We start from the raw sequence: 122,646 nt of genomic DNA on the forward strand, positions 1-122,646 counted from the left end.
CCATCCTAGAGAAGTAACCCAATGATATACCGAAACTGGCCATAGTAGGTCAGGGCTAGTACCTAATAACATTAGGAATGACCGGACATCCCCTGGAGGAATCAAATAGGTTTCCCAATTCAATTCTAACGGTCTGAGCAAATGACTAGAATGTGATACAAATATCCAACAAGGATACCATAATCTTCAGAAGTTCTGGGTTCTGACATACTTGCAAATCGATATCAAGATATACTAGTAGAACTATTTCTAGCGAGCGGGCCGTTTACCTGATGTTGTTTTCAAGCTTTCTTGATCTCCGACGCGGAGCAGCAGCCATCTCCGAGACTCCGATGCGGCGTTTCCCATGGCGGCGGGTTGGGGTGTGCCGCCGCGCAAGCGGTCGACGGGGAAAGGAATAAGTTCACCGGAGGTCCCTCAACTTAACAACGAGATTTTTTAAGGTCCCTTAACCACAAAACCATAAATGTATACTCCTAAACTTACACAAACCGTGCACGTAAGGTCCTATAGCAGTATATAGAGGTGGTTTCGCTGACGTGGTATCCTAGTTAGAAAATTTTTTTAAAAAGTGTGTGGGGTCCACCTGTCAGCTACATGTATTTTTTCTTCTCCTTCTCTTCTCTTTTCTCTCTTTTCTCTTCCCTTCTTTGGGCCGGCTGCGGGCGGAATCGGCGAGCGCGGCGGTCGGAGTTGTCCGGCCAGCCGTGCCAGCTGCGCGGCGAGCTGCTCGTCGACAAGATCCTGACGCGTCGCCGCCGCAGGAGGGCACACCACCTCCTTCTACGCCTGCTCGCTCCGCGACGGTGACGGCGAGGCGCCGCCGGCCGCGGCCCGCGAGCTCCTCACCGTCGCCGACATCAGCGCCGACCACGCCGTGTTGTCGCCGACGCCGTGCATAGGCCTCACGCTCATCTTCGACGTCTACAGGTCAGAGTACTATGAGCATGGCATGAAGCTAATCAGTGCTGCATGAGGCAGTCCACGTCCAGATGGATGGCCATGGCCACCATGGCATTGGCATGACATATCTTGGCATGAATGGTCTCAAAGCGGCGAGGTTACCTCCCAACAATAATCACGAGCACCCCGGGAGCTAAAACGAAAACGAAGTGCCTGCTAAAGGTAGCTCCTTTTTTCTCCAATATCCACGTGCTTGAATCAACCAACGTTGTACCAAATACTACCAAGTGCAAGAAAAACCGAGACAAATGGAGCTAAGATGCAAAATCAGAGTTGTATCGAAGTGAACTTTATTAAAAGAACCCCGAAACAAAACAAAAAAAAACCAAAGAAAATAATGGAGAATCCGAATGCCATAAGTTCAATCTGCACGTCAGAAACGACTGGATCTTAACGACAAAACTTAGAGTCGACGCCGACGTTGCCCACCATGAACCCCACGTCTTATCTACCGGCGTCGGCAGCGCCCTGGATCGAGCTCTCCACCACCGGGCTCGGCTATAACACGGCGACCGGGGAGCACAAGGTGGTCAGTCTCTTCAAGAAACGCAACGGCGGGGAGTACAGCTGCGAGGTGTACACCCAGGGCGCCGGCGGGTGGCGCCGCTGCGTCGGGCGAGTGCCGCCGTGCGCGGCCAACTTCCTCCCCGCGTTGCCGCCGGTGTTCGTCCACGGCTACCTCTACTGGCTGCTCCGGCCGGCCGGCCCCGGCGAGGAGCCGATCCACCGCATTCTGTCCTTCTCCATGGGCGCCGAGCAGTTCGGGTGGGTGTACGTGCCGCCGCGGGCCCGCGGCTGTCTTCCCGCATCTGCCACCTCGCCGACCTCGACGGCTCGCTGTGCGCCATCTTCGACAACCGCCTCTTCGGCCGCGTCTACGGGCTCTTCACGTGGAGCGGCAAGGTGTTCGTGAACGACGTCGAGCGCAATGCCGTGGAGCGCGTGTTCCGCGTGCAAGACATGGTCGACGTCCACCTCCCTCCCGCCGCAGTCAGCCGCCTCGGCGCCGTCACGCGATAAGCGGCGAGCGGAGGAAGGGGCAGGAATGGCGGAGGTCCGCCTCCGCGCTCGCCCTCCATCCACTCCGCCCGCAGCCCGCCGCCGCTCTGCTGCTGCGATCGCCGATTCCGCCCGCCGCCGCCTGAAGAAGGGAAGAGAGAAGAGAGAAAAGAGAAGAGAAGGAGAAGAAAAAAATATGTGTAGCTGACAGGTGGGCCCTACACACCTTTTTTTAATTTTTTTCTGACTAGGATGCCACGTCAACGAAACCACCCATATATACTGCCATAGGATCTTGTGTGCACGGTTTGTGTAAGTTTAGAGGTACACATTTCTGGTTTTGTAGTGAAGGGACCTTAAAAAATCTCGCTGTTAAGTTGAGGGACCTCCAGTGAACTTATTCCACGGGGAAAAGGGATGGGGATGGAGACGGACCGTTCTTATTGGACCGTAAGCCCGTGACGGTGGACGTGCAGCCCAGTTTAGTTGGGCACCGGAACGGGCTGAACGCATTGCTACGTGCGCTCGATCACGCGGCCCACTCGTGAGAGAGAGAGGATAGAGATAAGAGGGAGAGAGAGAGGATAAAGAGAAGAGGGGAGTAGTGAGGATGACATGTGGAGACACATAGGCCCCACCATTTTTTATTATTGTGTGTGAAACTAACATGTGGTTTCTATATGTTTTATTATTTTTTTGGGTTAAATTGTCACGTAAGCACCACGTCAATGCTACATGGGATAAAGACCTAGTCAAGAAAATCACGTCAGCCAAAATCGAGGACAATACCGCCGAGGGACTTTGTTTGCAAGGTTATGTAAAATGGGGGATGCGTTGTATCCAGTTTATGGTCCAGAAGTTTTCGAACTCGGAACAAACTGAGAGACTTAAAAGTGAGCTTATTTCGCGCAGAGTCCACGGCGCGGTGGCCGCAACGAACTGCGAAGAGCCGAAGAGCTGCTCCGAGCGAACCTCTGCCGGTGCGGGCCTCGCCTCGATCAAGGTTGTGGTCCACGCACGTCATGGACCGAGGTGCCGGTCGAGTTCACGCTCTCGCCGGCGCTACTTGGCAGGAGCGACGTTCGCGCCAGGTCAGTGTGGGCACCGCGTCATTGAGATCGACTCGTCGACGCCGTCGCGTCGTCCGCGAACGATCTGTTCGGATCTTGGATAATCGATTACTCAAATGCAACTGGTTTGGATGGAGCGTGTGGCAGGCAGCGCCAAACCCAGCGACGTAGCAACACCCCTCGGCTCGGCTGCACGTGCCATGTTGGCACATGAGCAGATGCCTATTGCCCACAGCGTCCCAACAGTACAAGGCTCCAGGGCCCAAGAACAACCCGTGCAAAGAATCGATCGAAGATTCGAAGGAGTATCTTTTCCTCTTCGCTCTATGCTGTGCCTTGAAATCAATTTTCAGCTCTATTCTGAAGTCTGAACAAGATGTGGAGCTAAAAGTCATCGGAGAGAGAAAAATACACTGTCCCATGCAAAGCAGGTTGACAAATAATAAAACTTTTGAGTCAGTGAACGTCGGAGGAAAAACGAGCTCAAATGCTCAACCATTTCCATTTCCGCGTGAAACTGCAAAAATAAAAGTTGACAGAGACGTCCTCTCTACTGTTCTGTGACCGTGCGCGTCGTCTGTCCGTCCAACTTTGTCTTCTCCCTGTAGTCCCCTTCACCGCAACTTCGGCGAAGTCAAGAAGGAGTAGTCAAGTGCGCAGAGACCTACCGAGAAGAAGAGTACAGCCGCACGAGCGGCGAGCGGAGGACTACGCGATCCACAAAAAAATGTTTTCTTTTTAGGTAGTGCCCTCCTCTCTTCACTCTGCAAGACTGCAACACTCCGCAGACTGACACGCTTGCATGGGGGCGGCGGTGGGGAAGGCGGCTCCGGCGAAGGCCCGGCTCGACATTGCCGAGAACACCATATTCCAGCGGAACCGCGGCATATGGGACGCGGCGGCCGCCTGCACCAACGAACGCCTCCTCGACGCGGTCGACGAGATCCTCGACCTGGCGGAGGCCCAGCCTTTCCCCGCGGCGTCCGCGGCCGCCGCCCGCCTCGACAGCGCCCTCCGCGCCGCCATGTCGCTCATGATGGACGAGTTCATGTGCCTCAGGGTCTGGAACGCCTCCTCCCATGACCTGCGCCTCGCCGTCGACAGGCTCGCGGTCGGTGCTTCCGCCAACGCCCTGTGGCAGCACACCTTCCCCAGCACCGGCGACAGGAGCAGCTCGGCGAGCACCGTGGGGCGCGCGTCGGCCGGAAGCCCGTCGAGTGCCCCTGGCGACTTAGTCGGCTTCTTGGACGGCGAGTTCTTGGATGAGCTCCAGCTGCTCTGCCCCGCGAGCCTGCTCGTCCTCCATGAGATCGCGCACCGGGTAATCCGTGCCGGCTACACGAAGGAGCTCGTCCAGAAATTCACAAATTCCCCATGCGATGTTCTGGACAGGTACGACTATTTTCTTGCAGTTTAACCTACTATGTTTTTTTTTAATCTGAACCGTGACTTCTTTGGTTCTAAAGAAACGTTTTGTTTTTACTGTAATCGTGGAACAGGTTCTTGTCGATTTTTCAGGGGGAATGCTCGCGGCGGACGACAGTGGATCTGATCAAGCGATGGAGCCTGGCGACTCATCTCGTCGGGAAGGCCCTCGTCGTCATGCAGCGGCAGCTGTACACGCACAACTCCCCCGGCGCCTTTGATGCTCTCAAGGACGAGTACTTCTTGGCCATCACAAAGAATCGAATCTTGAACCTGCTCAAGTTCGCAGACGATTTCACCAGCATCACGTCGCACGAGAAGCTCATTTACATCCTTGGCATGTACCAGGCTCTGAGCGAGGCCGCTCCAGGCCTCCTGCTCATGTTCACCGGGCCGCACAAGGAGCTCGTTGCCGAGAGGTCCGAGGAAATCCTCGCCAAATTGGCTATGTCGATAAGGTCCATGGTCGCCAGCCTCATAGCGAAGGTACGAGACGGTGTCTCGAACACGAAGAACATCGTCGGCGTCGGCGTCCATCCGCTGACGAAATACGCCGTGCTCTGCATCGAGCGGCTGGCGCCGCACCGCGACACGCTCGACCTGATCCTCGCGAGCGGCGGGGACGACGTAGCGTCGCTGTCCGATCTCGCGTCGCGCGTGGTAGGGTCCCTGGAAGAGAAGCCCGTGCTTCCCTGCGATGACGACGCGACGGCGGCGGCGACCGGTTCGCGGCACCACCTCTTCCACGCCAACAACGCCAACTTCGTGCTGCAAAGCTGCAAGCCTCTGCTCGGGGACGAGTGGGCGGCGGCGCGCGAGAGCGTCGTGGAGCGGCACGTCGCGGGCTACGCCGAGGCTTGCTGGGCACCGGTCGTGGCTTGCTTGGAACCCGCGGGCAGGAAGCCAGCGGCAAAAGTCGTGGCCAAGTTCAGCGCCGCGTTTGACAGAGCGTATGAGACTCAGGCGCGCTGCGAGGTCCGCGATCCCGCGCTGCGCGACGCGTTGCGAAGGGCCGTGTCCGACAAGGTCGTGACTGCTTACGGCGTGTACCTGAAGACGCACCCCAAGCTCGAGAAAAAACTCAGGTACACCGCCGGGGAGCTGGGCGAGCGGCTTTCGGAATTGTTCGAAGGAGAAGCTGCAGAGCACAACAAATGAAGGCCGATTTCAACTTTTTTCTTCAAACTTTTAAATTTTTCGTCGCATCGAACTTTCCTACACACACAAACTTCCAATTTTTCAGTTACATTGTTCCAATTTCTTCAAACTTCCAATTTTAGTGTGGAACTAAACACAGCCAAACAACATACTATAGTTGTTTACCACGGATTCTTTTGTAATAACACATGTAATTTTAGAAAATAAAGAAGAGTAAGGAAATTCATTTGTACCACTGGTTGAATTTCCTGGCAAACCGTGCTTCTGGCACGAACTCAGGCCCAGTTTAGTTCTGAGGATAAAAATTTTCGAAATCTAAAAGAGATCAGAAATTTTCATCGAAGGCTGTGTTTAGATCCAAACTTCAACTTTTTCCATCACATACACACACAACTTTTCAGTCATATCATACCAATTTCAATCTAAACTTACAACTTTGGAAGGAACTACTGGAGGCTCAATGGCAGCGTGTCCACAAGAATCCGGCAGTCCTACCGACAACCTAAAGTCAAGATTGCAGTTTAGATATTTCTCGTAGGATATGGAAAGTATGTTCCTCTTAAACTCTCTTACAAAACCAACCCCTTTATATAAGAGTAACGATTAATTTATTTAAGATAACATCTATACGTACCAACATCATTCTAAAATAAATACTCCCTCGTCTGATATGAAAAGGAGGGAGTATTCATTCTAGAATGCTCCCTAAACGCGTGCTTGGGTCCTTGAGACGTTGACGATAGTGCACTTTCCGTTAGACTCCACTACAAATTCCGCAGAGCAGCAGGTCACTACTCACAAGTGTACCTTGTATATTCTCCCTGTAGCTTCGATGAAATGCTCAACTCGACACCACAAAATGTGCCACGAAACCACCCGCTGGGCAGAAGCGTACTGGACTACCTGTGCCAGTGATCCAGTCCACTTTCCTCCCGACCCTGCAAAACAAGTTGCTGCACCCTGCACCGCTGGTGCACGCATTCATGGGCGCCGCGGCAGGGAAGGCAGCGGAAGACGTCGCGGCCGCGTCGACGATGACGCGCGCAGAGTACCGGCTTGCCGTTGCCGAGCAAGTCCTACTCGGGTGGCACTGCGCGCGCTCGTCCGGCGCCGACCTCGCCAGCATATGGGACTCGGACGCGACCTGCACCAACGAGAGCCTCCTCTCCGCGGTCGACGAGGTCCTCCTCCTCGCGGAGATCCACGCGTTCCCCATGGCCTCCGCCGCTCGGCGCAGCATGCAGGATGCCCTCGACGTCGCCGTGTCATGTCTAATGGAAGAATTCCTTCGCCTCAAGGTGTGGGACGCTTCCCAGATGGAAGTCAGGCTCGGCGTTCGCTTCGCCGTCGGGAAGTTCTCGATGCCCGCGGCGGACAGTGGAGTGTCGCTGTCGCTCGCCTTCCCCACCACCGGCAGCATCAGCACGGCGAGCACCATCGACGAGCTGTACGCGTCAGGCGGGAGCCAGTCGAGCAGAGTTGGCGCGGTGACCATGCTCTTGGACGGCGAGTTCTTTGATGAGCTCGATCTGATCAGCCCGGCAAGCTTGTCCGTCCTCCATCAGATCGCTCTCCGGGTGATCCGCGCTGGCTACACGAAAGAACTGCTCCACGCATTCACCAACGCTCCCTGCGATGTTTTAGACAGGTTGGACTTGTCCCAAGTCATGCAATTTAAGAATCTACTATCTCCATGGTTGATCTGAGCTGTGTTCTGGCTGTTTTTCTTCGCCATGGAACAGGTTCCTGACGATCCTTCAAATGGAATGCGCTTTCGAAACCGACCATGTCAGTTTCGAGGACGCGGAGTGGTGGACAGCAGAGGACATGATCAAGCGGTGGATCTTGGCAACTAAGCTCGTCGCGAAGGCCCTCGCCGTCATGCAAAGGCAGCTCCAAGCACAGAGCTGCGGAGCGTTCGACAGGTTCAAGAACGATTACTTCATGGCCATCGCGAAGAACAGCATCTTCGTCCTGCTCAGATTCGCGAACGGGTTCACTACCACGGAAGCACCGGACAAGCTCGTGTATGTCCTGGAAATGTACGAGGCACTGAGCAACGCGGCTCCGGGACTCCTGCTCCTGTTCACCGAGCAACGCGTGGAGCTCGTCTCCCGGCAGGTCGAGGTTGTTCTCGCCAAGCTGGCGCGCGCGCTGAGAGCCATGATCGGCGGCCTCATCGCCAGGATCCGAACGGCAGATTGTCCCCAGACGACGGGGAGCGCCGCGCGCGGCGTCGGCGTCCATCCGCTGACGCGGTACGCCATGACCTGCGTCGAGCTGCTGTCGCCGCACCGCGCCGCGCTGGACCTGATCCTCGCGAACGGCGCCGGCGAGAGCGTGACCTCGCTGGGAAGCCTAGTGGCGGTGCTCGTCACGAGCCTGGAACGACACCTCGAGGAGATCAACCCCGAGCTGTCCAACGACGACGACGACGCGGCTGCAGCAGCCGCAGCCTCGCGGCACCTCTTCCTGGCCACCAACGCGAGCTACGTGGCGAGACGCGCCGTGGACGCCGGCGTGGAGCCTCTGCTCGGAGACGGGTGGGCCGCGCGGCGCGGGAGCCTGATCGCGCGGTACGTGGCGAGCTACGTCGAGGCGTGTTGGGCCCCGGTTGCGGCTTGCCTGGAAACCGCGGGGAGGAAGCCGGTGAAAGTTGCCGCCAAGTTCAGCTCCGCGTTTGACGAAGCGTACGAGAGTCAGGTGCACCGCGAGATTCCCGATCCCGCGCTGCGCGACGCGCTGCGGAAGGCCGCGTCGGAGATGGTCGTTCCCGCTTACAGCGCGTACTTGCAGAATCACCCCAAGCTCCAGAAAAACGTCAGGCACACCGCGGGCGAGCTGGACCGATTGCTGTGGGAGTTGTTCGAAGGAGAAGCGGCGGAGCGCAACAAATTGTTGCTGTAATTTTAGGACAGGCCAGATTCTTTTGTAATACTTTCTCTATTTCAAATTAGCTATATTTGGCTTTGTATACTGCTCATGTTAAACATTTCTGCTTTGATCATTGATTTCTATAAATTCATCTAGTTTAACAAGATTTAAGCTATATGTCACTCACTCCATCTCTAAATAAAAAAAGATTACTACAAATCTGAACAGATACTACTACGAATATAGATGAAGTGTGTCTAGATTTATAGTACTATGATATATCTCATCCAACCAAAATTTACTGGGAGAATTGTGTTAATGCCCCAACTTTCAATCTCAATTGTAACTAGCATGGTGGCCCGTGCAGATTACATGGCTAGCATCATCATATTTTCTCTCAAATAATAGCAATGTTTTTTCAATGTATTATTAAATATATTAAAATGGTAACATAATTTTAAATTTTGTACTAACTTTACAAAACTACTAATGTGTAATATTTATATTGTATTTTTTATACGTGTTCGTTATTAATTATTTTTAATATCAGATTTTAGTTATTTGTAAATTATATTTCTATATGGACTCTAGACTCATCTTTCAATATTTCTTTTTTTAATTCCGAATTTTCGTTATCTGTAATTGTATTTCTATATATACTCTAGGCTCTTCTTCCAATATTATATATTTTGAATTTTGAATTTTTATTATTTCTAATTGTATTTCTATGTGGACTCTAAATTCATCTTTCAATATTCTTTAATTTTTAATTTCGAATTTCAATTAATTCTAAATTGTATTCCTATATTAACTTTAGACTATTCTTCCTATTTTTTTTAATTTCGATTTTTTGTTATTTGTAAATTGTATTTTTATACGAACTCTAAACTTTACATTAATCTTATTATGTTTATTCTGAATTGTAGTTAGTTTTAAATTCTTATATGGACTCTATACTCTACTTCTAATATTCCTTATTTTTAATTCCGATTTAATATTTCTTATTTTTAATTCTGATTTTCTATTATTTCTTAATTGTATTTCTATATGGACTCCATACTACACTTCTAATATTCCTTATTTTTAATTTCAAATTTATTTCTTAATTGTATTTCTATATGGACTCTATACTCCACTTCTGATATTCCTTATTTTTAATTCCAAATTTCTGTTATTTTTTAATTGTATTTCTATATGGACTCTAGTCTCCTATTCCGATATTCCTTATTTTTTAATTCCGAATTTTAACTATTTCTAAATTGTAATTCTATATGGATTCTGTTTAGAGTCACCAACCACCTCAACCTTGGGAAACACCCTAATCAAGATGGGTTTAGAAGATCAAAACCGGCTAGCGAAGCCGATTAGACAAATAAGGATAAACACCCGTCTCGTGAGCAGAGCGAAAGGTTTTTGGGACATACCTACAAACAGGATTTACACTCTCGCGGCGAGGACGGACAACTTACAGCGCAAACGATGAAGTTGGACGAAACTGGGCAAAAAGTATATGCGAATATTGAAAAAAACGATTCAAGTGGCTAAAAGTGTTGGAAATAGATTGTGCCTCAATTAAACCGACTATGGCCCTTATAAAGATGTTAGTTTTTCCTCTCCTCTGCTGGCACCTGGCGGCTCCCCACTCATCCTCGCCAAACGCCGCGCAGCCGTGCCGGACATGGCCGTTCCGGCTTACGGTCGAACCCAGGATCTCAGGTGCTACTAAGTCTTTTATAACCACTAGGCTAATGCCATATCTTTGGAATTAACTTGGGTAATTCAGGAGATTCGTTGCTCAGATCCATTTTTACAAGGAATAAGTCTACACCATTTTGATTCTACATCGTTACACGGATATGAAACAAAGGGCAAGTGAAATGGTGGCTACTGCAAATTGGGCACAAGCACCTGGAATGATAGTTCAGAGTTGCTGCAAAGTTCAAACTCGCAGGTGTCGCCTTCACGCAGGTTGTTCTCCCTACTTATGTCAGCCCATCCAGCGATGAAACCGTTGAATTTTGGGGTGCATTGGTACAGCACAGGCCAGAGTCTCATGGATGGATCCTTGAGTATTAATATCTTCCTCGCTTGTTTCTTTGTTCTTGGAAGAACTGGCAGTCGTCTTGGAAGCTCCTGTAAGTGCATCTTTTAGAAGTGCTGTGCATGCTCAGGAAATGCAAATATTTGTTTTTTCACAAGTGGTAGGACAAGAATCTAGACAAGGTATTAAACAGTTAATCTGTTGTGTTTTAGCTGAACTTTGGATATTCAACATTCGTATTCTTTCAGATACCTACTCATTCATGATTTAGGGGGTGTTTGGATCCAGGGACTAAAGTTGGACTAAACTTTAGTCCCTGTCATATCGGATGAATTTGAAGTATTAAACATAGACTACTTATAAAACAAATTACATAAATGAGAGCTAATTCGCGTGACAAATTTTTTAAGCCTAATTAATTCATAATTAACGTATATTTACTGTAGCATCACATAGGTTAATTATGAATTAATTAGACTCAATAGATTCGTCTCGCGAATTAGTTCAGGATTATAGAATTGAATTTTTATCAATAGTCTATGTTTAATATTTATAATTATTTAATATTTATAATTAGTGCCCCATCTAAACAGGGCCTTGCCCATGCTATCTCATAGCCCTGGCCTACTATCTCCAACTTCGGTGAACGATTAATATTAGTCACTTGTCGCTAAATATAATTTTTTTTAAGACAGGAACTAACAGAGACTGTTTCATCAGGATATTTTATGTCCTTTATGCAGTTTGAACACAAAAGACTTGGAAAAGGGAACAAGTTCAGTAAAGGCTACTCACAAGCCATGTTTGGTCTGGTGGAGGTATGGTTATGCAAAATTTCTTGCTATTTGCTGCAACTGCAAGAACTACACATGACTTTGTGCCTCCACTTTCCTGTCCTTTGCTATTGTTCCCTGCATATTGCCCGACACTCGTAAAATAACCTTTTATATAATCCATTTGTTAATTTGAACATTTCTTGAGAAAATACTCTTAAATCTAGTATAATATGCAGAATCACCAAAAAGGGCACCAGATAACTACTACTCCATCCGTTTCACAATGTAAGTCATTCTAGCATTTCCCACATTTATATTTATGTTAATGAAACGGAGGAAGTACCAGGTTGCACGCTATTTTTTCTGACGTAAGTAAGTTCACAAGTCTTTGGACCGCTTGACATAATTTCTGCAGCAATCTGCCGTGGACCATCTTTAGTGATATCTTGCTTCACAGAAGAATGGGCTGGAACAGATACTGAATATTAATGATTTCTCATTGCTCAGTATAAGTTTGCAAATATACAAAATACATTGCAAATAAGGTTTCATAGGTACTAACCTTTTTGAGCAACTTTGTTGCACTCAGAATGCAAAACATCTTTATCCTTCTTGCAATCGTCTGGAGCTGCATCAATGTCAGGGTAAGTGTTACTGGGCAATGCGTTGATGTCTATGCCATGTACAGCAATGCTGCCATCATCTGTACTTGTTCTTGGTACATCAGTCATCTGTTTATTTTCCAAACATCTTGATGTCTCAGGCATTCCAAAACAATCACCTGGAGTTCGGCCATTGGCAACTAGCCCTTCGGTGTTCACGTCAACAGAAAATGCTTCTGGACTACAAAAATCACTATCAAATTCGTATATATCAGCTGACAGAAATATGTCATCTATACCCACTTCATTAAGATCCATCATAGCCAAAGGTGTTCTTAATTCTGCATTCTCTAGCACATTGGAGTTCTCGCAGTTCTCAGTTTCAGCATTCCCGTCTTCTAGCCCTAACTCGCAGTAAAGTTGCATTGGCCTATCTTGGTGTGAGCGTTCTGATTCTTTATCAGCAGTCATCACATTGCTTGATTCAGGATAACTAAAACTTGGGTAATCTTCAGATTTATTTGCATCCCATGTCACGTCTTTTGTGCTAGAAGATGCACCAATAGCTTCCAAATTTTTTATTGTCTTCATTCCAGCTGCATTGTAACTGGGGTCAGCATTGCACTCTGTTGCAGGGACCTGAACAACTGCATGTGATTTATCAGGAGCTGCATCCAGTTCTTTCACTGAAGATTCTGAACATCTTAGCTCAGAACCAGAGTCGATGCAGACACGAACAGGCATGTCATGTTGCCTGGGGTCCAGATCATATCTCTGTTCATCGGTGCGTGGTTTCTTTCGACGTTTAACCACATCTTTGCTGCTTACTTTCACCATTTGATTGTTAGCAGGATAGCCTGTTTTTCGCCCGGGCTTCCTCTTCCGGCTCTGCCTCTTGTTCCTTTCACAGAGATGGATCCTTTCGCAAGCTGAAATTGCGAATATTTGCACGGTGAAGACTGACCTGGCGATCTGCCTGAACACCAGGAACTCGCCGACGCTGATGTCGTGATCGAGCACAAAGTTCTTCCACCCATGGCCAAATGACAGAACATCGTCGTGCAGATACAGCCGCACTCGCCAGCGAAGTCCATATGCATCTTCAAGATATACATTGGAGCCTGTCATGTCAGTGATTGTCCTGGCAAATGGGAGTGGTATATCCTGCATTTGTAAAAACATACATACACATATTATGTTCTTGCGTCAAGTAAGTTACTGCTGAATATAAATACTAAATCATAGTCAACACATTTTCACTAGTGGATCTTATTCACTAAATATACAATGTTTTTTTGACAGATCTCAGACATCCAGTTCATTGCCAAATGTGGCATAAAGTGCTTGCACCAACAGTCATACCTAGGACTTGCCTAAAATACACATGGTGCCTGTCTGAATAAGCAAAACTACACTGAATCATGCAAAAAAGATGGAAATCCATACCATGTTCTCGGAGAAGTAACCGACCATGATCTTGAAGAAGGACGGCAGCGTCGGGGTCGGCCTAGCCTTCTCGGAGGAGGAAGAAGCCATGCCATGAATTCGGATGCATCTCTTCGTGCAATCCACGCAGGCTTTCTTCCTCTGAGGGTCACTGACCCTCTTCCTCCTCCTCTTCACCTTCTCGGTTTTCTCCTCATGGACGACGTCAGCTTTCTCTTTTCCATGGCTGTCAGCATTGCCCTCTTCTTGCTCTATCTTCGGCACTTTTATCAGCTCCACCATGCTTGCTAGCTGATGTCTGAAAGTGATCTCAAAAGAACCCACGATGAAAGCAAGAAGCAGAGGAAACACAAGATGCAATATTTGCTAATTTGCTGAATAATGTCATCTTGAGATTATCAACCAAGGTATCAAGAACCATTTGCTTCCTCTGATCATTCCCTATCTCCCATAATTGAGCTGCCTATATATATTCAGACATGCAGACATCGCTCAGGCCTCAAACAGAAAAAAAGAGGTGATCATTTGACTTAACACTAAAATGATCAACAGAAAGGAGACATGCAAGGAAAAAGGATCAAATTATTGCTGATTTCTTCTCCCACAACGGAGAGCAGAGCAGAAGAGAGAGACCAACGAAAGGTTACAGTGGTTACACAACATAGAGTTATACTTCGGCCATTCCATCAATGCTTTTATGTTCGTCTCCCAAGAGCGAGAAAGTTACAATTTCCGTAGCCACTTTCTACTGTAATCCGTAGTACTAAAATTTCTTTTCGTTTTTTTTCTGCAACAATTGCAACACCGAACAACTTGGCCATCCTTCTCCACCTGGCGCATCGGGAAGTGATACCCTGGATGCTCCTCTTTGGCCTCCATCCTGACGAGTGATGCCTACAATTTGCATGCATGCAGCAAAGTGCCATCTCACTGACAGGTGGGCCCGAGGATGAGGGTCCCAGTGGCCAGTGACTGTGAACCGAGACCACGAAGAGGCCGGGGCTCTTCTCCGGTGATCCGATGACAAGGGTGGGTCCCGGCATCCCAGGTGACCGTGAACCTCAGTCTTCCTCGTTGTCATCACCGTCTGACAAAACTGGCTGGCTGCTCTTGGCGTCTAGTCCTCCATTTTTCTCATGTCCAAGATTGTACTGGAAAAGTGGAAATCGGAAGCAAAAAATTCGGCCAAAATTTTCATCCGTGGGTTGGATTGTTGCTGGGCTCTATCGTGATATGGACCGAAGCACATGAACTCTCTATGTAAGGCCTAGCAGTAGCAGAGAGCAGAAATTTCTCGTCGAAACCGAAGAGGAGACGGATCGTGCAAAAGGACTAGAATTCGTCGTGTCGCGTTGTTGCTGCATCCCATCAGCGAGCCGTACGGAGCTTTGTGTGCTGGAGGAGTTGCCGCGCCGGCGGCCGTTTCGTGGTGGACGGTGGCCGGCGGCCGGCCGGCCGGTCGGCCGTCCAGATCAACGCACGTACGTACAGTCTAAAATCTAGAACGGCAGATTCGTAGTGGTGTTACTGTTACTGAAAATAAGGACTAAATGACGCAGGAGGAAATAAAAAAAATAAAGGAAATAGTACTAGACTAGACACACACGGCCTCATCTTTTTGCATATGCTCAAATTTATCAGCCAAAATTTAAATTTTAAACCTTAAATTTGGAGTTGATTTTGAGGTTTTTTTTTATCGAAATTTATTTTTTAGTTTTTGCTTTTAAATCGTTAAGAACACGTATATAAAAGTTTTATTTACAAATTATTATTCGTTTACAAATATGTCGTTTCGCTTATTGGGAAATAAGCGAAACGATAGGGCCAACAATGGCACCTACACTTCTTCTGTCTCATAAAAAAAATAAAGTTAATACGAGGTGTGACATATCTTAATAATACGGAGATAGGCTAATATGGAGTGTGACATATTCTAATGGAGTACTATAGATATGCGCTATATTCGTATAAGATTTGGTTTTTTATAGAACGTAGGGAGCACCTGCTCTCCATTTCTCCCATACTCTATCAGTCCATCTTTTGGAACAACTTTTGGACCAGATGGGAATGCAGGTTAAACGATCAACACACACCAATAGTACAAAGCAATTAGGTGCATGCACGGATGCACCACAAATCAACACAAGGCACAGCACCATAAGCTAATCAAATTAACAATCTGAGAACTTTTTGACGGCTATAAAAAAGATCACGTCGAATTTGGTCGTATGTTATAAAACTCTAGCGGCGGCGTCTCCGGATTCGCCAAACCGCCGCACGGTTTTGCGGCAGAGGGGCCGGCCTGCCCGTCTCTGCGCTCCCGCATGCCGGCCGCTGAATCATCGTCAATCATCATCAGACACACACACTAGTGACTAAACACTCTACTGCTGCTAGTGGCCGTAACTTTTGCCTCGCGCAGCCCTAGCTCCCTAGTGCGACCGGCTGTTCGCTAAGAGCATCTCCAATAACATAGCTATCTCACTCTTCAAGTTAAAATTTGGTAATTTTAAACTAAAAACGAGCTCCGACTAGCTATCCCACTCTCCAAGCTATTCGGCTGGCCAAATGGGCTCAGCCAAAACTAGCTTGCCAACGGTGGGAGTGTGGGACCCACGCTCTCTCTTTCTCATCATTCTCTCTGCATATGTTGGACAATGGCGACGACAACGACGAGGCACGGCGGCAGGGCGGCGGACTGCAGCGAGGCGGCGCTGCAGCCGCTGGCCTCCGCTCGCCGCGACCGCCGGCCAGCCGCCGTCCTTCGCTCGCCGCGACTCGCCTCCTCCGCTCGCTGCGACAGCCGGCGCCACTCTCTCCTACCTCCGCTCTCTTCCCCGACGTCGACGAGCCTCCTTCAAGCCGCCGCCGCGCCGGCCACCGCCCAGCAGGGCACGGCTGTGCCGACGCCGCCTCCGCCGCGCGCCGCCCAGCCGGGCACGGCTATGCCGACGCCGCCTACGCCGCGCGCCGTCCAGCCGGGCACGGCTATGCCGACGCTGCCTCCGCCGCGCGCCGCCCACCGCGCCGCTCCCCGCTGCGCGCCGCCCCCCGCCGCACGCTGCCCAGCCAGGCACGGCTGTGCTGACGCCGCCTCCGCCGTGCGCCGCCCCCACCGCGCCGCTCCCCGCCGCCGTCGCCACCAGGCCGCCGCCCCGCCGTCGTGCACCAGCCGTCGACTCGCCAAGGAAGAACAAGAAAGGATAAAATTAGTTTAGTGGGGAAGAGGGGAAGAAATAGGAAAAAGAAGAAGGGAGGGGCTGACATATGGGTCCCAGTGTCATAGAGTTAAAGTAGAGAGGGTAGATAGAGAGTCTATTGGAGTAAATAACTAGTTTGACTAGCTAAATCGGATGAAAAGTTGGCAATATGAATGTTTGGAGAGTCCGATATGGAGAGACTGTTGGAGATGCTCTGAGCGATACAAAAGGCTAGTAGCTCCCAAAGTACATGAACATGACCCTGCAGTGCTGCACAACTTGTCCAGGATTTCATGGCCAATTTGTCGATGCATTTTGGAGTTCAGTAAAGTAAATATACTAGCTCTTTTGGGAAACAAAAAATTTAGGAACTAGTCATACTCATGGCGCCGTATTTCCCAACGGAAAATGATCAAATCTTTTTTACACTGTAGATTATATATTTACATTGCAATTATACTATAAATTTCAATACTTTCACTGTAAATTTCAAGGGTTATAATATAATTTTCCCAGTACTCACTGTATAACAGTATAAGAGAATCAGGATAAAACCAATTAATCACCTATTTAGAAGAGATATGAATATACTTTCATACTATAAGAGAGAAGAACAATTACATAGGAAAAAATAGCTGAAATTAAGTAAACATTAAAAATTTCGTTTTTCGCAAAACTGAAATTTTATAGAGTTCTAATAGAAAACAGTCCGATTCTCACAAAAATATTTTTAAATTCCTACATTCCAAAGGACTTTACCAATCTCTTTGATTTTTGAATAAAACTGGGAGGTTTTATGTGAAATTCTGGTAATCTAGACAGACAGAGTTTATCCAAGGTTCAATCAGCCATCAGTTGGGTGCTTGCTGAACACTACACGCCCGGTGCATCAATCAATTTGTTTGCTGGGGGCCAGCAGGCAAAGATATTATGCAAAGGTGTCGTGCTGGAGGCTTCAGGCTTGTGATTAACGTACGTTTCACCTAACGTAATCCATCATCATCTCTATCTTAAAGAATCTAAAGCCACACGGTTTTCGTCCTCCTGAAAGCTTGTTCGTTCGCGGATGTCGGAGCGTGGCAGCAATGGTCCAATAATCCAATTGCCATTTAGCGCATGATATGATAGTCTAAAGCGAATTGAAAAGAAAACAGAGAATCATCGACCCGGCCGTGCTGTCTGCGCCGATTGCTGCACCGCGAATTTGTCAAACAGCAAGATTGTTGTTTACTAATCAGGCGATTTGTTTATTAACGGTGCAACTAATGTGTGCATTAGGTGAAGCTAATCTTTTAGTTGCCACGTCTATTTCGGCCGTTGACTTAATCCTGAACAACTGCAAAAACTGTACTTATTAAGAAAAATATATATGTGTTGTTCTGTTTGTGAAATCATAATTAAACGGCAACAATTGTAGGTTAAATATGTTAATGCAAGGGCCTTGCTTCACTGAAGATCCTAAGCATCAGTATTAATATCAGAGGGCACAAATCTGCATCAAATAAAAATTAGATTAAAGATCATGGTTTTGAATACTAGTTAGAGGCTTGGAGCTAGCAGATCTTTGATCTGTTCCCAGGGTAACTCGTTGCCACCTGATAATAACAACTTCACTAGGGTGTACTACGTAATGACCCATACTTTCACTTTTAACCAGCAAAGCTAGTCTTACAACGAATACACATGACACATCCCTTTGTTACTGAAAATTTCAGAAAGCAAGAGAGAACAACAATCTATTATATAATTAAAGAAATAGAAAAATGAGCCTCCGCGTTCGCTCTTATGGCCTAGAAATTCTCACATTAATCGGAGAAAAAGAAAAAACAGAGTCCATATAGAAATACAATTTAGAAATAGCTGAAATTCGGAATTAAAAAATAAGGAGTATTAGAGAAGGAGACTAGAGTCCATATAGAAATACACTTTAGAAATAGTTGAAATTCGGAATTAAAAAATAAGGAATATTAGAAGAGGAGACTAGAGTCCATATATAAATACAATTAGGAAATAATAGAAATTCGGAATTAAAAATAAGGAATATTCCATATAGAAATACAATTAGGAAATAATAGAAATTCTGAATTAAAAATAAGGAATATTAGAAGTAGAGTATAGAGTCCATATAGAAATACAATTAAGAAAAAAAATAGAAATTCGGAATTAAAAAAAGAAATATTAGAAGTAGAGTATAGAGTCCATATAGGAATTTAAAACTAACTAAAATTCATAAAAAAAGAGTCTCCACATTCGCTCTCATGACCTAGAAATTCTCACATTAATCGGAGAAAAAGAAAAAGCAGAGTCCATATAGAAATACAATTTACAAATAGCTGAAATTCGGAATTAAAAATAAGGAATATTAGAAGAGGAGACTAGAGTCCATATAGAAATACAATTTAGAAATAGTTGAAATTCGGAATTAAAAAATAAGAAATATTAGAAGAGGAGACTAGAGTCCATAAAGAAATACATTTAGGAAATAACTGAAATTCGGAATTAAAAATAAGGAATATTAGAAGTAGAGTATAGAATCCATATAGAAATACAATTAGGAAATAATCGAAATTCGGAATTAAAAATAAGAAATATTAGAAGTAGAGTATAGAGTCCATATAGAAATACAATTAAGAAAAAAAAATAGCAATTTGGAATTAAAAAATAAGGAATATTAGAAGTAGAGTATAGAGTTCATATTGGAATTTAAAACCAACTAAAATTCAAAATAAAAAGGAGCCTCCACGTTTGCTCTCATGGCCTAAAATTCTCACATTAATCAGAGAAAAAGAAAAGGCAGAGTCCATATAAAAATACAATTTAGAAATAGCTGAAATTCAGAATTAAAAAATAAGGAATATTAGAAGAGGAGACTAGAGTAGTTATTACACATTAGTAGTTTTGAAAAGTTATTGCAAAATTTAAAATTATGTTGTCATTGTAATATATTTTAATAATATAATGAGAAAACATATATGCTATTATATGAGAGAAAATATAATGATGCTAGCCGCGTAATCTTCGCGGGCCACCATGCTAGTTACAACCAAAAGGAAAAAAAAAGGCTACACACTGCTTTTCTTCTTTCTTTCCATGTAGTAGTAACAAACTAACAACCCCTTAAATCCCCTGGGCCGGATGGCTTTCCAGCTAGATTTTATCAGAGAAATTGGGGCACCTTAAAGAGTGACATAATCCTGGTAGTCAGAAATTTTTTCCAATCTGGGTTAATGCCTGAAGGAGTGAATGATACAGCTATAGTTCTTATCCCAAAAAAAGACCAGCCTATTGATTTGAAGGATTATCGGCCGATAAGTCTTTGTAACGTGGTGTATAAAGTGGTTTCTAAGTGTTTAGTTAACAGGTTGAGACCAATTCTTGATGACCTGGTTTCTAAAGAGCAAAGCGCATTCATACAGGGTCAGATGATAACTAACAATGCCTTACTAGCGTTTGAATGTTTCCACTCGATTCAAAAGAACAAGAAAGCTAACAGTGCTGCTTGTGCATATAAGTTAGATCTCTCAAAGGCCTATGATAGAGTAGACTGGCGATTTTTGGAGTTGGCTTTGAACAAGTTGGGTTTCGCTTACCGTTGGGTTAGTTGGATTATGTCGTGTGTAACCACAGTGAGATACTCGGTTAAATTCAATGGAACCTTACTTCGCTCTTTCGCTCCAACTAGAGGTCTCAGGCAAGGAGATCCTCTGTCGCCATTCCTATTTTTATTTGTGGCCGATGGCTTGTCCCTCTTGCTCAAGGAAAAAGTGGCACAAAATTCCCTAACTCCGCTCAAGATTTGCCGCCAAGCCCCGGGAATCTCACACTTGTTGTTTGCTGACGACACATTGCTCTTTTTTAAAGCTGAAAAGAAGGAGGCAGAAGTGGTGAAGGAGGTTCTGACCAATTATGCACAAGGAACTGGACAGCTTATTAATCCTGCCAAGTGTTCGATTCTCTTCGGTGAAGCTTCTCCCTTATCAGTAAGTGAGGATATAAGAAACACTCTGCAGGTGGAGAGGGATAACTTTGAGGACAGATACCTAGGCTTCCCTACACCTGAGGGAAGAATGCATAAAGGGAGATTCCAGAGTCTGCAAGCAAAAATCGCGAAAAGGGTAATTCAATGGGGTGAAAATTTCCTTTCTAGTGGAGGAAAAGAGATCTTGATCAAGGCTGTTATCCAGGCCATACCAGTCTATGTGATGGGGCTTTTTAAGTTCCCAGATTCAGTCTGTGATGATCTAACTAAGATGACAAGGAATTTTTGGTGGGGTGCAGATAATGGCCGGAGGAGAACACATTGGAGGGCCTGGGATTCCCTGACGAAAGCAAAAATCAATGGGGTTTTAGGGTTCAGGGATTACAAACTGTTTAACCAGGCATTATTAGCTCGTCAAGCTTGGCGATTGATCGAATTCCCAAACAGTCTATGTTCCCAAGTGCTCAAGGCTAAATACTTTCCTCATGGTTCTCTGACTGATACAACCTTTAGTGCAAATGCTTCACCTACTTGGCATGGCATTGAATATGGTTTGGAATTATTGAAAAAGGGAATCATCTGAAGAATTGGGAATGGTAATTCAGTCAGAATATGGCGTGATCCTTGGATCCCGAGAGATTTGTCACGAAGGCCGGTTTCAGGTAAAGCAAACTGTAGACTGAAATGGGTATCAGATCTAATTGCAGTAGATGGAACTTGGGATTTAGTCAAGATCAATCAGTACTTTCTGAAAATAGATGCAGATATCATTCAGAAGATCTGTATTTCTGCTCGCTTGGAGGAGGATTTCATAGCCTGACATCCGGACAAAACTGGCAGATTTTCTGTTCGAAGTGCTTACAAGCTGGCCTTGCAGCTCGCCGACATGAATAATTGCTCAAGCTTGTCCTCTAGCAGACTTAATAAATCTTGGGAACTAATCTGGAAATGTAATGTCCCACAAAAGGTCAGGATTTTTGCTTGGAGGGTGGCTTCTAACAGCCTAGCAACCATGGAGAATAAGAAGAAGAGGAACTTGGAAAGATTTGATGTTTGCGGCATTTGTGACAGAGAAAAGGAAGATACAGGGCATGCATTATGCCGCTGTGTCCATGCAAATTCACTCTAGGTGAGTATGCACAAATCAGGGAGTATCTCCTTGGACATCAAATCCATCCAGTTCGGCAATTTTTGGCTCTTTGATTGTCTAGAAAAGCTGTCAGAGTATGAAAGAGCTCTAGTTCTCATGATCATTTGGCGAAACTGGTCTGTGAGGAATGAAGTTATGCACAATAAACCAGCCTCACCAATGGAGGTTTCGAAAAGATTTATAGAGAGTTATGTGGACTCTCTGTTCATGATCCGACAAAATCCCCAGGTGAACTTGGAGAAAGGAAAATATGTGATGAGTGTTAATTTCCCAAAAACTACAGCAATCCAACATACCCCTGGAGCGGAAAACCGTCGTTGGGAGAGGCCGAGGAATGGGTGGATGAAGCTAAATGTTGATGGCTCCTTTGACATTAATTCTGAGAAGGCATGTATCGGAATAATTCTTAGAAATTGCCTGGGTAATGTGATCTTCAGTTCCTGCAGATCTCTTGACAGTTGCAGTGGCCCCTTGGAAGCCGAACTGCGTGCATGTGTGGAAGGTCTTCACTTAGCGCTCCACTGGACTCTTCTTCCAATCCAAGTGGAAACTGATTGCAGCTCTGTGATCCAGCTCTTAAATCACCCAGACAAAGATCGTTCAGTTTTGGCTAATATAGTTCAGGAGGCTAAATTACTAATGGCTGGGGATTGGCAAATTGCTATAAGCAAAGCCCAGCGTAGTCAGAATGTTATCAGTCATTTTTTAGCAAACAAAGCTAGAGCTGAGTCCCTTTCTAGTTTTTGGCTAGGAGAAAATTGTACCTTTATCTCGCATTTTGTCGGCGAGGACTGTGATTAATATATTCTCCTTCCCCCCCCCCAAAAAAAAAAAAACTAACAACCCCCATTATACCACAAATCAGTGTTCCACCACGATGGAAAAAGAGGAAGCATACGCGTCACGTTTTAACAGAACAGCCTTAGCTCGCCGACCTTAAGCACTGGGCACACACAACCATCGCCATCCAACGGAAAACCATCACGACGTACGACAGCAACCCTCGCTACACGGCTCCATCACACGAAAAAAAACCACGAAAAAACGAGAGGCCGTGCACCGTTCCAGCGCATACGCACGCACAAAAACACCGTCCACTTTAGCCAACGGGACCGGCCGAAATCCCCAGCGCCCCATGCTTGTTGTGACTTGTCCGCAGGCGTAGCCAGCCACAACCACCCACCCATCAACGCCCCCGTGCTGATGACCGCAAGATTATTCTGGAAGAAGCGTGCGATAATCCAAACGCCGGGTTGACCGATCGGGGAAGCATCCGTGATTAATCGAGCACGGCTGAGACCACGAACAGCTTCATCGGTTGGCCTAATAGGCTAAAACAGAAATCAAATTTAATTATTTTAGAGCATATTCACTTTAATGCTATTTTCAACCATACCATTTTTTCGGTAAAATTGCTAAAAAAATATATACGTTTAGTTTGTTGTCAAATTTGATCAATACATAAGAAATCCTGCCAGGTTTATTTTGGTTACAATATGAAAAGGCTCTTAAATTTAATTTTGAAGTTTATTTTAAAATATTTTCAACGAAATTTCTTTTTAACGTTAGATTTTAAGTTACTATAATATAAACAAATATATACAAGTTTTATAACTAAGTTAACTTATTAAAAAATACGGGCAACCCATAAGACGGGAAGAATTCGGGTGGCCACTTGCAGGGTCGCACCGTTGCACGGCGGCGGCGAGAACCCACAGCCTCCCTGACTCGAAGCTGACGCGACCGTTTCGTGGCGATCGGGTTGGTTGGTTCCGATCCTTATCGCCCACCGAAGCCCAGCTCGGGCTAGGCTTGCCCTGGATCGGTTGGTGATGATTGCTGGCTCGCTCCGAAAGTTCCAGACGCGGCGGCTGCTTCTCCTTATCCGCAGCTCGATTTGTCTCGTTGATTTGGCAGTAAAACCTGCGCGGGTTTTCACCGGAACGGAGGGGGCAGGTTGCTCTGCGAGACGGGGATCCCTATGCTTGTGAGGTGAGGCGATTGTTTGATCCCAAGTACTAGGAGTATTAGCTGTTGTCAAGTTCGAAATATGGAGTAATATATGTAATCTCTAAATTAATAATATTTTGAACACGGCTTTCGGTGCAATATATCTGGAGCGTGAGAGCGATCTGGCTTAAGAACCATCGAAGAAATGGAATGGAATACTTGTGGTTTAGGGGGACAATCCTCCAAGGGAAACTGCTCCCAACTGTTTTCCTGAATACGTCACAAGTTGGAATCCAGCTCTGAATGCGTAGGGCGTACACAGTTCATCGTCTTATCGTAGATGGTAACAGTTGACAATTCAGCAGTAACCACAGGTTTTAAACTTTTAATTTATCACGAGGAAAAGGTTGTGTTCTGTTGGGGTTTGGAGAACTCAGGGCTCACGATTTCAACTAAACATGTAGGAGTACCCTATCTAATCCTCGGTCTTCTTCTCATTTATTGTTCAGCTGTGACTGATGCGATATGGTCTTCTTTGATCTGCGATCACACCACGCCCAGCTTAATTTATTCCAACGGCTAATGGAAACAGATGTGAGATCATAGCTTGCCTCACCGAAAGTATTTTCTTCTCTTCTTTCTTCGATTCCAAGTCACAGTCACACGGGTCGGCAGCTGGACTAATGTAACGACCAAATGCGAAGGCGAAGCCCATACCCGTTCCTTTTCAACAAAAAATGGGTTATCATCTGTAATTACCTTATTCAGCATGCAAAATACAAATATACAATTATAGAGTTATCATGCACAAATTGCTCAGGCGAGAGCTCTGTGAACTTGTGAAGGACAGGTGCCAGAAATGCAGGGTTGAAAGGAATCTGGAATTATAAAGTTGGAACTTTTAAATTTTTTTATAAAGTTGGATAGGAGTATAGGACACAGAACAATGCCCTCATCCTCAGGCTCAGCTGACCACTTTGATCATCAGCCTGGCCTCCACTCTCCAAGGCCAGAAAGAAAATTACAATTTTGTAATTTGAAGCTAAAATAACACTACTAGTGTCATACACACACTGCCAGTGGGCCCTTGGTCTTGTCTGTCCCCACTCTAAACTGAGTTTTTCTCTGGATGCTAAATTGGGTTGGCAAACAAATCACGGTTCTAATGACGTTGTGATGCTAGAGAGATATTATCGTAGATTCCTGCCTTTGCTGTAGTGGGGATCTGTGGGGTCAACCGTGCTGCCATGGCATGATGCAGACCAAGCAGATCTTTTTTTCCTCCATTACTTTTGCCTCCAACACGTTTGTATGATATGATAGTACATTAGTACTAGTAGTAAAAAAGCGATACGTTTAGATTATATATTAGAATAAAAAGTACTGAATGTTCTACAAATACTAATAATCATTGAATTAACATGGTCTAAAATAGCTAGAAATGGATACGTAACCGGTGTCCGCTGCACAGGGGAAGCTATACATAGGGAGCACCTCTGTGTACCTTCAGAGTGAATTAATACGAATTGGCATTAATGTATTGATTAGAAGTGTACATTTGGTTAGTCAAACTGTTTAAGAAATCCCTAACTAAGGGTTTAATTCTTTTTTTTCCTTGAATTTTCAAGAATGTGATAAGGATATTGTGGGACATGAAATTTATGAACAATAATTGACGAAATTTATCTTCTCTTATCAGTTGAAAAGGACACCTCCGAAATTGTCGAATGCAAATTGTATCGCCCATGACAGTATGGCACCAATAACTTTCACGTAACATAATGGACATCTCTTTCCCCGGCCTCAATGAATCGCAAGGAAAATGAAAGTGGGCCCCACAGGAGGACGGGTGGTGGGTCCCAGTGGGCTGGTAGTGGATAGGCCAGCCATCCACCCAGGCCCCTTCTTTCCTGTATGTCATCTGCGCCCTCATCCAAGGGCTTATCACCATCCATCATCAATCTATCCACTCCTTTATTTTTCCCATCTCTCTCCTTTTTTTACACATTTTTTTGGTAGACTATTTCTAAAATTTCACACTAAGATGTTATTATGGGCTTCCAAGAATCTTAACTATAGAATCATAAGCATCATCATGTAGTTTTTTTTTTACATCATCTAAAGGTTTTTTTTCTAAACATATATTCCAAAACAGAAAGAAAAGAGAGATGAGTAGAAAGTTGGCTTATAATAAGCCCACAAACTAATTAGTATTTCTTAATAAGCTCACAAACTAATTCTTTCATGCCTTATTTGTATATCCCCTCTCTCCCCCTTTGTCTCCTTCCCTTTCTTTATTCTGAAGCTTTTATCTTCTTCTCAAGCAAACCAAGAAACCAAAGCTGGCCATTGCAAACTGCTCATCTCTCTTGTTATAAAACCAAGGGGACCAGAGACCACAGGACAAAAGCTCCCTTCCCAGTTTCCCCCAAAGCTCCTTTCCCAGAGACCCCAAACCAAAGCAGCTTGCTTGCTTCTTTCGTTCTTCTTGCTTGCTTGCTTGCTTGATTGTTTGTTGCTTCTTGAGCCCCTCTCCTCCTTGCCCAAGTCTGTGTTTTTGTGGCAGACTTCAGCATAAGGGTGAAGCAAAGCATAGGGTCTGGTTTTGGGTTCTTGACAGAAGTCATGTTTCATGGTGGCAGGCCTTTGTCCCTCAGGGGCTCTCTCAAGGCGCTTGAAGCTGATATCCACCATGCCAACACCCTGTAAGCTCCTCTTCCCCCCTGTTCTTTTCATGCTTTATTGATTCTTGATGTTCTCTCTTGGTGTTTGATTGTTCTAGAAAAGTTGTAGAAAAGGGAAAGCTGACCTTTTTATTTCTGATTTTGAGTATTTTTAAAAAAAAAAGAATTTGTGGGGATAGTTCGTTCTTGGTGTTCTTGAGTGATACTAATAGATGATTCTGTTTGTTTTCAGGGCGCATGCTATACACAGGGCCTATGGGGGTGCCTGTGTGCAGATGAGGCTGTCTTACAGCTCCATGGCTCCAATCATCCTTAACCTCATCCAGTGGATGGATTGCAGCTGCTCCCTTTCATATACCCTCCCTAGTTACCTAGGTCTCCTTGAGGTTCTTGTGTACAAGGTATATCGAATTCTTGATCCTTGCAAGCCTTGCAATATATGAATTGGGGGCAATTTTGGGGATTTTAATAATCCATGGTAATGGTGCTCACAATCTCACCTGCTACTGTTATACCTCCAGGTATATGTTGATGAGGATGCCTCTATATCCACCAACATTGAAAGGAGAGCAAGCCTCAAGGAATTCTATGGTATGATCTTAATCTTGATCTTCAAGTTCCAATTTTGGGCTCTTATTGCCCTCTTGCAGTGACTGACTTTGGGACCATGGAATGCAGCTGTAATATATCCATTCTTGCAACAACTCGAGGGGAATTTGATGGAGAAAGACTGCAACGAGAAAGGATGGTGCAAGGAGGCGGCCTCGGGTGGCGGCGGCCGGAAGCTTTACGCCGACGATAAGGACGACGAGAGGGAAGATGAGTGCGGCATTTGCTTGGAGACTTGCACCAAGATGGTCCTTCCAAATTGCAACCATGCCATGTGCATCAACTGTTATCGAGACTGGTAATTTGCTCCCTCTCACCCTTGCTTATCCGTTTGAGTATTTAAGTAGTATATATATGATACCCGTGCAACGATATTTATCAATTATAGGCCCCATGTCACATGACACCATAAAAGATTGCAAATTGCTTTGAAGTTTGAACATTGCATTTCCACTGTGCAAATATGTTACTATTGGTTCAGTTCTTTTTTTTTTCAAACTTGGCGCTGTTTGTGAGCTGCTCCTACCCATTCTTTGTGTTGGTAATAGTAGAGAGATGGTAGTTGAACTGTTCAACAGCCCATCATAGTCTTGATGTGCACAATCTTGAATTTTTCAACCTGCATTTCGTCTAGTTGAAGCTTACACTCTTCCCAAAAGTTGAAGCATATATGTTCCGTTCTTCACTGTAGTTGTGGGGGACTGCAATTTTTCAGTTTCAATTTACTTAGACAATGCCATAATTGCTTGGTACCTGCAGTTCATTCTATTTGTAATAAACTACTTAGACAATGCCATAGAAGGAAGACTTGAGAGGATTATTTCCGTTATCCCTTTAATGAATACTGCTCTGTCAGTTTAATCACAAATTGTGGTACTTCATGCCATTTCTAAATGCCCCTTATATTGTTATTTAAAAAGAAAACAATTATCACTAGTTCTATGAATAGGAGACAACCAGGTGAGCATAGTCATAAATTAAAAGGAAGATCGCATTAGTGTTGACTGCGGAGATCGCAAAACCAAATTTGAAGGGATAATTAGAAGGACAGTGGGGTACATTTTACATTTGGGATTCTAAATCCTAAATGATGTTCTCTTAGCTGGCAGATCTTACTTGTTTCTGAAGAGAGGTGCTACAAGGAAGCCTCCTGCGTGGCATAGATAGTATATGAGTACTACTATATAATACTCCCTCCTTCCCTAAATGTTTGACGCCGTTGACTTTTTAAAATATATTTGACCGTTCGTTTTATTCAAAAACTTTTGTGAAATACGTAAAACTATATGTATACATAAAAGTATATTTAACAATAAATCAAATGATAGGAAAAGAATTAATAATTACTTAAATTTTTTGAATAAGACGAACAGTCAAACATTTTTAAAAAAGTCAACGGCGTCAAACATTTTGGGATGGAGGGAGTAGTATATCATGTGTCTCTTTAATGATAAATCAACTGGCGGCTTATTAGAAACTTTGGTCTGTCAATTGCTTCTTCTGGAACATTGCTTCAGAATAGATATACTAGTCTATTGCAACTATCATTGCAGATGCATTTGGTAAGTTGGCCACTGGCTATCCTGATTATGTTAGTTCCAGCCCTCCAGGTGCTTAAAATCCCAGCAAGCAGAGCACTCAAACTATGAAACTACTATTACTGGAAAACTTTTTTGTGATCCGTCTTCTATTGGATCTTGACTTGCTTCCTGCCAAGCTGATTTTGCATTTGGAGGAATTTGAGTGGTCGTTTGCGCAACTATTCTTCAGTTATCGGTTTCAAACTTTTTTTGCATATTCAGCCATCCTCCCATTTGTATTCATTCCTATTCATCAGATTGGTTTCAAACTCTTGTTTGAGCCTAGTCAGGCATCTTCCCATTTGTGTTTATTCCATTTCATCAGATTCCGACCCTAACAATTCACATCATGGGTTTTCAGGTACACAAGATCTCAGTCATGCCCGTTCTGCCGCGGGAGCCTGAAGAGAGTCCGATCAAGGGACCTCTGGGTGCTCACCGGAGACGACGACGTGATCGACACCGTGACGCTGGAGAAGGAGAATGTGAGGCACTTCCACAGCTTCATCGACAGCCTGCCCCTCATAGTCCCTGACAACCTCTTGCTGGTGTACTACGACTACCTAGTCTGACGAAGCTCAGCTCTCCTCTTCTGAAAGATATTGAGATTCAGAGTTCAGTACGTGTTCCGGGCAGCCGACCATCCTCTGCAGATTGAGTCTGGCTAGCGAAATGCCATGCCGTCAATGGCGAAGACGACGACACCATTGCTCCTTATTAGGGCTGGGCTCTGCGTAATCGCATTGTTTGTTGTAATAAGTGTATATACAGAATTAAAAAGAGATATTGGGGAAGATGGTTTTCTCATGTTTAACTACTTGTTTGGCACTTCTGCTCTGGCAAATTGCCAAATGATTCAGAAAAGGGACAGGTGCTGGGTGTTTATTGACCTGCACCAACTGTCGATTTATTTGCATTTGCTCCCTAGGTGATAATGTGATATCAAGCGTCCATGCCAAGTACATAATGATAGGTTTTAACTCGATCAATCGATCCTATGAGCATCATAGGTTCACATCATAGTTATGGGTCATTTGGCTTGTGCACTAGGACCATTCCATGTCATTTTCCAAGCCACATGAAGTTTCTCGACAATCGAAAGAGAATAATTCCACATGACGACGACTTCGATTCCTTGCGTCTGAAACAACAATTCTGAGTAATCCGGCACAGACAACCTCAGGCAGTCAGGTGATCACTGTTCCAATCATGTTTCAGACATAGCCGCAGCAAAATCACATGCTTATTCTAACTAAAAAAAATGGGGAGTTGTGGTTAACACGAACGGTGATGAAGAGCTACATTCAGCTTCAGCAATCAGAATCTGGGCAAGGGCAAGGGGCAACTATCAATACATTCCCACAAGTCCACAACGTTGAGTAGGTGTTTGTATTGGAAGATTTTGTTTAAAGGATCTGAAGAATTGCATTAGAGAATATTTGCCATATATACATGATTTCGAAGATCAACCCTATCTCCATATTCAATCTCTATATTTCTATCATATATATACATGATTTCGGAAGATCAACCCAATCCCCATATTCTGTCAAAAATAGAACTCTAACGCAATCTCCATATCTGTCATATCGAATGCTTGATAAAAAAAACACAGATACAGAACCCGTGTTTTACATTTGTCTAATTTCCACGTTTTAGACATTTAGACAATATATTTTTTAGGTCGAGCATCGCCTCAACGTAGAGAATTACTCGTTGCGATGAGCATCACATTTGGTAATTCAACAGCAAAACTTGTTAAAAAGAAAAAAACACCGCGGGAACCGAGACACAGCAAAACGCCATATAGGTAAAAGGTTTAATTAACATAGGAGTACAGCAGAAAATAACAATAAAAAGATAGCATGGAATTAAAGCCGCTGCTCCAATTTACCATACGCAGCATTTGATTACAGGAATACCAAAAAACTACTACCGATGACAGGTATTAATTATTAAAAAGCACAGGTTCAGATTATTGCGACAAAAGTTTTTGATACCCGTAAGATTGGACGCTTGATAGCCAAACCACACTCAGAACCCTAAATATGCATACGGAGGATGTCCAATCGGATCTTCAGCCACCACCAGAGGCAGATCAGTACTTGTAGTCCTTGACGTGAAGGCTCTCAGAGGCACCCTCGCCGAGCACAGCATCACCCTGGTATGTACCAAGGGTAGCCTCAGAGTTGGCCTTGCACCTGGTGATGAAGGCCTTCTGCGCCTTCACCACGTTCTCCGTCTTGCCGCCCCAGGCCTTGAGCGTGCTCTGCTGAAGAGCACGGCCGAAGGAGAAGGACAGAGCCCACGGCTTCTTGGTGCTGAGCTTGTTCATGGCGTTGAGGTTCACGGTCGCCTCCTCCTCGCTCTGTCCACCAGAGAGGAAGACAATGGCAGGCACGGCAGCAGGGACAGTCCTCTGGAGGGCGCGGACGGTGTACTCGGCGATGAGCTGAGGGGAAACCTTCTTGGATTCAGATCCTGGGGTGACCATGTTGGGCTTCAGGAGGGAACCCTCCAGGAGGACATGGTGTTCGTTGAGGGCCTTGTAGCAGGCAGCGAGGACCTTCTCGGTGACATAGGCACAGCGCTCAATGTCATGAGAGCCATCGACAAGGATCTCAGGCTCGACAATCGGCACCAGCCCGTTCTCCTGGCAGATGATGGCATAGCGAGCAAGACCCTGAGCATTCAGGTCAATGGAAAGCTGCGATGGCTCGTTGGGGCCAATCTTGAGGACGGCACGCCACTTGGCGAAGCGAGCACCGGCCTCGTAGTACTTGGCGCAACGCTTGCCAAGGTCATCGTGGCCCTGGGTGGTGGTCTCTTTGTTGGTGCCGGCAACCTCAACGGTACCCTTGTCAACCTTGATGCCAGGGAGGACACCACCCTCCTTGAGGACATCGACGAAGGGCTTGCCGTCCTTGGTCTTCTGGTACAGGGTCTCCTCGAAGAGGATCACACCACTTAGGTGCTGGAGGGCACCAGGGGTGGTGAAGAGCAGCTCGCGGAGAGAGCGGCGGTTCTCCTCAACGTTCTCGACATTGATGCTGGCAAAGCGCTTGCCAATGGTGCCAGTGGACTCATCTGCAGCAAGGATACCCTTGCCAGGAGTGCCAATGTAGGCAGCGTTCTTGATGAGCTCGTCTGCAAGACAACAGAGATATTTAGAACACAGTGCAGCTTACTCTAATTATACTAAATTCTCTGATAAAACTATGCTCAGTGCACCTAACCAATTAAGCGATACAGAATGAACCAATACATAATTTCTACTAAAAACATGCACGTCATCCGATCACTTTACCATAAACCGCTTCTGTATAACTACTGCATCTGCATAAGCTAAAGCAACTGGCAGATACAAAATAAGCATCTTGATGGAAAATAATTAGGTCGTGACTAGATAAGCACCAGGAAAGTATATTACTTTATTTACCAAAAAAAGATTTTGAGTTTTATAGATCGACTAATAAAGTAGCAACTTCAAGTAAATAGAAGGCAAAATCAATCTAGAACGAGTCACACAACCGAACAGAACTATGGGCGTGATAATCTAGGAAGAGCAACCGCGCTAATCACTTCACACATCCGATTGACGCGTAAGAACACTAAGACTAATCATCGGGCATAACTCATAATTGCTAAAAACATGATCTGACTCCCGGTCCATAAACCCTTCACAGAGCAGCCAAACCCCTAAAACTAAAGCAGACGCACTGCACTGCACCCAAACCAACAATCACCTGAACAGATCTAGTGAATTTCTCGAACCCTATCGCCTGTTCGCGAGTACCACTAGATCCAGTGATACGCAACGGCAAACAGCAAGCAGATCTAAACATGCATCATCGGAAAAGAAAAAAAGCGCAAGAACAGCGAACCACGAACAGATCGAGAGCGCGCGCGCGATGAGCGAAACAGTAGAAAAGGGCGGAGGGAAGCGTACCCTTGTACTTGCCGCAGTAGGCCGACATGGTTGCTGAGGAATCGAGAGGACGCAAAGGAGATTTGGGGGAGACTGGTTTGGCAGGGGAGGAGGCGACTGTGGAGAAAAAGATGAGAAGGGAGACGGGTTATAAAGAGGAGAGTCCAGCCTTGTACGCGCGGGGGGGTGGGGAAGAGTAGAGGAGATGCGATCTGGGTGCCGATGCCGAGAGCCCCCGAGAACTATGTGCCGCCTACTACTCGTGTGGCCCCTGGTTTCCTCTGTATTTCCGTGCAAACCCTTGCCCCGCACAGGGGATTCGGTCACGCATTTGATTCTGCTGTTCTCCGTCACGCTTTGTACCGGTCAGTCCTATATGTAGTATACTCTGTACAATTACAATTCTTTGTTTGGCTTTTTTGCATTGTTCTGTCATCCAATTATGCAATGCACTTCAAAGGTGTTTATGCTTGACTTGATCTGAAGTTCTGAACCACACAATGATAGACAAGCGTGATCACGTTAATGAGTGGTTAGTAAGAACTTCCTGGGTCACGTTAATGACGTCCAGCCAGCGTATGATGTGGAGTACTACAGAAAACACCAGCTATAATGGGCAGTAGTATTTTCCTAACATTCTCGGGGGGCATGCGGAAAAGCTCTTCCCGTTCTCTCCCGAACCCGACTGCACTCACGGGTTCACCGCACGTCCGCACCTCACCTCACCCAACCGTGCCACCCACCCCCGGATGACCCAAACCAGACGCGATGCGACGCCCCGCCCCAAGCGGCTGTCGTCGTTTGTCCAGCACTGCAGCACACGCCGACGCGCGGGTCCCAGAGGAGTCCACCCGTCACACGCGCGCCGCCTCCGCATGGGCGAGCGGTTTTCCTCGTCGCGGCCCCTCTCCGCGCCGCTGCGGCGCGCGTCGCGGTATTGGACTGGGACCCCACCCCACACCCCCGCCCACCACGGCACACGCGTCCACCCCTCGCGCGGGGCGGCCTCGGATGGCGTGGCGGGGAGCCCGGGAAGCGTGAATCCGTCGGTTCGCAAGCGGTTTCCTGGAGTAGGTCGCCGCAACGTCACGAGGAGAGCGACGTATACCTGGCACGGCACGGCACGCTCCCGTTTCGGAGGCGCCGCGGTTGCGGTTGCGCCCGGTTTTCCTCCGTCTCAGCCCCCGCCTCCCCACCACCCATCTGTGCGGCGCGGTGCGTGCGACTCCCTCTTCCTCGTGACCTCGTGAGCCCGTTTCCTTTCGGCGATTCGACGTGCAACGCCAACGCGAGACGTGCTCCGCGCTTGTGGGGGTACGTAACGCCACGCCAATACGATCCGGCGTGATTCCGCTCGCCATGACACAGGTGAAACGGTGAATAACTGAACATGCCGGAATCGCGTGCGCTACGATATGGCTATTGGCTAGTGGCCGTGGTGCATCGCCACGTACGCCATTCGCTGGACGGCAAGCGCATACTCGCATGACGTAGTCGCGCATCAACCCGTCACGATCGAAGCTTTAGCTTTTCCTTCCGGGCACAAACGAACAGGGTAATAGACGGGAATGTGAAAAACGAAAGGCCGAGGGAGTACGAGTACGACTGTACGAGACAGCAGCGATAGTAGGTCACTAGTGGTAATTTTGCATATCGCGCCGGCGCCGGTCACAATCGGCGCCGCGTCGGCCTCGAAATCAAATGGATGCTTCGACAAGTTGGACGTAGAACAAACAGCAGCTTGGAATAATCTGGTTTATCCGGCAACGAGCCCGACAGGGACCTGAAAGCTGAAAACGCCATGGGCAATTATGATACGAACGGGCGTTTCTGATGAGTGGCGACGTGCGCCGGTGCAGGACCTGGAGGAGTACAAGATCAAGTATCATTTTGCTTCCAAACATTTTTTAGTTGAAACGCCGACTTGATCGAGAATCTTGCGATAATTATTCTCGTTTATGCGAGGGAAGCCAGTTCAACTCATCGTTCGACGACTTTATTCTATTTTCGGTAGCCAGTTGGGACTTAAGTCTCCAATATTGAAATCAGAATTTGGATCGTACTCAGTTGACGCCTATAATAAGTTGTCTAAAAACAGATTCATAGAAGAGGGCCGCTTATATACCTTTTCTACTCTAGTTCCAATGGCTATCTAGTCTCGACTGCACCGCAGGAAAGTTCTAAAGATGGGCCTTGCTCTTAATTTTCAGAGAGAATCCACTCAGTACCACTGAGTTCGTCAAGGTTCATCAATATACCACCGACTTTGTCAACATCCATTATATACCATCGCCTTTGCTTTAACCTCTACAATTTACCATCACAGCTACAAACTGTTAAGTTGCATTGAGAAAAAGACAAATATGCCCTTAGGACGTGTCAAGACCAGTAACACTATAACCATGCCAAGTAGGGTTCTGGGAGTGATAATAACTGAGAGAATGTACAACATGACTACACATGTGAAAAATATCTCAACATGATTAGAAATAATAATGAGGATATAATAGGTGTATGAATAATGTACAGCATGTGGGCAATACAGCATGTGGGCAAGGAAATTCATCCATAAAAGGTGCATAGCACAATTTGACAGTAAGGTGCATAATATCCAATGTCCAAGTTTGGCATAAGCAAGTTCAACATTACAAAAGCTAAATAAATAAGTTAAATGGCACAGATGTTACAAGCACATATCCCAGGATAGAAACCACAACATGTAACATCAAATTAATTTCCTCTTGCTTCTAGTTGACATGGATGGGCTAGTTGATGTCAATTTCTTCTTACTTCTAGTTGACATAGATGGGCTATCTGGTAGTGCTGTTATGGCCTTATTTTTCCCCTTGGCCTTTGCTTTTGGTGGTGGTGTGCTCGCTTCTGTTACTGTTACAGGAAGGAGAGCACATTGGTTTTGTGTTTGATTTGGGCCACTTGAACTACAAGGAAAGAAGGTCATGCATATATTAGAATAGGCACAACACAATATAGGAATTAAAAACATTTGAATTGTATACCTCACTGATGTAGCATTTGCATTTGCACAAGTAGTTAAATTACAACTAGAACTATCAGGTGCAGCTGCCCTCTTCTTTTTGCTACACCAAAACGAAGAACTAATGATCAGATTTACGAAATTGAAGTGAAAAGGAGTACCATGTGATTAGATTTAAGTTATACTAGTTACCTTGGTGGGCCAACCAAAGTTGGAGTTGAAGTTGAAGTGACAATTTGTACTGTATTGGCAGCACATGTACTTGAATTTGATGGTGTTGTTTTCTTTCTCTTTTGCCTAGATCGATTGATTTGACAACAATTATAACAAGTCTCTTATAGCAATGTAATGAATGCTGAAATCAAATAGAGGAAGGAAAATACCTTGTTTTTGCTGAAAGAGCATATGCTTCCTTAGCATCTGGATCAGCTTCTTTGCATGTCTGCCATCTATGACCAAAGTTGTGGCAAATAGGGCATTTTTGGCTACCTGACCTACCCTTACTAGTGCCTTTCCCTTCAGCTCCACCCTTACACCTTCTATTCCTAGGTCTACCTGCACTTCTCTTTAAAATTGGTGGATAAAGAAAGAAGCCATGTGTACTCTCTGGCCATTGTGACATGTCAGTAAGACTAGGAATACGTGGAGTATATGCAGCTGCAAACTTAGCCACACTATAGCATTCATCTACAAAAGAGTCTATGTGCAAACCCCTCACTGATGTTATGAACGACAATGCGTGTATACAAGGCTTTCCGAAAACTTGCCATTCTCTGCATGTGCATGTTTTTTCTTCCAAGTTCACCACATGCCTCTTCCCACCTAAGTATACAGCCCATAAGTAACTATAAAAGTGCACATTTTAGACTAAAACAATGACTGAAATACTAACCTGGAGATTTCTCAGTAACTTCAGCTTCCAAATCATCACTCCTATCAACATCTAAGTCCAGATCTCTCTTGATTTAGCATTCAACTCTCTCATCACACTTGGGAGTATAATCTGTCCTTGCAGCTTGTTGGCAAGCTTTTTCCTTTTTTGAAACATCTTCATAGTCTTTCTTCTGATCTTGTCCATCAACTCAAATAACATCAGGCCTTTGTGCTTATTGATCCAGTTATTAAAGCTTTCAGCAAGATTATTGGTAACATAATCAACCTTTGAGGCAGAAGAGAACTTGCTTCTAGACCATAACCTAAAAGGAAGATGGAATTAAGTAATGCATGAGCAGGGAGCATCAAGTAATGCATGAACATATGAGAATTAAGTTACCTTGGGTGGTGTTGATTCAAGTATAATATTGCTTCTGGCTTAGCAGCCTCAATTTTTCCCATGTGATAGGAGTGAGACTGTTCTGTCCATGCATATGCAGCTGGCCACAAATGTTCATCAAAAACTTTGCCATGGAACTTTAGCTTGAAGTTGGTAACTAGGTGACGCATACATTCTCGATGCTCTACGCCCTCAAAGACCTCCTCAACAGCAAAATCAATCCCTTTGCCTGCATCTGTGCATATTGCTAAATCATCCATGTTACCAATGGCCAACCGCAATTTCTCCATGAACCAAATCCAATTCTCACTTGTTTCTGAATCAATGATGCCATAAGCCACTGGGTATAGCCAATTGTGGCCATCAATTGCACAAGCTGTTGCTAATTGGCCTCTATATTTCCCTGTCAAATGAGTGCTGTCGATTGCCAAGTAAGGCCTACAACCAGCTCTAAACCCATCAATGCATGGCTTGAAAGCTACAAACATTCTTGTGAACCTTCGCTTCTCCTTGAATGTCATGTGGTCAATAGATATTAAACTTCCTGGACACCTCTTCTCAATTTCTCCCTTCCACCTATATAGCTTGTCAAAGCTGCTGTCCCAATCACCAAACAACCTTTTACGTGCTAATTCTTGACCAGTCCACACTCTCTTGTAGTTGACATTTATCTTGTGGTGTTCTTTTATCCTCCTTACTAACTCGGCAGTTCCAACACTTGGGTCTTCCCTCATCCATTCAATCACCCTCTCACATATCCATGCCTTGGATGCCCTCTTCAACTTCTCATCTCTTCTAGTGCTTGCACACTCATGGTCAGCCACATGAACCTTGACCTACACATGGATACACAAAAAAGAAATAAAAGTCAGGTGCAATTATATAGAAGATATCATCACACAAAAAAAAACATAAGACCATCCAGGTTACCTTAAAATGTGTCCACCATGTTATCTGCCAAATTACCATCCTCTAATGGTTCATTACTGATCTGAGAAATACATGCCTGAGAGGGGATAGGAACTGATGGTGTACACAGCTTGCCAATGATGGACTCATCACTTGAACCATTAATTGTGATAAACACATCACCAGTTTTATTTTGCCCAAAACACTTTAACATTGTCATCAAATCATTATCAGAAGATATTGTGCAAAACAGATTCAAACCACTATCAAGGTACTGCACTGTTACAGTTTCATCTATGCCCCATGGATACTTCTCACAAATGTCATCAACAAAGTCTTTAAAATTAGTGGTGTCGGAATCAATTGTCCAATCAAACACCCATGCACCCTCAAATCTACTGCCCGCGCGAATAATTCTCACCGTGAGAACATAAGTGGAATATGGATCCACCCTGTGGATCCACACATTGGAAATAAACTTAACAACCAAAACCAGAAATGCACAAATATACAAGTCTAGGAACCATAAATGCACAACATACAAGTTTAGGAGAGGGGAAATTACCCATCTTGGATGCCAACGGAGGGAGCAACAACGGCAATCGGCACCGGGACGACTTCCTTTGACGACGATGGCGGCAGCATAAGGGCATCTTCTCCCATCGGCAGCATAGGGGCATCTTCTCCCATCGGCAGCACATGGGCATTTTCTCCCGTCGGCAGCACCTCATTCGACGACGACGACGGCACCACCAGCAGCAGCGGCACAAGGGATGGAGGCGCCGTGGCCGGCGGTTGTGGAGGCGCTGGGGCCGGCGGTTGTGGCGGCGCCAGGGCCGGCGGTCGGGGCGGCACCGGGGACGGCTGTCGCATTGGGGACGACGATAGGGAGGGAGGCGGCTCACCCGTTGGAGTAGGGCCGCCCATAGCGGCGAGAGGGTCGGGGGGCAGCCGGGGGGAGAGGGGGCAGAGATGCAGCGGGGAGGGGGGCGGAGATGCGGCGCGGCGGCGGGCAGAGCTGCGGCGGCGGGCGGAGATGCGACGCGGAGGTTGCGTGGCGGCGCTGGTGCTAGTGCTAGGAAGGGATGGAAGAGAGGATTGACTGGGCGCTGGAGAGGATTGACTGGTTAGGGTTAGATGACTCAAAGGGCATTTCGGTCATTACGGAAAAATATAACAGTACAAACGGAGTATAGCTAACGGACTGTGGACGGCGATGATAAATTGTAGAGGTTAAAGCAAAGATGATGGTATATAATGGATGTTGACAAAGTCGGTGGTATATTGTTGAACCTTGACGAACTCAGTGGTACTGAATGGATTCTCTCTAATTTTTAATTCATTCCAATGAATTAAATACGGAGTAGTGGCCATTATGTTTGCATACGCTGTCAGGCTACAAAGTATATGACCTAACGAGGTTTTGCTTATCAAATTGCCGTCAGAACAAGTTGATGTAACCACACCAAGTACAGCAGCTAACGGCCAGAATTCATAGATCAAATCGCACCTGTTCCATTCTCTGAAACAAAAGGGCAACGAACAATGATCATAAAAGCAGAACCGAGAACGGAACAAGTATGAAGCATTTCACTTCTTCGATCAGATGTTACATATCTATACTGTTACAAGAACTATGAGGTGCAAACCTTTGATATGACACTGCTTGAACACCAAATTCAATATGAATGAGAGCCTAGCAATCAATAGACAATCAAAGAAGAAAAGAAAAAAGAAGATGGAGACCAAAAAGGAGTGTACAACAAGGCCTAAATTGAGGCCTAAATTTCTGGTTTGCCTTCCTAGACATCATACTTCTTGGGCTGGTGCCATTGCGCTACAGTTCTAGACAAGTAACCAAGCAATGATGTTTTGGAAGGGTATGTCCTCTTGCCATACAGATGCTTCCCACCAAGATCAGTATACTTCAATTTGTTCTCTCTCTCGATCTGCACGACCATAACAATTTAGATTAGTTGTATAGGACTCAAACAGAGGACAATTTACCAGGTGGGTTTCTTAAAAGATTGCAAAGAAAATGGTTTGTCATCAAAGGAAAAATGTACATAATATGTTGAGTACCTTGCTTATTTTCCCATCTTTCAGGTGGTACCTGATACCAGACCAATTGATTGATTGGGAAAAATGAGACCTGAATGCAGATATAGGGTAGAGAAAGTTGTCTACCAACACAGCTATGAAGACCTAAAATTGAAAGTTCAACCAAAACAAAGTTACAAATCATGATAATAGGAAAAGCAAGATAACTAAATAATAAATAAGTAGGTGCGTTGAAAGGGAAACTCACGAGTCCCCAGTTATAAGAACCAAGAGAGACTTTTGGCCCTTCGGGAGACAACATGTTGCACAGTTGAATTTCCACCTTTGTCAAATTCCACATTGAAACAAGTTCTGTGAGAGTGCATATTAACAAGCAGCAAACTAGTTTCAGACCTGAACACACAAAAAAGTCTGATGAGAGACCACAGGGAGATGAACGTGCATTTGTTAGAACTAGAAATAAATATCCAACAGCTTTAGTAGATCTTAGAGGGAAAGGCATGCACTGACCGCAAGATGAGTTTGATGCATCCTTTACAATTTCACTGTATGGTGCTCTCAGAGCAACCACAACATGTACCAAAGCCATGATATAGGGCCAAACAAATCCCCAGGACAAATAGCAGTGCGATGCAAATAGTGCACGGTTCATCATCCAGTTAACCTTTGATACATATGATTCAAGAACAAAAGTTTGTTTCCTTAGGTAATTCCAGTATCTGCATAAAGATAGAGCATATGTATGTAAAAGGGATAATTTGTTGCCTATACATAAGGTTACAATATGAAATTTGTAGTACCTGGAGAAACTAAGATCACTTGAAAGAGGGTGTGGAAACACTGCAACAGGTGGTGAAGATATGAGCCTTTTATGCTGCCCTGTAAATGAGTTACGCTGTTACGGTAATGGGGTTTCTCAGTTGAGTATAAAAGAAGACGAGATGTAGTCCCCATGTTTCCCCCCTGTTATGCCTTTGGGCATGATAGCAACAAGCAGCCCTATCCATCTTATATAGGGAGAGGAAGTCCATCCCTTTATGAAATAAGCCATATGGGACTGAACAAATGATAGTGGGCCTCATTAGCCAAATTCACTTACAAGTTGGTTTAGGTAAAGTGACCACAATTAAGCCAATCACATAAAGAAATTCAGCCTATTTACGGAAAAAATGCTGTTTGGACTGTGGCCAAAATGCACTACTGAGAATAGCACAAATCTTTAAACAGGAGAAAATCCAAAGCCCCAAACAAGAAGAATAAATTACTGTTGCATGATGCCTCGAAGGATATAAACAAGGTACGAATTGTATTTCAAAATTTATTAAATTTTGGAGCTATACAACAAAAGAAACAAAATCTAGTAGGTAAAAACAATACCGGCTATTGCAGCAAGGGTCATATCATCTGAGTAACCACCATCTCTTAATCCACTGACGACGCCATATAGGTCTTGCCGAAAATCATCAGCATGCATCTAAAATATACTTGTCTTAGCAACAGCACAACAGCAAATCTAAAACTTATGTGAAACAAGGTAATACCCCTTTTGGGGGAGAGGGTCAACATACCATCATGCAGCCACCCCACAAAAAGAAAGTCTTCCCACCAGTTGCAAATCCAATTGAACAAGGCTGCAATATGGTCTTTATTAGTAAATCGAAAAGAGTAAAAAATAAAAATAAAAAATAAAAATAGGGAGATACAGAACTAAATAACTAGCTTACGAAAACAGAAAAATAAAGACTACCTTGACAGCATTAGATGCGCTTACAGAAAAACTTTAATGTAGCTAACCAAATTAACAGCAGAATGGAAACCACAACAGTCAGATATTACAACAGTTCCTTCAGTGCATTTTTTTTGGTAAACTAAAATTATGAAGATCAAATTTTTTTGCCATGCAGAAGAGGGCAGATATTAAAGATTTTTTTATTGCACAAGAAGTTTCACTTGTATTATGTAACCAGAATCAGCAATTTTATCTGCAGAAAAACCTTTGTTGGATATAAATTAGAATTGAACTTTCTTGTACTTAACCTCGTCAAAATGAAAACTTTGCAGGACAGCTAATATCACAAGAAACAAACATACCATGTGATACTCGTATATGCAATAGCTTCCCAAGCTGCCAGAAGGTAAGTCAAGGGGGTAGCCAGTTTGGATGAATATCTGGTAGATGCAAGCAAATACCCAGTTAAGTTGAGAGAGAGGCATAAGAAAAACATTCAGTTAAGGAGGGAACCAGGGAAAGAGAGATTCAGGATAAGCAAACCTCAGGATTTTTCTCCATTTCTTTTGTGAGAGCTCCAATTGTCCCAGGGTGCAGTCTCACATCATCATCCAGAAACAAAACATATTTGCTGTCCTTATGCATCTTTTCAACGCCAATCTATTTCAATGCATCAGTAGAAATTCATTACCCTGTCAACTCATCATGCTTGGTTGGTAAATAGACAAAAATCAAAAGATGATACTATTTAACTGCTGAAAACTTAGATCTTATGACTTTGAGTCCCATTTTCAATTTGGCATCCAATGCTCGCAAGGCATAGCACATACAGCTTATTGACTCCTCAGGCAGTCAGGTTCTTTAGTTGATAAAAGTGTGAGAAACTATTAGTGTATTTTCAGTTTCTAACAGTACTCAGTTATGAATATAACATGCAAGTACATGTGTTTAGAATGACCTAGAGAAGCTCCAGCTTTGCATAGTGAAAAAGGATAACACATCAAGGGCGAGAATGAAGTGATTTACGTACTAACTGATTATGGATTTTCTGGCTACATGTTGTTGAGAGCCCAGCTACAACCACCTTTGCCTCCAACTTGTCCTGAAAATCATATGAACTAACAAGGTTATTACAACAGATAAAGAGAGTTACAGACAGGTGTTGGAGAATAACACTATTAGTTATTACTTGTAAGGTTTTCTGCTTACCTTGTATTCTGCTATCAAACGTGAAACAGCATGATAAGCTGGATCATCTTTGCTTTCTACTACAAATAGGAATTCCAGTGGCCCCCCATAAAGAGATGTGATCTGTATTATTTTTTTTGTTAATAACATATACTCCAGTATTTAACATCATGAACAACAAAGGTCATAAGTCATAACTACCATTGCAGTCTGTCCATACCTGAGTTCTCCAATTTTGCAAATTATGTTCACCAAAGCCCTTCAACGGCATGATTACAGAGACCCTAGGTAATTTCTCTTGAACAGAGTGCTCAAGCTCATTGACATCATCACAAAGAAATGCAAAACTATTCCCATCTACAATTCTGCGCCTCATCCTCCGTATTTCTTTTTTTCTAGTACGAAAAAACAGAATAGCGAACTATAATGAGTTAATGTTCGATTGATCGCTATGCTAAAAGATGACGAAAGAAAAAAAAAAGTGATTATAGAATGGTTATATTGAAGGTCCACGCTACCTAACAAGTGCAGCAACAGCCCATCCAAGACCAAGAGTTAAACAGATGAGGCACCCCTGTATAAATCACAGAAAAATTGCATTAGAAACAAGAAGCGAGCTACAGTACAGTACATAATGTACAAGTAGGAGTGAAGCACTGGAAAGAAAAATTATGATACCAGGTAATCAGCTTCAGGATAAAGTTTAAACTTCAATATGAACTAGAACTACAAGATATACCATGTCATATTCACATGGACACGCAAATATGGATCAAAGAAATGCCAACTAGCCTAAAATTGGTAGCGAATTACACACAGAACATGTGTAGGAGAAGTTGAGATCGTAATGGCTTGTCGGAACGAAACCGACAAATTAACAAAGTAGACACCAATGGAGTGACATATATGCAAATACTTGCTGGCTTGATTCGCAGAAATCAAAGTTGACAGATCGCCATATCCAATGGAAAGCACACACAAGTTGTTCCTCGCTACGAAACCGTCCAAGTTCCATCTACACAACTACTTGAGCCCTCACCGCATACAGGATCAAATTACAAGCACTGGTAGAACCTCACCTAAGTTCCAATTCGTACGGAAAACCAACCTCTCCGCCCAAAATTACTCCCCCAAAAAAAAGGCACCGATAGTAACAGAACAGTTCGAAATTTCGGCGCCCTCCCCGCTGCTCCCGGGAACAATTCCGACGCAATGCGGAGTGAAGGAGGGGGCGCTCGCTCACCTGGATCTGGATGAAGACGGCGGCGGGGCCGCAGAAGGCGCGGCTCGCGGCGGCGAGCACCGCGTCGGCGGCGGCCTCCATTGCCGCCATTGCCGGCGGCGGCGGCGTCCCCTCCCTCGCGGGCGGGGGGGCGCGCGGGCGGGTTCCCTCCCGAAGCTTCTAGACGCTTCCGGGGAGGAGGAGGAGCGAGAGGAGCCGCGCGTGGGAACGGCGTCTCTCGCTGGATCTCCTGAGCGGTAAGAAACCGAAGGAAGGAAGCTTAGGGTGACCGTCGCGTCGGAAATTTGTATGCGCGGCCGCAGCGCAGCGCGGTGGTGTGGTGTGTGATGCGGCGCGGCTGGGTTGATTTGGGCTTTGGGTAGTCTCTGTGATTTAGGGCTCCGGTCCGGCCCTCCTTCCCAAAATGCTTCTGGCCCCACAGCTCTTCGTTTTTTGAATTGGAGCTGCTACACGTACACGGATTATTACACAGCATTTGTTGTCCATTTGTTCACCTTGTGTCTACTTCGCCCTATGTCCTATAAGCATTTTTAGCTATGAATCTGGACAATTATATATCTAGATTTATAGCTAAAATTTATTATATTTTAGGACGGAGACAGTAGGAGATTACCCCGTGCATTTTTACGTGGAGTGAGCTAGATATGTTTGATGAAAACAAAACAACGAACACACAGAAAATAGGGAAACCCTGTATTTTTATTAATCATCATTCATTAACATGAATGTTTACAAATACATGAGGGCTCCCACAGGAGTTCGCCTTTTGCCTTCACGAGGAATGCTTAATGGAGAGGTATGCTGACTGGAGATTGCGTGCAGTCCACTGATTCCCGATGCCTAGCAACGAGGCTACCGGTTAATTACATCCACAGGACGAGACTATGGAATACCTCCGATTAAGCTGCGCTTTGTGATCATCATCTTCAAAATTAATTGCTCGCCGAAGGTTGAGGTTGATACGGAGATGTAATGATAATTGTGATATAGGTGGCTTTGTTTTGATGAAACCCGGTCACAATATATTATCACCACGTCCATACATGAATCATCATAATAAAGGGGATGACTTTTGCCTCATCGGTGCCCAGTCATATATGCCGGCCTTTATTAGATGTGGATATATCGTTACTTTTGCCTCGTCGGAACCTAGTAACGTGTATCCATTCCTGTCTGTTTGGACATGTTAATAATATTGTGACACCGGCCTCGTAAATACTCGGCCATAATTTTTATCTTCCAAAGACCACGAATAACTCCCATGCGTGTGCATGGTAGCAAAATATATTTTGTAAAACACCGCTTAGATTGTCCAATCACCAATGAAAGTTGGACATATCTAGCGCCATTGCTATCGGTATCATAGTAACAAATAGATGATCCAATCTCCAATGAGGGTCGGACATCTAGTTTTGAGCATAGAAAATATCAAATAGTATTCGGATAATCCAATCGCCAATGAGGACCGGACCAGCCTTATACCATTGATTGTATAAATGGAGTTTGATGATAACCGTGTTTCGGCTCTCATTGATCTGGCTTTAATCATCGAGATCAAGATAGATTAAAAACACGCAGATGTTCCGATCGCCAATAAGGACCGAACATCTATTGTGTTTAATCTAGAAAATTAATATTTATTCAATGTGCTCACCATCCAGCGCAAATATCCTGAATGGCGGCATGTTGTCGATAAATGAATCGACTTGACGAAGAACGTCGGCTGCGGTGTTTAATTCTCTCCGCAGCGGCGCCGGTTTGCTATCACCGGCCGGCTTCAATCTCCTCTCCTGATTTTTCTAATATACTAAGAGGAATGGGATGAATGAAAATGGTGGTTGGGTGTCTCCTGTGGCGTCGTCAGCGTTCCCGGCTCCAGATGGGGTCTGCTCCTTATATAGGCAGCGGCGACGAAAACCGCCTCCGAATTTCCAACGCCCGCGCCAATCTTCGTGATAAGCCGATGCAAAGACGAGCCAATCCGTCGACGTGTACTGAAGTCTGGAGATAATGATGTGATTAACATGGCTAATGACAGTGGGCCCCATGTGTTTAATCGCCACTGTCAATTTCTAAATTAGAGATAATGATCCTCACGTAGCAAAGCAAGTAACGATAGCACTTGCTTATTTCTTTTATTTTAATAGCTCCAATCTTTTAAATGGTACATCGGATTTAAAATCCATTTGAACCATCACTTTCTATTCAAATTATACAACAAAACGAGTCCAATATCATAATATTTGAATTTTCTAGGCCCATATGTCATAGATACACGTCTGGTATGTATTCAGTAAAATTGAGTTGCAAAAAATATTTTCATATAAAATTAAATGCCCAATAATTTATTATATCTTCTATGAATTTTTAGCACAAAAATTCATCAAACAAGATAATACATGTAAAGTTAGGTTTAATATACAACTCTGATTTTTTTATAGGTACTAGAAATATATTTGGATTTCATATATTACTTTTACCTTCTATTTTCTATAAGATTCGGATATCATGTACAACTCTTAGATTCTATTTCTATAGCTTAGATTTTATATACAACTCTTAACTTCTATTTCTATTATATAATTGTCTTTTTTAATACAACTATATCAATCAATCTACACCGCTATAATTCGGACACATCATGATCTAACATTTTCTTTTTCTCCAAATAATATGGGAATTTTTAGCTTCATAACAAGCGTGATACCTATTTTTAGGGTTATCTTAATAATATAATAGATAGGTCATGCTAAGAAAAATTCTTGCTATAATTATTGTATTTTTTTTCTCTATAAATATCTAAGAGCTTCTAAGGCAATATCTGCTTCCAGTTTATGATGACGTGAGTTGCATCATTTGTTAGTTAGTGTATATGTACATGTATGTTGGTATTTAGGTAGGAAGAGCTCTCTGTGGAAAAAAAAAAACACTTTGCTTGCAAGAAAACCGGGAAAGTTTTCTTTAGAAAGAATGAAAAAAGAAATGCATTGTGCAAAAGTAGGATGGAACACAAGATGTTTTAAAGTTAAGTATGATTTACTACATATGTACGTCAGGTTTGTTCACCTATACTACGATGCAGTCGACTGTGGCTGTAGGTGGGCTACAGTTACAATAAAAACAACACAACTTATTTTGATGTTGTCGCGCTGCTGTGTAGTCAGATCAATCTCTTCCAGGTACCTCTATGTCTTTGTATTTGATCAAAACTCATAAATTCATTCACGTTATTATTAATGGAGTTTCGCAACGCGTGTTTTTGCCATAAAAATCAAATCAATAACGAGATAAAAATAATTCTCACCAATTTCAAGTGTACTATTTCTAGCAAATGAACGCTAACATAAACAAAAATCATCGTTACCCAGCAACATAGCGGAAGGCAAAGAAAAACAACCTTTTAAATAAAGCATCAAAACCAACCATGCCAAACCCGTAAAAAACCCAATCCTCCAAACCTCGTGTCAACCTCCGGTGTGCACGTAACGGACGCATCAGTTTTGAGCAACGAAAGCAAATATGCCTCTCCACAAACACTCTGGGACGGGGACAGACAAGAGGGAGAGATGCCAGTAGAAGCGCATCTGCACGTCGTCTCGCGCTGGCCGCCTGGCCGATCCTCCTCCTCCCCCTCCTTCTCGGCGTCTCCCGTTGTGAGGAAGCGTCCAAAAATCCCTCCTCCTCAACGGCCAGAGAAAATAGCCTCTATCCAATTTCGCCGTCAAACACAGCCTGTTATCGCGTTGTCTTTGCCTGCTGCATCCCCCCCCCCCCCCCCCCCCCCCACACACACACACACACACAGCTCCCCGTTTCTCCTCACTTCAGAAAACTGGCACGCACATGCTCTTCAGTTCACATATAGTGCAGTTTCGTTTTGGTGAAATTCAGTCCAACAGCTAAACAGATTTTACAGGAAATTCACATGACGATGGGAGAGCTTATGGGCTTGTTCGAGGGCGTGCTAATGTCAACTATAGCTACTTCCAATATCTTTTAACGCTTCCAACGGTCGAGATTCTAAGAATATGTAGTTACATAATCCAGAAAATATACTAGTCATCAAAAACTAGTTTTTTTAGCTTGCTCAGATTCTCACCAACTAAATATAATATTGGTTTCTCATCAACTGCACCTAAAATCTTCAACTCATTACTCATCCAAACATATTCCATTTTTTTATAGATAATGCCATTGCCTTTTGGACAGATGATTGATCATTCATCTTATTTAAAATTTTTATATAAATACATATGATACACATCATGCTTAAAGCACTTTTAGTAATAATATAACTCTCAACAAAATAGAATATAATCACGTAAACTTTTTTTGAATAAGACGAATAGTCAAACATGTATCTAAAAGTCAATGGCATCGTCTATTAAAAAAAACAGAGATGGTATAACACAACATATAACATAAACAGTTGAGTTCGAGTGAATTCAAAATTCCCAGACAAGCACCATTTTCTCATCGTCCTATGTAGCAAATGTCCAACTGTCCAATAGTAGGCTTCTCCGACAATCGACATGGAGCCAAACAGATTGTTCTCTCTGTCCAGGCTCAACATGCCAGCAATGCCGTTGCAAAGCCATTCATTCATCTGTTGTCAAATGATCAATTATGTGCGGTTTTCTGCAGATAGAGAATTCTGAAGTTCTCATGAGAAGCTACTCGCCTACTCCTAGCACTTGGGCTGTATAAGTCAATGTTACTGTCGATGTCGAAAAATTTAAAAAGAGTTTATGTTACTATCAACTGCAATCAGAATACCATATTATAATCCATCTTGCACACCAGGAGCATGTTCCACTGGAATATCCACTACAAAATCTCTTAACATAATAGTGACAGAATTCTGAATATATAGCTACCATGCGAGACCTGGAGAAATCAAGAAAATGATCACTGCACCAACCAGCTTAAAAGATCACTTGCTTGTAGGAATAGAACAAGCAACTCCAACTCCTATTCAGGATCAAGAGAGATCAAATCCAACAAAACTTAATTTAAACTAATCACAGATCGGGGTGACAAGCAACAGAGAGGGATTAATCAAGCGATTATTAACAAAGCAGTACTGATCTGCTGCACACATCACGTGCAACGTATGCATTAGAAAATTGAGGGCGCATGTTAAGGTATCGTATGGGACTCTTTGAATCCTGGAAAAGAACATGGCAGGTGGAAGCTTATACTACATTGTGCAGTGTCCTTGAATCATGCTTCCATGATTGACCGCCGAAAATAATTATCATCAGATCGACAAATGGGATCATGCTGTGATTCAATAGCCTATCACGAAGCCTGTATGGGAAATGACAGTTTATATTTCATAAAAATGAAATTGAGAAAAAAAACATGGATGCTTGGTGTACTAGTGTCAATATATACTCGTGCGTTGTAACGGGATAGAAATTATAGGATTTTGTTTTTTTTTCTATCCGGTTTTTCAGATTGTTTTGTTAATCGGATTTTGGGGTATTACGATGGTAAGATAGGAGAAGAACAACACTGCTTTTAAAAAAGTAGAGACAATAAATTGGTTGCTGAATCACGAGTCCATATGTGTGTGTGTTTTCTTCAGTCGATTAAAGAGCGCATTGTCACAAACCACAAGGCAGAGATCATGAGTGATAGCCTGAGGCTAGCAGATTATTTTTTTCAGAAAAAAAAGAACAGGTTTCAGGAGAGTTTTTTTAATTGTTTTGGCAGTTTCAAGATGGATGCCATAATAATCCCCTAAACATAAAAACATGGCAATACCACTCAACACGATGTCAGTTTTGTGGCGTACTAAATGTTGTGCTGGCTAGCTGTTTTTTGAGTTAGATCTACATTGCTGTCATGATCTGCATATGGAAAGACCGTAGGGACCCCCTTGTGTACAGATGAGTAAAGCATCCTGCCCAACTCATGAGCCAGGGATTTAGCCTGTAGATGCATGTGCGTGTGAGCTTTGTTGGCGATGCGCAAGTGGCGATAATTTCTTTTCTTTTTTTTTTCTTTCTGCGTGTGTATTGGAACGAAGAACACAATCCTCATCATCACCACACCGGCCATTCTTGATTCTCCATTGACCATTAACCAGCTATGACAGAACCGGATTCTGAGCGGCAGAAAGAAAGTGAAGAACCTTTCCAGAACTAGCTAAGAATTGGCCTCTTCATCACTACCCTGTAACATCCATGTCGATTTTAATTTTAGATAATCCATGTCCAATGGACAGATGGTTACTTTTAGAGATCTCAATGAAAAGTCTGCAGTCTGCACAGAACAACTAAGACAAGTCTGAGTGACACCTTGCACTTGATGGATGACTGGTAGAAGAAGATGAACACTGGGTATGTTGATCTGGAAGTATTCATGATGTGTGACTGATGTTTACCTGCTAGGTTTCGTTGCATACCGGTTGCAACCAACATGCAATTTTCCTCTATAAACAAAAATGCAGGTTTTGGTGCCATATTGATATTCCTATCTCAAGTGAAATCGAGCCCAACCGCGGCAGCTGCCTGGCGCCATGGCCCATATCAGCAGGTTGGCATCCTACAAAAGCTTCGGCCCGCAGGTAGGGAAATTGCAATCTTTCTGCATTACAAAATTATTAACTTCCCCTTGTGTTATGCACTTTGGTGTTGAACTGGTGGCTTGCAACGCGACGCCGTTTTCGGACGAGTTACAAAGTGGACTTCGACAGTGCCTTCATGTTAATTTGCTGGTTTATTTGAAAGGAACGAAATGCTAGAATTTTCGACAGTGCCTTCATGTTAATTTGCTGGCTTATTTGAAAGGAACGAAATGTTAGAATTTTTTAGCATGTGTCGATGACCACGGAGCAAGTAGCCGAGAATATAAAAGAAGAAATCGCGGTGTGGAGGGTAGCTGGGATCTTCTCCCAATTCGGCAAGTAATAGTTGTTGTATTATCTCTTTCTTTTTCGTTTGTTCACGCTATGTCTGGGATCTCTCCCGGACTAGTAACATTTCTTTGTTTTTCTCCCCAATCTTAATGAAATTGGTCTTTGGCCGACCCGGCAAAAATTTTTAAAGGAATTTATAAAAACCCGTATATCTTCATTAAACGTTCACGTACAAACAAAACAACAGAACCTACTATTATTACTGAAACTATGATGATACCTTTTTCCAATACAATTCAATTACTCGTACTCCGCAAGATGGGATCAAAATGTTAGCTCATTATACACCGAAGGTTATGTGTGTGGGGGGAAAAATTCCTATATCTATGTGCACTGCAGGAGATGCAAACTATGAACAACAAGCGCGAGCAAAATAATAATAATAGAAAAAGCCTAAGCATTGAACAGCTTGCGAAATGGCCCGTCCTTCCGATCTTTGGCCGCCTCTGTCAACGCAAGGAACCTCTTGAACCCTGTAGTGGCCGCGCCCCGCCCAAGCGCCGCGGCGCGGGCGAGCACGTCCTCCCGGTTGGCCAGAGCTCCTGTCAAGGTAGCCATGCTTGGTGTGGTCGAAACGGTCGGGGTGGTGACCGGTGCAATGTGGTGGGCGGATGAAGTGGCAACTGGTGGTGCAACTGTTGGAGCAACGGCAGGGTGTTTGATAGCGGGGCTATGCTTGTTGAAGTCCTCCAGTATGGTTTGCTGGTCTGCTTTCTTCAATCCCTGTGATAAAGCAAGAACACCAAGTGCAGAAAATCAAGTGTCAGGTTAGGCCGAGGACGGAGATTGAACTTGGCATAGAGAAGAAGAAAGGTATGCAGGAAAATGAAACCTTGAGGTCAAGTATCCGTTGGAACTCAAGTGGTGTTCCTTCCGGTAGGAGAGCGCGGTAGGTGTTAGCAACAGAGTCAACTGGTGACAAAATAACCTGCATCCATCAATGTTATTAGGAAGATTCTACCTGGAGCTAGTTAGTGGTAAACTGCGATTTCAGCAATACAGATGTAGTCATGTACATCAAAGCTCAAAGTTTCTCTTTTTCCCCCAATACCTTTAGGAGTGCTTCAGCTTTACTCATTTCCCGGCTTACAAACTTGGAGTAGCTAGCCGCAGCGGTACTCTATTACAATTGAAGAAACCACATGTAAAATATGGAGCAAACTTAAAAGGCTGTCTACCTGCAACTAAGTGTTGAATTATACATCTGTCTTTTGCAGCCAACATCCTGGTTTGCTAAGCAAATATTTTGTACTTCCTCCGTTTCACAATGTAAGACTTTCTAGCATTGCCCACATTCATATAGATGCTAATGAATCTAGACATTATTATATGTATAGATTCATTAACATCTATGTGAATATGGATAATGCTAGAAAGTCTTACATCGTGAAACAGATGGAGTATATGTTTGCTGCCAACCTTTGAGTGATAAAAGAATCAGATAGCTTTTACTACATATTTCTTCCCAGAGCCAAATTTCGTCCACAAATCCAACAAATGCTTCCCACTTGGCAGGTTCCCTTAACCCACTACTTAGTAACTAAAAGATACAATACTTCATGCAATATGCCACGATGATTTAGTGGCGATAAGAATACCTGTTTTCCAAGAGATGGGATGTCTAGCAGAATAGTCTTTACAGCTTGAGTGTCCAAAAGCATCTGCCACAAAATGCAAAGGTAGTGGTGAGGAATGTGCTGAACAGAAATGAGAGAGCTTCATAAGGAATAAATTTGACCTGCTGTGCACCAGTTTCTGATATATGCTTGCACTTGTATATATTGAGATAAAACCGAGGTCCAAGAGAGGCTGCCAACTGCATCAGAACAACACAGGTAATTATAACTATGCTTGATATGGCCAATATATGGTTCATAACACAAGATAATAAGGACCTACACGGTTTTACTAGGATAAAGAAAGCACTCGAAACAGAACTTACTTTGTCCAGGAAATACTGGAAGTAGGTTGGTGAAAGCAGGTTACCGAGCACAGGAATACTGCTGGACAGAATAGAGCTGATACCATTTACGTATCTGGCATGGAACAGTGAATCCTGTCAACGGATATTCATGTACTCAAGAATAATCAAATGTATTTTTTGGCTAATCTGAAGAATATGCAACCCAAATAATCTTTACACATGCAAATTATTTTTTTCTTTTGTGCAATTCAAAGAATAATGACTATTTGAAAATTTGAAAGATCCATTTAAAACTTATATGTATATAGTGCAAATCCAGGAGTTAACTAGCTGATTTTCACATTTGCTAATGGATGGCATTTGAACAGACTATATTTATTCAAACTTGAAGGGATGGGATACTGGAGACATGATTTTTTGCTAGCAGTTTCTATCCATGCTCCTTACTAAATCTGTTCCTTCCAGCAATCTACCATATAAGTTAGTATATTTGCATTTCTTTACAGTCCACGATATGCAGCTTCTGGTCAAAAAATAGATCCCTATTATTATTGCTGTCTATGGGACAGACTCCCATTTTTTTCACTTGCCCATAAAATCTAGATTGTGGGCTTGGATTTCTGTGAAGTACACTGATCAATTGTTTCAACTAGTTTCAAGTACATGATAAGGCTTTTGAAAAAAATGAAATACCAGTAAATTATGTAATATAAAAGAGATTAAATAAAATCCTACTCTGATTGGTCGCCGACACTTTCAAGGGTGGACCATGGCACGCGAGTCATTGCAACCATTTCAGCATCAAATTTGGTTTCAAGGCCATGTACAAGTGTCATCAACGCTTTCATGATCACAGCTGAGAACTCATCCTGCCAGCATTGTAGTATGGAGAAACTTCTAGAATGTTAACAGTAGTTCAAAGACCAAAAATAGCAGTTGAATGTCTACTGCTAGAACAGTCACATTGGGTGGGTAGAACAAAAAAACAAAAACAAAAACAAAGGAAAATGATCAGTCACCTGAACTTCAGAGATGTCCACTTTGTCAGCAAAGTGGGGGTTAATCATCTTAGCAACATTCTCAGCTAGCTCACCAGACTGTCAAATTTATACAAAAGGTCAATAGTCACATAAGAAAACTTGATCTCAGTCATACACACAGGATAGAAAATTTATCTACATGATGCTCTGGAAGTGCTAGGCTTGCAAAATGACATTGCAAATACTGTATTGCTTATGATTGACTAGGAAATTTTGGCCCCTATCGTCACACAGAGACAGACTGACAAAGAAGCACATATTTTTTCGGCCTCACTTGCTCCTCTCGCCTTCTCTCTTACTCCCTTTCTTTACTGGTGCATATAATACAAGACCAAATCTGCGGACAGCTTCTCAGCATGAGACACAAGACTCCCAGCAGGAACTCTTTTGAGCCTGCTGAACGTCACTACTGAATGCAGCCTTGGTGGATGATGATGGTAAGCCACCAAACACAAATACTACTCTTGGCTCGATTGCAAAGAAACTTGGGCATTAGTCACAGTCTCCAACTAGTGCCAACTCCAGTATACTAGTTATAAATGCTAGTCTTCCAATATGAAACAACTTGGGGGGGGGGGGGGGGGGGGGGGTGGGGTGGGGTGGGGGGGGGGGGTGAGGTCCTCTGGTTAGGGATTGAGGAAGTATCCAGTGATACAGGGTCTCAAGAGCTATGGACTAAGAACTAAGAACGTAAATGAGAGGCTAAAATGCAACAAGTTCTGACCATATGCATGAGCAGTTTGGCATTATTAAATTCATTCATATTACTATCACTTAACAATATGGCATTCTGCGAACAAAGCAAGGTTTGCAGGAGCATAGCACAATGATATTTGCTTTGTTTTTTGCAGTGCCATTTTGCAAGTTTGTTTTTTGCAGTAACATTTTGCAAGTTTAGTAGCAATGTATTGTCCATCCATCTCAAAAAAAAAAAAGGTAATGCATTTGTCCAAAAAGAGAATCATGCTGCCAGCTATAGTTTATTTGCAAGGGAAAATGAACTTACTGTCTGGTGACAATATTCTGCAGTGTTAACAATATAGCATATCATTTTCTCATCCCTGTCGGAGGTCTGCAGTACCAGCACATGATTTAAATTTGTATTACCAGATAAGGCAAGCAAAACATAAGAAAAAAACAATGAATAATGACTATCATCATACCCTGATCTGCCCATCAGTACCAGTAGCAGCTGCAACAATCCCAGTTCCACCTTTTGGTAATCTGGCATATAACTTCGATGCATAGGCTTTAAGTACTCTTTGAAATACCTAACATGAAATATATTTTATCAGGCAAAATCCTCTTGAAGGTCAAACCTCATCACTCATCAGTTTTGATCACATTATAAATTCCAAACAGATAACCATAACAAACATGTACTAGTGAAATAGTCCAACAAAACTCATAAGTCAGAACTGTTGCTCGAATAGTCAGTAAGATCAACTAATATTATGAAATTTAGAACCTCTGCCCAAGTAAAATAATGTTTGTAACAGCATACAGCTGCAGCCAGATACCCAATTTAACAGCACGCACTAAGGAAAATAGGAAATATTTGTTGGAGCAAACAACACGGAACTGTCCATACGAAGAAAACTGCCTACAAAACCTGTTTACCTGGAACAAGTTAAATAATGTCTCGTTCTTTGTTAATGCACTGCACCTATTTAAGCTTCTCCTTATTACCAAGAACACCTGCATAAGCAAATTGTAAAGCAGATTAGCATGATTAACACATTGCAGAGCATCAAATCTTTAATGGCTACCAAACGCGGCGACATTTAACTTTGGCATGGCGCACTTATCATGGTAAAAAAAGAATCATCCGCCCACAGCTTAAGCAGAAATGGGCAAGAAAGGAAGTGCATGCCAAGTGGGTTGTTAAAAAGGTTTGTCATACCACAGTTTTGGTAAGCAAAAAAACTGCATGTCACAAAAGTTAAGCTGACTTCAGCAAAGTGTGACAATAAAACAAACAGGCCTGTGTGCACAAAATTTGCTAGGGCCAGCTTTGAAAAACCTAATACTAGCTTTAAGAGTTTTGCAAGCCCAAGGGGCAATGGAGAAAGAAGAAATTCAATATTGTTTGACCAATTTTAACAGAAATGGTATGGTTTTCACAAGGTTTTGAACAAGCTTGGAAACTACTGTCAGCCAACCGAGGCTAACCTACTAAAAACAAGACTGTTAACCACCATGTAATTTCCTTTTACCTGCATGCTGCTTGACAGAATATATGTTTGACTCCCTTCCTCTGTCTCCCATTTTTCTTCCTGCCAGAATAGAAGGGTAAGCTCAAGATGAACAAACCCCAGACCAAGTATACCAAGTATAGTTTGTTTCATGTACCTGGATAAGTTTATCTAACTGATCCACTAGAGATTTCTCCTCAAGTTCTATGTACACACTCATGTATGGTTCAAAACAAGATGATATAATTCCATGGAAGTTGAACTGCCAGAATACAATGGTAAGATAAGAGATATGAGTATTCACAAAAGTTAATCATCCAAAACCATCAGAAACTGCAAAGCTCATAGAATACTAACACCAGCACCAGGAATCGATAGATCTTTCTGCTTGTCTTTGTCCTGCCAGTAAAGTATTGCAGAAGAGTTAAGGAAAAAAATACATGTTACAGGGAAAGGAAGCATCAATATTAAACGTACATGTCCAATTTCATCGTTGGGCACTGCCAGTTTTTTCTCGTATTTCTTCCGTATGTCTGAAACAATTTTATTACGCCCAGTGTCCTCATTTTCATCATCACTCGCTGACTCTTTATTCCGAGTTGTCGTCACCCCACCACTGAATTTCTCTGCTAATTCTTCCTCAAATTCAAGGGTTCTCTGTAATGCCTGGATTACAAAAATTTCAATGTTCAGTACAGTGGTTACATATTGCAAACAAATCCACGAGCGTTCGAATACACCATTTTAAAATTTTCACAGCTCTCTAGCACTGGAAGATTTGTGAAGCGGCATCACTATGAAGTACATAAAATTATTTGTTTTATTGATCTTCATTACACTGAATACCATAGAGATGAAAGAAGACTTTGAAAGTTTGAAGGAAATATAACGACTAGAAAAGCCCCAAAACATCAGAAAAAATATTAATTTCCACAGCATGCTCAGATAAATGATACTCCTACGTACTTCCAGCAAATCACAAGGAAGATTACCAATAACAAAGTCGCAACGTCTGGCTTTTCTTTCAAATTGTTAAGGATATCAATAAGCTGGGCCCTGAAAAAGGAGTAATTTATCACAATATAACCTATAAGTTGGGCTGTTCAGCCAAATATAAGAATTGACCTTAATGTTCTAGAACAAATTTACATCTGGGTGACTAAGACAGTACAGGAATAGATTATAATAAAAGCCCCAATTCTACAAATATAGGTAGCAAGCTAATGCAGAAAAAACAAAGTAGATCCAACTGACGAAGGATTGCTAGTTCTATATTGTACAATAACTGCAAAAATTGAGAGGGTGGAATCAAACCTTGTAATCTTACAGAACTGAATGCACAATAGATAGTCAACATGCCAAGAAGGTGGAAATATTTTCCAGGTATCCTCATTTGATCGTAGTCGACGTTTAATCCATGCATATCTCCTTTCGGTCTTATCTAACTTGGCAAGTTCTGAATTTTGTTCCAGAAGCAGCAAATAACAAAGAAGAAAAAGGAGAGTGTAAACTACACTATAAGGGCAAAAGCAACATGTTTCAAGTAGCATATGAAAATTTTGACCTGCTCCTTCAAAGATCTGCTTATATGAGGTAAGTTCCTTGCTGCAAAAATTCTTAACTAGTTCTTCCCTCACAGAGGGCTCCAAAGCATCAACCACCAAGCAAGCATCAGATAGCTGCTGCAATAGAGTTGCATCCTCAGTTTCCTTCCCAGTTCCTAAGCTGCGATATATATAACAGTTAGCAGACTGGCGGTGTGACACATTGCGCAATAGGTTTGGACACTACAGAAAGCTGAGTACTGTAACTTAAAATGAACCAAAAGAGTCGCTCATCAAGTTAGGTCTCCCATTCCCTGTTAACTCATCAATTTAACTTGTCTTTTGTAGCTTTGTAGATCTTGCTTATAATAATTGGTTGGTTTAGAATTCAGTGGGTGGCCAGAACTCACACTGCCACCAACTGATGAAAAATCTGATATCTTCTTTCATTGACTTATCAAGTTCATTATTTGCGCACCTTGTAAAATCAGAAAACACATGAGATTTGAGGATTTTCTTGATATTCTTGAATTTCTCTCTGAGCTCTGTTATCTTCGGCACATCCCTATATGCTTCAAAATGACTGCACAACTGGTTTACTGCCTGAAGAAATAAAGAGAAATCAGAAGCCAAGTAGGAACTCTTTGACACAACAATTATGATTAAGTACCAGCATGCCAATCATGTAACATTGTCACTGTTAGCTGTTTAGCATTGCAAAGTTTTATAGGTGTATCAAATAATTATTTTCCTTACCTCCAGTTGTGCAGCTGCTTCTTTATACTGACGTTTTGAGGCCATGACCTGAAGTTGCTCGACAGCAGAAACTGCACACAATGCATGGACCAATATGATTTAGCTTAGGCAGATGCATCAATGACCTTTTAGGCACAACAGCACATATTCCAATCAAAAAAGTTAACTAAGGAAACTAACCAAGCATAGTAAGACGATGAAGAGCGGTTATTGTAGTTGTTATATGTCTCTTCGCGCAATCCAGCTTTTTTATGTCACGACAGATTTCCTGAACCATTGATTCGCTTTGTTCTGCTTTAGTTTTTATCTCGTGTATCTTGTGCATCAGTTCCTGTTAGTAGACAGCAAATTTAAGCTCCAATCATGCCATGAAATGCTAAAACTAGTATCTGACTAACTTTTTCAGATCCCAAGCTAATCCAATCAATCCAACACGTTCATTGTGGAAAAAAGGGCACATTATAGGAAAGTGAAAATGATGACCTGAACAGCATTTGTTGCTGCAGCAAGTTCTTCCTTGGCCTTGGTTCCAGAGTTGCTCTGTGAACAAAAAATAGCTGCCCGTTATCAGATATAGTTTAATGATGAGCGATATGAAGCACACACTGCAATTAAGATAATTTTAGCCTGAAGCTTTCGGAACAACATGTTCATTAAAGTGCAAATTTGAATTAAATTAACTACAGTCACATCACCACAATCTAAGTGCATAAAAACACATTATAGTTTGGTCAGATGAATCAATCCAAACCCCGACGAGTGTACACACTACAAACCATAGCATTGCACGAAATGAAACGTGAGAACGCAAGGCCGAACCTGCTGCCGGACGGCGGCGAGGATGCTGGCGTCCACCCGGCGAATCTCGCTCTGTATCTTCTGCATCAGCGGCTCGACGCCCGATAACGACGCCTCTACAATCCGCCAAATAAAAAAAAAACACATATACACATCAAACGCAAGCTATAACCCTAAGCGCCTCGAACGAACACTATACTAAATCTCGGAACAGGCGCGGCAGCTCAAACGAGCGCATTGCCGCAGTAGCAAGCTCGCGTGCGGAGGGATCGACTCGATTCGAGCGGCGGGCGCGCGCGTACCGGTGGGGAACATCTGGTTGATGTACTCGAGGGCGCTGGACTTGTCCATGGCTCCCCGAGATCTCCCCTCCCCCGCGAGCGCCCGCCCGCCCGCCCGCCCCCGGAGGATCTGGAGGGTGGGACGCGCGCCGCGGCGGAGCCGATCCGGTGGGATTCGTACGGCGGGGAGGAGGTGGCGGCGGGCTGCCCCTCGCGCGCGCGGCGGGAGGTGGAGGAGGAGGAGGGAATCGTCGGCGAGGTGGTCGTCGGCTGCGTCACTTGCCGATTTGGTGTTCACCGGTATCCGGTGGTGGTGAACTGGCAAATCGGGCTAACGACTCGGTTGCGGCAGATGATTCAACCCGCCCCGCTCTCCGTTGGGCCTAGCTACACATGTTTCGTGGGTCTCGTTTGGGTGGGCCTTAATGCCGGCCCCCAGGCCCATCAACGGGTTCAGAGAAATATTTTGCTTTTTTTAGAGAACTAGTAATTGCACGTATTAGCAAGTATTGTATGAATAGGAATCATCTATTTATAATCATAGCATATTCAAACGATTGACAATAGACCAAGGCTAGATAAACCCAAAAAACATGGTTTTTTTTCTTTAAGACATTGTAGTTCTGCTTTTATTTTTATATAGCAAGGACATATTACTATATAAAAGAGATAAGAATAAACGTTGTTCTGCTTGTCATAGTATGTTGACTGAAGCATCTAGGTGAATCCTTTTGGCGTGGCTGCGTAAAGATTCATTTAATTGTTTATTTTGGCAACTTAAAATTTACATAAATCTAAATCTGAGGCACATCCCATCTAAAGAAAGCCTAGAGTTACAAAGTTACATAAGTTATAAATCTAAATTTAGTTGTTTCTATCTTCAGCAAACCCTGTATGGCCAAAGTTACAAAAACACATATATTATGATGTAGCACATAAGTACATAACAGTAGGTTTTATTGTTTTCATAAAACCACATCGTTATTGAAATCCCAATCAATTATGTCATATCTCAAAAACATTGTTTTTAAAATAATGAAAAATTAAAACAACAACCTTAGTTAATAAATTAAAATTTCATATAAACACTGTATTTTTAAATTTTTAAGCGAATAGCTCAACATGTATAAAGATGGATTTTTGAAACTTTATAACCAATACACGTGGGTTTATGTGGTACCTGTTACCTGGGATTTTATGCAACATTGACCTTAAAAATATCGGGGTTTCCTGAAATTTGATGTTGGTGTGATCAAGGACAAGATTTGTCACAATAATTCATGACAAATAAAAAGATCTACGATGTTTGGTGTGCATAAGAAAAAAGACCTGTTTGTCTAAAAAGCATAACAAGATCTGTCACAATAATTTATTACAGTAAAATTTAGCCTTCTAATCATCCCTGCAAGAGTAAATTACTTAAGTCCTAACGCTTTCATGGTTCCTAATCAAACACTGGAACTAAAAGCAAGCGAGTGTACTAATATTCTCATAAACCTAGGTTAAAAGCAAGCTGAATCCACACAAGTGAGATCAGCATGTCGCTAAATCTGAAAGCCGCCTTGCAAATTACTCCCGTTGCTACCACCTGGAAGCATCCACTTCAGATCGTTCTGCAGCTGGAAGCCGATGCCGCCATCGTTTGGAATATTGTTGAGCGTGTTCATCGGCCAAACGTCGGCGGTGGCCATGCGCGGGTCAAGATCGTACCCGGTGCCGGCGGCGAAGCCGAAGCCGTGCCCAAGAATGTCGTCGTCGTCGTACCCTGCGCCGGCGGAGAAGATCTGGCCATGATCGTCGAGGAGGCCAGCAGCCGTCGAGCCACCGTGCATGATGTGGGTGGCGTAAGGGTTGCTGTCCATGAAGCCCGTGGCGTTCATACACTGGTCGAATGGCGCCGCGGCGAGCGACGGCGGCGGCGGCGGCGGCATCTGATAGGCGAGGCACGGCGGCGGCGGCATCTGGTAGGCGATGCACGGCGGATGCTGGCCGGGAACCTGCTGTGGCAGCGGCAGGGTGTCGTGGAGAGGGTAGAAGTAGTGGGCGCCGACGATGGGGCCGGTGTTCGACGGGGCGAACGGGAAGTCGAAGGCGTTGTCCGGCAATGCCACGGCGTGCGGCGCGGGCGCGGGGACCGAGAACGCGGAGGACGACGCGGCGTCGTCGTGGACGTGGCCGTGGCCGCCGCCGAGCGCGGCCATCCGCCGGTGCGCCCTGTCCAGCGTCTCGGACAGGGTGTCGTGGAGCGCGTTGAGGCCGTCGAGGGAGAGGTCGTATAGGCTGCAGTGCCACGGCGTGAGCACGTCGTCGGTGCCGCACTTCTGGACTTTGAGGAGCAACCGCTGCTGCTTGTCCAGATCATCCCGGAGTAGGGACTGGGTGTTGTGCAGCTGCCGGATCTTCTCCGGCGGCGTCGCCCGGAGCCTCGCGATGAGGTCCAGCACGGCGGCGCGGTCGGGCGGCCACGTCGTGACCTCGCCGCCCGCCACGGCGGGGGCGACGCAGATGAGCAAGGCCTCGACGCCGCACAGCGTCGCGAACTGCGACACCTTCTGCTTGAGGCCGTCCCGGCGATTCTTGAACGTGGCCTTCCGCTTCTTCTCGTTCTCGATGAGCTTCAACACAAGCTTCGTGCGAGGCATCTCGTCTCGTCTCGTCTCCTCTCGCCGGACGAAATCCAAAACCACGCGAACGAATAGCGTTGCATCAATGCATGGAGACATCGTAAATATAAAGCAAAGAGCAACAAATCTTTCACCCATGGAAACAAAATCTCGGTGATTATAAATGATTTTCCTTGATATCGGGGGCTTGCCTTTCATTCCCTCTCGTTTCCTTTCCTGACCGAAGGTGAGATCACATTCGTTGCGAGCCGCGGCGGGTGGGAAACGGGAATACGTCGCGGGCTCGCGGCGGAATGCGGCACCGTCGCCCGGCGGGCTGTAGTTGGGCCGTAGCGGGATTATGGTGGGCGTGCGGACCATGTGTTGGTTTGGGCCGGAAACGGTAGACAAAAGCGCATGCAAATTCGTGCACTATATATCATGGCGAGAAAGCTATTGGGCGATTAGTCGCGCGGAGAGGGAGGCGCGCGACCGGACACTGTCGCGTGTGGAGAGGGGCGGCGGACGCGCCGCGCGAGAGGCGGAGGGAGTAGCGAGTTTTCCGTTTTTTTCCTTCCTTTTTGTTTCTGTTCGGTTGTTTTTTTCTTTTTTTTCTCTTTTTTTTCTCCGTTTTTCTCGTTTCTGTCCAGTTTGGTTTTTTCTTTTTTTACGTTTTCTCTTCTATTCGGTTATTTTCTCTTTTTTTTAAAGATGCATGAATATAAAGTTTGTATTCGTTTTTTTAAGATAATGGAATATAATATCCCGGCCTTTGCTAAAAAAGAACTACAGCCAATTATTACAAAGATCCACTCCAGAAGAGAGTGTAGTTCAAGACAAGTTGAACACACCAAACAAGATAAGAAAGGACCCAAACTAAGAAAAGCAAAACAAAATGTGGAGCTAAAAGGCCTCGTCCAGGCCTAGGACTGAAGTTCGAAGTCAATGCATAGACCAATGACAATATCCTTGCACGAAGAGGTTTCTCCAAAGCGGTGCCCCCAAGGAGGATGCGATGTGGATCGCCACCACCGCTCGTTCGGAACCGAAGCAAGGTTTTCACCCGGAGAATATGGTAGGGAAAGGAAAAGGGTATGCTAAAACAACGCCTCCAAGGAGGGGAACGACACCAAACGGCGTCGCCGTTGTCAGCTAACCAAATGGCTCGGCAAGGCTTTCACCCGCGATTCCTTGTCCAAACCCACACCACCAATCCGCACAAGAAGGATCGTCGTCGGTCAATAACATTGTCCCTTCAGCGGTTCGGCCAAGGCCACCGCTCACAATTGTTCCCGCCGTCGACGGCGCGCCCGCACCCAGACTCCTCCTTCCCCGCCGCCAGACCCCTTCCCCGCCTCCACATACTGCCGCCGATGACGACGCACCGTCAGCTGGATGGTGGCCTTCAACCATCGCCGCCATAGGTACCATCGTCGACAGCCGCCACCGCCACTGCCACAGCCACCACCGTCGCCAGCCGCCACCATGAGCCACCATCGCCACCGCCACCGCCACGGACACCCCCGTACAGCCACCACCGTCCAGCCGCCACCGTCGCTAGCCAGCGCCGCCAGACGTCAGCCGTCCAGATCCGACCGGGGTGGTGCGGATCGGAGGTGTAGCGCGAAGCGCGGGTTGCCGGCATCATGGAGGAAGGCGTCACGGGCATGGTGTTTACAGCCGGAGCATTGACGAGGGCGCCGCGCCTCCCTTGTGGCGGCGAGGTTCTTGACGAGGGCTGGCGTCGCGGCACGCGCCGCAGTCCGCCGCCGTCGTCGCCAACTTTGTCGCCGCCACATCCGCCACCATCGCTGCCGCTAGCCACCCCCCTGCCAGGTCTGCGGAGCGGCGCAGGCGTCGACCGAGCCCATCGCCGGTCACCCCGGCCAAGCAGGGAGACCGGATCTGGCGACGTCGTTGCCCGTCGCTGGAGCCGCAGAGAGCCGACACCGAGCGCCCCACCGCCGCGCCCAACGCTGCACCGTCGCCGCGCCGTCCCCGTCACCACGACCTCGCCGTCCCGCCGCCATCGTCGCCACGCCCGCGCCGGGGCGAGGTGGAGCCGAGGAGGATGGCCCCGCCGCTGCCATCCCAGCGCGTCGCCCCGGCTTTGCCGGCGACAAGCTCCGGCGGCGGCGAAGCACGGAGGAGGGGCGGTGGCGGAGGCTAAGGTTCCGCCCCCTAGGGGCGGCGGAGACTGTTGCAGAAGAAAATGTTTCCTCGAGAAACCAAAGTTTGTATTCGTATGTATGCAAAGTTTGTATTTCGTATGTATGCAAAGTTTTTATACATGATGTATTTTCTAGTTTATTTTTATTTTTTTAATACGTATGTATATAAAGTTTGTATATATCGTATACAAAGTTTGTATATGTCCTATATAAACTTTATATATGTGTATAAATTTTTTATGCGTTAAAAATATATTCATAATATATATATATATATATATATATATATATATATATATATATATATATGTATATATATATGTATATATATATATATGTATATATATATATGTATATATATATATATATATATATATATATATATAGACACATGTATATGTATACTATATAAGACAAGTATGTGTATATATAGTATATATATACGTATATACATCTTAGATGTATAGGAGATACGATATGGATGTGTTTGGTTACTTGTATGTCTCTAGCTAGGCTCGTATGACTCATGCTGGTTGAGATTGGCCTGGATAGGATGATGCAAATTGAGTTGTTTGGTTGCCGTATCAGCCTAGCCCTCATAATATAATGTTGTTTGGTTGTTGTATAAAAAAGTGTTGCATGGGGGTGATTTTGTTTGATTGGTTGTATAAAATTAAGTTTGGTACCTCCTCCTTTTGAAAGGTGAGATTACCTCCCTAGTCCCTGCCTATCATGAATAAATGAAAAAAATATAATTAAACTATATCAAATCATCTCATTATCTCGGTTAAATTAATTGTGAAAAATCTGCACATGAATGGATCGGATAATCATCAACAAGGAAAAAAGATGCTTGAGTACAGTATTAAGCCGGTGGGCTTGAGTACAGTATTAAGCCGGTGGTTACAAATTGACAGGTTACAAATGATTGATCGGTTAGAGAAAACAGAACAAAGAAAAAGAAAAATTATTTGCTCTCGCCACACTCGTTCCTATCGCCGCCGGACTCCTCGCCGCAAACAACCGCTCGCCCCTCACCACGACTCCGCCGCGTACCTCCCCACCAGATCCATCGCCGGCCTCCCTACCAGATCCCGCTGCCCCCTCGATCCCCATAGGATCCCACCACCCACCCGAACCCTGCCACTCGCCCCGCCGTCGAAGATCCGGCGGCCACGAGCTCAAGGCCTCTCAATCCGGTCGATCTGGAGAGAGAGAAACGAGGAGAGTCGACAGCAGTCGGGAAGATGATGGTGGCTTCGATGAGGAGAGGAGGAAGATCATGGCGATGACGATGGAGCCCCTCCTTCGTCCAGATCCGGTGTCTTCTGTCAAGCTTCTTCTTTTTCCTCAAGCCCCTTCTTTCCCAGTCGGCAAGATCACGTCGGCATCCTTGGAGGCGAACGACAAGAAGAGGAGAAATTTAACAATATGCCACTCCATAGGAGTGGCTTTAACAGAATGCCACTGCATAGAATGACCTTATAAAAATGCCACTTCATAGAGGGTGTTTCTTAATGAAATGCCACTTTAGGGTGATTAGAGGCTTTTAATTGTACTTTGAAGTGATTAGAGAAATTTAATCGCACTTTCAATCACATAAGCCGAGCATGCCTCCTTCAACGTCGAGCTCGGCGCCTTCGGCCTCGCCAGGCTCGTCAGCAACGGTCGCCGGTCGGCGCTACCCTTGGACGCGACGGACGGGGAGCTCGCCGCCGGACTCCGCCCCTGCATCGGCGTCCTCTTCTCTCGCGATACCATGCTGGGGATGGGGGACGGGGCAGCGGCGGGGAGGGAGGACGCTGTGAGGAGGAGGAGAGCCGGAGTCGGAGTGGCGCCACCTGGTCGTCGTGGGGGCCGGTGAGGTCGCCGTCGACAGGGAAGGCCCCAAGCGGAGAGCGCGGCGGAGAGGGAGGGCCCCGAGCGGCGACGGCGTTGGGGACAGGAGGGGATCCCGGCGGCGGCGTCGGCGTTGGGGCCACCACCTCATACGCCTCCCCCTTCCCCTTCCCCTTCCCCTTCCCCTCATCCGCCGCCTCAGCCACGGCCCCCGCCCCTGCGCCTCGCCCCCGCCGCCGCGGAGGTCGTAGTCGTCGTTGTCGTCGCCGCCACCAGCGTCGGCTTGCGGGGACGAGATGTGGAGCAGCCAGGCGACAGCCCCTGCCTCCTTCTCCGCCATCTCAGCCATGGCCCCCGCCCCTGCCCCCGTCACCGTGCACGCTCACCGCCGCCTCAACCTCCGCGCTCGGAGTTCGCCGGAGGTCACCGCAAATCACCCCAAAAAAATCCGCTAAAGGGGAGTGCGTGGAGCTGGATCGGAGGGAGGCGGCCGGGAGGGAGTGGGAGCCGAGGAGGCGCGGGGTGGAGATGAGCTTGACGGCGAGGCCCGGGCGGAGCACCTGGAGGTGGCCGGCGAGGCGGAGGAAGGCCGGGATGTGTGGCCGTGCGCGAGGAAGGGGAAGAGCACGACGTGCGGGCTCCTCGCCTCTAATTTCTCTAAAGTGGCATTTTATTAAGAAACATCATAGAAGAGTGGCATTTTTATAAGGTCATTGTATGTGATGGCATCCTGTTAAAGCCACTCCTATGGAGTGGCATATTGTTAAATTTCTCCAAGAAGAGAGGGGAAAGAGGCAAATGAGACAGGGGAGGTAGCGGACTGCAGGGGCTGCATCACGTGAGGCACCCGCGCCTGCGTCTGCTCATCCAGGCTGAGGAGCGAACCTCATTCCCCGCGTTCCTCTAGGGCTTGGCTGGGGAGAGAATCTTGCATCCGCAAGGCCTAGCTGAGATCTTCGAATAGGCAACCAAACAACTCGAAGTTGCATGGGCGGCTGCGAGCCAAGACTCATGCAGGCAACCAAACACACCCATAGAGACTATTGGGGGGGGGGGGGACTGACCGCGCGTGCCCCACGCGCGCGGCTGATCACATAATGGAGTTCCCAATTATTTCTTTTTAGGTAGAAGTAGAGCTGTAATTGTTTAGGTGCGCTTCAGCTCAGGAGAGGTGAGTATTATACCGTGAAGAACCCGATTATTTTGCAAGTACACTATAGCGTGAAGTTCCCAATTATTTTGTATGTGCACTATAGGTGAGGGTGTATACGAGAAGCAAGGTGCAATCAAAACTAGATCAGAAATTCTAGATTTCTGACATTCTTAAATAATATTGATGTGAAACAATCAAACAAATACTTCCTCCGTATAAAAATAAATCAACCTAACCTATGACATGTGCTGACCTCCTCCCCCTCCCCCCTCCCCCTCCCGTTCGCCCCATTTTGCCCACGCCACCATCACCGATCCACCGACTGCCCTTATCCACCCGCCGCCCAGAGTCCTAGAATTACCGGGCACAGATGAAAGCCCTAAGAATCTCCAAAGAAACACCGGACAAAAATTGCTAGGGGGCAATGAATTAAGGGCTAGTTGTTTCCCTGCAGTCTTAATAAAAACTAAGACGCATGGGTCGCACCTTAGTTTTTGCAACATTAATTAATGAATGTTTTCGGATCAAACCAACAGAGGTTACATGGATTCGAATTCAATGGCAAAGCCAGCATCTAGCATCGTTTGCCACAAGACTAATGTTGTAATTGTTTACAGCTAAAGCTTGGACTGGTACAGCTATTACAGCTAAAAGCCTAAAACTTCTGAGGTGTTATGTACTGCAGTAGTAGGAAATCCTAGTACATGCTTGTTACAATGAAATTTTATACTTCAAAACGTGAGCCTTCACTGGAGTGAAGGGGCACTATGGATAGCTCATAGCTTGTACAACTGGCGGACCAACTCCAGGGCTTTATGGTCCTCTGCACAAAGGGCAATAATTTAGTCAAATTCCAAGGGAACCATATGAAGCTGCAGTTCCTTATGCTGTGACCTGTGAACCTGTGAGAAGTCCATAGCCACCAAGTACTATCAGCTTCTGAGTTGGCTCCATTGCGACGTTCTACATTATGAATGCTGTTCATGTTTAAAGCTCTAGTCAAAGGGCATCTTTTGTCTTCTGTTCATCTACTGTTTCTTGGACAATGCGAGAACTTTTGCCAAGTTTGATTTGGCAGCATCAAGCAGCGGATCAGATTGCAGAGACTTCTCAAAACAGCTAATAGCTTCCTCATAACGGCCCTCTGCAATAGATACAAGCCCCAGGTTGTTGTTGGCTGGGGCATGTCCAGGACATAGTTCCAACGACCGCAGTAGCATCCTTCTTGCAAGTTCATACCTCCCATGCTGTCGGTAAAGAATTCCAAGATTGGAGAGGATTGCATACGACTGCTGGCTTGAAGACAGGATGAGTGCTCGTTTATATACAGTCTCACAGGATGAATCGTCTGATAGTTGCAATGCAATACCTGTGACAACACGAATTTATTTTCAGATAGCAATCATATGGTGCATAGTTAAATTACAGAAACGTAAACGAGAGAGACTCAGTGAACTAATAATGTTATGGTTATTTAGTTCTTTGTTGACTAGGGGAATGGCTCAGGAATTTCTGAAACAGATTAGATAGGTAGTTAAAAACAAGATGTACGCTGGAATTTTTATTTTATTTTTTTTAAAAAATGAAGATTGCAGTAATTCGAACCAGGTAGCTATATTTGTTTCGCACAAACTAGTGGGATAGCAAGGATTAGCAGTAGCTTGGCATTGATTTAACCAGGAAGTTGCGCACCAACCACTTACACTTAGGTGATGGTGACATTAACTCATAAGTCACACAAAATGAGCAAGGCTCAGTTCCTGAACCAGGTAAGAATTTTTTTTTTTTTACCAAATCATTGCAGGGGAGTCCCCCGCAGTATATTTTATATATTAGAGAGAAAAATAGTTAATCACAAAAAAGAAAAGTATGTTAGCAGGTCACATTTAGGCTTCCAGTGGTAAGCATATAATAACATCTCAGTCTACCAATTTAAAAGAACTATCACTTCCATAGAATAGTTTAGACTTGAAATATGATTGTGATGTGTAAGTGCAACAAAGCTCAAAGAGTGTGGAAGAACCTTGGTATAACTCATTGTTCCAATGTGGTGGTTTATTTGACTATAGAGATATAAACAGGATTGAACTAGATCAAAACTTACCAAGATTTGACCACACATAGCTGCAATCTGGCGAACGAGCTACAGCAGCTTTAAGGAAATTTACCGATCGGCTAAACTGAGTGGTGCAAATATTGTACAAACCAAGTTGATGCCATTGAACAGCATCATCTGGGTCCTCTTGGATAGCCTGCAAATAAGAGGTAAAAATAAGACAACAGCATCATTTTAAACTTACCAGTTCGGATTTAGGTCAATTTAAGTATCAGTGGTACTTTGCAGGTCATCACCTGTTTTAGTGTATAAAGAGCTCGCTCTTCTCCATCACTCAGATTAATTTGTTCAGTATCATAAGCAGCAGCAATTTCATGCTGTGCCCTATGAGCCATTGCCAACCCTGCCCATGCAATTGGGGCATCAACTGCTGAAGGGTCTCCTTCTTTTAGAACTGTTGCCATTTCATTTGAAGCCCAAAGAAGTTGATCATCAGAACACTGTGATCTGACAGCATCTCTGATTCGGTGAACTGCAATAGCATACCGAGCGGGCATATGACTGGGTTCATGCTTTGCTGCCTGCACAGAATAATCCAAAAAGTTATTTTTTAAAAAAAATCTCAGATCTGTCTTTCCATGTATGTCTAAGCCTTGACAACATATGCCACCATAAAATGCAACAGAGGGTCGCAGTTGTGGGGAAGATAGTACTTAAGTTTGTATTCCATAAGCTCGTAGACATAAAAAATAAACAGCTCAGACTGGCAGTAGCCAGGAAAAGAGGAGTAAAAGTATGGTACACAGTAAAAAAAAACTAGGCCCAAGGGGACATCCCGAAGATCTTGCATTTAAGGTTGAGAAGGCCCCGAAAGCCGGCTCTCACTCATATGGGGACTCTGTTGCCACAGGCCGTGTCTTAACCTGTACTTTAGGGCAACATACAACGAGGAAGCCTTTTTTGTGAGAACCAGGGTGAACCCTGGTTGGTAGCCTCACAACTGGAGGACTTACCACCATGCTACAAGCATGTTTTCAGCATGATATACAGTAATCAGTCTCCACCCAGCTCAATATTTCCTTTTGTCATGTTGCCAAGCAATTGAACCATATTAGTTGGCTCCAGACGTAATCATATTAATGCCATGCTGTGGCTATGAACTTGACATCCAAAATTTATGCAATACCTTATTGGTATAAAGTGGGTGCATACAAACACATATAAATAGTTTAATATGATACAGAAGAAAATTGCCATCAAATAATTTATACAATTGGGATATCTGGTAGACAAATTTTTAGTATAATATGTGAACAGTAAATCCAGACAGGTTGGTAGCCATCAAATAATTTATACAATTGGGATATCTGGTAGACAAATTTTTAGTATAATATGTGAACAGTAAATCCAGACAGGTTGGTAATGGAAGCTACGAGCTAACGAGCATATAGTATAGTCGTTACGCATGGTACTGTAAGGCTGTGTTCTTCCCACAATTTTCCCAACTCACCTCTCTCGTTTTCTGCGCGCACGCTTTTCAAACTGTTAAACGGTGTGTTTTTTGCAAAAAAAAAATTATATACGAGAGTTGTTTTAAGAAATCGTATTAATCCATTTTTCAAGAAAAAAAAGTTAACACTTAATTAATCATGCAATAATACATGCTTCGTTTTGCGTGCCGGGGAACGCAGCCTTCCGTAACATGGATTACCGCAGTACTGTAGCAGGGTGCTGCAGCAAGGACTATAAAGGTTTCGTATTTCCCAACACGGATATCCATTTCCATAAATAATTATTGATTTGTTACATAGATAACTTATTAATTTCTTAGGATTTTTTTTTTTGTATTTTATGAAATGCTAATGTTAATAAAGGAAAATAGCAATAGTTGGTACCTGTTCCAAGCATCTCTTTGAATTTCTGTGTTCACCAGCCATGTAATATGCATTTGCAAGATTAACCCATACTGATGCAGCTTTAGGATCAGCCTTCACTGCTGCAAGTAAGCACTCTTTTGCAACAGCTAAGCCTTCTTTCTGATGCAGACAAGAGCCTGCACTAACATTACCACCTAACCCTGATTTGTAGTGAAATATTAGATATAAGCAAATTAAGAAGTATTCATCAATAAACCCTTGTAATGATTACCCTTGTTTTGGAGTTTTATATTGGTAAGTAAACAAGTAATGTTGTTAGCAAGTCCAATAGTGAAATCGATTTGGCTATAGAATCAGGACACCGGGATAACCGTGTGGACTAGATGTTTGCACAGTATGCCCTTCATGACTCCCAATTGATTTATGGGTATCACAGCATATCTCCAACAGTTTCACACAGTTCAAACTTTGCTCAGCTAAATAATACTGAGAGCGGCATGATTCTAAAATGGCAATGTGACTAGTCAGCATGTATACCATGATAAGAAAAGCATAGAGAGCATGACAATCAAGTTGCTGGAATACCTGCAGCAAAAGATCCATATTTACAGAGAAGGAGAGCTGCATAGTTCACCAGAGCAGCTGGGTGGTTTTGATCTTTTATAACAAGTTCTTGAAAGCATTTTGTGGCCAGTTCTAGATTCCCACTGGATATTCACAAGTGTTAACAATCAGAAGGAAGAAAACGGAAGTCGAAATGATATTTACAGTTCAAACCTTTGAATGTAGGCAACACCAAGATTCGCAAGAGAGTCCAAGTAATCTGGAGCAACAACCGTCAGAGAAGATAAAACTGAGATAGCACTCTGTACATGATGAAAAAAAAATCAGCAAACAGTTAGTTCATTGACACTTCAGTCTAGATACTGATCAATGCAAACAAATGCAAAAGTTTTAGTGCATCAGTACCTGAAGCTGACCACTACGAAGAAGAACCAAACCAAGGATATTCCAAACAGCTGCCTGTCTGGGGTCAGATTCAACTGAACTCTTCATTTTAACAAGGATTTCATCTAGTTCACCAGATTCAAGCTCTTCATCAAAAGTGTCACCCATACTTGTTTGCAAAATGCACTGCATTAGGAAGTAACCGAGTCAAAGTGTGACTAAATAGTTCTAATTATATAGGCAACCAGAGAAAAGAGCTGATTCTAACTTCCAAGAATATAAAGGAAGATCAAATCACGAATCGTTGTTAAGCTGGTGCACCTGAGCATGGTGTATCCTCACTGATGAGAGCAAATCAGGCCTTCGAACTTCTTCTTCATCTTGTAACAATATCTCAGATGACTTCTCATATGCCGCTATTGCCTGGAAGATTTCTGCAGCCAATTGAGCTTTATGCAGAAAATAAATAACTTCAATTTTTCAAAGTGAAGATTCATTCACCTTCTGTGGCTGACCAAGCCTTTGGTACATCAAACCCAACATAAAATGTGCGTGGGCATTTTTAGGCATCTTCCGCGCCACATGTACCAAAGCCTGCAAAAGGACGATCCGGTTTTAGCGATACGTATGCTGACTATGTGCATTCAAATCGCCATGGGCATATTAATTAGGATAATGTAATGCTAAAAAAAGGCCTGCATGATAGTAAATAGTATTTAAATACCATTTTGTTTTCACTTAGCTACTGCATGTAAAGTTGCATATACAAAAGGGATACGAAATTATAAATGTTTGTTGTTCAGTGCCATTAAGACCAGCACTTACAGCTTTCAGGTTGCTAACTTTCTCTTCGCGTGCAACAGAAGCCCCTTGACAATGTTGATCAGCATCTGCTAATGAAGAACAATAAATAATCGATTCACAAAAGAGAACTATTCTTCAACTACTTTGCATGTCACCTTCGCATTCAACAGTATCAGGTTCCTTCGTTGTGATCACGCTTTTTGCCAAACTACCCTCATCATTGCTACTCCTGTGAACACAATCAGCTAGAATCAATGACCAGACACAATGGAGAACTAATAGACCATAACTTCTAAGCCAGAGAGTTTATCAGCCCAGTGATATTTGTTTAGAGCAGTGAGATAAGTGCTATCAAATGTTATCTAGTGTTGAACTTTGTACGAATTTTAGAAGTAATAATTAAGCTTCGGAGTTAAAATTTACAGAATGATCCTATGAAATAAATTCAGCTAGCAACGAAAATCTAAAGGATGGCTCATTTCAGATGAATACGCCAAACAAAAAACATGCCATGACAGGACTATTGTCCCATAGACGCAAAAATCACTTTGTCCTGTATAAATTCTAGGGTTGCGACAAACGACCATGAGGGCCGCGAATCTGACGTTCAATTCCAAACTACTTCAGGGGACATGAGGGCACAAGCAGCAGAAATCATGTACGGTCAGATCGAGAATTAACTTCGTGCGCGTACCTAGTGGAGGAATCGATGGCGACCACCGTCGCCGCGGTGACGGCGGCGGTGGCGGGGTTTACGTTGGGGTTGGGAGTTGGTGGTTGGTCCTCGCCGTCGCTCTCCGGCGGGTCGACGTTGAGGTCGGCTAGCATGACCGGCCTCGGCTGCTACTGCGGCGGCGGCGGCGGCGGCGGCGGCGGCGGGGAGACGGGGGACGGCGAGGCGGAGACGCCGGAATCTCTCGCTCTCCAGCTCTCCCTCAGTCCTCTCTCTCCGTCCTTTCGCGTCGCGTGATTCGCTGTTTTCTGTGGGCCGGCGATTGGTTGGCTTGGCCCAACCCAAGTAACCAACATTCTTTCTTATAGTTAAGCATTACTTCTAAAAAAGAATATTGGATTAACAGGCTCACAATTCTGACGAAAAGGTTGAATTTCACCAAATTTCGAGATTTCGACGAGGCTCGAAAGTAGAAGCCGTTTGAGATTTCAATGAGTTTCATCCAACTTCAAATTTGAATTGATAAACAAGGAAACAATTCAATAAAATCTTATAAATAGTATGATATTCATATAACCTATTGAGATATAAATTTTTTTAAAAAATTTGATGTATTCTGTGTTGTTACCGAACTTTATAGTAGGAAAGAAAATAATAGCGAATGAAAAAAAACAAAAACACTTTCAATTTATCTCTTTTTATAGTTACCGGTTAAAATTTCGATGATTTCGCTCAGAATTTCGCCAAAGCCGACCGGTTTTCGCGAGCTTATCAGTAAACTTAGATAATTTTCTATTCAAATTTTGGTTTATGTTCCATCAAAGAAAAGTTCCATCCAATAAACAATTGGTTTATGAAATTTGTTCGAAATCTATCGGCTTTCCATCAGATTTCGTGAAAACCTTTATTCCGCCAGAGCCCGAAACAGAAGGCCAACTCAAGTACCCAACATTCTTTTTTAGGAGTAATGCTCAATCATAATTATATTGAATTTGGATGAAACTCATCAAAATCTCAGACGGCTTCTACTTTCGAGCATCGTCGAAACCTCGAAATTTCACGGAATTCGAACGTTTTTCGTTGGAATTATGAACCCTATATGTTACCCATTATTATTGTTTAGGATAAAACTTCACTGGAAACAGAAAAACAATATGAGTACATTCATCTCGAAACAATAGTAGTATATTCAACTCGAAAAAATAAAACCAATACTGTATATGCATGTCAATGTTATTGGTGGACAACATCAACAAGGAAGAAAAAGGAAATGGAAGTTCAAGTTTAGAGAGCTGTTTCTCAAAAAAAAAAAAGTTTTTCAAAAAAAGTTTAGAGATGCTTGGTGATAGGTAGGTCGGCGTGAGGGCTTCTCCAAAATTCTAGTCCGTGTATATTAATGGTTTTATAGCGAGATAAATATCAGACCAAATAATATAGTTCAAAACAAATCATAGAGTTTTCCGAATTTTAATCAATTACATGATGTGGATTAATACATGAGTATAATGAGTATAAGTATATGTAAATAATTTGAAATCAAAATTGCACGCATGAAAGTCTTTTTAGGGCAATTGTGTTTTTATCCTTGCTCTACAGTTCAATTGTGATTTTACTCCTGATTTTTAGGGTTTATGATTTTGCCCCTAGTTTTTTTTAAATGAAGCAGCCGCCTGTCCTTACTCTGTTAACTCATGGTAACGGTGTTAAATGTGTAGTGAATGGACAAATATGCCCCTACTATTGAGATCAACGACATGGCGGCTGCGGCAGTGCGGCGGCGGCGCACGAGCGAGTAGCAAGCGCAAGTGGCACGCCGATTGGGCGAGGTGAGGAGCAGAAGACGCCCGGGCTACTCTAGGCGGGCCGGTACACCGAGCATCAGGCGTCGGGCGCGGCTTCGCGAAGCAGCCCAGCACCCGGTGAAGCTTCAGCTCCGGCGGCAGCGCGCGAGCAGGTGGGGGCGGAGCCCGTGACCCCGGCAGGAGCAGTTCCAACGGCAGTGCGTGAGCTCGCGGCGTCGGCATCCCTGGCAGCAGCACGCGAGCAAGCGAGCATCTCGTCCATGGGCAGCTAGCTAGCAACTTCTCTTGTTTCTCCTTTTCCTTTTCCATATATGTTTCTCTCTTTCTTCTTCCCCATCTTTGCAAGGAATTCATTTGGTGATCAAATATTTTCCTGGTGAATGTGATGAATTCCCTGCTCGCTGCTCGCTGGCCGACGGAGCCGCTGATCCTCTTCGCCGCGCGCGAGGATGCTGCTCCTCTCCGCCGCAGTTGGCCCACCGCCAGCCGCCTCAATTTGGGGAAATCGTTCCCAACAAGTGGTTGGCCCTTTCAGTAAACCAAGGGTAGGATAGTCATTCACAAATTATAATATTATTTTCTTTCTTCGTTTAATTGGGAAATTCCGGGCCTACCAAACTACCGTCAAAACAGGGGCAAACGGTTGTTTCATTTAAAAAAGCAGGGGCAAAATCACAAAACCTAAAAATTAGGGATAAAATCAACTGTAAAGTAAGGGCAAAAACACAATTGCCCCAAGTCTTTTTCATGAAAGTGGCACGGAGTTAAAGCTGATATCCCGACGAGATCTCGATCAGCAAAGGCTTTAGAATCCCCTCAATCATCGCAACTGTTTTTCTTTTAAAATTTAGAGAAGCTGATTTTGATTCTTTTTATTGAAGCTGAATTTGAACTTGAATATTTGTGAATTGATATATTGTATTATAATCTACTTATTTTTTTTTAAAAAAAAGAACTGTAACTGGTTGACATGTCCGTCTATACAAGTTTGAACCCGCGGTGGAAGGGAACGGGGAACCAAGCGGAATATGCGCTTTTCTGCATCCGCCTGTCGCTAGCGTCAACTCTTCCACGGCGTCTGACGGCGATACATGCAGCCATGCAGGTTGCAGGACGCTCCAAATACAGCCCCCAAGATGCTGTTGCTGCTGCTCTTCGTCGCAAGCTCTGAATTACTCGCTTGGCTTGATCACTTCTCCTACTATGTACCAAGTATCAACTGAACTGAATGGTCTTCTCTGCTGCTTCCATGAAGCTCATCACCACCGAACCATCGATCGAACAGAATCAGGTGCACAAGCAATCAAGCAACCACTGCCACTCGATCAGTCGATCTGCTGCTCTGCCTCCTTTTGATCCTTTTTGTCTCCACTCTGCTGCCTGCAACTGCATGCAAACACTGTGCAGTACAACCGTTGCAAACTGGAAAAGAAAGATTAAGAACTGGGAGAATCTGCTTGGCTGCAGGTGCAGGCAGAGGAAGTTGATTAAGTGATTAAGCCGGTTCGATAAAACTAATCCCTCTACCAGATCGACATCATTAACGTGGCGGTTCCACAGCAGCTGTGCATATTCTATCCGGCAAGTACAGGACCTGATCACATCGATGATTAACCAATCTAACTTGAGCAGCAGCATCCCCAACCGAAAATACTGTTCGTCTGTGCAAGCAAGCGTACGGCGTACCCTCTCTTCTTTGTCAGCAACGAGATTAGAATACGGCATCGGAGGCCCAGCGCATGTGCTGTATCCGACGTAGCAATCATCGGAAAGGAGGAGCTGAGATGGATTTGCTTTTGCGCAGAGACCAAATCCAAATGCATCTGATCCTGTGTTCTAGGTGCGTCTCATGTCGGCTAGATTACAAATCAGTAGGGGCATTGGCGCTGGGGGATGATGATCTGAATGTCTCGCTCCATTTCAGCATCCTCACATGCCACTGTCATAAGTACATACACAAATGCATTTTTTTTCTACACTTATATTCGATCGATGCAGCTTGGTAGAACGCGTTGTTTCTTGCTGAATCTTTTCCAATTATGCTAATTCGATCGGGACAACGATTAGATATGAACAGTTGAAGTAAGAAACTGATAGGTATATTCTTGCGTTGCCGTGCCTTGCTGAACAGGAGACAGATAAACCAACTGACAACCGGTGAGCGGTGAGGTGAGGCAATTCATGCAAAGGCAAAGGCGGAAAACCGTGTTGCGGTGTTGCCACCCACCCATGTGGGTTCCAACCGCCGCTCGCAGCTAGCGCTAGCTGCGTCCCCTCCCGCGTATTCAACCCCATCCCAACCGGTCTCACCTTTTCAACGCTATCGCCGTCTCGGGCGATGGCTACAGGTGTCGCCTCTCAAGGCTCAGAATCAAGAGGTTTTTTTTTTTTGAATGACAGAAAAAAAAAATTTGAACGACTCGCACGAGACGGTATGAAGTTCTATTGATAGAGTAGAAAAAAATTACAAGATTACAATCCTGGAGGGTCGTAACCAGGAAAAAGGAAAAGAATAAACCACCACCCACACACCGACAACACCAACACACAAGACCAAGAGAAAGCTAGCACCGGACCGGCCGCCGCTAAGCGTGACCGACCGCCGCTAGTCTAACAAAGGAAACAAACGAGATCGCCCCCTAGGGGATGCCAAAACGACGTCTTCAAGAAGAGAAGCGACGGAAAAACCGCCGCCGCCGTCCGTCGTGGCCCAAAGGAGCCAGGACTGGGCTTGCGCCCGGCAACCACCCTTGAGGGGTGAGACAGCACGACAACACCCTTAGGAGGGGGAATGAACCATCGTTGTCGGTCCGGCCAAGGCCGGGCTAGGTTTTCACCTGCTGCTCACCACCTGCGAATCCACGGCTAACGCTCCGATGCTTCACCACCACACAAGCTCTGCCGACATGTGGGACCCCTGCACCGCTGCCCCCCGCCGGCCAGCCTTCGTGCGCCGAAGACCGCGCCACACCCACCAACAGCTCCTCCTCATCCCGAGGTCGCCTCATCCACCGCCGGCCGCGCCTCTCGCACCAAGCCGGCCTCCATCTCCGCCGCCCGTGCCTCTCGCGCCGAGCCGGCCTCCGCTGCCATTGGTTGCGCCTCTCTGCGCCAAACCGGTCTCCGACCTCTCCTCCAAACGATGCCGCGCCGGCCAGATGCAGTCGTCTGCCACGCCCTCGGCTAGCCGTCCGAGGCCGTCATGCCTCCGGTGACTGCAGTCACGTTCACCACCGCAGCCGCTGCTGCCGTCACCAGCCGCCATCACTAACCTCCTCCCACCGTCGTCTGCCGATGCCGCCGTCACCAGCCGCCGTCGGCAGTGCCGACTCTGCTGCTGTCAACCCCCACTCCACGCCCATCGCCGCCGTCCAAGGCCCGGCATCGCCCCGGCCAGATCTGGCCCGGGGAGGCCGGATCCCGCCATGTGGGGGCCGGATCCGTGGCCGCCCTCGCTGGGGCGCGCCGCCGCTGCCTGTGCCTCCACCGACCCCGTCGCCATCCTTGCCACCGCCTTCCATCTCCGCGGCCATCCACCGACCCCGTCGCCATCCTCGCCTTGCATCCACCGCTCTGCCAGCTCTAGCTGCAGTGCCGGTCTGCTCCCGCCCCCGCCAGGCGCACAGCAGGCGCCATCACCGCCACTGCAGCCGACGCTGGCTGCCTACCCGTCAGATCCAGCCGGACCCGTCGGGTCCGAGCGCGGAGGCTGGCCGGGCCACCGTCGACACCGCCGCCAGCAGCACCGGTGTCACACCCTGAAGTTCTTTCCCAAGCCTAAATTGAATTTATAAATCACCTAGAGAAAATATCGGTGTAAAAGCAAGAGAGAAACCCTAATAAATTAATGCAAATAATAATCGGAATTCACATGTGGAATTTTCTTGAGTTCTACGTGTCGAAATATGCTAACAAGATTTTTAGTGGAATTTTCAGAGCTCTAGAAATAATTTTAATCAATCAAAAATGAGCACAAGCAATATTTAATCATTTGAAAATTCTTTTCCCCCTTTTTCTTTTCCTTTTTCCCCTTTTTCTTTTTCGAATGGGCCGCCGGCCCATTCTCTTCCTCCTCCCCCTCCCCGCTGGGCCGGCCGAAGGCCAAGGCCCAACTGAGCCGGCCGCCTCCTCCCTTCGGGTCGCCGACAGGTGGGGCCCACTTGTCGGGCCCGTCTCCCACTTCCGGTCGCCCGCCGTCCGCAGCCGCCGCCTCGCAACCGCCCGCGCCCGCTTTCCCCGCGCCACGTCGGCCACGCCCGCGCGTGCACCCGCGTCTCCCGCGCCCACTCCCTCTCGTTCCCGCTCGCGCCCGCGCTCGAGACGCCTCTCTCTCCACCTCCACGACCCCACGTCGGCCAGCGAAATCGGGCCACTCCCGGCCACGTCCGAGCCCCCTCTCCTCTATTTAAGCATCCCCGCTCTCCCCTCTCCCTTTTTCCCCATTTCACCGAGCTCTCCCGTGCCCTCTATCGCCCTAGCGCCGTCGCCCTCCTCTCCGCTGCCGCCGCTCCGGTAGCCGCTAGCCGCCACGCCGGGCCGCGCCGTCGCTGACGTCGGGCTCGCAAGCCCGAGGGCCACGCTGTCCGCCTCTCCGCCGCCGCTTTCCGCCGCGGGACCCCGTTCGCACCGCATGCCGGTGAGCTCCGCCATGGCCGCCGCCTTCAGTCGGCTTCCTCGCCCTCTTCCATCTTCCTCTCTCTCTAACCCCTTTCTTCGTGTTCGCTAGGTGGTTCCGTAGCTCATCCCGCCGTCGCCATCGCCCTCCGTCGCTCGCCGTCGTCAATCGTCGTCGGTGAGGCCCCTCCTCCCCTCCTCCCTCTCTCCCACGCGGCTTAGCCGCCGCGCCGCCGCCGAGCCGCTTAGCCGCCGCTGTCACCGTCCGCGTCGCCGCGACGCCGCCGCCCTCCGCCGCCGGCCGGTCGCTGCCGCTCGCCGCCTTGCGTCGCCGTCGCGTCGCGCCGCGCAGCCGTGCGCCACGACCGCCGGGTCGGTTTGAACCGTGCCCGTGCGCGCCCGGCCACGAGCCGCTTCCGCCGTCCGATCTACCAGGCGGTAGATCGGGGCAGTCCATTTGGCCGCCCACGTGGCTGTCGCGTGGCCACCGTGTCGGCGCCACGTCAGCGCCACGTGGTGCGCTTCTCCTTCCCCGGCCCGTCGACCCAGTCCACCGTGGACCGCCCCCCCCTGAGTCACTGCCTTGTGGGGCCCGCATGTCGGCGCCGCCCTCTCTCTCCCCGGGATTTTAATTATTGCGCAATAAATCAATTAAGAATTTTTCTATTTATAGTAAAAACACAGTGAATCTTCTAAAATTCTTATCTAATTCATCCGAGCTCCGTTTAAGCCCATTCAAGTCTCAGAAAATCAAGAAAAATACATAGAATCCATTAAAAATGGTTTTGTTCTCTGTTTAAATAGTCTTATAGCCTGTTTGTATTGTTTGCTTTGTATGTCGCTTAGATTCCGGCTCTCCCGATGCTCCGGTGTACTTTGAAATAGTTGTCGAGGTTTCTCCAGCAGCAGAGCAAGGCAAGTCATGCTTGTCACTTAAACATGTTGATCCTATATTACAAATGCTCTACCGTTTTCCCTTAAATACTGCATTGTTTTATAATGTTACTATGGGATGTTTGACTACTGTTGCAGCCATACTATTTTGTACCATGCTCCTTTGTTAGCTTGGGATATAAACATGACTAGAGATTGGACTAGGGATTGCTTAGCCTTGCTTAGTTCAACTAGCACACAATGGGAAAATCACATTAATGCTTAGACTTCAGGTTCTAGTGTTGGTGTTGGATTAAGGCCGTCATCCTGGTGTTAGTCAATTAAAATATACATATGGTGGGCTGTGGGTGCATGGTTTTGATGGTCGCGCCCATGATACTTAAGGACCGGTTCGCGGGAAACCCTGGAAGAATTCCTCGTGCTTGCCACAAGCCAGCGTGGGCAACGACTGGGCTTGTAGTGTAGCTTTCCTCTAGCTGACGCATCCAGGCAAGGGTGGGCGTGATGGAGTTTGGATGGGCCCTGCGACGGCCTATGCGGCTTCCGGATTCACCTAGGCACGAGAGGGGATTGCCCGCTGCCTTGCGAGGAGTGGGGGTGAAACCTAAGGTGTGGTGTGCTTGGTTAGAGGGGGTTATGCGAAGGGTCCTGTCACGGCCTCTATCTGGTATGTCGTGGTGGCATGTCGGCGCACGGGAACGTGTCATGGGGCTGTGTCTTGTGGGTACAGTTGTACACCTCTGATCAGAGTAAAACTATTCGGATAGCCGTGCCTGCGGTTATGGGCGGTCAACCAGATTCACCGTGATTAGTCTCACCCTAGTCTAGTCTATTAGAATTGATTAGTTCATGTGGATGGTTGGGCCTGTTGCAACGTGGAGTAGCGTTGGACAATGGATGGTTAATATTGATTAATTATTACAATTGTTTTACTGCTTTCAACTACTGTTTATAAATGCCCGCTTTATGCAAAAGAACTTCTCTAGCTATTCTTTGGTAATACCCTGCATCATACCCTCTATTCCGGTATGACTCGCTGAGTACAGTGGTTGTACTCAGTCTTGCTCTATTTTCCCCAAACCCCAGAGTTTGAGTACGCGTCAGATGGCGGTTTCTCCAAGGAGTAAGCTTCGTCCGTGCCGTCGAGGATGCCTGTGGAGTGGTGTTCCCGCTGCGGTCCAAGTCAAGGCTTAGCTCCAGTTATCTTTTAATTTTCCGCTGCATTTATGTAAGACTTTTATAATGTTTGTAAGACGTGGATCTGTATGTCAACTTTGTCGTTTGTGTACCCCGGCCAGTCCTGGACGGGGGTTTTAATGCACATTCTGCTTGGAATTCTATTCGGGAATTTCTGGGCGTGACAACCGGCCATCGCATCCATCGCCGGCATGGCCTCCGCCGAGGTCGCCTCGCCGGAAACGGCCGTGCGGCATGGATCTGGGCGGGAGGAGCAACCCCCATCGTCGACGTCCTGGTGCCCCACTCCTTCTAGCGTCGTCGGGGGAGAAAAGGGCCCCGCCGCCGCCATCCCTGCAGCTAGGCGGCTTGCCGGCGGGCTGCTCAGGCGGCGGCGAGGTGGAGGAGAGTGGGGAGGGAGGGAGGGCGGCGGCGGCGCGTCGAGGTCGCCCGCGTCGCCCTAAGGCTGGAGCGACGCGTCAAGAGGTTTAGGCCCTCTTTGTTTAGGCTTAGGCTTATTGGCCTAGACTTTTAAGTCAGCTTATTGGCTGATATGATTTATAAGCCAGTGGATTTAATGTCCTAAGTTTAGTGGTGGAGTCATACATCTATCTCATATAAGCCAAAAAAACTTCTCCAACCTAGCTTTTGGCTTAATAGTGTTAGAGTGGCTTATGGCTTCAAAAAAGCCAAATGAAAAAGCTGCTCGTTTGTTTTGGCTTAGACTTTTCGACTTATAAGTTGGCTTATAATTCTAAACAAAGAGGGCCTTAGTTTAAGAAGGGATTAGTTAATGCGCCGGAGTAACTAAACAATGGGTTTTGAGCTTAATCTCCAATCATTTTCCCTTGGGCGCGCGCACGATGGGCGGCCATGGGGGGCCTGTCTCTGTCTGTCGCGACTTAACCTCCTCCCTGCCTTGTCCTCATCGGCGCTTCTCCCCCTTTAAAATCTTCGCTCTCTTGCCAGTCTCGTCGCGCAGAGCAACCAGAGACCAGCCGAGGAAGAGAGATTGTGAGACAGAGAAAGATCAGGAGAGGAAGTAGTAGCTGAAATGGTGAAGATTCCGAGCCCGAGGAGGCTGTTCAGGAGCAGGTCCAAGAGCATCGGCGGCGCCGGCGCCGGCGTCGGCGCGGACATCTGCGCGATGGTCGCGGAGCACGAGAAGATCGAGTGGGAGGTGCGGCCGGGCGGGATGCTGGTGCAGAAGCGGCGGGCGCCGGAGGAGCAGGACGACGGCAGCAGCAGCATGTCCGCCCACTCCGGCGCGGACGCCATCGTCGTCAGGGTCTCCACCGGGTGGCAATGGCACGACGTCTCTATCGACTCCACCGCCACCTTCGGTGCGTCCCACATTGCATTGCCTCGATTGCCATTCTCCTCAGCTGATCATACTAGAAAGGAAATAAACTGAGCTGTTCTTTGCCATGATCGATGCAGGTGATCTGAAGGTGATGCTGTCGCTGGTGACCGGGCTGTGGCCGAGGGACCAGAGGCTGCTGTACAAGGGGAAGGAGAGAGACGACGGCGATCACCTGCACATGGTCGGAGTCCAAGACAAGGACAAGGTGCTGCTGCTGGAAGACCCGGCCGTCAAGGAGAGGAAGCTCCGGTCGACCACCCTGGCGCAGCTCATGGGAGTGCCCTGCCATTCCTTCATCGAAGTCTAGAAATTAAATTAAACCCGCCATTTTGACTTGTTCTTTTTTGGTCTGCTTGCAAGAGTGACACCACGCAAAGATCCTTTTTTGTTTCCAGCTCAATCGTCTAACTGCATTGTTCGGAGTCACTGTTCCATTTCTCGAGTTCGAGGGTAGTCTGGATTCAGCCGATTGAATCGAATCGTCTGCACCAATAGTCCAATACGACACAAAGACATAATGTAAATTAATGTAATTAGATAATGTCAGTGTGTGTTGTGTATTATTTCAGCTGTAATACTTCTTACCCCATGTATATTCTCCTACTGCAATTTGCAATACAGATTATATGATGCACCCCCGTCTTCTTGTTGACCAGTTTGTCAGCTACTGCACAACTAGCCTCTCGGTCGTACGTTCCCCATCTTTCTCTCTCTCTCATCAACTCGTAGATCGTACAATAATCCGTGGTAGTTGAACGGCATTGTTGGTTGCTCGATTACTTTTTTCCCAACACAATGTACTGTTGCATACCTGCTATTCAAGTGGCAGTTAACCGACCCAGGTCGCAGCAGGTTTACGGCTACCAAACATGTAACGCCAGCCTGCACTGAACTGCCTAACCTGGACCGAAGAAATACTATTGCACACCGTAATCAGTAGTAGAACTGAGCACTGACTAAAATTGCTCGCGGAGGCAATCGCTGATACTCTGATAGCACGGATAAGATGGGCATTTGCAAAATTCAGTTTCAACGTACTGGTACTGCTTCTTCTACTGTACCCTGAGCTCCCTTTTCAGGCTGTTATTTTCTCACATTTTCTCTTGGATTAACATGCCAGTGTTAAAAGTAACATTTAGCTTTTTGATCATTGATCAAGTAGCAGTACATGATGCTGGACCGTGGACAGGGGCATGAATGAAATATTGAAATCTAACCCGTAATCCAACGAACTGTACGCGCGGGACCTGGAAAAAACAGATGAGACGACGCTATCAACCAGCGGTCCACCTGTCCCCCTGAACTCGTGCCGCGAAGAGAGGAGCGACTTGAATGCTGATCTCACCGGCGGCTCGACCTCTCGACCAAATCCGTCCCCGCGCGCGCATGTGCCGGCACTGACCGTGATCAGCGCGACGCGGGGTCGTGGCAGCGACGGCCGCCTCCTGGTCCGGTGGTCGTCGACCCGTCCACTGCGCCCATTAAAACCCGAGGTGGTCGGCAGCGAGGCGGGCGGAAGAAAAAACGACGGCAACTTGGCTATCTCATTCTCGCAACGTGCGTGCGTGCGTGCGGGCGGGCGTCGCGGCTTATCCGATCAGGAGGAGGCCCGCGGATTTGGCCCCAGGTCGGCAGCGGCATGTGGCCATGTGCGAGTGCCGAACGGTGCGTGCACCGGGGGGCGGGGCGGTACGTAGCTGAGCTACCTGTCGGGCGCTGCTGATGGCTGGGCTGGTGCGGTGGTGGTGCCGGTTTATCGGTTCGGTGCGGTGCGGTGCGGTGCGTGCGTTCGGTCGGCGGAACGTGCGCGGGCTCTTCAGTCTGCACCGTTTTGGGCACTCGCGTTGATTACGGGGCTAATCAAATCTCGCGTAGACGACGTCGTAGCCGTGGCCACCGCTAGCCGACCGGACGATGCAGCATTGTTGCTGCACAGCTGAAGCGCACCAGAGTTTGAAGGGGGCACCCGATTTTTAATAGACGATGTTGTTAATTTTTTTACACACATTTGACTATTATTTTTATTAATTTTTTCTACAAATATAATGAAAAATGAAAGTCATGTTTTTACAATAAAATAAATAATGATTTATGTAATCATTTAATAGATATAAATGGTTAAAAGTGTGTTAAAAAGTCAATGCATTATCTATAAAATAGATAGATGGCAGTAATTAGTTAATATGCAATTAAATTTTAGCGTATAAAACTTGTACTAATAAATTCATCACACTTTAAAGTACTTTCAGACAATATTAGTTTTATAGATGGTAGAATATTTTATGTTAATAATTGTGGCAAAGTTTAGGCCCTGTTGCCCATATTTCTAATAATTCAAAATGGTTTATTAGAAAATAATTAATTTATGGATAAAACTTTTATATATGTATTTTTAGCGACTTAAAAACAAGTAATTATAAAAAAGGAAATTAGGTTGAAAATATCTTAAATTAACTTTAAAATTAGATTTGAAAATTCAAATTTTGGCTTTGTATTTAGCTTATTAGGGAAACCGATGGGGCTCTTAGTATTAAATACTTTCTAAAATAAAAATATATGTTATAAAAAAATTGAATAGGAGGAATACTTCTCTCTCTCTCTCTTTCATTTTCAACTATAGAAATTGGATACTTTGTTTTGTTGGGCCTAAATGGTAAGATGGGCTTTAAGCCGGGACACTTCGAGACAGGCCATACTTGGACCTAACGTAGTGACGTTGCCACCGGGGCCCAGCGTATCCGGACCTGTAACAGATAAACTTCTTGGGCCAGGCCTTCGAGCACGCTCCGCTCCTCCGCTGCTTGGTCAGCGACCCCTCGGAACGCCGTTCATCTGAGAAAGGATGGCGGTCCTGGCGGAGATCGCCGGCGACGAGTCCCCGCCGCCGCTTCCTCCTTCCGAAGGCGGCGAAGCTTCCGGAGCCCCGTCCACGTCTTCTCCCTCCGATGCCGACGGCGGCGGCAAGCCTTCGCCGCGCACGTCGAAGCCCGGCAGGAAGCGCCTCGTCCTCACCGCCTCCGTCCTCCTCTCGTTCCTCATCGGTACCAATCCCAACGCCTCCACCAGCTGCTAGATTCTAGGGTTTTAGCAATTTTTTTCTCCGTGTAACACGCTCGTTTATCTCTCTGTTTCTCTTCCTAGGGCTGCCCTTGCTGCTCAAGTCCACCGAGATCCACCGCTCGCCGCTGCCGTCCGACGCAATCGCCGCCCTATCCCGCCGCCTCCACTCCAACCCGCCCTCGTTCCCCTGCGGCCTCCATGCGGTCTTCCTCCGCTCCGGCCGCGACCCCTCCGAGGCCTCCGTCGCAAATCGCATCGAGCGGGAAATCTCCACCCAACTCGTCGATCTCCCTGACGCTTCCACCGCCGGTAAAATCTCCGTGTCAGTCACCGTTGAGTCCGCTGGTGGCTGCTCTAGTAGCAGCAAAGTCGCCTCGCCTTGGCGATGTGGTGCTGTGACTACCGCGGACTTGGGGCGCGGCGATGAGGTGTTTGATGAATTGCTTGACTCGGCATTGGGTGATGGAGGCGGGGATGGGATGAGGGTTTACACTGTTGTCTTCGTGGACAGTGACGATTTGAAGAGAATTGTCATTGGGAAACACCGGCATGCTTGGGTGGTTGGGAAGGTTGATGAGGCTGAGGTTGTGTCCATCATTGGGAAGGTATTCGTCAAGTATTTCATGAATGGTGGTGTCGAGGAGGGCGAAGCAAGCACTGTGAAAAGAGAGTTCATGCCAGTTGGATCAGATGGCAATATAGTTCTTTCATTTAGCCTGCTGAATGCTGATCCAAGTGATTGGGTGTATGATTGGTAAGAACAAGACATGTCTTATGTTTGTCTTATTGTTGCTTCTCTGTTATATAGAAATCCACTTTATCAGCATCGTTAACAATTGTGAAATGATATCCCTGTCTCGTTCTATGGTAGTCTGTTTAAATCAAAGAAAATATACTGGATTGCATCTACATTTCTTAGGCAATGTGTAAAATGTCAAGGCAGTAAGGCTGTGGACATCTGTTATCGCGCTTATTCGATGCAATCGATGAATATATTGTGTATTTGGCATCTTGCAAAGATGAAAATTATTGTCAAATTATTCCTGCTTCTTCATTGTTGTTTCTTTTACATTTAGATGTCCTGCATGCAGGGAGTTTGAAAATATTGGTCAAAGGATGTTGACTCCTGTTATTGAGGCGTTACGACCGATTGCGAACATTAATATAGAGAGTCAGGTGCAAAATTGCCTATTTTGCTCAATGCTTGTTTCTTCCATCGTGTGAAGCTGTCAATGTTGATAAGTACTGACTAGTCCTTTTGTTTTCAGGTTTTGTACCACACACCAAAATCATCCTATTCTTATTCTGATGATAAACTTGGTGGCAATGTCCTTAGCGTGGGAGACATTCCTTTCTTTGTATGTTTCTGAATTCCTCTGTAGAAGTCATGTAGCCATGATGGTTGCTGCATACTACAGTTAGCTGCTGTTAGTGTTTATGACATTTGACTGTTATAGATGCACTAATTCAATATGCAATGAATTGATAGGTTAATTCAAATGAGTGGCACTTGGATACATCCATTTCAGCTACAGGACGATCAAAAGTTCTTCAATTTGTGGTGTATGTTCTTTAGACCAGATTGGCATCTTTGTATTTAATCTTACAGTTCACTCATCCTGAACAGATAATGAAAAAAAAAGCAGAATAACCTTTCTTTTCTATGACTGCGCCCTGCCACTCCATTTTATCTGTGTTCTATGTTCAACTATATTTCCTGTGTCAATCTCTTGATGGATATTAAAGTGATTCAATGATTTGGTCTTTCTTTTACTCCTTACTGTGAATCTAAATATCGCAGACTACCTCATTTGTTAATTGAGATTTATGATTTACAAAGTGTACAACAGTCAGAAAGTAATACTGTGATGTTCTAATTACCATATTTCATATTAGTTATATGATCAGTTGTGGATGCCCATATACTCATTTGAATTGTCTGTGCAATAACCACCAGATATATTCCATCAGCAAGGGAATGCCCTTTGTACCTGCAACTTCCAGATGGGGAGCTTTCCAAAACTAATGCATTTATATCCCCAGTAAGTGCTGTTTTACCTATCTTCCTTTTGTTACCCATTTTATCATTTTCTTAACAGTGTGTATTATGTTGTGCAGATGTGGGGAGGTGTTATTATTTGGAACCCACCTGGCTGTTCATTTGGTTCTAAGCCACATGGGGCCCTGGACAAAATGTCATCTGAGGTGTCTGTAATCAATTTATTGCCCTTTTTATATGATAGAATGTACATATTGAAATGTCACAGTAGTTAGTCTGATATACCTTCTTGCACTCATTATCTGCTGAGTGCTGACACATCTATATGGAACAGGAACTCATGGAGACTATTGAAATCTTCATAGGACAGCTAAGGCAGTTATTTGGTCTAAAATCAAGTTATCACACACAGAGTATGGATGGTGTAACTAAGTTCATAACTAGTCCAAAAGGGTTTGCCCAATGGTGAGACTCCCTCTATTTCCTTACTAAAATTATCTCAGTACCAACTCCCGCTTAACTACGCACATGAGCTGGATGCTGACACGTGCTACATGCTCTCAATTTGAAAAGCAATCATGAACTATTGATTCTTTAATCTGAGATTACATTAGTTATCTGCATCTGACATGATGATCAATAAAGCTATGGGAATTTTATCACAAGCCACATGCATAGAGGATCCCGTAGAAATATTGACAAAATACACATGTATGGACAAATGTATCCACATAGGATCCAACCAACCCAATTTTTGAGGAAGTCTGAGACAACCACTAGTCTACAATCATCACCATCTCCTATTGTAGAAATGAAAATATGTTGTGTCATTGGATTGGATCATTGGACAACATTTTTCTTCATGAAGATGTTCTCAAAATTGTAGTGTTTATATTCTCAACTCATCAATACTGTAGTCTGCAGTATGCAATAATATGCATCAATCAGGGTGGACTTTTATCAAAGTTAGAAGATCCCAACTACATGTCAACAGCTGAAATTCTAAATGTCCCAGATAAGATTTTGGATGCTATATGCTTGATTTCCATATGTCTCATAGTAAGTTTTTAAAACTTACAAGTTTAGTGTAGTTGCGACTTTAGAAGTCCATCTATCACATGTAACCTCTAAGGCGCTAAGCCACTTACTGTTACTATCTTGACCCTTTTTTTCCTCTTTTTTTTTTCCTCAGGGAATTGGATTTATTATACCGGCACCATGCATGTTCCAATCTTTTGTCCTGTCTCACCACCTTGGAATCCCTTTCCAGTTTGGTATGTAATAAATTCTTGATAATACATAAAAGACTGTTCTTCATGCTGTGCATGCACTAATATTATTATTATTATTATTTTTGTAGGTCCAATCACTCCCCAGAATGATTGTTATGGATGAAATTGGGAGGCAGGTTTGTTCCTATTACATTCTTGCCAAATGGTAGTAGCACATAGTTCTGCATAGTAGTCATTTTTTTAAAAACAACTTTGTACCTTCTTTACTACAAGGTCTCGAAGCAGCATATCACTCAGATGATAACTTGGGCATGTGTTTCGTCTGCCTTTTTTTTTTTTACCATTATGTGTACTTTGCAAGCTTGTACACAGTTATATTCTGTGGATCTAGTGCTTTACAAAATTAATTTCGCACTAAGTTTGTGTCATGGTCTAAAAAACATTTAACAGTGAGCCTAAATTTGTTATGACAAGTGACATCGCTTTGCAGGTTGAGCTCTCTCTTGAAGCTGCAAGTTTAGCTCAAAGAAACGCAAGCCTCGGAATAAGTGACTCTTCAGCAGGCACGTTAATCTTTTGTTTGCACTAAATGTAAAAAAATGATAAATTTTATCAAGAATTGTGCTGTTCTGCAATTTTATTAAGAATTGTGTTGTTCTGCAGTATCTGCAACAAGAGCGAGGGCTTTGGCTGAGGATGCATTTTTTCATCCATCTGTTATGTCTATCAGTTATGCTTCAATAGAGCACTATTTTGCGATTTACATGGTCAGTATACTCTTCTACTTTACACTTATTACAGTCCAATTTGTGTTTGACACTTCTGAATTCTTTCTTTATCTTGGGCAATATAGAAAACTGAAAACAAAAGAGTTAACTATTCTCCGGTTTTAAATAGTGAGGATTAGAGCTTAGTAGCGTGCAGAGCAATAATTTCTTGTCCAATTTGTTTAATATCAACATGCAAGTTTTACACTAATTGCAATCCCTTCAATTCTAGAATTTTGCTTTATTATTTCTTTTGATCATAAAAGTAACTACTTTAGATTAAAAAAAATTACATTGTAGCACTTCAGAGCCAATACTGATATGCTTCGAATTGGCATTTTTCTGCAGCCATTCTTTGCGCCAGTTTCCTTGCATGTGCTGTTGGCGGTAATGAAAGAGCTGAAACGATACATGGTAGAGAGAAGGAAATATTCAGCATTTCTTGCTTCCCAGGCGACATCTTCCTGATCTTTTGGTGATTATCAGCAGCCCTGTTTCATGCCTAGTACTATCATCCACACCAAGTCTGATATAGATGGTAGATAATCTGCAACTGTTCAGCCACAGCTGGGGGACGCGTCTTACCATCAAGCAACTGCTGGGCAGACAGGTAGACCAAATGGTGTGTGCCTGTGAACTCGCAGACCAGGTGAAGATGTGAGGGAACCCAGTTTTTGTCACAAATACGGCGTTCTTCCATGAAACCAGCTTGGTGAGGCCTTAACTGATCGTCGGGTATCATTCACATTTTTTGGTGAGGCCTTAACTGATCTCTGAAACTACAGACCGCTATCTAAAGCCAATGCATCTGTAAATTGTTGTATAATTTGAGAGCGCTTGACAAACTCCCCGCAGACCAATGTTGGATTAGCAGTTAACACGAACTTTTACGGGTTTGATGTGTGTGTTCACGATTGTTTTTCATCTGCAACGCATGCATGGGATTCCCCCTCTCGTCCTACAACGGCACACCCGGACGAAGGAACTACCCGTGTGGCCGTAACTGCATCCTCCGGCCTCAGAGAGAGAGAGAGAGAGAGAGAGAGAGAGAGAGAGAGACCGCTAGAGTAACATGTGCAAAAAGACCTGCACCATTCGGTTAATACAATTTCCAAATCATAGAAATAAAAAGTTAAATGATTAGGATAGGACATGGACTTCAATCATTAAGAATTTATTTTGTACTAGAGATCTTAAAAATTATATGAAATACTCTATCCGTCCTAAAATGAATAAAACTAGTACTACAAATTTAGAACGGTACTAGGTTTTAGGTCCTTTTTAAGTTCCCAAACAAAAATTTTCACTCTCTCAAAATGTTTGGACACATGTTTGGAGTATTAAATATAGAAAAAAAACTAAATTGCGAGAAGAATCTTTTAAGACCATTTGCTCCATGATTTGACAATGCGATGCTATAATAAATATTTGCTAATGACGGATTAATTAGGCTTAATAAATTCGTATCGCAGTTTACAGGCAGAATATGTAATTTGTTTTTTTTATTAGTTTATGTTTAATACTTCAAATTAATCTACGTTTAATACTTCAAATGTGTTTCCGTATATCCGATGTTACACATTGAAAACTTTTTACCTCTGGAACTAAACAGGGCTTTAGTTTATTTAAATTTGGGACGGGGAGGGTAAGGTTATAATAGGATTACAATGTAAGTTTACAAGGCTACAATCTTTGAAATTTGATAGGAGCTATTTCTCCGGAACGAACGAAGCATATATGGAAAAATCGTAATTTTTCAATACTACGATATGTAATATTTTGAAAATTCTTTTAAACCTAATGAGCCCCGTATTGTTACCGTGGCAGCCTGGCAGGGTGCAAGGCAACCACCGGCGCGTCCAGGGCACACCGCCGCTTCGCGACGACTGCCATCGGCAACCGCTCGCTGTCGCTGCAGTAGACTAGCGCGGACGCTCCCTCCCTCCCTCCATCCCAATCCGTCCCCTTCACTTCACTCCCATTCCCATTTCCTCTCGCTCCCACCAAGACCAACCAAACCCCTGTTTCTCCCTCAAAACCTCCCTCTCTTTCCCCCCCGAATGCTCGAGCGCTGCGCGGCGGAATCCCCTACTCCCCTCCGATGAGGCCCTCGCCGCCTCCCGCCGCCCCGGCGGCGGAACCGGTGCCCCCGTGGCTGAGATCGCTGCCCGTCGCGCCCGAGTTCCGCCCCACCGCCGCCGAGTTCGCCGATCCCGTCTCCTACATCCTCAAGATCGAGCCCGCCGCGGCGCCGTACGGCATCTGCAAGGTCGTGCCGCCGTTGCCCCCGCCGCCGAAGAAGGCCACCTTCTCCAACCTCTCCCGCTCCTTCGCCGCGCTCCACCCGGACGACCGCTCGCCGTCCTTCCCCACCCGCCACCAGCAGGTCGGCCTCTGCCCGCGCCGCACGCGCCCGGGGCTCAAGCCCGTGTGGCGGTCCTCCCACCGCTACACGCTCCCGCAGTTCGAGTCCAAGGCCGGCGCCACCCGCAAGTCGCTCCTCGCCGGCCTCAACGTCCCTGCCTCCAGGCAACTCACCCCGCTCGACCACGAGGTGCTCTTCTGGCGCGCATCGGCCGACCGCCCCATCGTGGTCGAGTATGGCAGCGACATGTCGGGCTCGGGATTCTCCCCTTGCGCCGCGCAGCCGCAGCCGCCGCCGCAGCAGCAACCGACGGCGCGGGCGGCGGCGCACCTTGGGGAGACGGCGTGGAACATGCGCGGCGTGGCTAGGAGCCCCGGATCGCTGCTGCGGTTCATGCCGGAGGATGTCCCCGGGGTCACCACGCCGATGCTCTACGTCGGGATGATGTTCAGTTGGTTCGCGTGGCACGTCGAGGACCACGACCTGCACAGCCTCAACTACATGCACCTCGGGGCCGCCAAGACGTGGTACGGCGTGCCGCGCGACGCCGCGCTCGCGTTCGAGGACGTGGTGCGCGAACATGGCTACGGCGGGGAGGTGAACCCCCTAGGTGAGGCGCTTGAAACTATCAATTTTCATTAGGAACACGCTATGCTCTGTTTTCCCAATTCTGAATTGGTTTTCCTGAACTGCGAGTTGGTATGCAGAAACCTTCGCTACATTGGGGCAGAAAACAACAGTGATGTCCCCTGAAGTGCTTGTGGAGTCGGGTATCCCCTGCTGCAGGTGTTATTTCCTTCTGTTTGTTCAGTAACTAGCCAAATTTCCCGTGCAATTTTGCATGGAACTAGCTTAAAGTTTATTTGATGTAGAATTGCTTTTGGTATACGTCTTCTGCTTCTATTTCTATAAATACAATCGTATCAATTAATCTATACCATTATAAGTTGAACCCGACATGATCAAAGCATACATATATCTCTTTTCTCAGATTATTAATGTTGTGATTTCTAGGCCCTCAGCGAATTTGGTGGACTCTTTTAGCCTTCTCTTTATTAATAATATATTCCATAATAGATAGATATATTTTCTATGGTATGTGCCATGTCTACCAGTGGTTTGATTAATTGATTCTCTGTGTTTGAACAGATTGGTGCAGAATGCAGGGGAATTTGTGGTCACTTTTCCAGGATCTTATCACTGCGGTTTCAGTCATGGTGAGACTGAGCAATCACAATAGCTAGCCTCATTTTCCTATGCTACATTTTGTACACAATTATTCCTGTTCTAATCATGCCTATGACATTTTTTTTTTCATCCCTAACTGCATGAAATATATGTCTTACACAGGGTGCAATACCCATAGAATGCCAACCTTTTATTGAGACATGCCTATACCAGGAAAACTTATAACTCTTTTTTTTTAAAAAAAAAACATGTGTATACCATGTGCAGTGCAAAAAAAATAGGTATTCTATCTACTGAGTTAATCAGATGTGATTGCAGGATATTGTGTAAAAGATTTGAAGTGTTTACTAAAAATAGTGAATTAACCTATATTTGTGCTAAACGTCTGCCCTACCCTAGTACGTTACAACTATTATGATGTTACCATTTCCTGAATTCGATTGTTCATCTTGACACGGGCACTCTTCATTTCATTCCAGCAACACAGGTGTACTGTGTGCAATATGCAATTGCAAAATGTGTCTCTGTTGTAACCACTGCAATGCACTTGATTACTGCCTCTTTCATATAATTAATCTAATCAACCTCATGACTCATGAGGGCATCATCTATTTGGGCAGGATTCAACTGTGGGGAAGCATCAAATATAGCTACTCCTGAATGGTTGAGAATAGCAAAAGAGGCAGCAATCCGAAGAGCTTCAATCAATCGTCCTCCCATGGTTTCGCACTATCAATTACTTTACGATCTCGCACTGTCTATGCGCTTTAGGTATGTCATAATTTGCATGTTTCATGATGTGCACTTGTTCTTGATTTCTTGTGAGAGATTCTATCAACTTCTGCCCCCCATAAAATACTTATCTCACAGCCCAGTTTGGCACTTTGGCTATGGCGCATTTCTTCTCACTGTATTAACTTAGAGTACATTAGAGTAGATTTTGGAAAGCCCTGTTTCATGACGTGCACTTATTCTTGATTTCTTGCGAGAGATTTTGTCAACTTCTGCCTCCCAGAAAAATACTTATCTGACAACCCATTTTGGCACTTTGGCTATGGCACGTTTCTTAATCACTGGATAACTTAGATTATGTTAGAGTAGATTTTAGAAAACCCCATGTTTTTGTGAAACCTTAGACCATAATACCTAGGGGTTATATGACGCAAGCCATAATACCTAGGTTTTTTTTTCCAACTTTGATGACATGACCTTTTTTTCCTTAAAATAAATCATTATGCTATCAATAAAAATGGTCAGCCAGTTAGTGCAGAATCAATAATTTCCATGTATTGACCTGTGCACGACTCTGCTCAGTGATGCAAGTATCCCCATTCCCGCGTATGCAACATCAATAAAGTCTTAAAATATTCCACCGTAGTGTCTTACGGTAGCCAAGGTTTTTATGTTGATGCTTCAATCTGTTAGCGGTTAGCGATGTATATGTGTTATGAGAGCTGCTTTCTGACAGAACTCTTTTGATACTTGCTGATGCTATATGAAAATAAGACAATCTTTTTTATGCATTTGCCCCCTTCATTTTTTTATGGCAATCCTTTATCTTGTTTTGAACTTCTACTTCTTCAGGGAACCATCCAATGGTGAAATGGAGACACGGAGCTCTCGAATAAAGGAGAAGAAGAAATGCGAAGGGGAACAACTGGTCAAGAAGATGTTCATCCAAAATGTTATTGAAGATAATGAACTGCTTAGTCATCTTCTAAATGACGGATCATCTTGTATTATTCTTCCAGCAAATGCCCATGATGGTCCTGGTCTTTCTACTTTGCGCTCAACAGATCAATCAAATATGAATTCCAGAATATCACATAACCTATGCAGTAGGGAAGAAGCTCCAGAAGCCTCAGGATGCTTATCGCCGAACAGGAATGGTGATACCAGAAATTGTATTTCATCAGATACGCATAACATGGAAGGTGATAAGGGAGATATAATGAGCGCTACTGGATTGTTAGATCAGGGTCTATTATCATGTGTCACTTGTGGAATTTTAAGTTTTTCATGTGTGGCTGTACTCAAACCAAGAGATTCTACAGCACGATACTTGATGTCTGCTGATTCTAATTCAATTAATAACCAGCTTTCTATTTCTGGAGGGAGTATTCTGGCAGATGCGCCAACAAATGAAAGGAATGGTGTCATTTCTCGTAAGTTTTCATCTTACAATCTGTACTGAAGACATTTTATTTCTTACGCTCTTGTTTTCAGCTTATCTTATGTACTTCCACATTAAAAGGGTAGTGAGTTACTGATATTTTTTTCCTTCTAAGGTAGTAAAAGAATTGCTATTAGGTGCCATAGATTATTGATCTATCATAACTAAGGAAAATTTACCCTGTACGAATTGGATGTTTTGAAACAAATAAACCTCCTTTATAACTCCATATCTAATGAAATGATCTATTGGAGTTTCTTATGTGTTTTTACTATGGGAATGAATGGACTGTGGTTCTATATTTGTTTATCTGCATTTGTGGTAGGTATAATCAGGTGCTTGTAGGGACATTTAATTTTCAGTTAATTTGGTGAGCCGAATGCTATTTACTATTTTGTCCATGTGCTTTAACAATCATTTTCATCTGATACAGTATATGCATTTGTAATCAACACACAGGTCCATATTCTGAACACTGTTGCAACGAAATAATGTCCGATGATGCAGAAATCGATAAGAATTCTGCTCTTGATCTCTTGGCATTTGCTCATGGGGGTCAATCAGATCCTGAAGAAGATCCACTGGAGAAAATACTGAAGATTGCACATGGCATTAACAAATCACAACCTAATAGTTCAAATAATGTTGGTTGTGTTGGAACAAAGCTGTCCTCAAGTAGCACAGAGCGCCAAGAAAGACCATCTTCCCAGAACGCTCATTGTAATGGTAGCTCAGTTATTTCAAATGGACCGAAAGGTGTTCGCACGAGAAATAAGTATCAACTTAAGATGGTACTTTCTGAAGGTTTTCAGGCAAAGGATATCTATTCTGCGAAGGAAAAGAAGGTTCAATCAGAACCATCAAGCTCAAAAGGGGATGTTAAGGAGACAATTGATGTTAGTGGCACAGAGAACGATGTCAGATGTAAAAGCACTACAATCTCTGTCAGTGAACACAGGGGTTCTACAAAGAATATGTATTCAGTGAAGGAAAAGAAGGTTCAATCGAAACCATCAAGCTTAAAGGGGACTGTTAAAGAGACAGTTGATGTCAGTGGCACAGAGAACGATGCTAGATGTAAAAGCATTACAATCTCTGTCAGTGAACACAGGGGTTCTACACCTATGACCAATAGTTTAGCTGCATCAATCGTGAAACCTGACAAGGATTCATCAAGAATGCATGTATTTTGTCTTGAGCATGCTATTGAGGTTGAGAAGCAACTGCATGCTATAGGTGGTTCTAATATTATGCTTATATGTCGTCCAGGTTAGTCATCAAGCTGTTTGCTCACTGTTATGAAGTGCAATTCATTTTCGACCATTTTTAAGCATTTTTCTGCATGCCTTTTATTGTTTTCATTGGTAATTGGTTCATAGTATGACTTAGCACTTTAGCAGTGACACCATATCTGTACACATGCCATCTTACATGATGTTCCTATTAGCTTTGCTGAAATCAGAATAAGTAGGTTGAACCTTTTGGTGCTTCTGATGTTCATAATACTAAATTTTCAAGACTGCTGCATATGTTCTTAAAACATTAATTAACTTTTTTTGTTATGATTTGTACAGAATATCCCAAAATAGAAGCGGAAGCAAGATTGTTGGGTGAAGAAATGGGACTGGTATATGACTGGAAGGGCATTCATTTCAAGGAGGCCAACATGGAGGACAGGCAGAAGATACAGGAAGTTCTGCGGGATGAGGAAGCGATACCTACAAGCAGTGATTGGGCTGTAAAATTGGGTATTAACCTTTATTATAGTGCAAATCTGGCCAAATCTCCTTTATATAACAAACAAATGCCATACAACAGAGTCATTTATAGGGCATTTGGCTGTGATTCTCCTAATGACTCGCCAGTAATGTTCAATACTTGCGAAAGGAAACAAAGCCACCAGAAGAAAATAGTGGTTGCTGGCCGGTGGTGTGGGAAAGTATGGATGTCAAAACAGGTCCATCCATACTTGGCTCACAGAGTTGAAAGCCAGGAAGCGGAAGAAGCAGATAGAATCTGTTCTTATCATTTTGATGAGAAGCACAAAGCTGAGCCAGTTGGGAATTCTAGTAGAGTGGAAGCCTCCAAAAGAAAGAGTAGCAGTTTGACAGACGTAACAGAATCAAGCAATAGAAGGGGGGAAATACCTGGTGAGGAAACAAACACCAAGAGGCCCAAACATTCTCAAGAGAACAATCTCAGAGCTTTGGAAACCGCTGCTGAAGTTGTGGTGCCCTCACCAGCTGGAACAGGTCTCCGCGTTAGCTCCAGGATTGCCAACAGGGCAAACAAGCTAAAATCAAAGATGGAAAAGGAGGATGTCCCTTCTAGCCGTCCAAAGTCTAACATAAAGGAGAAAAGCAGTCATGCTAGCGGTCAGAAATCAAATGTTCAAGAGGCGAATGCTAATTCTGCTAGCCATTTGAGAGCAATGCCACCAAAACAGAAGGCTGAAGCAGAAGCAAAGAAGCAAATAAGAACTCCAAAACCTCCAAAGCAAGCAGTGGAGTACTCGTGCGATATTGAGGGTTGTTCTATGAGTTTTCGTACAAAGCGGGATTTGTCTCTGCACAAGAGTGATATCTGCCCAGTGAAAGGCTGCGGGAAGAAGTTCTTCTCGCACAAGTATCTGCTGCAGCATCGCAAGGTTCACACAGATGACCGTCCGCTAACATGCCCATGGGAAGGCTGCAACATGGCATTCAAGTGGCCATGGGCAAGGACTGAACATCTCAGGGTTCATACAGGCGACAGGCCCTATGTTTGCCATGAGCCAGGTTGCGCACAGACATTCAGGTTTGTCTCAGATTTCAGCCGTCACAAGCGCAAGACAGGTCATTCTGTCAAGAAGAAGAAGAAAGCAAAGAGTTGAGCTCGTATTACAGCAAGCTAGTTATGGTAGAACCGGACGCAGTAGGAGGTAGTTTGTACATTCTACTTCACTAGTTTAGCACTGATCTCTCTATCTGACGGATTCTGTTGGCACCACAATCGGTGTGCTTTGTGTTAGTTTATATTAGTTTTCATGATTACTAATTCTCCTAGTTAGCCTTGCATCCCATCATATGTTTGATGTACTGACACCAGCACTTGCTTGCATGGTTAACTAGCAAATTCTAATGTTATCTTCTCTTTGTATTTACTGGTTGACGTGTGGATGATAACTAGATTCTGGTCACGTATGATTTTGCACTTCTTGCAGGGGAAGAATCTGACTGCTGTCGTAGATCTGTTTGTGCTGTTGGGCTACCAGTTTTGACGATGCTGCTTTTTTGTTCTTTCTTTCTTTCTTTCTTCTTTTTTGGTGATATCAGGCCTCAGATTGTAGCCATCTCAGAAAAGAACAACGGAATCATAAAAGCCTTTGTGATCTTAGGTGCGTCATTCTAGGTATCAACAGGAGAGCCTCTCCTGCTGGATTCCTGAAGGGCTGAAACTGAAAGTGATTCAGAAGAAGGCTGCAGCCGCATCACAGCCTAGTCTGTTTAACTTGATCAATCCTCCATATCAAGCTAAACTCAATATCATTTTTTTTCAAAAACAAAATTAGCAACGTCCATAGAACTGCACTAAGTTCGTCTAATTACGAGCACCAGAAGAATTCCCGTGGGTAGCGGTGCGTGAAATTGGAGCAGCCTGAAGCCCTGAACCGTGAAAAACTGGGCTGTGAGACTCAGAGCGCGAACCAAATCTGTCATGGAGAAGATACTCTCTCCGTACTCGTAAAGAAAGTCGTTTAGAATAATGTTTAAGTCAAACCTTGGGAATATAAATCATAAATAACTATCAAGTTATTAAGTTTTAAAATATAAAAATTATATGAATAGATTTGTCTTGAAAAATAACATACATATATCACTTTTTAATAAATATTTTTATAAAAATAAGAAGTTAAAGTTGTGTTTTAGAGACCGTATCGCTGTCATAAATGACTTACTTTACGTATGGAGGGAGTAAGAGCTAGCCGATCAACCGACGTATCAACAACTCGGTGGTCTCTGCGGCTCTGCCTCATCGCAACCAATTCCTACACGCCGCGCAGGCGCAGCCCCTCGGCCTCCACGACCGCCATTAATACCGTCCTAGCCAAGCTACGATCAATCACAGAGCAAAGCAGCCATTCCTCACGTCACGTAGCCCGACCACCCAGTGATAAACTTCCCTGCAACCCAGTACTAGCATCCATAAAATTGCACACCTAAGCTAGCTACACTAGATTCAATCAAGTCATGAACAAAAACCGATCGATCCGTATTTGAATCTGGCCAGAATCTTCGACGCCATTGGCAACTCACGTAGCCCGCCGCTAACGTAGCAGCCGTCCATCCCAACTCCCTAGCTGAATCTGACACCATCGCACGCATCTTTCTGTTACCCCCATTTAAATCCGTCTCGTTTCCCGCCGCAAATCCCAGCTATAAATACGTCTCCTCCCTTCTCCTTCCTCCTCATCGCCCTCACCCTCCAATTCCAATCCCTCCCAAGAACTAGCTGATCACGACGAGCAGCTAGTTAATTAATTAGTGGCGATCGATCGATCATGGGGAGGGTTATTAGCAGCTGGAGGGTTCTTGCGGTGGTGGCTGCTTTGATGGCCATGGCGGCGGTGGAGCTGTGCGCCGCGATACCGTTCGACGAGAGGGATTTGGAGTCCGACGAGGCGCTGTGGGATCTGTACGAGCGGTGGCAGGAGCACCACCACGTGCCGCGCCACCACGGCGAGAAGCACCGCCGGTTCGGCGCGTTCAAGGACAACGTGAGGTACATCCACGAGCACAACAAGCGCGGCGGCCGGGGCTACCGCCTCCGGCTCAACCGCTTCGGCGACATGGGCAGGGAGGAGTTCCGCGCCACGTTCGCCGGGTCCCACGCCAACGACCTCCGCCGCGACGGCCTCGCCGCGCCGCCGCTCCCGGGGTTCATGTACGAGGGCGTCCGCGACCTCCCCCGCGCCGTCGACTGGCGCCGCAAGGGCGCGGTCACCGGCGTCAAGGACCAGGGCAAGTGCGGCAGCTGCTGGGCGTTCTCCACGGTGGTGTCCGTGGAGGGCATCAACGCGATCCGGACGGGGCGGCTGGTGTCGCTGTCGGAGCAGGAGCTGATCGACTGCGACACGGCGGACAACAGCGGCTGCCAGGGCGGGCTCATGGAGAACGCGTTCGAGTACATCAAGCACAGCGGCGGCATCACCACCGAGTCCGCCTACCCGTACCGCGCCGCCAACGGAACGTGCGACGCCGTCCGCGCGCGGCGCGCGCCGCTGGTGGTGATCGACGGGCACCAGAACGTGCCGGCCAACAGCGAGGCCGCGCTCGCCAAGGCCGTCGCCAACCAGCCCGTCTCCGTCGCCATCGACGCCGGCGACCAGTCCTTCCAGTTCTACTCCGACGGCGTCTTCACCGGCGACTGCGGCACCGACCTCGACCACGGCGTCGCGGTGGTCGGCTACGGCGAGACCAACGACGGCACGGAGTACTGGATCGTCAAGAACTCGTGGGGCACAGCCTGGGGCGAGGGCGGCTACATCCGGATGCAGCGCGACTCCGGCTACGACGGCGGCCTCTGCGGCATCGCCATGGAAGCCTCCTACCCCGTCAAGTTCTCGCCAAATCGTGTCACGCCAAGGCGCGCCCTTGGCGCCAAGGAAACCCAGTGATCGAGCCGGCGCCATCTCCGCCGTACACGTGCCCGCCTACGAGCCTGGATCAACGGCTCTGGTCGCGTCTCCTCCTCCAGCTTGCAAAATGGTGCTATTATTGTTGCTGCTCTTTGTTAATTGCCTTGTGTTTATGTAATTCGTGTGAGGCGAACAGGGAAAAGAATTACCTGAAATCGTCTAAGTTACTAGTGTTATTTCGTGTGTGCTAAATAAGTTTTAGATGTGAGGTGAGGTCGATCTATCATGTAATGTACTGAACTTATATGTGGTGTTCTTTGTGGCACCGGGAAATATATATAAGAAGGTTGTTGTTATGACTTAAGGTTATGCCAAATTTCATCCAAAAAAGACTAAGGTTATGCCAAATTTCATCCAAAAAAAAGTTATCTCAATTGCTTCAGTTTTTAGCTTGTCTCGCTGGGCGTTCCTATGACTTATGTGAGTTACGACTCGTGGGATTCGCAACCAAAATCGAAGACGAGAGCTTTGCAACCGGAGAGGAATTCGGCCTATTTGGTATTTTGGTCTAGCTAGCTCTGCAATTGGAGTGAGATAACAAAACGGCCTACATGTGGTGGGCTGGGCTCTGGGTAAGTGCTGCTTGACTTGTGAATAGCTACGTGGGCTGACGACAAGTGGACTACGCACTTTGACAGAAATAAAAATGGAAAAAGTCCAATCTGGTTCCCTAATTATAGGTCGAATCAATTTTTCCTGACCACTTAAGGTGCACACGTCTTTTTTTTCATCAAAGAGAACCATCCTCAAAACAGTAAGTTGTTTTGTATGACTTTAATAGTTTGAGGAGTCGCCGTTGAAAGATAAAAAAAGATCCGATCTATATTTGAGGTGTCGAATTGGATCTATTTTTTTATTAAATAAAAGGAAAATTATGGCTTGTTTGGCGCATGGATATATGGCTATCTTTCTTGCATCTAACCTTTAGCAAAAGAGTGCGTGGTCAGCCACAAAACTGTGACCACATCTTACAAGAAATTAGCAGATCATTTTTATACGATTGAATACCAAGTTATATTTAAAGTATAAAATACTTGAGTATAACTTTTGTTTTTGTTTCCACGTATATGTAGTACTGTAGTTATTTAACTATTTTGTATATACAATGATGTTGATCAATACACACCTTATAATCTTCACTCACCAGTCACCGCTACCAAACTTCGCATATCTTCTCTTTTTCTTTATCTCCAATCAACATCAACACCTATTCACCATCTCTTATACAGTTATACTGTAACTAATCTACTCAACTCAATCAAACGGATGGCATGCCATACGTGTGAGAGCTAAATGTAGACTTCTGCATAAAACCCAATGGCGTTTTTAACACTGAATGTCTATATAAAATATTTTTAAAACTTACACCTTAGAAATTTAAAACTGAATTCTATATTAATTTTTTTAACCTACTCCCTCCTTCCTAAAATGATCATTATATATATTTATATACCAAGACCAATGATAATTTAAATTACATCAATCAAGATACCATGCACATATTCTCCCACAATACATGTAACAATTAAAACACCATGCCAATTACACCTTAGCATCCACACATTCTCTCGTGCTGCATTATTGTATTCTGATGAAATCCGTATCCATATGGTTATATGATGATCAATTTAAGAAATTTTGAATTCTATTATATGATGATCAATTTTGAAGGAGGGAATAATAATTACGTCCACATTACTCCAGCTATATAGAAGAATACAACTTTACAGCGCTAGGGTAGGAAAATTGTTCTATGACATAGAGTAGGTAATTAATGTTGCCGCCGGCTTGCCGCCCTATAAATAATATCAAATTATGTGTGAGAGTATAAATGAATTTCTCGTCTTTTGTAATTAGTAATTAGGTTGAGGTTCTGTATGAACTGATCGGTGCACAATTTAACAGGTCAGCACAGCTAGAATTCTCTCTTGCATGCCTATGCACTCTCTCCTTCCAAAAAAATATATATGCTCGATCTGTCCACATTCATCTTTAGGATTAGATTTATTTTGGGATAGACGGAGTATTACTTTTATCACCAAAATCAAATAAAAATTAACTCATCTTACATGTAATAAAGATCAAGAAGTGTATACATACATGTATGCTTATGATGACTCATCGGATTCTGATAAAACATTTAATTTACCTCTTCATTTAATTAATTATTCGACGGGTAAAAGCAACTTATTTAAAAATATATAAATATAAAATAGATCTAACTCTTATCGATGGAGGGATTGTTTTTTAGAAACAGTAATTTGAGCTAGATAATTTACAGTTTTACACGCCGATTTGGAGATGAGAGGTTGTGTGCCTGTGTGCATGCAAGCGAGCATGACGGCATGAGCACGCCAGCCCACGCAGCTTAATTGTGGTGACTCCCGGATCGAGCGACCGACCGATCGACCAGCTGAGGTGAACCACATATATCTACGCAGGGTTCAATGGCTGCATTCTGCAGATGGCCTTCTCTTTCCCCGGAATTAACTACGCGTCGTCGCTTACGAGAACGAGAGTCCCAAGAGCTGTCTCTTGTTTCTTCCGAACGTACAGTAATCGTATAAAATCATGGGAATTACAGTAAGCGTGACAAATTAAAACAAGTTTAGTCCGTAGGACAACTTGAACGATAATCAAATTGTTTGACCACTAGTATAATTTTTGGTAGCTTATTTAATTCTAGAGAAAATTTACCAAGAAGTGATTTCTTATTTGCCTTTGTCTTGAGCTCGACGGGTAGTAGTAAGAGCATGAATAATAATAGACTGTCTGATGAATCTTATATGGCGGCTCAGAGCTACTTCCTACGTCTCTTATCGACATATTGCTTGCACTGTTTGACCATTCGTCTTATTAAAAATTTAAAATTATTAATTATTTTATTTATGATTTACTTTATTATCCAAAATACTTTAAGCATAACTTTTCGTTTTTTTATATTTACATATTTTTTTAAATAAAACGAATGATCAAATGTTACAAGAAAATATAGTGAATATCTCTATATTAGAGGTAAGAGGACAGAGGAAGTAGCTAGTTAGTAGTAGCTCTTATTGGAATTCACAACACAGGAATTTCAAAGATGATGTGTTTAGATATCTCGCATGAAAATATCCTTTTTTTCGCGAACATGTAAAAAGATTACATGTCAATATATTAGAGGGAAAAATTTTTTGATACACAACGCAATCAGCCAGATCGGCTTATGCTAGGGGAAAGAAGCGCATGAAAATATCTGTTTTCACGAACTCATAAACTGTGATATCACGCACGAAAATATCATAGGAATTTGATTGCCTTCTAGAGATATGAAGAGAGAAGGATTTAATAGAGGTAAAATGCATGAGGTGTGAGCTCATGTGAAAAATTCCTATAGAATTGAACTATGGAAAAGCAATACTACAAAGAAATTATCAACTTCCAGTCCTATCTTAGGCCTTGTTTAGTTGGGAAAAAAATTTCGGTTTGGTTGTCGCATCAGATATACGGGCACACATTTGAAGTATTAAATGTAGTTTAATAACAAAACAAATTATAGAGTCCACCAGGAAACTGTGGGACGAATTTATTAAGCCTAATTAATCCATCATTAGTAAATGTTTACTGTAGCACCACATTGTCAAATCATTGCACAATTAAGCTTAAAAGATTCGTCTTGTAATTTACACGCAATCTGTGTAATTAGTTTTTCCTATATTTAATACTCCATGCATATGTCCAAATATTCGATGTGACAACGTGAAATTTTTTATTTTGGGAACTAAATATGGCCTTAATTAAACAACCAAATTAGAAAAAGAAAAATCCTATAAAGCTGAGTCCTTCAAAATTTCTTATGAGAATCATGAGCGTTAAGAGAAATTGCACTTGTACGGATCGCTGTACCAGCAGAACAGCAACACGCTCAAAAACCGAAGCCTGGCACGACCACCAGAAGAGCCTCAACCTTTGGAACTACGCTTGCATATATGAATTGTATAAATGATCCATGCGCTGCAGTACTCCTCGCTGCTGCTGGTCGCTGCAACTGCAAAAGCCTCATGTTGCCCGCTGGTTAAACCGCGGTCACCCGCGCACCCTTCCAAGAGGCGCACAGCAACTCGATCGAAGCAGTGCATGCATCATGCATGCATTGTATGGCAGCTAGCGTACACACGCCCGCGCATGCACATGCACATGGCCCTCTCGCCTCAGCTCGCCGGCCGCTGCCGGTCAAACCCGGCCGTGCCGTCCGTGTCCTCTCCGAGACGTACCAATCGCAAGCCCTTGTCTCTGCCTCGGCTGTTTCCGATCCAAGCACAAGCACGCACACCGCCGACACACGCTCTGATCACGCTGCTGCCGCGCGGTTGGTGTCTCTCTGCGTGTGTGCGCGCGTGTCGTCGCGTTTGGTGTGCATGTCGTCGTTTCGGAGAGCGGTTAGTTCTCGGTAAAGAGAAGCTAGTTTTCTGGTGGGTAACCTTCACGTCTCACGAGCTACGAGTACGACGCATTGGTGCAGCATGCAGGGGCGTGCAGGTGCAGCTTTGATCCAAAAGCCAAAAGGGAGGGCAGCGAGTGCCTACCGAACTGCCGTCAGCCTGACTGCATGAGGGACAAGAACCGGCACACGCGTACAAGTATATACGTCGCGGGTTGTTGCCCGAGACGCGAACGCATTATTTTGCGCATCGGCAGGGGAGGCCGGCGCCGGTGGAAGGAGTGGACGAGCGATCCAGCGCGCGCGGGGCCGGACGCCGGAGCGCATGGAAACCACCGTAGGCGCGCGGGCGGTAGCTAGAGTGCGCTCGGGCCTAATGTGTTTTGGGTGGAATACCGGGGTACCCGGTAGGCCAGTACAGGCCGGGTTGGTGTAATCATGGGTATATGATTTCATCCAATAGGATTTAAATCATTATGCCCACGTGAGTATTATGCATTACGCATATGCAGTAGCGTCTTCGCACCCATGATGTTTTGTTAAAAAAATTAGTCGATCACCGAAAAACGCTATTAGTCATCTACTCATCTGCATATAACCGTCGATGTCCGAAAAAATTAGTTGACCACTGAAAAACGCTATTAGTCATTTAGGCTTCACGGTACCGTTGGCTCCACCACTACATGTGCTTATAGTCGGTTTATAATATTATAGAAGTTGTTTGCGGTTATCTAACCGACCCATTAAATTTTAGGTGTTGTTAAATTCTTGGTAAGTTTTGACACTAGTAATTCTTAAATAGAGTTGAGATGGATTATACATGTTTGAATTGCTATCCGTGTGAAGCCAAATATTGATGATGTGGAGAAGTTTTTTATTAGTACTTATAGTGTACTGTACACTCTCTATTACAAAAATATAATGTGCTTTAGCTTTTTATATGGTCGCTAACAATGTACTCCTACCTGGCAATTTGTTTCGTAAAATATCATTAGTGACCACTGACCAGTGAGAAGCCAAGATTATCTCAAGTCTAGAGCTGAATTACTGTAGTTTTTCATATATTTTTTTTGCGGTGAAGGATTTCATTGTTAAAGTAGTAGAGATTTTGATTGTGTTTTTTTCATCGGACCGGTAACAACCTGTCGTGTTTCTCCCGCAGGAGGAGGCCTGCCGGGCAGTCCGCGGTTGGGCCGGCACACGCGTAGTACGTACGCGCGTACGACGTACACATACACGTCGCCGTTTGTTGCCGTGACGCGTACATACCACACATCTCGCGCATCTCTCATCGGGTGCAGTACGCAGCAGCCCAGAACGTAGGCAGCGGCTCGCTGCCGGTGGAATAGTTGAGCCGGCGCGTACATGGGCGCGCGGGCTCGCCGCGTACATGCGTGTAGGCAGCGCCGCACCGGCCGGCCGCGCGATCGCGATCGCGACGAGATCATTAGATGACGGAGGAGACGCGGTCACGCCCACACACTCCAAAGATTGTCCTTATATATATCTTTGGTTACTCTTCATCAGGCGAGATCTTGTCGATCCTATTTTCGTACATAAGCGGTAAAAATAATTGCAGTGCCCATGTTATAATTTTGAACCGCTACAAATTACTATGTGCAGAACTATTATGATACCACTAATCTTATTTATCTCTGCTAGAGTCCCCGCGAAAAAAAAAAAAGAAGAAGAAAGAAATCTCTGCAGGAGTGCAACCAAACGCTCCAATGGGGGCATTCGGCCACTGCAGAGAGAATAAACTGAAACCGGTTCATGACCTGGCTAAGGAGTAAATGCAAAAAACATGTAAATTTCCCGAATGTATCGATGACCATTTTCGTTTTGTATCAAATGTTTTGCCTAGTATACTGTATAGTTTTTTTTTAGAGCTAGTATACTGTATAGTTGAATCATCTAGAAACGGAAACCCAAAATAGTAACAGTGTCCCATAAACAACAAATAAAATGATATATAGGACTTTTTTGTTTACTTGTTTTGCCATATACCATTTTGTCCAGAACTTTTGAGAAACCATAACTTTTACAAAAAGATAAAAAATTTATCGTTGTACCTCGATGTTGTTATGTTTACTTGTCCTTATATTCGATGTTATCGTCATGCTTAGGGATGGCAGGTTTTCCCAATGGCGAGGACCCATTGGGGGTGCATCGCCCTGAAACCGACGAGAGGTAGAGCGGGTTTGATAGTTTACCCACGAGGCCACATGGGGGCCCAACAATAACATAGTAACTATCCATCAAAATATATATACAATTGATTACTCCATCAAAGGATGGATCAGTCCATGGCAGCCCATATGCCATATGCAATCCAATCCATCCAACCATGCATAATACCATCGTCGCAGAACTCGTGTACATCGCACAACGTGCTACCTAGCACCTCTCACGCTCTTCCTCCTGGTACCAATGAGCAACGGCCGACCTCTTTTTCCTCCACCAACTCGAGCAAGGAGATGGCCCAGCAATTGGCGATGTTCTTGACCCCTAAATGCCCAACGATTGCAATCATCCCTAACATGCTGATCAGGTCTGCTAATTCTCTTTATTACTCCACCATTGTGTTCTGCATGCAGGCTTTGTCAAGCCATCGACCATCATCCTTCCTCCTTGTCGCATCAACTCTCGTCCCATGCCTTGCAGGGCCCTGGTTAGGGGTACGGGAACTCGCTTAAGATGAGATGAGAGCACATTTTGCCCCGAAGTAGACGTTGAGGATTTGGGAAGGGGACGTTTCAGGTTCACCCGCTCTATTGTCACCCCTAACCAACATGGTTCGACACTGTTGTTATGTCTTAGAGTGGACATGGCACGGCCGGGCTAGGTAGATCGATCTAGCCATCTCAGCACTTAACCCGAGAGCTCTTAAATATATAGTTTAGCTTGAAAAAGCAATGGTGATGTTGGGGTCGTAGGTGCATACCTCCACTTATCAAGGCTCAAATCATGACGACCACGATTGTTAGGAGATCGATAGAAATTTAATGAGATTAAGTATTTATCACCGAATTTCTTCTTTTTAAGCGTGTGTTAAGGAACAAATTCACGGATGTGTGAGTGGTTTGTATGTGAATAAAGGTGTTTATGGATATGGATCTACCTAGTAATGAAATGAAAATGGTTGGGCCTATCTCTCTTTTCTACTGTTTTATAGTAGCACCATTTGCACCAATACGAGGACACTCCTATCCTTGTTCGATCCGAGGAATTGACTGACGAGGGATCCCTGTAAAGATGACCGGTTAATCGCTTATGTACACTATTGCAGTGATGATGCTGTACTCGTACCGTATGTGCCCCTGCTGCTACTGTACATTCAGCTGCACAGTGCAACATCAGCCTGTACGTGAGACATGGCAGTATGGCACTACTAGTAGTAGCAGCTTGTATAGCATGTTCTTTTCACAAGCTATACCGGCGACATTTCAGAATTCAGATGATACTACCACAGCACTCGACAGAGCTTGGTCGTTGCGTAATTATTCCGCGCAACCAGGGACAGGCAGTGAGTACGCAAAGCTAGCCTATCAGGTGCGCCGCTGTAAGTACGTGACACTGTGACTGTCACTGTAGCCACAGTACTGCAGACAAACGTCCCAGGATCTGATGGGCTGGAAGATGGGGTTCCTGTACACTCAGGCCGGCTGCATCATCGGACCTTCAGTTCAACACATCGAAACCGCACAGACTGTAACTCTGGCCGGCCCCTGCACTGTCGCATTGGGCTCAGCCCATCTGATCTGTAGTCTACAGGCCAGTACAGTTATGTTTTTCTTTTTACTCTTCTTCAGACGATCGATAGATTAACCTGTGCAAATCGATTCCCACGTGCACAACTTGCAAACGAGTTTTCACTTCTCGGTTTCTGCATGAACACGTCTGGTCGCCTCACCGCTGCTTATCCTCTGCCTGATTATGCAAGAGATTTGGGCATTTTTCTGACGTTGTTGCGCGCCGCGAGCTAGCTGTTCTCCTCTCGGCGTGAGGGCCACGTGAAAACTCAGCCGCGGCACGGCACAAAACCGAGCGGAATGTTGTTCACCGTCGCGTTGGCCACAGACCATGCCAAGGTGTACACGTATACGCATGCATATGGATGGATGGATCGATCAGATTCAGAGATCGAGATCGCCTGCGTTCTGCGAGATGGTGGGGAGGGTGGTGAAAAGGCCGGGGGGGCTGAAACGAAGGGAAAGAATGACAATACAGGCTTGCAGCAGAGATAAGGTTACCTACTGTGGATAAATACACAGAATATACACGTCGACGTGACCGGACATCCGTCGCCTCTTCTTGCTCTCCCTTAGCGTGGGCCCCACTGCCCTCGTAGCTACAGTTCCGCGCCGGCGCACCGCCTCGATCTCATCTCCCCTCACTTCGGCTCCAGGCCCAAGCGGCCAAGCCCAAGCGCGGTGATCTTCTGCGATTACTGTGCATGTTGCATTGCGCGAAAAGGAAACAGCTGCCTGGGATCGCATGCTTGGGTAGCATAGGACCGCATAATCTTTTGAAAAAAATAACAGCCAATTTTTTTATTTAAAACTTATTTTTGAAGTTGGTTTTAAGGTGTTTTTACCATAGTTTATTTTCACTTACAGTATTGGTTTTCAAGTTGCTAGAAATATATATATGTACATAAATTTTATACACAAATTACATTTTATTACTAATAAGCCGTTATGGCTTAATCAAATTTTAGTCTACTGATAGGACAGATATTAGCACTAGCCCATTTTACATTATATGTCTTGAGGAAATCTTTGAGACTGGGGTTTAAAGCACTTTTATACTTGTTCATGAAATTTAGTTACATGAAAAAGCTTAGCCAACACGGACTTGTTTACGAAATTATTTGAGAGCATAAATAAATAAAATACATAGTCTTATAGGAAATGCTTATATATACGAGTACGGAGTATGCAACAACTTCCTTTAAAAAGAAAACAGAATCGCTCCGGAGACCTCAACAATATCACAGTAACAAAAGAAAGATTAGAGAATATCTATAACTAATATAAATATTCGTATTTTTTCGGTCGTCACATCTAATTTTCGTCCGTTTTTCGTCGATACAAAATCCGATTCGGTTAGCAATAGCCAAGGAAAAAAATTGCAAAAAAAAAAAGAATCAGCAGCCGCCGACGCCACCGCCGCTGCCGGAGGGAGCGCCGATGCCGGATCCACCCGCAGTGGCCGCCACTGCCAACGGATCCACCCTCGGACGAAGCCGACGCCGTCGTTGCCGCCGTTGAGAAGGCGCCATCGCTGTCGAGGCCGACGGGGAGAGGGAGAGGGATCCATCCGCGGCCACCGCCGACGCCGCCACCACCCGCCGCCGGATCCATCGCCGCCGGATCTAGGTCGGGAGGGAGGCAAGAGGGGAGGAGGGAGCCGCCGCCGCCACCGCCGACGGACCCACCCGCCGACGCCGCCGACACCGCCATCACCGCCGGATCTGGGGCAGGAGGGAGGCGAGAGGGGAGAAGGGAGCCGCCGCCGCCGTATCCGCCCGCAGCCGCCACCACCACGACCGGATCAACCCGCGGGTACCGCCGCCGCCGGCCCGCGGCCGCCGCCACCGCCAACGGACCCACCCGCCGACGCCACCGACACCACCATCGCCGTCGGATCTGGGGCAGGAGGGAGGCGAGAGGGGAGAAGGGAGCCGCCACCGCCGTATCCGCCCGCAGCCGCCACCACCACGGCCGGATCCACCCGCGGCTACCGCCGCCGCCGCTGCCACCACTGGCGGATCTGCCGCGGGAGGGAGCCGCCGCCGACGCCGCCCCCACCCTCAGATCCGCCGCGGCCGCCACCAACCCGCCGCCGCCGACCCGAGAGGGAGAGGAGGAGGGGGGCGCCGCCGCCGTCGTCGCTCGGGAGGGGGCAAATGAATCCTAGGGTTAGGGTTAGGGTTTGGGTGTATTTATTTAGGTTAGGATTAATCTGGACCGTCCATTCGATCGGACAGCTGCAGCTGCTCCCACGTCGGGCCGCCGGCCTATTGAGCCACCGAATGGAGGACGTAAAATGGACTTCAATGGAGAAGAAAACAGGCCAGACACATAGAATAAAAGGGAGGGTATATAAACTTTTCTATATTCGACCCAATCATAGAAAGGAGGATTTTGATTTTTTTATTATTATTAAAAATTAGCAATTAAGCTCTGATAATTCCAATAAAATTCCAAAGAGCGTAACTAATCATGGAAAATTTAATAAAATTAAATTTAACCATGTCATTTTATTTTTCACACTTGCTTTACTTGTAAATTGATTTAATTATACACCTACCTATTTAAAAATACCAAATATTTTAATTAATTACATAATGTAAAGTTTTCTTAACTTTTTCTCAATTTTTTTTATGTACACTTCCTGTTGCAACGCACGGGCACCTTTGCTTATTTTAATTAATTACATAATGTAAATTTTTCTTAACTTTTTCTCAATTTTCTTTTGTTCTGTACACTTCCCGTTGCAACGCACGGGCACCTTTGCTAGTATATATATATATATATATACATCGTGGGTAAGTCAAAATTACAACCCGTCAACATATACACATATATTGACGGGGTTGTAATTTTACCTCGTTGCGGCCCAACTTCGTCAACATATATACACACAGCACAAAACATTGGCACTTTGTTATGGGGGTACAACATTAATTAATATTGTCTCAGCAACGTTTCAGCTTTTGGCCCATTAATAAATTAGGAGTATTTAGTTTTCATTCAACTCAATTATATTCCTACTTAAAAAATGCACAAGTTTTTTTTAACGGATGGAGTATACTCTTTATATTATAAAGACAGGTGAAGAAAAGAAGTACCAAGTTAGTTTTAGAGGACCATTTATTTTAGAAAGTTTCTTTCATTCCTTATTTACAATGTAATGGTACGGTAGTTCAAAACTATAATTACGTAATTAAGAGTTCGCTAAAATAAATCCTATGTTGTAGAGGTCGGGATAATTATGTTGTATTAGACCATTCACAACCTAAAACACTAGACATAGTTTCCATAAACTCCACATCATCAAGAAACTAGTACTAGACATTACTCTTCCAATGCAAACACCACTATTTCATACTTAAATTTAATGCTATTTATATCACATGATGTCTTGGATGTTGTGTAGAAACTATATCTCATGCAAGACATGGTTTCCTTCTCTTTCCTCATTTATTCACTTGCCACATCATTTTTCATCTTAGGTGACAACTTATTTAATGCTATGGACACTATCCTAGTCATTGGGTTGGGAATGGCCTTACTCCCTCCATTCCAAAATAGCACAACCACCCTTAACCCAAAAAACAAAAAATAATTATTATCATATTATAGTTTGAATGATCCTAATAAATATAATGCATGTATCCAATATGAGTAGATAACATGAGAGTGAAGGATTTAAAAATAATAATAATTTAATGGAGAAGATGCCATAGTTAATTGTATACTTGCATGCATGCCTTATATTATGGAACATCTAAGAAAATTGGTTGTGCCTTATATTATGGAATGGAGGGAGTGTCTTAAAAAATATACTCCAGTTTGTAATCCTAACATATTACCATGTTAATTGGATAAAAATTATGTATGTTAGATGGTGGTGGATTGAAATTATAATGGTTGATATAATTATATTCGAAACACAAATAGCATATGTGGAGATTGAAGCTATAAGATGTATTTCAAATAGAATCCTACTTAAATCTACTGTATGCAAATGTATCTTTGGAAAAAGCTACGAATTACATTAAGAAAATGTATTTTCTAATATACACTTTCTCTATCGTAAAATATAGCTATCTATAGCATTTAAAAATTATCATAAAATATAACTACTTCTATACCAATCACAACCTTCGACATTCAAATTCTCCACCTAGTCCTTCTTAACCAAACATTTCTTTTCTCATTTAATTTTATCTATTTTTTTAATCCCTTATATCCAAACTTAAAACTTTCTATTTAGAATGGAGGTAATTCTGTATATAGATTACCAAAAAGTACAAGAGCTAAGAATCGTGCATCAAATTCACTTCGGAAAATTACATAAGAAAAACATTTGCTAGTTTGTTCTACATAAATCTCGAGAATTTTCACAACGGAACACGAAGCTAGGAGAATTTCACATTTTATAAAACTTTTATAAAATGATTAAAAAATATTAAAAAATAAATTAAAAAAAATCTAAAGTCAACTTCAAATTAAAAAATTAAAATTAAAATTTTGGCTAATAAACATAGCGAAAGCCGAAAGATGAGACTGAAAGCTACCAGATCAAACAGTTCTATCGCTACAGAGGATCCGAGCAAAAAACAGGGCCGGCCGGCCGGCAGAAGAACACACCACACCACTCCCCAGCCCCCCCTCGTGTCACTGTAGCCAGTGTACTATACTGCCCTGCCCTTCACCACTTTCACCTCCCTCCTCGACTCTTCTCCTCTCGTCTCCCCCTCTCCCTCTCCTCTCCGCCACCACGCCACCGTGCTTCCCTCCCCTTTGTTCCTGTAGCGTTCCGAATAAAAGCCCACCTGCTTTCTTTTCCCGCGACCATTACCATAAAAAGAGCTTGCTCCCACCGCCTCTCTCTATCTCCCCGTCGCTAGCTACCAGCAGCAGCAAGTACACTCCCCCCACTCCTCCCCCACACGCCGCGTACAACTAGCTAAGCAGAGGAGAGGGAGAGAGAGAGAGGTGGGATTTTGATGGAAGTACAATTCTAGCTATGTTCTTGATCGGGGCCATGATCGCGGATCTCTAGAAAGTTCTAGATCTTCCGTGCGTGGTGGGCGGGTGGGGGTGTTCTTGGTAGGGTAGGTAAGTGCTGCTGCAATGGAGGAAGGAGGTGGGAGTGGCGTGGGTGGGATGCAGGGAGCGGCGTCGAATCTTCTGGACGCCGGAGCTCAGGCGTTCTACCCTGCCGTCGGCGCGCCGTTCCCGTTCCAGCAGCTTCCGCACCAGCTGTACTGCCCGCAGCCGCCGCCGCCGCCGTACCAGGTCATGCCGGTGCCGCCGCCGCCGCCGGTGGGCTTGCCTGTGCCGCCGCTGCCGGCGACGATGGCGCCGCAGCCGGGCTACTGCGTGCCGGCGGCCGCGACGGTGGTGGACGGTCCGGCCAGCCGCGCCGTCGTGCTGAGCCTGGTGCCGCCGCACGCGCCGGAGGACGAGATCGCCCGCGCGATGGCTCCGTTCGGTGCGGTGCGCGCCGTGGACGCGTCGGCGGTGGCGTCCGAGGGCGTCGCGACCGTCTACTTCTTCGATATCCGCTCCGCCGAGCACGCCGTCACGGGGGTCCGCGAGCAGCACATCCGGCAGCAGTGCCGGCTCGGCCAGCTCTACGCCGCCGCTGCCGCCGCCTTGTCCCCGACCTGGCCCCCGCCGGCGTGGGACTGGCCCCACGACGACAACCGCGGGCTCGTCCTCGGCCAGGCCGTCTGGGCCCACTTCGCCGCCGGCTCCACCGTCCCCGACGACGGCGCCAGCCGCGGCTCCCTCGTCGTGCTCAATTCCCTCCCCGCCATGTCCGTGTTCGAACTCCGCGAAATCTTCCAAGCATACGGTACATACACCACCACCGCACGCTTTCTTCCGCGAATTCCTCCATGTTTCGCTTCTTGTGTTTCCAACCAATTCATTCTCTTGGTCGGGTCGCCTCGTCGTGTGTTTGCAGGTGACGTGAAGGACGTGAGGGAGTCGGCGCTGCGGCCGAGCAACAAGTTCGTCGAGTTCTTCGACACGCGCGACGCCGACCGCGCGCTCCACGAGCTCAACGGCAAGGAGCTCTTCGGCCGCCGCCTCGTCGTCGAGTACACGCGCCCTTCCCTCCCCGGCCCACGCAGGTAAAAGAATTCACCGTCGTGTTAATTCCCATCGAAAACGCACGGTAAAACTAATTTGGCTGTGGTTGGCAGGCGCGGGCACGTGTCGCACCAGCCCTTGGCCCCGACGCCACCGAGGCTGCAGGCGGCTTGGCGGCCGGCGCCGGCGCCGTCGCAGTCTGCGCAGCCGTCGTCGTCTGGCTCCGGCAAGGCGAGGGAAGGCGTGGTGCTTCTGCGCAGGAGCTCCGGGAAAGGTAGCTCGGGTAGCCAGTCCAAGGGCGGTGGCAATGCTGGCCACGAGCGGAAGAGCAAGGGCGGCAAGAGCGCCGCGGCGGCGTGTTCGACGGCGGCTTCGGCATTGTCGTCTACCGCAGCAGCGCCCAGCAAGCAAAGCCAGAAAGGCGGCGGCGGCCGTGGCGGGAGCTGGAGAGGCCAGAAGAGCGGGTGGGAGGCTCGCTTCCTGTTCAAAGAACCCGTGGCCGCAGCCGCCGCCGCCGGCGACGCTGCCGCCTCCGAGACGCAAGAGCCGGCGAGCTGCAAGGACACGAGAACCACTGTGATGATCAGGAACATCCCAAACAAGTACAGGTCACTCCGCTAGCTTCCACGTTGTTGACGAAATGCTATATTTCATGGGCGCCGCGAGCCCAGAATTGCCTGCCTCGCATTGCGAGCTTGGCACTGATGCCTGAGCTTGTCGTCTGTTGCTTGTTCGCAGCCAGAAGCTGCTGCTCAACATGCTGGACAACCACTGCATCCTCTCCAACCAGCAGATCGAGGCGAGCTGCGAAGACGAAGCCCAGCCATTCTCCTCCTACGATTTCCTCTACCTCCCCATAGATTTCAAGTGAGTCAGCTCCCGATATGCTGTATTTATATTTTATGGTGCCCAATGCAAGAACACTGCGGCACACACTGTCCACGCCCAATGACAATGACGGCCTCCATGCTTCATTTCCGACTGAGAATTCAGTCCTAGAAAACTAATTAATTTTATGATTCTTGAGGGGAATTGTGCAATGGAATTGCATTGCTGTGTGAAGGAAGGACAAAGGTATATGAAAGGGGCTTGGAAATGTACTGGGAGATGAATGGGTAGTTGGGAGCTCTAGCTGCTGGTAGTGGTGTGTGAGCTTGTGGATCGAGGTATCTTTGGGCTGGGTAGTACTAGCATGTTACTGCACTGTACTGCTAGTCTGCAACACATATGGACGCCTACTCTGGTGCCATGGCTGTAATAGCCCAAATGGAAAGGAAATTGGCAGTCCAAGGGAGATCACACCAGATCCTTCTCGTTTTGATGCATCACATCCTTTTGTTGCATGCAATCCTCTGATCATGAGCATCTGTTCACCTGTCTACCTTTCTTGCGCACCTGCCTCTAGGATCTCCTGCCTGCCTTGCTCTCTTTCTTGCTTGCTTGCGCTGTCTTGACCTGCACTTCCATAGCAAAGTCCAACGCAAAAAGGAGGGGCTAGACGTCATGGAGTAGCGGTGAAAAGGTGCATCAATGCAAAAGCGTTTTCAATTTTGACATGTAGTAATATATTTCTTTTCCTGAGAAAAAGGTATGGTGACCAATGCATAATTAAGCACTTTCTTTTCACTGGAGTACCAACTTTTATCTTTGCACGAACCAAGTTGAGAAAAGACCTATCAATGCCCCAATGACTAGTGTGCATTGTGGAATCAAAAGGTAGCTCCACAACAACAAAAATATGATAGAAATATTATTGTGCAAGTTTATAGTTCCCCGAGCTTCTGACTTCGAAGGCCTCAATTCCAAGAATATTTGTGTTCTTGACCTTGACAAGTCGTTTGTTATCATTCATAACTCATTTTTGGTCACCCGGTTCTTTATCGCTTATCTACTTGTTGAGAAGTTTTTAAATTCAGGCATTAAATTATCTTTTCGGCTGTGCTAACCTGCTAAAATATGAGGCCATGCAGCAACAAGTGCAACGTGGGCTATGGCTTCGTCAACCTCACCTCGCCGGAGGCTGCCGTGCGGCTGTACAAGGCGTTCCACAAGCAACCGTGGGAGGTGTTCAACTCGCGCAAGATTTGCCAAGTGACATACGCACGCGTGCAAGTACGAGCGCCGTTAAATCTCTCCCAATTGTGCTGATAAATCTAGAGCGATCATCATGTGTGGCAAGTGCTAAACCCGTGCATGCGCGCAGGGCCTGGACGCGCTCAAGGAGCACTTCAAGAACTCCAAGTTCCCGTGCGACAGCGACGAGTACCTGCCCGTGGTGTTCTCGCCGCCGCGGGACGGCAAGCTGCTCACGGAGCCGGTGCCGCTGGTCGGCCGCTCGCCGGCACCGTCGTCGGCGTCCGGGGCGTCGTCGCCGCCCAAGAGCCGCGCCGCGAGCGTCGACCCACTAGCGCAGGAGCTCATGACAGCGCCGTCTTCCTCCGGCGACGGCGCGTCCTCCGCCTCCTCGTCCAATGCCCACGCCGACGAGGATGACGTCCATGGCGAAACCGGTGGTGACCGTGGCGACGACGCGGGGCTCGATCTGGAGCTACAGCGCCTAGGCTACACTGACTAGCTGGCGTCTGGCGGCTTTGCTTCGAGAGGTGGTGGCAATGATGGTGGCTACGGCTGCTGCATGCAAGCAAGGGAAGTGAAGTGAACAGGTGATTTCATTTATGGCTTTAAGCAGAGATAGGAGTAGGAAAGGACTCGAGAAAAGAAGCGATTTGATGTTATTTTGAGAGGAGTAGCAGTAGTAGTGGTGGTGGTATTCGTTGGTAGCTGCAGATGGGAGTCGTGTTCTTTTGGTTTTAAGTTTCCTTCTTTGAAACTTGGAGCTAGCTAGGGGGCCGGGGGGGGGGGGGGGGGGGCAAAACTATTCTTCTTGGTCATGCGTTCGTTTGTTACATTAATTACAACTTACAACACTCCAAATTTCGAGTCTGTGTGATGACTGATACTAGATTTGAAGAGATCTCCCAAATCTTTTTCTCAAACTGTCCTCGTCGGAGTACTCCAGTATATAAGCATTTCTTTATGGTTGAAGGATGAGGTAGCACGGAGAATACGCATATTATGGGATAAATTACGGATTATTATTAGTACTTTGGAATGGAGTACTTGATTATCTTTTTGGAGGATTTTAGCTTCCGTCCTGAAATAGGAGTTTGACGTGAATTAGATGAGATATAGTAACAGGTTGAAATGGTGTTGATTGATAAATTAAATGATAGATAAATGGGATGATGAGGTCGGTAAAAAAATTGATATATTTATGGATTAGTTTTAAACGCTAAAAGTACTATATTTTTGGATGTGCGAGTAGTATTTTTTACAACTGTTCTGCGTGAAATTTAATGTCGTCTTTAGGAATTTTAGTGGAAATTAGTCCTACGCAAAATTTCTTACGTGGTCATTTGGATCGAGATGGGAAATCATATGAGTTTCTTTTGGCTTGGCGTTCACAGGGTTTTTGAATGAATTTTAACATGAGATGCATGCAATTGCTTGAATAAAATATTTGTGATTCCTGATTTTTTCCCTACGCCCTTTCTAAACTATATTTGATTCAATCCATGCATACGTTTTGGGATGATAGGTACTATAATTCCTGTAATTTTCCTATTCTGTCTCAAAAATACTTCTTTCTGATGAAGCAGTTCTTACCTAATTTGCACGTCCCCTCTTTGATGTATTCAAGTAAAATCGAAGGTTTTTAGGTTTCATTTACAACCGAGGAATTTTATGGGAATTCTACAGGAACTGAACTGATCAACGAGAAAATTATGAAAATTCCTCTATTCCAAAGACCCTTGAAATAAATCATTTACCTCTCAAACAACCAGTAAAAATTGCTTAAAAGAGCCAACGAAAAATTAAAGGAGGGATGAATTCAGTATCTGTGTGACAACATGACAGCGAGAAATTGTGAATACGGGACAACATCAAAACCGGATGAGATGTTTTTAAATACTACGGTTGCATATCCAGGTTTATAGTACTGTGGTTGCATGTCCATGTTCGGAGGACTATCAAATGTCTCATCTAGTTCTATTTTTTATATTTAGAAATATATTATATGGGCGTGAGAATATTTTTAATAGGTCTTAATTTTGGTGTCTATATATCCTGATGATTTTCGTCCACTTATCTCTACTACTAAAGGAGGGAGTAGTCCACGTAAAAATCTTATAATAATCGGTCGCTCTAAAAACTGTTTACTTGAAAAAGAAAAGATCGGTGCAAAACCAAATAGCCCAATCTGCTTAAATCGTTTTTACCAAATTGAATTAAAAGCCATTGTAATGCACAATAGCCCAATCAACTTAAATCCTTTTACCAAACTGAATTAAAAGCCATTGTAATGCACGGTCCTGTAAACTTTAAACATGTATCCTGAGGACGAACTCACAAATATTTCCTTCTCCTCGCAAAATTTTCAAGCTACTAGTATAATCTATGTTGAATCACATCGTATTATATGTTGCTATATTCTAAAATGGAAGGACTTATAGATCCCTTTTATTCAAAGGAAATTCATAGGAAGTTTAGAGCATTTTATTTCTATAGGAATTTTTCATATATAGCCATGTGAATCAAAGGAAGGAATGGATTTTATATAATCCTATGAAATTTTTATTGAATGCCTGATACCATGTAAGTTTCAGAGGAATTCTAATATGAGGTAGAACCTAATGGAAACTTTCCTTTGAGTCTTATCTCTCCTCTAATGCCTACGTTTTTTCTATGGTCAAATCAAACGGTTATTGCTGTGTTTTTTTCTATATTTTATAATTATCTAATTTACACTTACATTTCTATCAAAATCTTATGTTGTTTTATATTCCCATATTTTTTTAATCATGCCATTTAAAGGTGCCCTTAGTATTGCCAAATTCTGACGAAAGACTAAACAAGTCCTAGATGTGATGAATGATATCAATTCAATTTCTCAGGGAGGATGGAACACTGGTCGTGTAATAACCGGCCAATGTATCTCGCTCCGTTTACCTGGGACAACGCCAGAGGCACCACGTGTAGCGGCCGTGCGTACTCGCGCTATATTTCATGTGTCGTTACTCTCCCCTTTTCGTGCACGGCCGAGCTCAGGTGGCTGCGGTGCGGGGCCATCATCCCCTCCCTGGCCTCGCATCGCGACCAGCAACCCTCCCCTGACACAGCGCCGAGCCGCTTTAACGGCCAGGCCCGTAGTCGTAGCCAGCCACCCAGCCACGGCAGCAAACGCACAGCGGCAGCTAGCTAGCGCTCGCACGCCAACTCATGGCCGGCTTGCATGCGCCACGACACAAACACACAGCAGCAACGCCACCATCTCCCGCGGCGAAACGGAAACCGAGCCAGCCACAGCCCAACCCGGCCGGCTACCACCCGTGTGGGCTCGTGTCGGTCCTAGTGCTTTGCTTTGACCGCGCGCGTGTTCTCTCTCGCAAACCATACCGTAGGATAGGAATACGTGCGAAGCCATTTTACTAGTCGTAGTACTAATGTGTGTGTGTGTGTGTGCATGCATGCGCTGCGTGCGTGCGTGCGTGGGATCGTACGGCAGATGATAGATAGATTAGCCTGAGCCACTGGCGCGTGGTCCCCCGGAGTAGTGGAGGGGTGCAAAACGGCTTTGCCGATTCTTGTTTACACAGGTGTGTGTGCGTGTCGTCTCGGTGATCGATGCCACAGCTGCAGCAGTGCCGAGTCGCGATCGTGCAGAAGGCGACCTTCCTAAAACTAATCGTTTTTTTTACTGGCGCTAATGACACAAAACCGATGCACTGCACTCGTGCGTGCAGGCACTTCGATTTGCTTTGCTACGGCAAACTACTCGTGGCTTTAGTAATTTGGGAGGTGAGGTTAGTTTATGCAGGGTCAGGGTCGTTTCCAGCAGGTAGGATTTTGTGCTTCGCCAAGGTGAGGTCGACGACGACGACGACGACGACGACAAGGTGAGTTGCGCCGGCACACGTCCCGGTGCCGAAGTGAGATGCACTAGCACGATCGGATGGCTGACCGGGTGCCCAAACCTGCGATTTGCGGGCGCTTTCGGGGTCACCGAGGCAGCGCATTAGTTTGCGTGTTCCGAGGCGCCTGTGTTGCGACCCGAAACAGTGGGGGTGCTTTGGCGATCCATCGCATCGCATGCACCAACATTTGGTGGCTTGTGTTGGCTGCTCGTTGATTGCAAAACTGCCAAGATATTAACGCTACTCGACTGTTTTTTTCTTCCTGGGGTTAAGAGGTCAGGAGTACTACTACTAGAGATTGACAGGGAATTGCTTGCTCCGTATGCGTGTGTTTGTGCGTGGGGCCGCGGGAGGGGGGCGGGAGGGGGGGAGTTTGTACAGCCGACCGACACAGGAGAAGCGTTGATAAATTTTTGTTTTTGTTGGTGGTGCGATCAATCTACCGAGACACACTACCGATACTATTTTTTCGACGGAGGAGACCTTCTGTCTCCTTGTACGGCAAGCAATTACTTTAATGAATCCAAGCAAAATTTCGAAAGGTTTCGCCTAGTAGTACTAGTACTGTCTCGTGTTAAGCTCTTTTAGTTCAGAGTAGTAGTAGTACTCCTGTCGAGAATTTGATTTACGCATCAACTCCTGTCGAGAATTCACGACAATTTGGAGGTTTACATGATAATACGCCA

At 45.2% G+C, this 122,646-nt stretch overlaps 14 protein-coding genes and 2 pseudogenes across 17 annotated transcripts; 10 read left to right on the forward strand and 6 right to left on the reverse strand.

Moving 5' to 3' along the window:
- Window positions 1–346: 346 nt before the first annotated feature.
- Window positions 347–2,309, forward strand: LOC127759829 (uncharacterized; annotated as a pseudogene).
- Window positions 2,310–3,687: 1,378 nt separating this feature from the next.
- On the forward strand, window positions 3,688–5,860 carry LOC127760751 (exocyst complex component EXO70A3-like). Its single transcript, XM_052285053.1, has 2 exons — window positions 3,688–4,424; window positions 4,532–5,860. Exons 1-2 carry the CDS (start codon window positions 3,835–3,837, stop codon window positions 5,613–5,615), a joined length of 1,674 nt encoding a protein of 557 aa, XP_052141013.1. The 5' UTR covers window positions 3,688–3,834; the 3' UTR covers window positions 5,616–5,860.
- Window positions 5,861–6,302: 442 nt separating this feature from the next.
- LOC127760741 (exocyst complex component EXO70A1-like) lies at window positions 6,303–8,647 on the forward strand. The gene is made up of 2 exons (XM_052285044.1): window positions 6,303–7,263; window positions 7,358–8,647. The coding sequence occupies exons 1-2, from the start codon at window positions 6,599–6,601 to the stop codon at window positions 8,520–8,522; spliced, it is 1,830 nt and encodes a 609-aa protein (XP_052141004.1). The 5' UTR covers window positions 6,303–6,598; the 3' UTR covers window positions 8,523–8,647.
- Window positions 8,648–9,943: 1,296 nt separating this feature from the next.
- On the reverse strand, window positions 9,944–14,003 carry LOC127769921 (B3 domain-containing protein Os01g0905400). Its single transcript, XM_052295585.1, has 5 exons — window positions 13,355–14,003; window positions 11,869–13,072; window positions 11,650–11,772; window positions 11,326–11,441; window positions 9,944–10,622 (listed from the first exon to the last, which is right to left on the reverse strand). The coding sequence occupies exons 1-5, from the start codon at window positions 13,634–13,636 to the stop codon at window positions 10,374–10,376; spliced, it is 1,974 nt and encodes a 657-aa protein (XP_052151545.1). The 5' UTR covers window positions 13,637–14,003; the 3' UTR covers window positions 9,944–10,373.
- A 1,947-nt stretch (window positions 14,004–15,950) lies between these two features.
- LOC127757198 (vegetative cell wall protein gp1-like) lies at window positions 15,951–17,063 on the forward strand (annotated as a pseudogene).
- An 8,904-nt stretch (window positions 17,064–25,967) lies between these two features.
- LOC127763210 (E3 ubiquitin-protein ligase AIRP2-like) lies at window positions 25,968–29,422 on the forward strand. The gene is made up of 5 exons (XM_052287854.1): window positions 25,968–26,338; window positions 26,550–26,718; window positions 26,839–26,908; window positions 26,996–27,224; window positions 28,868–29,422. The coding sequence occupies exons 1-5, from the start codon at window positions 26,259–26,261 to the stop codon at window positions 29,076–29,078; spliced, it is 759 nt and encodes a 252-aa protein (XP_052143814.1). The 5' UTR covers window positions 25,968–26,258; the 3' UTR covers window positions 29,079–29,422.
- An 891-nt stretch (window positions 29,423–30,313) lies between these two features.
- Window positions 30,314–32,622, reverse strand: LOC127763201 (fructose-bisphosphate aldolase 3, cytoplasmic). The gene is made up of 2 exons (XM_052287842.1): window positions 32,456–32,622; window positions 30,314–31,653 (listed from the first exon to the last, which is right to left on the reverse strand). Exons 1-2 carry the CDS (start codon window positions 32,481–32,483, stop codon window positions 30,605–30,607), a joined length of 1,077 nt encoding a protein of 358 aa, XP_052143802.1. The 5' UTR covers window positions 32,484–32,622; the 3' UTR covers window positions 30,314–30,604.
- Window positions 32,623–34,983: 2,361 nt separating this feature from the next.
- Window positions 34,984–38,702, reverse strand: LOC127755151 (uncharacterized). 2 transcript variants are annotated; one of them, XM_052280798.1, is made up of 8 exons: window positions 38,177–38,701; window positions 37,633–38,063; window positions 36,703–37,538; window positions 36,322–36,625; window positions 35,813–36,251; window positions 35,622–35,726; window positions 35,452–35,532; window positions 34,984–35,373 (listed from the first exon to the last, which is right to left on the reverse strand). In XM_052280798.1, the coding sequence occupies exons 2-4, from the start codon at window positions 37,669–37,671 to the stop codon at window positions 36,373–36,375; spliced, it is 1,128 nt and encodes a 375-aa protein (XP_052136758.1). In that variant the 5' UTR covers window positions 37,672–38,063; window positions 38,177–38,701; the 3' UTR covers window positions 34,984–35,373; window positions 35,452–35,532; window positions 35,622–35,726; window positions 35,813–36,251; window positions 36,322–36,372. The 2 variants fall into 2 exon arrangements, with proteins under 2 accessions (XP_052136758.1, XP_052136765.1); XM_052280805.1 differs by lacking the exon at window positions 37,633–38,063 and having other exon boundaries at window positions 38,177–38,702.
- A 461-nt stretch (window positions 38,703–39,163) lies between these two features.
- Window positions 39,164–44,132, reverse strand: LOC127767271 (uncharacterized). The gene is made up of 14 exons (XM_052292588.1): window positions 43,833–44,132; window positions 43,108–43,163; window positions 42,810–42,984; window positions 42,611–42,712; window positions 42,432–42,503; window positions 41,945–42,061; window positions 41,764–41,841; window positions 41,241–41,303; window positions 41,050–41,146; window positions 40,473–40,551; window positions 40,183–40,391; window positions 39,920–40,065; window positions 39,694–39,816; window positions 39,164–39,560 (listed from the first exon to the last, which is right to left on the reverse strand). Exons 1-14 carry the CDS (start codon window positions 43,920–43,922, stop codon window positions 39,414–39,416), a joined length of 1,554 nt encoding a protein of 517 aa, XP_052148548.1. The 5' UTR covers window positions 43,923–44,132; the 3' UTR covers window positions 39,164–39,413.
- Window positions 44,133–50,978: 6,846 nt separating this feature from the next.
- On the reverse strand, window positions 50,979–59,608 carry LOC127752887 (vacuolar protein sorting-associated protein 53 A). Its single transcript, XM_052278330.1, has 24 exons — window positions 59,317–59,608; window positions 59,036–59,130; window positions 58,700–58,756; window positions 58,397–58,547; window positions 58,217–58,287; window positions 57,939–58,063; window positions 57,481–57,641; window positions 57,231–57,372; window positions 56,909–56,972; window positions 56,394–56,582; window positions 56,274–56,315; window positions 56,074–56,178; window positions 55,938–55,997; window positions 55,342–55,419; window positions 54,885–54,992; window positions 54,728–54,793; window positions 53,701–53,778; window positions 53,417–53,550; window positions 52,700–52,793; window positions 52,496–52,573; window positions 52,356–52,418; window positions 51,809–51,877; window positions 51,590–51,685; window positions 50,979–51,480 (listed from the first exon to the last, which is right to left on the reverse strand). The coding sequence occupies exons 1-24, from the start codon at window positions 59,363–59,365 to the stop codon at window positions 51,151–51,153; spliced, it is 2,505 nt and encodes an 834-aa protein (XP_052134290.1). The 5' UTR covers window positions 59,366–59,608; the 3' UTR covers window positions 50,979–51,150.
- Window positions 59,609–67,485: 7,877 nt separating this feature from the next.
- LOC127756584 (probable UDP-N-acetylglucosamine--peptide N-acetylglucosaminyltransferase SPINDLY) lies at window positions 67,486–73,736 on the reverse strand. Its single transcript, XM_052281942.1, has 12 exons — window positions 73,441–73,736; window positions 72,902–72,975; window positions 72,768–72,832; window positions 72,444–72,536; window positions 72,264–72,365; window positions 71,964–72,128; window positions 71,772–71,860; window positions 71,580–71,701; window positions 71,013–71,194; window positions 69,414–69,698; window positions 69,166–69,313; window positions 67,486–68,430 (listed from the first exon to the last, which is right to left on the reverse strand). Exons 1-12 carry the CDS (start codon window positions 73,572–73,574, stop codon window positions 68,090–68,092), a joined length of 1,800 nt encoding a protein of 599 aa, XP_052137902.1. The 5' UTR covers window positions 73,575–73,736; the 3' UTR covers window positions 67,486–68,089.
- A 9,126-nt stretch (window positions 73,737–82,862) lies between these two features.
- On the forward strand, window positions 82,863–83,904 carry LOC127754530 (BAG family molecular chaperone regulator 2-like). Its single transcript, XM_052280097.1, has 2 exons — window positions 82,863–83,248; window positions 83,346–83,904. The coding sequence occupies exons 1-2, from the start codon at window positions 82,960–82,962 to the stop codon at window positions 83,573–83,575; spliced, it is 519 nt and encodes a 172-aa protein (XP_052136057.1). The 5' UTR covers window positions 82,863–82,959; the 3' UTR covers window positions 83,576–83,904.
- Window positions 83,905–86,047: 2,143 nt separating this feature from the next.
- Window positions 86,048–91,237, forward strand: LOC127760001 (uncharacterized). Its single transcript, XM_052284208.1, has 13 exons — window positions 86,048–86,309; window positions 86,410–87,082; window positions 87,420–87,504; window positions 87,597–87,686; window positions 87,818–87,891; window positions 88,286–88,370; window positions 88,447–88,533; window positions 88,662–88,792; window positions 89,520–89,601; window positions 89,688–89,735; window positions 90,050–90,122; window positions 90,223–90,326; window positions 90,675–91,237. Exons 1-13 carry the CDS (start codon window positions 86,111–86,113, stop codon window positions 90,792–90,794), a joined length of 1,851 nt encoding a protein of 616 aa, XP_052140168.1. The 5' UTR covers window positions 86,048–86,110; the 3' UTR covers window positions 90,795–91,237.
- A 1,039-nt stretch (window positions 91,238–92,276) lies between these two features.
- Window positions 92,277–99,190, forward strand: LOC127782751 (lysine-specific demethylase JMJ705). The gene is made up of 7 exons (XM_052310021.1): window positions 92,277–93,301; window positions 93,399–93,477; window positions 93,841–93,908; window positions 94,500–94,650; window positions 95,464–96,044; window positions 96,512–97,321; window positions 97,627–99,190. The coding sequence occupies exons 1-7, from the start codon at window positions 92,428–92,430 to the stop codon at window positions 98,922–98,924; spliced, it is 3,861 nt and encodes a 1,286-aa protein (XP_052165981.1). The 5' UTR covers window positions 92,277–92,427; the 3' UTR covers window positions 98,925–99,190.
- Window positions 99,191–100,592: 1,402 nt separating this feature from the next.
- LOC127782761 (cysteine endopeptidase Rep1) lies at window positions 100,593–101,708 on the forward strand. The gene has a single exon (XM_052310034.1). The coding sequence runs from the start codon at window positions 100,593–100,595 to the stop codon at window positions 101,706–101,708; it is 1,116 nt and encodes a 371-aa protein (XP_052165994.1).
- A 13,311-nt stretch (window positions 101,709–115,019) lies between these two features.
- Window positions 115,020–118,824, forward strand: LOC127754862 (protein terminal ear1 homolog). Of its 3 annotated transcripts, none has more exons than XM_052280455.1 (6): window positions 115,020–115,746; window positions 115,858–116,026; window positions 116,099–116,593; window positions 116,724–116,852; window positions 117,956–118,097; window positions 118,189–118,824. In XM_052280455.1, the coding sequence occupies exons 1-6, from the start codon at window positions 115,020–115,022 to the stop codon at window positions 118,558–118,560; spliced, it is 2,034 nt and encodes a 677-aa protein (XP_052136415.1). In that variant the 3' UTR covers window positions 118,561–118,824. The 3 variants fall into 3 exon arrangements, with proteins under 3 accessions (XP_052136415.1, XP_052136421.1, XP_052136430.1); XM_052280461.1 differs by having other exon boundaries at window positions 115,039–115,746; window positions 117,947–118,097; XM_052280470.1 differs by having other exon boundaries at window positions 115,039–115,746; window positions 116,099–116,587; window positions 117,947–118,097.
- The last annotated feature ends 3,822 nt before the right edge of the window (window positions 118,825–122,646 follow it).

This window comes from Oryza glaberrima, chromosome 1 (genome assembly GCF_000147395.1).
Source record: "Oryza glaberrima chromosome 1, OglaRS2, whole genome shotgun sequence".
NCBI classification, from domain to species: Eukaryota; Viridiplantae; Streptophyta; class Magnoliopsida; order Poales; family Poaceae; genus Oryza; species Oryza glaberrima.

Excerpts from the sequence above, each read along its gene's own strand:
- LOC127752887 (XM_052278330.1), bottom strand. The coding sequence starts at position 59,365 with ATGGACAAGTCCAGCGCCCTCGAGTACATCAACCAGATGTTCCCCACC. Across the intron at positions 54,993-55,341 it reads CATTATTTAACTTGTTCCAG|GTATTTCAAAGAGTACTTAA; the intron begins GTAAACAGGTTT and ends ATTTCATGTTAG. Across the intron at positions 51,481-51,589 it reads AACGGATACTTGACCTCAAG|GGATTGAAGAAAGCAGACCA; the intron begins GTTTCATTTTCC and ends GCTTTATCACAG.
- LOC127760001 (XM_052284208.1), top strand. The coding sequence starts at position 86,111 with ATGGCGGTCCTGGCGGAGATCGCCGGCGACGAGTCCCCGCCGCCGCTT. Across the intron at positions 87,687-87,817 it reads TGGGAGACATTCCTTTCTTT|GTTAATTCAAATGAGTGGCA; the intron begins GTATGTTTCTGA and ends ATGAATTGATAG. Across the intron at positions 88,534-88,661 it reads TGGACAAAATGTCATCTGAG|GAACTCATGGAGACTATTGA; the intron begins GTGTCTGTAATC and ends TATATGGAACAG.
- LOC127754530 (XM_052280097.1), top strand. The coding sequence starts at position 82,960 with ATGGTGAAGATTCCGAGCCCGAGGAGGCTGTTCAGGAGCAGGTCCAAG. Across the intron at positions 83,249-83,345 it reads CGACTCCACCGCCACCTTCG|GTGATCTGAAGGTGATGCTG; the intron begins GTGCGTCCCACA and ends TGATCGATGCAG.
- LOC127782761 (XM_052310034.1), top strand. The coding sequence starts at position 100,593 with ATGGGGAGGGTTATTAGCAGCTGGAGGGTTCTTGCGGTGGTGGCTGCT.
- LOC127763210 (XM_052287854.1), top strand. The coding sequence starts at position 26,259 with ATGTTTCATGGTGGCAGGCCTTTGTCCCTCAGGGGCTCTCTCAAGGCG. Across the intron at positions 26,339-26,549 it reads ATCCACCATGCCAACACCCT|GGCGCATGCTATACACAGGG; the intron begins GTAAGCTCCTCT and ends GTTTGTTTTCAG. Across the intron at positions 27,225-28,867 it reads ATCAACTGTTATCGAGACTG|GTACACAAGATCTCAGTCAT; the intron begins GTAATTTGCTCC and ends ATGGGTTTTCAG.
- LOC127755151 (XM_052280798.1), bottom strand. The coding sequence starts at position 37,671 with ATGGTAATTTGGCAGATAACATGGTGGACACATTTTAAG. Across the intron at positions 37,539-37,632 it reads CATGGTGGACACATTTTAAG|GTCAAGGTTCATGTGGCTGA; the intron begins GTAACCTGGATG and ends ATCCATGTGTAG. Across the intron at positions 36,626-36,702 it reads TTGAATCAACACCACCCAAG|GTTATGGTCTAGAAGCAAGT; the intron begins GTAACTTAATTC and ends TCTTCCTTTTAG.
- LOC127763201 (XM_052287842.1), bottom strand. The coding sequence starts at position 32,483 with ATGTCGGCCTACTGCGGCAAGTACAAGG. Across the intron at positions 31,654-32,455 it reads CTACTGCGGCAAGTACAAGG|ACGAGCTCATCAAGAACGCT; the intron begins GTACGCTTCCCT and ends GTTGTCTTGCAG.
- LOC127782751 (XM_052310021.1), top strand. The coding sequence starts at position 92,428 with ATGAGGCCCTCGCCGCCTCCCGCCGCCCCGGCGGCGGAACCGGTGCCC. Across the intron at positions 93,478-93,840 it reads TCGGGTATCCCCTGCTGCAG|ATTGGTGCAGAATGCAGGGG; the intron begins GTGTTATTTCCT and ends GTGTTTGAACAG. Across the intron at positions 94,651-95,463 it reads GCACTGTCTATGCGCTTTAG|GGAACCATCCAATGGTGAAA; the intron begins GTATGTCATAAT and ends CTACTTCTTCAG.
- LOC127760751 (XM_052285053.1), top strand. The coding sequence starts at position 3,835 with ATGGGGGCGGCGGTGGGGAAGGCGGCTCCGGCGAAGGCCCGGCTCGAC. Across the intron at positions 4,425-4,531 it reads CCATGCGATGTTCTGGACAG|GTTCTTGTCGATTTTTCAGG; the intron begins GTACGACTATTT and ends ATCGTGGAACAG.
- LOC127754862 (XM_052280455.1), top strand. The coding sequence starts at position 115,020 with ATGGAGGAAGGAGGTGGGAGTGGCGTGGGTGGGATGCAGGGAGCGGCG. Across the intron at positions 115,747-115,857 it reads CGAAATCTTCCAAGCATACG|GTGACGTGAAGGACGTGAGG; the intron begins GTACATACACCA and ends GTGTGTTTGCAG. Across the intron at positions 118,098-118,188 it reads TGACATACGCACGCGTGCAA|GGCCTGGACGCGCTCAAGGA; the intron begins GTACGAGCGCCG and ends GCATGCGCGCAG.
- LOC127769921 (XM_052295585.1), bottom strand. The coding sequence starts at position 13,636 with ATGGTGGAGCTGATAAAAGTGCCGAAGATAGAGCAAGAAGAGGGCAAT. Across the intron at positions 13,073-13,354 it reads GTTACTTCTCCGAGAACATG|GATATACCACTCCCATTTGC; the intron begins GTATGGATTTCC and ends TTACAAATGCAG. Across the intron at positions 11,442-11,649 it reads AAAAAATAGCGTGCAACCTG|GGAACAATAGCAAAGGACAG; the intron begins GTACTTCCTCCG and ends GGCAATATGCAG.
- LOC127756584 (XM_052281942.1), bottom strand. The coding sequence starts at position 73,574 with ATGCTAGCCGACCTCAACGTCGACCCGCCGGAGAGCGACGGCGAGGAC. Across the intron at positions 71,195-71,579 it reads ATATGGATCTTTTGCTGCAG|GGTTAGGTGGTAATGTTAGT; the intron begins GTATTCCAGCAA and ends ACTACAAATCAG. Across the intron at positions 69,699-71,012 it reads CAAAGAGATGCTTGGAACAG|GCAGCAAAGCATGAACCCAG; the intron begins GTACCAACTATT and ends TATTCTGTGCAG.
- LOC127767271 (XM_052292588.1), bottom strand. The coding sequence starts at position 43,922 with ATGGCGGCAATGGAGGCCGCCGCCGACGCGGTGCTCGCCGCCGCGAGC. Across the intron at positions 42,504-42,610 it reads GTTTGATAGCAGAATACAAG|GACAAGTTGGAGGCAAAGGT; the intron begins GTAAGCAGAAAA and ends TATGATTTTCAG. Across the intron at positions 40,392-40,472 it reads AGTGATCTTAGTTTCTCCAG|ATACTGGAATTACCTAAGGA; the intron begins GTACTACAAATT and ends ATCTTTATGCAG.
- LOC127760741 (XM_052285044.1), top strand. The coding sequence starts at position 6,599 with ATGGGCGCCGCGGCAGGGAAGGCAGCGGAAGACGTCGCGGCCGCGTCG. Across the intron at positions 7,264-7,357 it reads CCCTGCGATGTTTTAGACAG|GTTCCTGACGATCCTTCAAA; the intron begins GTTGGACTTGTC and ends GCCATGGAACAG.